Consider the following 107414-nt stretch of genomic DNA (forward strand, 5'->3'; position numbering starts at 1 on the left):
GGAGTCTTCCCCCTGCTGTATAATTGTGTGTCTCTAGTCAGTATTCTTCTTCATCTCCCTCCCTGACACCCGCTCACACAGTAGTAACCTTCACAGTCTCTCTGTGATTTCCTACTTGAGCTCCACATATGAAATGGAGGCAAGAAAAAACCTAAATAAAGTGACTTTGTTCCCTGAAACTGGCATTTAGTATCTGACAGAGCTGACTGCTGGCTTACACTAACCCTGACAGAAACATGAGCTTGGACAGATTGAGTTAGACAGCTAACCCTGCCAACATGCACACACACACACACACACACACACACACAAACAAACCCCTATCTCCCGTGCTCTCGCTCAACAACACACACACACACACACACACACACACACACACACACACACACACACACACACACACACACACACACACACACACACAAACCCCTATCTCCCCTGCTCTCGCTCAACAACACACACACACACACACACACACACACACACACACACACACACACACACACACACACACACACACACACACACACACACACACACACACACACACACCTGCAAAATACCAATACAAAAACAACAAATATGCATACATTGCGGATTGCACGCACGATTTTACCTCATTTGTTCGACTTTCATTTAGATGCAAATTAAAGGGTTTGAACAAGACATTTTTTCCAATGATTTGGTACAAAACAAACTTCCCCAAGTATCGGTGGAGTAGCACAAATCATGCTGACATACTTTTGCACAAAATAGCAGGTGCTGGTAAATGACAATATCCCCACAGTCAAGCATTTGTCTTCCTTGTTTAGTTGCAACAAAAACAAGGTTTTTGCTCACCATTTTGATTCTGCAAAGCAACCTGATTAAAGACTATTGGTATGTTTGGATGAAGCAGTTTTATTTCCACGGGGAGTGTGTTCCTTCCATGTAACAGGCACACTGATGCAAACATCAGCTCGATAAATCATGGCCATAATGTGAAAAGCTCATCTGTAGTACAACTGAATATAAACCCATGATCAGCGTCCCTGGTCCGGCCCTTTATACTCCAACCCAATAAAACAACTTATCTGAGCGCCAATCACTCCGATTTTATTTGGCATGGCACCTCTTTTAAAAGCCAATTGCCTGGGAAAGCAGCAGCGGAAGCAACTTGAAAATGCAAGGTCGATTTCGATCGTTTCTAACAATGCCGAGCAAGGTCACTGTCTGTCAGGACTTGACTGACAGGTGACAGCAGATGTTTGGTCTCCACGGAGGGACGAGGGCATGGCGGGGGCGGAGGGGCGGGGAGGGAGGGAACCACAGATGAGATAACGCAGTTTGTATTGATGAGAAAACAGGAAAGATATTTTTCTCCTTTTCTAATGACCCCCCCTCCGCCCCCCCGCGCATTCTCCAACCATCCTCGGCCGCTCGCTCGTCTTCATACTTTGGGTTAGGAATCAATCTCCTAATGGACATCACATTACACACATTGCCAAAGGTTGTTCTCCGTTTTGCTTTTTCCCAGTCCCAAGCACATGCCAAGTTAAACCAAAAGAAAGCTAAGTAGGGATTCTTGGGATATTAGATAGTCTCAAGGTTAAGAAATACTTCCATCATTATAATGACATTTTATGCCTAAAAATAAGTAGGCTCATTAAGACGGAAACCACTTTTCATTTCATCCTGAGCGCTATCACCTTTATGAACACCCAACTAACAACCAAACACCCATTCTGTCAGGAATCTGTAATGCCCACATTAGTTACTTTGAATTTATTACCATATTAATTTCAGTCTTTTGTCTTACTCAAACATAATTCATGCACCCGTGCCTCACTTTTCAACAAGCTTCTTAAACTCATATCTGATCACATTCAGGCTTTACCGTGCGTGCGCCCTCAACCCTCGTGTCATTATTCTACCTTCTTTGGTGCAGTGGAATAAAAAAAAAAAAGCAGCAGCATAAATCAAAATGAAAGTACGAGAAAATGTAAATAGCAAATACGCATTCTGTCACGTGTCCACATATAAATTCTCATCGTCGGAATAATACACAAAAGGAGATTAAATGCAGATGTTTTGCTAAAAACAATCCATTCCGCAATCCCTGCACGGATAGTCGAAGGCATTAACAGCATATCCTCTTTTATAGGGTTTATACTGAAACGTTTTTTCCCAGGATGATGATTCCCAGGTTTTGGTGCATTCCATGTTAGCTAATGAAGACTTTTTATTTTATTTTCTAGCTAAGCCAGATAGATGAAATGATAAATGGAGAAGAGTGGTTTTCTATCCAACTTAAGTTTAAATTTACTAAATACATTTACTCAAAGTTTTGTACTTTAATTCCTTTTTTACGTGCTTATATTTCCATTTTATAAAACGTTACATTTCCATGACATTTTAGAGGGAGATGTAGTACATTCACTATTTATTTGACAGGATAGTAGTTCAGAAAACTAGAAATAAAGTCCAAACATTGAATAGAAATGTATGCAGAAGGCTCGAAGACAAAAAAGTTCCGCGAGTAGGCTCTCGACACTTTAATTTTGTTTATGTAGCTGTCGGAGGGAAAAACGTCTGAAGAGCCCTGATGTGGCTTGTTGTATGGCAGGCAGAGTGGACATATATTTACTTGACAGGGTGTCTTTGGGGTCATTCATAAACTAATTAAACTCCGGTAGTGTTCTAATAAAGTCTAAGGTCAGTGTCACAGTTGGTTTTCTCCCAAAAGGGGGCGGGGACATGTCCCGGATGTGCTGGTCTGATGAAGCTGTTACCTGTTGGTCCAGTGTATCGTGCTATAACGTAGCTATACTGAAGTTTAGACAAGGAGCCATGTTTAAGTAAACACGCACACACACACACACACACACACACACACACACACACACACACACACACACACACACACACACACACACACACACACACACACACACACACACACACACACACACACACAAAAAGCCAGAAAGAGTTAAGCACATCAAAACAATTGGCCTAGTTCTGTCTCTTTCTGCCTCCTCTCTTCATCACTCTCTCTCTCTCTCTCTCTCTCCTTCAATCCCCTCTCAGCTCATCACACTGTCCGCAGATGACAGGAGGTATTCTTCGTTAATCCCCCTCTATTATGCGACCGTGTGGAGTCTGAGGCCTGCCTCTTGCATACAGAAATATTATTTCCAGTGTCCATGACCCTTGAGTGAGTTGCTCATTAGCTTTGAACAGCACATATCACTGTTTCATTCTTTATTTAACCTGGTCAGACCAGACTCTGGTAATGAGCTTTCAATCCTGAAAATTATTTCGATGTTTGAGACGGATGCCAATTTTCACTTTTTTTTTTGTTTTTTTTTTTCTGTTTACAACAGCTCCTTCGTTTGACTCGCTGTCAATTTTTTTTTTTTTTTTGTTTTTTTGTACTGCAGCCCCTTGCAGATGCTTGTTTTTTAAATAATGCTAGTAATGCTGGATTTTCTCAATAAGTGCCGCAACTATTTTTTTATTACTACTTGTTTTACATTTTATTTTTGTTTGTTTTTAATAGTAATCTATTACCAGTTAGTAACCATTTTATCCCCATTTCCAACAGACACATCAACATCACCATGGTTCTCATCTAGAATTCACAATTTAGTTTCAGGTCCGGATCACGTTTCCTTACCGTTACCATCAGCAATTATAGGGTTGAAACTAACACAGAAGTATTTAACTGATGTGTCTGATGTTTGAGGACAGCGGTGGGGTTATACTAACCCTATCCCCTCTGTCTTGATCACAGTTTAATCTGTATTTAAATTCCTCCGATTTCTTTTCTTTCTAGTATTTTAAACCATGCTGGGGCTATAGCTCTGGGAGTATGTTGATCTGTATGTCAATTTCTTATTATTGTGGTCCAGATAAATATCTTTAACTAACTATTGAATACAATCTCAAAAATGTTGTGTACATGTGTGTGTGTGTGTGTGTGTGTGTGTAGAATGGTCTTCAAAAATACTGACAGCAGGTTAGCATTTTTTTTTTTCTTTTAACATGTTAATGACAGCATTCAAACTCGGGGATGAAAATTAACATGTGGAACGGTGTCGGCCAGTTCAGTGGAGCAACAAGTGCAACAAAAAGCTTGTTGCTGTACGGCGCTGCAGGTATTTAATAAAGTCAGAGGAAAGACACAAACAACAAGCAACAAATAGAACTTCCACTCCTGTAAATGTTTTGTCAAAATCCAGATTATACAGTATTCAGTATTTGAGTCTCATTAATTGAACCTGTTACAGACTCATTGTTGTAAAAATCATCTTTCATAGAACTAAAATTGTGGGGCAACGTGAATGAGGCATAACTCAATATACATGAAAGGTGTTTTGTGATTTTTGTGTGTGCGCGCGCGCACACCCTCCCTGAACTAAAGGCCTGGAGACTGTTTTATATTCTCTGATGTTTATAGACCAGTGCTGGTGCTGAAATGCCTCGTGTTCAGACTTTTTCCCGCATGCAGAGAATACATATTTCACCTTTTAAAAGTGGTTTCTTTTTTCATAAAAGATTGGGTTTTGAGGCGTCCTCTTATTTGGCGTGAGATTTGTTCTGGCAGCGTGAGGCAGAGCCTGAAAGCATGGTGTCTCACACCAAAATTGCAAGTTGGTAAACCTACTTATCTACATGATGGGAGGACTCTTTCACTGCAGTTAACGACAGCCCAGCTGCTGGAAACAGCTGCTCAGCTAGACCAGATGCCCAGAAACACAGTCACACCAACTTCATCAGTTCAGTTCAGTATTTCTGACCACTGCAAGCATGCATTTTGTTTTATTTCATTGGAAGCATGTGTATTTAGACTCCTGCTTGTCCTTAGTGTTAGCATTGTTAGCAGCCACAGCGCTGGTTTGTTCTGTCTGATGCGGTCATAGTGCAAAGCAGTTCTTTTCAGTGTCACAAATCCCTAGAATCAGTTCATTAAAAGCTTCGTTCAAAAGATTCGTTCACCGACTCGTTTAGTGAGCCGTGACTGCGTAATCCCACTCAGTGAAGGGAAACACAGTCAAACAGTGTTTATTCTTCATGATCACCAGAACCACGAGTGTTGTCACTTTGACAAACACACCAAACTCCATTTATAATTCCTGTTATTTTAAGTTTACTTGCTGAATATCATCTATTAGTATTTAAAGGTTCAGTGTGTGGGATTTACAGGGATCTATTAGCAGGAATTAAATATTATATTAATTATTATGTGAATAATTACCTGATACTAAGATTCGTAGTGTTTTCATTACCATAACGAGTCCTTCATATTTACACAGGGAACGGGTCTCCTTCCATGGAGCACTTTTAAGGAATGATTTAATTCAGTGCATTCATCCCAAGTGGGAACCAACAAGGACATCAATCGTTGCTTTTTAAACTCTTTGAAGCCTCACTTTCGGCATTTCGGCCGTCGCCCTCTTGGTTTGGCTCCAGAAGTGACCATTTTTTGACGAGCTGGGGAGGAGCCAGCGGGGAATCTGAGTAAATCTGAATGGGAACCTAAGGACACCATGCCCCGCCCACCAAGAGCGGGAGCCTGACTGCACCACAAGCGTGTCAATCAAACCAGACACGTCCCCAAACATAGCGCTTTTTGAGGCCAAATATCTAATTATGGAATTATTTTCAGATGGACCACAAGGACACTGATCAGGCTAACACGGCAGCTGCTTTTGTTCAACATGCTAGTTAATGCCAGCATTAGTGTGAGTCTCAGATAGCTAGTTAGACTGGACAGCTGCCAGACAACATTTCAGAGGAATTTACGAGGCAATTTTCATCAATACACCTGTCACAGTTAGCACACTCAGGCCGGCAGCATGGTGGTGCCCTCCTTTTATTATTTGTGCGGCCCTCATGAGCGTTCAACAAACGGCAAGAGCCTCCTAGTGGCGTTACTGGGTAGTGCAGCCAATCCGCAATACATTTCCTGACCCGTTACACAGCACGTCTTAGCAAGTGAATCTGTAGGATGGTTAATGTATTTTTTGATTGTTTAAATTTAACAATTAGTTATGGCCATCCCAATTTACAACAATCACTAGCAACAGCATTGTCTTCTCAGAAGAGTCATTTGACCTTAAATTATATAAATGGTGTAACTTTTCCAAAGTTATGTGTCAGTAAACCATAAGAATGGGCAAACAGGAAAATGAACCCGTTCTCTTTGTACTTGGACGTACTCTTTTCTCATCGTCTTTATCCTCACCGTTGCCTGAGGTGAAGTCATGGCAGGTGAATCTGTAGGATTAAACTTGCCTTATTCAGAGTAAGTGAAGACTCCTTGATGAATGCAGATTTTTGGAAGGCCTCATTTAAGCCCGCTGTGACCTCAGCCGGTTCACCCATCACCACACTAACCTCCCCTTCACTCTGTCCTGTGTGATCCCCTTCAAAAACGGGTAGCTACTGCTGTGATTGCTGTTAGACCTGCACATGTGGAGTATTTATTTCTATTTAACCTGTCTGCACAAACGTCCTAAAAATCCTTACGTTTTTCTAACTTCGGCTTGTAAAAGTTATATTTTCAGGACTTATGGTTGACGCGTGGCAATTCTCCGTAGAGTTAAAACTGGTTCAAGAATCAAATTAAGCAGAAATATTCCACTTTTGGTGCGAGGTTCTTTATCAAAGAAAGACCGGCGGGAAGTTCTCTAGTGTCAGTCCTTCAGCTAGTACCTTATACCACCGTCTGGATAAAGTTTTTACATTATTAATTCTCAATCGAATTTTCTGTCACTTAGCATTATGGTTCGTTGAATTACGCTTAACAATAACCCTTCTTAAAGCACTTAAGTATGTCCCGTAAAAACTGCCTCTTAACTTTCAAATGCTTTCATGTGTTTTGTTCAAATTCAATAAACAAGTTCAACTGAACGCTCAGATGCAACATTGATGCTTTGGTCTGATTAATACAAGCCAAGGGTGATCTTTGCTCTTCAATCCTCCATCTCTTTTTTTTTTTTTTTCTCTCTCTCCCTGCTTCACAATCTTTATCCTCCATTTCTATGAAACTGAAGGAAAACAGAAATAGGCCCGTGTCAGATTAGGATGACCTTTCATTTTGTGGATTAGGAACGGAAATGAAATGTTTGGGTTCAAATAATGACTCACAATTTATGAACTGATCTCGCTACAACAAAATTCTCATCATCCCTCAGAGTCCTCTCAGTAAACACAAACAGTTCAGAAATGTAGTAATTAAAGTGTGTTTGTGTGCACAAATGTACAGAAATACTGAAGTTTTTTTTATTATGATTTATTCTCGCATATATGAAGAACATCCAGAGAGAATCAAAGCAAAGCAGGAATAAAAAATAAAAAAGCAGATAGTTTTTTGGCAGCAAAATGAGGTCACATAATTGGGTTTTGAGATTAGCTTTGAATTCAATATACAATAAATATTGATTTTCTGTTTCTGGAGGTCTCTCAAGTGTCCCATCAGTCTTTTTGGCATTTTATTACTTGACACTTACCGCAGCTTTATAGATTAACTGCCTAAACTGAGTTTAGGATTCACCAAAACTACAGTTACTGCATGTACTGTTTGTGCTGCAGGTCTTTACGTACACACACTGCAGTATTACTAACATTATTCCATTTGAAGGTACGAGTGTGATGCAGAAATCCAGCTTTCATGGTGGAGGAGAGACGTGGTAGGTGAAAGCTGGCGTGTCCTTTGGGTTATCAGATGGGCTCCTCCCATCGCAGATGTTCTGCAGAATTAGGATCATAACACCAAAACTAACTTCTGGCACCAAAACCACCCCACCTGCTCTCAGTGCAGTTTCTGTGGATTGTTCCTTTTTATGATTCCAGATTTGTCTACCAGTGCAAAGTCAGACCGCTCCATCATGTTCTTTATTCAGTTTAAAGATTATGTTACGCAATAGGCTTTAGCTCGGTACATGCTCCACCTTCCCCGGTGCTCGGGGTTTGATGTTTTGTACTCATTAGCCCAGCATTACCATTTTTTAAACAAAAGGCTTTCATGCAAACATGCCAAGAAAAGATTCTGTGGCTTAGCGGGGCTGTGAGGCAGCGAGCAGACAGACTGACGGTTTGTCGCACAAAAACACAGACAGCATCCCAGAATGCATTTCTTACGCCTTTTTCAGTCTCTTATATGTATCTAATGGAAAAGATACGCTTTTATTTAAATGAATGTAGGCGTCTACTTGAATCACGCAACTGCTCACGTTTTGCTGTTATATGCTCATAAACATGAAGCGTATATTTACCCTCTAAGTCTATTTTACGGAGATTTCCAGCGGTAACGACGGCGATTGTGAATTGAGCTCTGAAGACTGCAGAAACACGGGTGACCTACGGCTCGGTACTGATCTTGAACATCCCATGTAGTTCACACATGGAGCTGCTGCTCGGCTCGTGTGCTGCTTAAGCTACGTGTAGACGCGATGTAAAGAGCACAAACAAACTCCACCTTCTCACACTGAAGATAAATTATGAAAAGCAATCCAAATTAAATTTGTTTTCTTCATGGTTCTACCCGTCAGAATGTAAATGATGTCACATTTTTATCCATGGTAGGAGCCCGACTACAATATCAGTGCATCACTGGTGCAGAATGAAATATATTGACAATTACTCAATGGATTGCCATTCTGTATCAACATTCATGACTCCCGCAGGCTTTGGTGCTCCCCTGGATGTTCCCACCAAGTAGATGAATGGATCCCAAAGGCCTCAATGAAACCTGCCTCGATAGGTTTGGGCTTCCATTATATTTGGTACAGACATCCACGTCCCCTTTAGGATGAAGTGTAATAACTGCAGAGGTCCCCTGACTGCTCATGTAGCGCCACTGTATATTCACGTTAAAATGGATTGAACCGCCACAAAACGAATCACATTCTCATCAACCTCAGCTGTTCTTCGTATTTAGCGCAAAGTAGGAAATGTCAGCATGCTAGAACACTAAACTAAAATGGTAAATATTACGTTTACTTAGCGTGATCACGCATTGTCACTTTGATTTGACCTTCTGTGAAACTAAAATAACAGTGTAAATGTAAATGCACTGTAAGGTGACCACTGCCTTTGAAAAGCCAAAACCTTTTGCAGGTAAAGCATCTCCAGCATTTCACCTGTCAAGTACTTGAGTTTAGCTTAATTTAGTTTGAACTCAGACACAGTTCAACTAACCTATTCTAAGACCTTATCTGATACACTTCTAGGGCTGGGTGTCATTCAAAAATGTTCAATACTGTTCGAGATACCTTGTCCTTTGATCCTGGATCCCTACTTTTAATACCAATTTTAAGAAACCCATTTAAGAAAATGACATTACACATTACAGTTCAAATCTTTAGTTTTCATGCAGATCAGAGTGGGAGTGTGTCACTCCGGTTATTTTCTGCAGCTACAATTTACAGATGTTCCCTAAACGCCTCACATGCAAGCAATCGCTACACACTGTAATTTATGGATTTTCCCTAAATGCTTACCTGCTAGCGAGCTGACTGCACAGAAAAAAAAACCTCCTTTAGCAGCAACTCACAACTCGGACAGTTACAGTGTGGAGTATCCTATTGCAAGATTTATTCATCACAGTTGAAGCCGGGAGATTTTACGTACGTGAGCGGACCATCCAAGTAGAGGTTAAGTATGGTCAATGCTGTGTCTCCCCAATGCTGATAAGATGTCTGAGATGTCAGATATAGGTTAATGTGGATGTAGCCTAGGTGTCAGACGTTGGTACCAAGTTAAAAGGCATTTTTGGACCATAGAGAATACTGAAGTAATTTAGTCTGTGCCATAAATGTATCGAAGGAGTTATCTTGCAAGTTGTTGCGAGGAACTTTTTCCAGGCTTGATCTCTGCCTCTGTGTCATTGACACAGCTGCCATGGGTTTCTGTTTATGGTCACTATACAGTCTGTCATCTGTCACACCTTTCAGGTGGTCACAGCAGCCATCAAACAAGTCCATCAAAGGCCCTCAGTATTAGTATTAGTATTTTTAGTGCTACATTTGATGTCCGTCGGGTGAAAGTTAGATCAAAGTGAGTTTAGGTGGAAGCACATATATTATTACTTTGGGTTTACATATATATATATATATATATATGTTAAATATTTGTGATTTAATGTACACCCACGGTTGTTACCCTCACACAGTTACACACATTTATACTTGGAGGCGCTCCACTACTACCAGTCTGATCCATTAGTCACTGAAACCTCAGCTCTGTCTGTAAAGGGTGCAGCAGTCTATATTTGGTATTTAACAGACACAGTAATCACAGTCCCAGAGTACCCTTTAATTTTTTTTCTTCTTTTAATTAAATATATATTGAGAGCTTTATATAAAAGCATTAGTGGTTTTCCGGCTTAGTGCAACGGGCATTTTTAGTCAGATTACAGTCTGAGACATAATGTGTTCACAGTGAGATGGCACATGTGGGATTATGGTACGGCAGTGAGCTATAAACAGATTGAAAGCTCAGGAACTTCCATGAAACAAACATGACCTTTGGATGTGGAGGGCTGTAAGGGCGTGGTAGTGATATGAAGAAATCAAACCAAGAGGGAAACAAGTTCGGTTGACCTTTTTGAAGACAAGATAATTGTCTGGAGAATGGATGGCATGAACAACTTATTACACTGGGCTGATAGCAACCCAATTCCCAGGTGTCAGTATAAACATGATAGTATTTTGGTTGATGTAGTTTTCTGTGGCTAATAATTCAAGATAGATTCAAGTATTCATTGATGTTGTGGTATGATGTTTGTTGAGGTTTTTAAGCTTAAGTTATTAATTCATGGCCCTGTGATGGACTGGCGACCGGTCCAGGATGTACTCCGCCTTCGCTCAAAGTGATCTGGGACAGACTCCACCCCCCCGCATCCCCCCACATCCCCCGTGACCCTGTTCAGGATTAAGCGGGTATAGATAATGGATGGATATTTATTCATTTCTGCAGAACACCCAATAGCTCTTAAAGGTGGTTGGAGAGGGCGTCATACCGAGACAGACACATAATACTGTATATAGTAAGTTATGTAAAATCCACACTGTTGCAGATAGATCTCTCCAGAGGTGTATGGATAAGGTTCATTAGGGAGAAAATCTATGTGGAAAGAGTTTCTGTGAATCACAGATGGATAAATCTCATCCTGTTGATTCATTCGAACAAATTATAAAGTTTTCCTGTGTTAAAAAGTCAAAGATATATGACTGTGCAAAACATAAAGAATTATTTTTCAAGCAACATTTCATCACCGAGCTTGAAATCACCATCCCTGTTTGCTACTGGTGGGTGGAAGCTAAAAATTATGCTGTTGAGAAAACTGGCTAATCAGTTAGTGCAGGTCTAAATCAATTTCCTCTTTGGTTGATTTTGTTTTGCTCTCAAGTGCAACTTTAAAACAGTTTTTGTCATGGCTCCGATTCATCCTCTGACTGACCTCTTCTCCACAGCAATGACTGCTGAGGTTCATGGCTATCAAAGTGCGTAGAGCCGAGCGAGATGCCAATCTGACACACAAAACATAATTTTGAAGAAGCCAACCTGAAATATTTAAAACTGTTGGGCATAACAGAAATATGTTGGGTTGTTACATTAGAAGCTCCTAATGTTAAGTAACATCATGGGTAGAGAAATTCGTGCAGTGAGTCGGGGCGTTGTCCTGTTGCACCACAACATAGGTGGTTTGTGTCGAATGTTTCCCCACAGACACCTCAGAACGTCACGGTAGAGCCTGACATTGACGGTCGGACCCTGAGGAACGAAATCACCATCCACAACCCAGCGAATGTCAAAGAAAACCACCAGCACGCTCTTGTTAGCACTCCTGACCTGACATTACTTTGGTCTTGGTGAGTGACCTTCGGCCCCTCTTGAAACACGTCGCCCGGCTCATTGCTTCATTGCTTTCTGAAGCATTTCAAGGGTCTCTGTTGCCGATATCCTGAGTTTGACACAAAATTTGATGTGCGCTCTGTTCAAGCTTCAGGTCTATGGTGAAATCACAGATGTGTTTGTATCGGTAACAAAAACACGTGTAACTCAGTTGCTGTATTGATCAAGCGACCTAACTTGGAATACTCAAGAAATCAGTCACTATCTTTTGTTTGTTTGAAGAAAGTTTTTGCATCCCCCTGCTCCACATGTGCTGTTCTCCATTTCTGCACAACAGGAACAATCTCAACAAAACATTTTTTTTTTTTTTTTTTTATATTCATATACTTCTCTTAATTTAACCTGTTTTCAATCACAGAGCACATAAACTAGCATGCAATGGAAAATAAAGCTGCATATGGAAACCAATATGTCCAAAGAACATGTGCTATGTGGGCTCTTAATTCCTTCTGTCTTTTGTCTTAGATGTTGATGATAGCAAAGTAAGTTGGGGAGCAACACAGAAGACTGCCAACGATACATCATATTTAATGAAAACCCGTTGTGCCCCGAAAGGACTCATGGTATCATTAGAGGGCTCGAAGCTAAAGCAAATAACTATCTTCACCTTTTAGCATGCTGTTAATGCAGGGGTCATTTCAATCAAACCAGCTGTAATTGCATCTCTTGGTGAAATCCAAAGACTCCTCTGCGGCTCGGTAGATAGCCGAGCTGAGAGTTCCACATTTCACTGCTACCCTTCATACGAGAGCACTCTTTGATGTTGCAGAGCTCCGCTGCAAGACAGCCTTTGAACCAGTGGGAAACTGCAGTGGATTAATGGATATTGCAGTCAAGTCTCTTGCTGGGGGCTTGCTTGCGCTATTGTGAGCAGACCATGCAGATCTTTGTTATTATCAACTTACTACAAGTCATGCACCGCATATGGCCCGGCCGGAGGCGAAGCCGTGGGATCTGACGTTTGTTTTTCACACGTTAAATAAAAGTTTTTATGTGACATGGCCACGCCGAGTTATCCGTGTTTCAGACTCCATGACGTGCATTGCGTGTACAATGGAGCTGTGACATGGACCACAGCAACAATAAGTAAACAGTATTGATAGTAGCTGTACTGGACACAATCTGTCTCTTTTTTACTGCCATCTAAGTCCACGGATTCTGCTCCTGTCCTTTGGAAATCTGAAAGTCTAACAGTGACACACAGGAAGCATGAATGTTCAAATTAGCTCGGCATATGATAATTACCTACCCGCTGTGATATGAAGACAAGCACACATGCACTGTCACACACACTCACATCCAGACAGTGGTAAAAATAGTTTTTTGTTTGCTCTGTCAGAGCCACCCAGCAAGCCAGTGAACAAGCACCGTCCCACCTGTGAAATACAATTAAATGACATGCAAGAGGAAGCCTAAAGTGCTACTAGAAATCAGGAAAGCAAACAGGAATGTCCAGAGGCAAACCTGAAGGAAAAAATACAGTATGTCATACAGTGGTGTGAAAAAGTGTTTGCCCCCTTCCTGATTTCTTATTTTTTTTTGCATGTTTGTCACACTTAAATGTTTCAGATCATCAAACAAATTTAAACATTAGTCAAAGATAACACAAGTAAACACAAAATGCAGTTTTTAAATGAAGGTTTTTATTATTAAGGGAGAAAAAAAAAATCCAAACCCACATGGCCCTGTGTGAAAAAGTGTTTGCCCCCTAAACCTAATAACTGGTTGGGCCACCCTTAGCAGCAACAACTGAAATCAAGCGTTTGCGATAACTTGCAATGAGTCTTTTACAGCTGTGGAAGAATTTTGGCCCACTTATCTTTGCAGAGTTGTTATAATTCAGCCACATTGGAGGGTTTTCCAGCACCAACCGCCTTTTTAAGGTCATGCCACAGCATCTCAATAGGATTCAGGTCAGGACTTTGACTAGGCCACTCCAAAGTCTTCATTTTGTTTTTCTTCAGCCATTCAGAGGTGGACTTGCTGGTGTGTTGTGGATCATTGTCCTGCTGCAGAACCCAAGTTGGCTTCAGCTTGAGGTCACGAACAGATGGCCGGACGTTCTCCTTCAGGATGTTTTGGTAGACAGTAGAATTCATGGTTCCATTTATCACAGCAAGTCTTCCAGGTCCTGAAGCAGCAAAACAGCCACAGACCATCACACTACCACCACCATATTTTACTGTTGGTCTGATGTTCTTTTTCTGAAATGTGGTGTTACTTTTACGCCAGATGTAACGGGACACACACCTTCCAAAAAGTTCAACTTTTGTCTCGTCAGTCACAGAGTATTTTCCCAAAGTCTTGGGGATCATCAAGATGTTTCCTGGCCAAAATGAGACGAGCCTTAATGTTCTTTTTGCTCAGCGGTGGTTTTGGTCTTGGAACTCTGCCATGCAGCCATTTTGCCGAGTCTCTTTCTTATGGTGGAGTCATGAACACTGACCTGAACTGAGACAAGTGAGGCCTGCGGTTCTTTGGATGTTGTTGTGGGGTCTTTTGTGACCTCTCGGATGAGTCGTCGCTGCGCTCTTGGGGTAATTTTGGTCGGTCGGCCGCTCCTGGGAAGGTTCACCACTGTTCCATGTTGTCTCCATTTGTGGATAATGGCTCTCACTGTGGTTCGCTGGAGTCCCAAAGCTTTAGAAATGGCTTTAGAACCTTTTCCAGACTAAGAGATCTCAATTACTTTCTTTCTCATTTGTTCCTGAATTTCTTTGGATCTCAGCATGATGTCTAGCTTTTGAGGATCTTTTGGTCTACTTCACTTTGTCAGGCAGGTCCTATTGAAGTGATTTCTGGATTGAGAACAGGTGTGTCAGTAATCAGGCCTGGGTGTGGCTAGAGAAATTGAACTCAGGTGTGATAAACCACAGTTAAGTTATGTTTTAACTGGAGGGGGCAAACACTTTTTCACACAGGACCATGTGGGTTTGGATTTTTTTTTTATCCCTTAATAATAAAAACCATTTAAAAATTGCATTTTGTGTTTACTTGTGTTATCTTTGACTAATATTTAAATTTGTCTGATGATCTGAAACATTTAAGTGTGACAGACATGCAAAAAAATTGGAAATCAGGAAGGGGGCAAACACTTTTTCACACCACTGTATTTACCGTGTTTGGTTGTGTTGCTAAGTTTTTATTTTTTAAATCCGGCATGGTTTGAGATAGTTAACACTATTTTTGAACAAAAAATAATTGCTGTTTTTTTTTTTTCAGTTGAAAAATTTTCTGTCAGCACTCACAATTCATGCATCCTTGCAAGTGCTGGTTTTCAGAGATGTGTGCACTGCACTGGGCTAGGTTTAATTCAGTGGTCAGAGCCGGCTGTTTATCTCACGTAAACCAACTTTAAATCCGGCTTTCTGTACATGCCAAGGCTCAAATTGAACTTGACTGTATGCAGACATGTATGCGTGTTTGGTGGTGGTGGTGGTGTGTGTGTGTGTGGGGGGGGGGAGAGCTGTGTGCCAATCCCTCTTGTGTAATTTAAATCCAATTTAGAAAATAGATGATGCAGCCTTCGGTCTGCAGAGGAGCAGAAAAACACTCAATTTATTTACCAAAGCGATTGATTATTGGTTTTTAACTTCATGTGAAGTGTTGATGAAAAAGGAGACAATGGCATGCGCTACCTTTATCTTACTGAGGGCAAGCACTCATCCCGGCATGCATTTCGCAGCTTGGCAGTCCATCACAAGGCTAAAACAGATTAACACCATCTCAGTCACATTCTCACCTCTGAGGAAAACAGCCTCATCACGCTGTGAGGCAACAGAGCATGTCAGTGACCCTCCTCGCTGTTCCAAATTGTTTCAAATGCAGCTTAATTAACACCTGTGCTGTCGCCCAGTGACGGCAGACACGCTTTTGTAGCCACCACTGAATCTTCCCTCCGATCATCCTTGATTAATCACACACGATGTGTCTATTTGTCGAGCTGAAATGTCACATTTCAGTTGTGATAGAGGACCAGTGTATGGTGTATGATGCTCGTGCCCCCGGTGATCAGCCGTTGGATTTGCATCCATGCCACCACAGGCTAGGTGCCTTTCAGCCAAAACTGCAGTTTTAATCCTGCGACTCTGTCCTCTCAATTCCTGTGGAGGACAGCCAAATCCTTGTTTACCCCTAACCCTCGTCTGTCCCCACATTAAGCCTGTCTATCAACAGAAGCCCCGACACAGCCTGTAATTAAAATATGAATATGATACCTTTTACTCCCACCATTAGATACACAGCAATATCCCCACAGATGTTTCTCCCGCATATTAACACAAGTGTGTGTGTGTGTGTGTGTGTGTGTGTGTGTGTGTGTGTGTGTGTGTGTGTGTGTGTGTGTGTGTGTGTGTGAGAGACGAGTGCATTCAAAGTGCAGATGTTCTCTCGTGCACACACACGCACACACAACAGCAGACTGATGGATATTTATGTCAGCTTAGCAGATGAGGCCAATGTGTGGATGTGAATCCCCTGACGGTCTCTCATTGACACTTCAATCCACTGTGCCGCCGCATGTTTATTTGTCTTCTATTCTATGTAATGTGTAATTTCCGTGTCATACAATCAGCTGAGCAATTCCCACACATATTACATATGGAAGACATTAAAACTAGCAGTCTTTAACTTGCATATGAGGCGGAACCAAAACACAGCAGTGCTTTTAGCTAAACGCTAAATGGCACTATGTTCACATTGCTAAATGACACCGCTAATACTGATGTCCAGCAGGGAGGCTATAATGTTGCTTGTTTTTACCATGCAAGTTTAGCATTAAGCATTTGCTAATGATCACTAAATGCGTAGTGGCTTATGGCAATAGCATTGGTTTATGTCGGTTCATACAAGTTATGGTCATAAATAAAAGTGGGACAAATTGAATTTCTGATCTGATGATGGTGCAAGAAGAAAATTAGCAGATAACAAAACATAAATATTTTTTTAATTTTTTTTAATTTGATGTCCCTGTTGGTGGGACTACTTTCTTTCCCACTGTTTTCCAAGACAAATACATGTGTTTTACCAGTGTTCAGAGTCCACGATCACTATAGCTAAACTTTAAACTTGATGATGAGTCCATAGTGAAAGTAGAACACGAGCTTTCACGCAGCTTGTTGGGGAAGCTACACTGATTAACATGTGTAAAGTGCATCTGTTCTGTCAGACTTGTGTTTAGACTACAAATTGTAGCTGAACCAATTTCTGTGTTGACTTGCTGTGAGGCACAACAACAATTTGGTTAGGTTAAGGGAAAGATCATGATCTGAATTATAATCATTGTTTAGTTCAATTTATCCATAGTGGATACGTTTTTAACTTTGTTGGCATGTCCATGTGGTGCTCCACGTGCTACGAGCGAGCATATCACGAGCAAAATAAGCAGTCAACCATATGACTTCACTTTTCCACTTTGGAACTGTAGTGTACCAATGACAGTCTCAAAAACAGACTCAGACAACCAGGGTTTCAAAGGTCACGTAACTAAGGAAGCGATCCATGCCAGAAGATTGGGACTAACGTTACAAGACTCTAAAAAAACAAAAAACAACAACAACAACAACCTCAAACTCCCAGTTGGAAACTAGAAACAAACAACGCTCTCTCGTGTTCAAGCCCGATGTTTTGTTGAACCATCCATCCACCCCAACCACCTCCCTACGCAGACCATGTTTTTCTGTAACATTACTAACTTCAACTTCCTCCTTAGTTGCAATCACTTGGACACAAACCTGCTTTATGTCTTTGTGGGTGTTTACTAAAATCCATCCATCCATCATCTATACCCGCTTTATCCTCAACAGGGTCACGGGGGAGGGAGGGGGAGGTGAAGGGGGGCTGGAGCCTATCCCAGCTCACATTGGGCGAAGGCAGGGTTCACCCTGGACAGGTCGCCAGTCCATCACAGGACCAACACGTAGGGACAGACGGAAACAAAGACCATTCACGCTCTCATTCACACCTAAGGTCAATTTGTAGAACCACCAATTAACCTGAGACGCATGTCTTTTGGATGGTGGGAGGAATGTTTGCTAAAATGACTAGCTAAAATTGAAGTCATGACTTTTAATCCTCCAAACAACCCCCAACCCGCCACGCGACTTCATTGTGTCTAATGCCGCTAATACTGACTCTTCAAAACCAAAAAGACATATCTGTTCGCATGATAATGGCGAAGGACTTTAATGTTCCCGTGAGACTTCTCCTCGCTGATTAGTCGTCTTCATTCAGCTGCCGCGGCGCATGATGTCACCGTAACTCTCGCAAAGTTTAAACTGATACCGTGACACTTTGCCGCTGCTATCGGTGGAACAGATGGTGTTATTTGAGGAACGGCGCATAATGTAGCTCTTGCTTTAAAATTTAGCAGTAAAAAATTTACATCCTGGTATATGGGGGTTTAACAGCCCACTGAATCTGCCTCGGAAGTAGACAGCATAAGCTTTTGGCATTAAGCATTATGAACTGAGATGAATCTTAAAGTCACAAATTGCTGGAGAGAAGAGCCATAAAATGCATTACACTGAAGACTGTAGAGTGGACTTTAAAGACAGAAAGTCCAGCCTTCATTAAGATTGTTATTAACGTGCAACAAAACCTACCAGTAACGGGGAGCAGTTTACCAAACACCTGTTGAGTTTTCAAATGTGTGCGATTTCCTCCGGCGCTCTGCCCGCAGCCAACTCGCTGTTTCCTCTTCACCACTAAACCAATATGTTTAACACCCCGATACAAAGATCATTATTTAGGGGGCTTGTTGTGAACAAGCTAAAAAAAAAACAACAACACTGATTGTATGTTGAGTGTCATGATATTTTTGAGGCAGAGACCGAGCACCCCCCCCCCCCATGCCCCCTCCACCAGCATCATCAGCGGAGATTTCACTTGCGTATTGTGAAAGATTTGTGTTCTCATCTATCCACTCAGTTTTGTATTGTCAGAACCACTGCTTGCTAAATTCACACTGCTTTTATTGCAGTGTGTGGTAAAGAGCGAGAGGCCTTTGTCGTATAATTACTGCCCTTGTTTTTCGGACTGCAGCCCATCTACTGTGTCATGGCTTAAGGAACAATTTGTCACACCCCACTAGGAGTCCGTCTCCCCCCGTCTCTTTCTCTCTTCCTCTGTGTGTGCGTCATCCACTGCGTGTCTTATTTTCTCACATCCGTGCGTTGTTGTGGTAATCGCTCAGTCGAGGATGCCGCTAATTAGGAGCTAATGAACATTTCAAATTCTCCGTTTATCTTTATTTTGATTCCAAACGTTTGGCAGTCACAGTGCAACGCCTTATATGATCTGAAATCGCAGCAATGCTCACAAAGGGTATCAAAATGTGTCTATTATTAACACAGTAGTGGGGAGAAAATGCTCCACTATTGACAGCTAGTCCTCTGGTGGAACTGCTCAAATAGGAAGGAAACCGAAAATGGAGCAGGGAGGATTGGTAAAGAAGCAGGACAGACTGAACGAGGTGACGGAAGGAGAGTGGATGTCTGAGAGGAGCAAGAGAGCGAAAGTTGATAGAGAATGAAAAACTGATTACTTATTACCCCCTTGACTCTTAATCCAGTTTACAATAGTCGACTTCACCCAGGCAATTTTACTTCAAAGGTTTTGAGCCATGGCCAATTATGTTGCATCCAAGAGTTCCTTTTCGCACTGGAAAAAAAAAAAGCATCGTCAAAGAGAATACTAATTAATCAAGTCAAGTCCGAGCCAGAAAATAAATCTTTTAGCTAGTTAGCAAACCTGAATTCGTGCCATTCACCATCAGCCTGGAAAAGAATGGGCAGATCCAGCCCCTTGAAAAAAAATCCCTGCACAGAAGGGCCATTACCACATGAAAGATTAATGCCGTTGCTTTGACGGGCATTACAGTAGTTTTGATTTACGTTTTTTAATCCCATTCAATAAAAAACACAAAAAAGACTGGTTTTTTTTCTTAAAATAAATAAATCTTTTTGATACTCAAGATGCTTAAATTTGCAAAACAACTCTTATGGTCCTTTGATTTAGTTTTAGTCTTTTGATGTAAATGTAGTTTTGTACACTTTTACTTTAGTCAATAAAACCTAAAAAATAATTTAGTTTTGTTTTTGCTAGTCAAACATTTTTATAATGCAATTTTAATTTTGCTGTTGCCCATTTTTATTTTCATTTTTGTTGCCTTCTTTGTTTCGTACACTTACTGTGCATACAGATGTGGAGTGTTTGCTTATCGGAAGATGCTTTGTTTACTTGTTCTCTCAAGACAGAAGCCGTGTTCCGTTCCATGGGGGACACAAACAGTACATCCATTCAGATACCCCGCAACACAGACATCCCATCTCTGTGTTACCAGGCAACGTAAACACCTCTGATACCTGTTGCTGCTTCTGTGGAAATTGTACAATTTGTATTGAACATATATTGTGACGAAAACTGCTACAGAACCAATACTATTGCAATTAATGTAATTTGTGAATAAACATGACTTGCTCTATTTATAAGATCCCTAAATATTTTTGATTATTTACAATATCGTGTGATATTGATCACTGCTAGTATTTAATAACTTGGACCAAATGTTAATGTTTGTTTTAATATTGAAGTTATATCTGCATTTGTTTAGCTTGCTAGTATTCTAGTTGTAACAAAAGGTCCACAAAAGCTTGTTTCCATAGAGATATTAGTGTATTTGATTTACAGACCATGAGAACATGTTGTTGGGAGAGAACAGTTATTTTTAGGTGACTTGAAGGACGACAATACAGATGTTTTTGCAATCCAGCAGATGCAGTGGTAATTTTTCTTGTAAACTTCAGGCGAACTAATGAACCGTAGTTTAGTAATTTCCTATTGTTGCTTCCTACAGTTTAGAAGATTTATTTGATATGCTGAATAGTTCGCAGGGAACTGCGAGGCAACACGCAGCCCGACTCTCATCAGTAAATCCAGCATCCTGTAAATCAGCATTCCCAAACTTTTGACCAGGATCCCCCTCCCTCTCTTTTTGTAATTTTTGAAATTTCTTTTGCAAATATCTAGGGGATGGTTTAGGATAGTTGACCTTCAGTAATAGTCCTGTAAATATATTGTTTTTTATAGACGACTCAAACCAGATTTAATGTCACGTACACTTACACAGCACCTGATATTGTTACGTTATGTAGAGTGTACAATGAATTAATCCAAGACCCAGGAACGTCAGAAGATTTATCCACCTTAAACATTATAATTTAATTTTCATACATTTATGACTCATTTAATACATTTACTTAGAGTTCTTGTTTTCTAACATATACTTTTCATATACTTAGTCTCATTTTACTCATTAGGATCATGATTTTTTTTTATATAGGTTTGACAAAAATAGTTGTGATTTAACATAAATAAATGGACTCAGCAAATACGTTAGTGGTGCCCACTTTTTTTTTTAAATATATATATATTAATGGCTTTACATGTGAAGCAGGAGCAACCACACACGTCTACTCACATACACAGTGATAATAAGTACAAAGCAGGACTTAGGAGGACAATCACACACGTATATACACACATATATACGAAGGAAGGGGGAGTCAAAAATGTAAATCAGCCATTCATTGACCAGTGTAATTTGCTCCCTCTTTTCTTTCTCTTCTCTTCCTGAAACTATTAATACTCTCTCTGTGTTAATGGAGATTAATGGGAATGGGCAACAAACGGACATGGAAGAGCAAAAGGAAAAAAAACATCATGAGTGGTGGTGGAGGGGGTGCGGCACGCTGCGAGTGAGTAGAAACAAGGACAGACTGAAAGATGGATAGATTTCATTAGGCGGGGAAAAGGAAACAAAGTTCTGAGGGAGAAACACACCTTCGAAGGGAAGTTGCTCTCCACATATAATTACAGTTTCCTCTGACTTCTCGGTGTTGAAGGGCGATCGTCACATGTTGGAGTGTAGCACGGCATACAGAACGAGAAGATAACAAAGAATATCTTTGTTCTACATGAAACTAAAGAAAAGAAACACGAGTGGCCAAAAGGTAAAGTATTTCCTGGCGCTGCATCGTTCACAGCGAACAAAAGCTTGTTCTTTGAGGCCATTAAAGCATCCAAGTCCATTTCTAATGGATAAGATGCTACACGAGGCTAATGGACTGCAAACAGGCTCTCCTGCGGGCTGCGCAACGTCACACCAGTGGAAACAGTGTTTGAGTGACGGGGTCCCGGATCGTGTGCTCAGTGGGCAGCTTTGGGGACACAGGAGAGGACGGGGCCGTGCTTATATAAGCGGAGCTGTGGAAGAAGGGGGCATCTGCGGCCTGAGTCCAGGCCACAGCCCCGGAGAAGAGAGACGGGGACAGACAGACAGTGTGTGTTTGTGTGGCTGGGGGATGGGTGGTGGTCATTGAGGGGGTACAGCAGAGAACATTCCAGGAAACTCAGAGGCATAATCTTCTTATCCATGGCAGATTGGTCCAATGTGTGTGTGTGTGTGTGTGTGTGTGTGTGTGTGTGTGTGTGTGTGTGTGTGTGTGTGTGTGTGTGTGTGTGTGTGTGTGTGTGTGTGTGTGTGTGTGTGTGTGTGTGTGTGTGTGTGTGTGTGCGTGTGGAGATATGTTTGTGCAGCAGAGGTCTGTTTGTCCTCCTTCACGTCATTGCCACACCTCTTCTTCTTCGTCCTTCACTTGCTTCCTCTCCTTCCATGTATTTGACTCTAACCTTCTCCACCTTTCCACGCACACTCCATTTCATCACACGCGGCGGACAGAGATCCGCTCATCTGCTTATCATCCTCATTAGTGCCTCTTTTTACTCTTGTGTCGGTTTGTTCTTTCCCCGCGATCACAAGATGAAAGTGACCCCATGTAGAAGGCAGAACGAAGGGAGGTTTCTCACTGAGACTGCTGGTGTTCCTCTGCCCCTGGCCATGGTGGGGGATCCGTGTGAGAAGGGTGGGGGTGGAGGTGGGGGTTGGATGGCTGGATGGCTGGATGGCTAGATGGCGGAAGGGCAGGAGGAGAGGGAGAGGGGATCGGAGTTGGGTGGAGGGGGTGTGCTGTGGACCAGATTCTGCTGATTGTAGGAAATTATACCCTCTAATTTCACCTGCAACTCCAAGAGACAAAGGCCTCAGGGAGAGAATAGGATAAGGAAGTATTTCACCGAGTGATAAGAAGAAAACAGAGAGCAAGAGGGGGAGAGATGAAAGAGGCAGGGAAGGTGGACAGAGGGGGCATGAGAGAGGATGTAACACTAGAATGAGGTTTGGTCTGAGGCCAGTCAGGGAAGACGGAAGAAAGAGGACAGAAAGAGGAGAGGCAGCCACTGGGAAGAAAAGTGGTTCTGCTAAACCAAACCATGTCCTTAAGGATCACCCATCCAGCTTTAGCGCACACACACACACACACACACACACACACACACACACACACACACACACACACACACACACACACACACACACACACACACACACACACACACACACACACACACACACACACACACACACACACACACACAAAACAACACTCTCTCCCACCTATACCCCCACTTTTCATCTTAACACCTTACTAAAGCACCAATTTTGCCTTGCCGGTCCCCGTGTATCCTCCCATCTTCCCTTTCGATCCTGGTTTCCCTCTCCTCCTTGATAGTCTTACTCACAGACCGTGACTATCTCCCACTGACAGAGCCGCCACAGGATTATAGGAAGATGAAGGGAGCCAAGCGCAGTCAGCCAGCACCTCCTGCTGTACGTGAAACGCAACTGACTCGCAGGTCTGCCGCATCCTTGAAAAACACAGCAAGGGCATTTCTCGATTCAGTCACCAGCTCGCTCGCTCGTTCATCCAGTTTTCACAATAAATTCAGTGCACGTGGCTGCATGTCTGACATCACGTGCAAAAAGATGATCAAACAAGAGGAAATTTTAATGTAATTTGAAAGTCATTACAGTAATTTTACATCGACAGTAGCTACTGTGCATACCAAACTATATCCTCACTTAACATCTGCATCATGATAATCCTCAGTGTTGTTCACAATTATGAAATGCCCACATCTGTTTGGGCAGCCTTGAAGTGACACAAGTTGACTTGTTATCTGCTGATATTATAACCATTTTCAATGCAGGCAAGATTACATCTGAAGAATTGAACACCTCATAGCTGCTGAGCAAAAACAGGAATTAGATGTAAAGAGTCAACAATGAGTCATTTAACTGATTAGGAACTATTTTGCAAATCAGTTTACTGTTTAAATCTCAAACTTTTGCTGCTTTTCTCTGTTTCCTATCATTAGAAATAGATTACCCTTAAATTTTAGATTGTTGATTGGACTAAACACACATTTTTAATGTGTCACTTTGGGTTGTATAAACTTGTGACACACATTTTTCAATGTTTTCTGACATTTTCAACTCAAAATGATTAATCCATCATAAAAATAACCGTTCTCATTTCTGTTCTAAAAAGACAAATGTAGCACAAATGGTGTCTGTAACATAGCACCACTTAATCCCCTCATATTAACTCGAATTAACTGCAGAATGTTTTAATCAAATGTGTTATCTACTTTACTAAATAGATGGATGGCCCACATGGCCTGTTCCCCATCTGTATTATGTTAAAACAGCCATTAAATACAACACATTGCGCCTCTCAGAGCATCATATTGTAATGTCATTTCAGTATTTAATCCAGTCAGAATGGTTTTCTCCTGATTTAAAAAGGGTCTTTGGCAAATTTGGATACAATGATGAAAACTGGGACACAGCAGCACACGCGGTATCCTTTTGTGTTTCACATTTCTGATTCCAACAGCAGCCTCAAGTCGTGCTCCTCGAAACTAGATGGTTAGACAGTTTTGTTTTTTTCTCTCCAAAGATTGATACAGCAGACTCTGCTCTCCAATATTTAATGCTCTCTCAGCTCCCACAAATGCACCGGAGATATTTGCAAATTTAGAAATATTTAACTTTTCATGTGGCATGTGCTTCACATAAAGTGTGAAAACACACAGTCACGCTTGTACTATTATAGTACTATTGTACTTTTTTCTTTTATTATTACAGTGTCCTTGCCGGACCTCTGTTATTACCCATTATAGTCTGTGGGAGTGAACAGTTTGAGCCGGTGCTAAGTAATTCGGAGAGAGGCGAGTGTTTGAGGGGAGACAGAGAATGAGGAGCTGAGCGACAGAGAGTGAGCTTGGCAAAGCTACAGCATTTTACTGCAGAGGTTTTAAATCCTTTAACATGATTTCCCTCATCCTATTAAAGACATAGCTGTGGATAGGGAGACTGTAAAGTGTTACGTACATGAGGGCGGGGGACTGAGCGAGAAGGAGAGAAAGGGAAAGCGAGAGGGAGAGAGATTAAATGGGTGTTAAATATAGGGAACAAATCATCATTCCTGCCCCATCTCTATCTGCAATCAGGCCTCCAAATGTTCACACTATCAACTAGATGGTGCTGGATGACCTTTCATTATTTGACCTACTCAAATATATTTTCTTTCTCTTCAAAACAAAGGCTTTTCCCTGCGGTTGGGATTCAGATATGCCAGAATGTATCTTTACTTGTGTTTTTTCTGTACTACAGACCATAACGTAGTAACCTTTTTAGGTACAAAGACATCTGGAAGCTCACGATGACAACATGCCAATATTCGTGTTGCTTTAGGAAAAGCACAAAGGAGGTTGAATTATTGTCAAGTAAAAGATTGTTGAAGAACTTTCACTTTAAGTAAATTGCTCTGTTTTTCAAGAAATCAAAATATTGAAGGGTTGCATATTGATATAAAGCACTCTTTTTTTTGGGTACGTTTCAAATTCTGACTCGATCTGATTGGAAACCTGTCGATACTACGTCCCGCCCACTGATAGCGGAAACCTGACTGCAACACAGAACTGTCAAGCAAACAGACACGCCCCCTAAAACACGGCTTTTTGAGGCCTATTTCCTAATTAGTGACGGGATTATTTTATAGATGGACCGTCAGAAGACTAATAAAAAGGATTAACTTTAGCTAACAACACCAAAATGACTAGTGGTAAAAATTTATTGACTTCGTATTTCGTGAGACAAATTAAATGGGAGTTTATGTAGCTAGAGGCTTTTTGGAGCCGACCCCTTGTGATATTACAGCTCAAGGTTCTTCCATATTGGCATCATTTTTCAGGCCCATAAACTACGTCCACTTTTATATACAGTCTATGCTCAGGACAACTAATACTTTTCTCAAACTTTGGGGCCTTGATGTAAGACACAGGTCACATGGAAAAAGTAAGAATCATCACCAGACAATGATCCATATACAAGTCATGTAGTAGAATTTTAATTTTTCATATTTCTATAGAAAACACAGTGTTCTTGTACTGCTGTGGAGAGCCTGTTAGTCGTCGTATAACAAGACATATTTTTTCAAACTATGTTTTCACCTTTAACATTAGACGAGAAAAGGTATTGAGGATTCTAATTGAAAGTGTGGATAGCATAACATTCTTTCAGTTTTATATTAACAATTCCAATAATTATAATATATCTGAAAATAGTGGACTCGACTGTGAGAATTCAATGAGGGTTATGTAATTTTTTTATTTATTTTTTAACTCTGTTATCTGTTAAGTCTTCTGCCCAGGAGCAACTTATAAGCTTTTGCCAAACCAACTAATTATCTTTGCATTAGCCACATTACATTCACAGCACCAACCAACTTTCATGGTTGCCGTTGTGCTATGACAGTGTCGAATGTTAACCATGGTTACAGAAAATCAAATACTGACTAATGCTAATACTAATAAAGCAACGTCCCAATCAATGATGTACGGGTACCAAAGCTGACATCCAATGTCCACACGTTGAACTCTCTGCTTACATGCTTGATTACACTTCTACTCAGAACAGGCCACGTGAATGAAATGGAAGTGCAGTCGACAACATCCTTTAACCGTCTTTCTGTCTCCATTCTTATCCCAAAACCAAAATGTAACTTACAGCGCGACGTTGTTCACTGACCGCTCCGACTCTGACCTCTGTGGCAGCTCATGTTTTCCTCTCTGTGTGACTGGAAATGGAGGAGGACCTCAGTTGCATCACTCTATCTTTTCAGAGTCAGTACAGCTGTTGGGTTAATGAGAGTGGCCTCTACAAATTAAAGGAATCATTAAATCGGTATTTCATACATTAAATATGCAGTTTTATGAATCCTTTAACTGTTCTTAGCTTGATGATTTGTAACTTGACGATTTGATTTTTTTTTTTACAACATATCCAGAGTTTTATAAATTATATCTTTCCAGATGGAGGACACTGCCAGCTTTCGTTCACTGTTTACTCATCTGCAGGCATGTCGAGGTTTGCCAATAACTTACAATTTTGATTATTCATAAAGATGTGTCTGTTCATGACGTAGCTTATAAAATTTATTTGTCTGAGGATGTTGTTGTGGCACATAACTGTGTTACTACACAATCACTGTTTTTAACATCCCTTAAATAAAGTATGCAGTTCATTTTCATGACCTTTAAAGGTTTAAGTCCTTGACGTCCACTTTAAATTCTTTGCAGGCACTTATGACACATACAGAGCACAAAAACAATAATGAGACAATATCGATGTTGTTTTAAATGCCTGGAAATGCAACAGTAGCATCTGTCCAGCAGAGGGAGCTGTTCTCCAACAACTAAACTCTAGAAATGCGTCATCCACTTATGGATGCGTCTCTGAACTCGATCCTGTCTTGGCTGATTCTCGTGTGAGTTGCCTTGACGCTCGGATTCGTTACCATCGGTTACAGCAGCAGCCTCGTCTCTGTTAAAGGCTGTTTTAATAGTGTTTACAAGGTGTTGATCTAATCATCAGTCTATAATGTAGCCTCCATGTATTTTGTCAGCACGTTTCTGGACACCCAAGTTATTTTGCTTTATTGTTTTCCCAGGTTGGTGCAATTCAAAATCATTTTAGCTAATGATTAATAGGAATTCCCACATTTCACTACAGTGTTGTATAGTACTGACCCTGCATCCAAAGGGCGAGGATATCTCCAGCTGGATGCAAGCCAAGCCAGCCAACAGATTAATTTAGCAGTGAAAGGTTTCTCTATTCTCTCATGAAAATGTAGATCTTGTGACGCAACCCGGAGAAAAACAAAACAAAAAAACACTCACTCCCACTCACAGACCGTTTCTGACATTAAAACTCCAGCAGCAGTCTGGTCAGATGCTGCTTTGTTGTTGCTGTCAATACTATTCAGTGAGCAAATCCTGCAGCTGTTGACTCTTTTTAATCTCCTCCCTGACCTATGAGAAGTGGTCAGAGCCCCGCAGGGACCTCAGCACCTACAGCATCTCCCCTCTCGTTCTGACATGACACCTGAGATCTGCCGTCTGCAGATGTGTCAAGAAAAGGTTACAATCTGTACTGACCATAGGTTGTGGTCTATAGCTCCTTTTTTTTCCTTTTTTTTTTTTCTGTCAAAGCAACACTTATAGCCTAATGGTGCATTCACAAGCAACTGGGAAGTGGGAAAGTTCCAACCCCAGAGTGGGAGAATCCTCCAGATTGCCTGTTAAACTGGGAATATCCCACCAGAAACTGGGTTGTGACTCTGAGAAGGAGGTGCGAAGTCACTTGATATGGCAACATTTGTGTTGAAAGGAAGTACAGTACAGTACTTGGTCTGAAAAAGAAGCCAGACTTGGTTAGCCTAGCCTACCAAGTTGTTTTTTTTCTAAATTCTTCAGCTATGACATCTAGTCAGAAAGATGACACATCATCACACTCGGACAGCTTGTCTTGTCTTGATGTGCAACAAATTCTCTTCCTCCTCAAACTGCTTTTTTATGTATTTATTTATTTTAAAGAATGTTCTGTAGTATGATTGTTTTTTTCATGCTGAAATCCTAATTTTCATCAATTTAATTTCTCTGGAATGACAGATAATTGGACTCCTTTTTTTAATCCCCTTTAGTGAATATGACATAATCATTCAAAACACATGCAAGTTCCAGAATTGAGTAACAGGGTTGACTTAACAGAAGCAATGTAAAATAGATAATTAGACTGTTTCAGATCTCATACTTTCACAATATGGATCCAATTATGTAATTAAATCCAAAATAAAGGGTGTATTTAAGAAGTACATGGACAGTTTAAGCTCCTCCACAGAGACGGGGCAAATAGTTAGACTTTCTGAACATAGCTTGAAACTAATGCAAAAACTGATTTAAGGCTCTCTTACAAGTTAAAACACTTCATTTTTCAATTCATGTGTCTGCAAGCTGAATCAGTTGTGCATATTTCTCTTCTTTTTTTATTTTTTACAGATAAATTATGGATCAGACCTTCATAGTTAAATTAAATCGTTTCTCAATTATTTTGAATTGTTTAAATTGATTTCAAAAAGTTAAAATTGTTTTTGTGCTCTGGTAGTGTGACACAGTATTTATTCACACTTAATTATTTAAAGTTTCATCAAAAAAAAAAAGTGTGTTATTAAAATCAGGTGAGATTCATTTGAGAGAGGTCACATGTCCTTTTGAAGGAGCTTTACATTTGTAACATTTGTTGGCGACTTTAAAAAAAAAAATAATTACAAGGTAACAGTGTAGCGCAACTTCTGCAGTGCTTAGTACATCCAATCAAACTAATGACTAAAAATCAAAGCAGACTCTAGTGTGAAGCCATCCATCCATCCATCCATCCATCCATCCATCCATCCATCCATCCATTTCCTGAGGCATATCTGTATTTAGTAAGCTGCCCAGATGTCCATTTCCTCTGCATATATTTCTTTTCCTGTGGCATTCTGCAGAATTCCCAGGCCAAATGAAATATTCCATCCCTAAGTCTTCCCCTGATCTCCTTCCGGTTGCCTAAAAAAAACCTTGGGGGAGGTGTCCCGGGGGCCAACTTCATCAGATGGCACAATTACCTCAACTGGCTTCATTCAACATAAAGGCTCATTCATTGGCTCTGAGCTCTATCTGTATGTCTGAGCTCTTACAAATCAGTCATCCTGTGAAAGGACCCCAGGCTGAAACCTCCAGGGCAAAAAAATGAAGCCAAAGCGGAAGTGCTAAAAACTGTAGTTCCTTGAATGGCTACTCGGGGCTGGCTTCATTTGTAAGTCAATCGCATAGACCTCCATGTTAAAATATCCAATTTTATAGCTTTTTTTTTTTTTTTTTTTAAACATGTTTAAAAGCTGGAAGTAAAGCAGTTTTGGTCTCTAGATAATTTCCCTGTTGATGAAAACTGTACGGGAGGTCAATTTTTTTAACGTTTAAATGGTTCCATGTTTCAACAAAAGGCTATCAGACAGAGCCCTATACAGACAGAAACTCTCCACAGCTCACAGTCTGTGGGCACACCACATGCTGTTTGTGTGAAAAGGGTCACTAATAGTAATGAATCTACAAATCATTTCCCCTTAACTCCCTCAGCTCTACAGCGCGTTAACATCTTTCAGCTTGTTGTTTTGGTTTCAAATCTCACAGCTTTAGTGTTTAGTTTCACTCTCGCTGCCCTCATCAGCATTGTTTTCAGATGCAGCTGGCAGCTGCTCTTCCAAAACATCTCTAAACCTCCCCCTACATGCATGCTTACCTGTCCAAAAGAAAATGACAAACAGAGAAATTATTAAGCAGCTACAGGGCCCGAAATTTCCCTCAGGAGTTGGTGGAGAACAAAACAGAGCTTAATATAGAGTGTAATTATTGGACTTAGAGGAATCAAACAATTGCTTGCAACATGGCTGATACTTGTGTCAATTATGTTGTGTTTACAGCTTGTTTTTGCTGCCTCCGAGTGGTCAAATCAATGCAGGTTGAAGTGAACGTACCAATTCAATATACTGCCTCCATGGTCACTTTTGTAAAACCAGCACAGAGACCTTCCCTCCAGGAAGTGTGGGCATATTATTATTATTATTAGGTCTATTAATATTATTATTATCATTATTGTTTTTGTTATAAAGAGATGTTGGAAGCATTATACCATTATATTTCATAATGCCCCGATGCCTGGCGCCAAAAAAAAGTGAATAAATACAAATAAAAACACAGGTGTGACGTCAGCCTGCAGACCCTCACCTAAATCACAACCAAAGCAAACCCTGTGTTTCAAATGCACATTTTGTTTTTCACATGACGATCTGTGCAGAACGAGCGCCTGCTCACTGAATTATGCGTCGCGCCTCCTCGTCATGACAACTAGCTGTGAGATTGAAATATTGCAAGTGGTGCCCTATAAGCGAGAGTCCATGAGACCGCACTGAGAGAGAGAGGGAGAGAGAGAGAGGGAGAGAGAGAGAGAGGGGGCTGTTGAAGCCACAAGCCGTGGGATCCTCGTCAGTGCAGACATCGCGCTACAAAATAATATCACTGCATCATCCTAATATTCAAAAGCATTTCTGGTGCTGTTCTAACACCATGAAGGCTAAACGGAAGATCCCCGCGCTGTTTCTCAGGCTGAGCCTCTATTTTCTGTTCAGAGCATCAGAGACCAAGTGAAACCAAGAGAGAGCACCACGCAAGCGCGTAAAGAAGAGATTGGACACCTGATTTCGTGGGGTGTCTTTAGAGCGCTATTTCACATTTTTTAAGTCCAACACCCCCGTGTTTTATAGCCCCTGGCGGTGCAGCGGGGCAGATACCGTGGATTATCATCGGCATGGACGAACGGGAAAAAGAGGACAGATCCCTGCGTTGACTTTTGAAGCAACGCGCAGAGTCTTGACGCTACAGCGTTACGCATTTATTTTACTGTCTTTTTTTTTTTCTCTCCCCTGTTTGAATTGCACCCGCCGCTGCATCTCAACCTCAGAAAAGTCAAATATCTGTGGATAAGGAACAGAGCAGGGTGTTGTCAGAGAGGGATGAGAGGAGGAGGGGGCAGTATGAGGTGTGCTTTTTTTGGAAAAGCCGGAGAAAGACGGACACCGAGAAGGTGTACTGATGTGCGAGAGCCTGCGACGCGTTGCCCTCCTGAGAAATAATTGCGATCCGGGAAGACATGGCCTAGTTAAAAGATCATCGACACGCCGACAGAGGATAGAAAAGAAGAATCGTGTTTTAGATGGACGGGCCATCATCATCATCATCGTCATCATCTTAATTCCGGTGCTTGCATCGCGTCTTTTAGGTAAGCCATATGTTCCCCACCACCTCCTGAACGTGACTCGAGATTTTCTGTCCATCATGGGCTTGATGTGTGCGCAATATGTACGCTTTGATGACTTCGCACATTGCGCACGTTACCCATCTTGACGCACTGTCACAATTGGGGAATGGGATTGCAATGTAAAATCCTCGTTCCACTTTGTTGCTATAGCACATATTTTCTTCCTTTCAGCGGGAGCCTTCGATTGGCCTTGCCTGTTGATAAGCTATCACATCTTAACATGATCGCTCTACTTTGTGTATCCAACATCAGTATTCAGTCGTGTCAACCGTGCCGCTGCCAACAGGAAGATATTAGTGTGATTTAATTGGAACCAGCTCATCATGTAGACCGTCAATCAGACCGGGCTGCTCTTCTCAACTGGGCTCCCATTTTCCCCTTTTCATGTCAAGGTATAGATTATTTTCATAATGCCTTTTTTTGTTTGTTTTTTGTATTTGTATTGCTACACATATTGATTACATCTTAATTAGACACACAAGCTTCTGTGCTGCCATATACCTAATCTCAAGCAGAGTGTGTGACAGGCCCTGAACTCAGAAGATGTCCTCTCTAATGAACAAACAACAGCTCTGAGACACACACACACAGCATGCACAAACACACACACACACACACACACACACACACACACACACACACACACACACACACACACACACACACACGCACACACAGCCACACAAAGCCTGTGCCCTAGAAGATGCAGATAGGATTGTGAATTAAATGCACACACTCTGATGATCCAAGGAAGGCTCCATTAATATTCAGCGGTGGTTGGGCTGTGCTCAGTTAATGGCAGACAACAGGACCTCTGTTCTGACAGGTCATGGATGAGAAATGGTATATTTTAATTTTTAGGGGAATGAATGTTTTTTTTCTCGCTCTCCCTCGCAGATATGATCCGTGTAGCTACACAGAAGTGACATTTAAAATCCATCAGAAAACCAATAAAGTGGTTTTGTAGACTTTTGCAGGATTTTGTATTACTCTTGTCGGTGTACTGTTGAAATAGCTGTGATTGCTTTCTGAGGTCGGCATCACGTCAGCCATGGCTACTGGCATTTTGGCCACTTACTCAAATGCAAGGCCGAAGACTTGGAGGAGTTGCACGGGCTTCGTATATGCCACACGTTTGCCTGATTCAGTGCATTTTTTTTTTTAATCCAAATTGTTTCATTATACAACAGAGAAAAGGACATGGTGTTTAAAGCATGACTGGACATCACATTTTGCAGAAGTGCTTCTTGAACCCAACATTTAAATGTCTCGTAAACTTTTAAAACCTTTACTCCTTTCAGATAATATTTCAGTATTTATTTCTGGAATTGATCCATTTTGTCTTCAGTAATTTAGCAGCCAGAGGGCCTGGCAGATATGGTGGCAAGCATAGCGCTTTGACATGAGACACCTACTGTCAGCAGGTAATACACGCTCTTTGACTTTTAACACTGGTTTTCCAGCTGTTTTTTTTTAATCACGAAGAAGAACATTCTGTGATTGCAGCCATTCCCGAAGCACTGTGTCCAATAAACGACACTAAAGGGCCAATAAAGCTAATATGGTGTTCAGCGCAGTGTCAGTTAGTTTTCCAGAGAGAAAATAGAAGATAAGTGAGGCGAAATGAAGAGAAAAGGAAAAGAATGGCTGCTTAATGGATTGTATGACAACTGGAGGTGGAGACTTACAATCCAGAACAAAACGTGTTAAGTCTTAATGTTTAACGAAGTATGTTTGGCTGATAAGTGGGTGAGTAAGGTGAAGTGTCCGATGTGCTATTCTGTCCTGCTCTCATAAAGCCAAAGCTTTCCTACAGGGCACGGTTGATGTCCTGTTGTTGGAGTGTAAAGTTGGTTTAAAGAAGGAGCAACCTTTGTCACATATCACTGCTTATTTCTATTGTCAGAGGCCAGCATTTGAAATGAATAGTCAGATTATTTTTTTTTACCATTGTATTGCATTGTGTGTATTGTTTTTGGTTAATTTAATTTTGGATGGATCTTAAGGGTCCAAGCAAGGAAAACAAAGGAAACCATTCTACCCATACAGACTTTGATATTTGACTAGTTACTAATATAACAAAGGCTCGGCGTATGGTCGTGAGTTAAAGTGCACGCTGTGTAGTTTGAAACAAGAGCAGTATGTTGAACCTGGCAGTTGGTGCAGTTGGCCCTTTCATGTCAGCTCCCTGACCATACAGGCTGCTGTTGTTGTATGCTCATATGCTGCTAGGAACAAACTTCTAACACCATATGGTGTCAATTATAACATTGAGGTAATATGTGATGGTAGACTAAGAGTGGCATTTGTTTCTTTACCGTCACAAAAAATGTGCATGATAAAAATTTTTATGAAAGCCAGCTGCAATTCTATTTTATTTTCTTCCAAATGCGCGGACGTGTTTTATTTCAGCTGGATATCTTTATTCCCACCCATTACTAATGCTCCTCTCAAAAATTATTATTTTCGTATGTGTGTTTCCATGTCTTTAATCATCCAGATGTGAAACACATGATAAGTCTTTTAAATTTTTTTGTGAACATTATGTATTCACAGTTAGTTATGAGGTAGAAAAATGTGTAACCATCTGTTTAACCTGAAAAGAGCGACATGACTGGGCGGTGCAGTGTGTGGTCGGGTCACAGTTTGTTGCTGCCTTCCATTTTAAAAGCGTAGATACTGTATGTAGTGTCTCTGTCATTAAGAATTTTGCTGCTGCAAGAGAGTCTTATCTTGTCTTCCAAGCATAAGTTAAAAACTCATAAATTTACAGAAAACTGTATACTAAAAGCATTACATTTTCAACAGTATCATTATGCTTCCATCACAGCAGGCGACTGTGGAAAAAAAAAAGTGCTGATAAATGAGTGGTCTCAGCATTGATGCATTCACACTTTGAAAAGTGCAAAGATATTCTGTATTCTCATGTAATTATATATTCTCATTTAATCTAGTTGCATTCAAAGTGCTTCTGCCGTATGATTTGAATGGCAGAACAGCAGATCCGGGCTGATTCTTAGAGAAGAGGTGGAAGAGACTTTCTCTTTATTACCCAACATTGTCTTTTCAGGTATCGCTGGTGAAGTCTGTATGGTGTTTCAAGCCAGAGATCTTTGATGATTAGAAGGAACACATGTGAGTCCATGATTGTTAGAAACTTTCATAATGAAGGCTATATGTCATATAGTATTATACAGACCCAATCTCAGTGTGCGCTCTTTGACTGGAGCATTGAACCCAACAACATTTAATTGATGTAATTTTAGCAGGAAATGCAGGAATATACAGTGCACAAAATATATAAATTGTGGGATGGCACTGAATTCACATTCAATTCAATTTTATTTATTTATATAGAGCTAAATCGCAGCACGGGTTATTTCTGATCTCAGTATTTCTTAACACATCAAAGTCCTTACAGCAGAACTTTACAACATTATACAGACAAACCCAACAATTCAACAATTCCCACATAAGCGCACATGACAGCGCAATATCACGCCAAATTATGTAATACACCCATCAGTCCACCAGAGGATACAGAGTCAGTGTCATGTTTTAATTCACCTAAGCATGAAAATGACACGCACGTATGATCAGGGTCGAGGAAGAAGACAAAGGTCAGGTGACGGATTACAAAGAGTGATAGAGTCCAAGTGGGGAGGCCGGTTGGGGGTGGTTAGATTGATTAAACCAAAGACTATCACCTAGGAAACCAGGGTTTCAAGTCCATGGATTTCTTGTAAGTTACTTACACAACATATAGTACATGTATAGCACATGTAAAATGACTTATTTTAAACCAAAACATGAACTTTTACTAACACTAATCAAGTAGTCTTTGTGCCTAACCCTGACCAAGTTTTTTTTTTTTTTTCCTAAACCTAACAACATGGTTTTGGTGGTTAAACCTCTTACTTTTCACGCCTAGACAAGGCAAAACGTGACACTTACACTGTATTCTCTAGTAGACTGATGGGTTGAGTGGTACTGGGTAGCAGACGACACAGGACAGAGACAACGGACCATTATTTCATTTATTGTTTTGTTTATTCATCTTTTCTTGGTAACTTATGGGGTTTCCCCTGTCATTCCTGTTTTGTTTGTTTGTTTGTCTTCTTTTTTAAGTCACAACACAGGAGAGTGCAGGATTTTTTTTCACTTACAGAATGTATGTATCGAGAGTCTAGAAAGTCCACAAAAGAGGACTTAACTATTTCATAGTGTGGGACTGTACTGAGCCCTCAGAGAGATTTATCCAGAACATTCTTCAAAAATCTGTGATTTGTGTTGGACTTTGGGATGGGAAGTTAGCTGTATTGTCTCTGCTTTATGATGCTTAATCCCACTGACTAGATGTATAGAAGGCTGCACATGGGACATTTTGGAGCATTACTATGTTGTTATTTAAGTATTTGTGCAATTATCATTATTACAAAAGAGCATGAAAATCTATCCGGCATTGCCTTATATTTGAGCGGCTCGGAGGCGTGGCAGCTGTTACTATGCATTCTCTAACCATATGACCAGCCTAGTTTCTCACCAAGCCCCAGCATCTTTACATAAAACAAACTGTGTGCTGGCCTAATGGTGTAGCCACCATAATTAAGGCTCCAAGATTTAGATTTCTGCGTGAAGATGTCAAGTCAGAGAGAAGGGAGGTTAAAATGACCCAGCTCTCAGTCACGTCACGACCACGGAGGAGAAAAGCAGTGGAATAGCTTGACCTGACCCATTATCCGTGAGCAAAGTAAAGCTGCAAAAACGCCTGTGCAAATGCCATGGTAACCATCTTGTGTAACCTCCTTTGAACAATATCACATAACAGTCATCCCTAAGATAAGCCAGGGTAAGTGCCAGCCTGTCTTGTACAGTCTGGGAAGAATATCACACCAAAAACCCCCGTTAAGATATCTGGTCATTTAATGGGTCTTCTATTAGCGGCAGAGGCACAAGCCCATTAAAACGGGACACGTGACCTTTCCTGAATCACAAAGTTCCCCCCTTCAGTTCATTAGAAATGATCCATTAAGCAGCTGCAACATTTAATTCTCTGATATTTTTCTGGGCAGTGATGCAGAAGCTCGAGCTGGCATTCAAACATTGCATGTATTTGGAAAAAAAAATGGGTTTGATTTCTCTCACATAGTGGTAGTGTATCAATGTACAAAACTTAATAGGCAGCTGGTGCTCTTTATCTGTATGTGTGGGGAGTATTGACATGAATGGGACACATAGGAATCTGACATGTAGCCTACATGATATGTTAGGGTGGCAGCCCATTTAATCTGATATAAATGTGAGTTTATACATTTTTAGATGGGAATATGATAGTTACCCGATGAAGTTAGCTGATCGTTTTATTGGATTGGAATACAGTGAAGAACTGCGATAAAGAAAATTGGTATATATAGTGCTAAAGGAAATGTAAATAACCATACCTCCCACCTTATCTGTGCCACTAGTGCAGAAACTGTCACTCAGTGTTGAAGATATAATTAGGGACATAAAACCAGGTTCGTAAAAGGTTGATTCCATAGGTGTAGTGCTGCCAGAGCGCACCACAACGATTCTCTTTCTCCAGTTGAGGAAATAAAATGTTCACAGTTTGCTTGATCCGATTGAAATTCATCTGTATTTGTTGGGGGGTACTAAAGTGTATGTCATGCAAGAGAACCAATTAAAACAAATGGAATGGTCGAAGTTGTCATTGATTTACAATGTCAACTCAAAGCCTCGTTTTGATCCGCTACCATTTGCCCTGTTAAAGTTACTGCCTTGTGCAATAATCCAAACTCAACACTTCCTTTTATCCGTTTCAAATTAAAAGCCCCCTCTTTCAGCAGACAGACACCCTTTATTTCTGATCAAGGCTTTTATTTTGAAACATTTGCAGGAACTTGTTGTGACAGAAATGAGCAATGATGCTATACTCCACTCATGCTAAAGGTCTAATGACACCAGACAATCCACAGGGAAATCCATCTGCGCTGACTACTCGCACTCACAGGTCTCGCTGATGAATTACTGTAGCTGGGCAAGGTTTCTACTAATTTCTGGGCTCATATTCTACAGTCACAACAGTTTTCTGAGTTTTTATTTTTTATTTTTGTTGGACCAGAATTGTATATGTTATTCAGTAGAGTTCACGTAGGAAGAAAAAAAATCCCTCCAAAGTTGCTATCTGTTATTTTCAGTTCGCGAGCCAATTAGCTTGGTTGTTAATGGTACAATAAGTTCTCATAATTTATTCACAACCCATATTTGTACCATCAGCTTCTGCCTGCAAATCACTTTTCCCTAGTGGAGCAGTTTATACTTTGAATAAGATGGTTACATTAAACTGAATTGTGTAAAACAGATGACCTACGACAGCTCCTTCTATTTTACACTCTCTGGATCGATGGTCAGCACTGAACAGGGCAGTTTGCTGATTGTCACTGGCTCAAATCTGCACGTCAAAGTTAACCAGAGTTGAGCTCGGTGTGAAAAATAATGCAGAATCTATTTTTCCTTGCCAGTGAAACCAACGATTACACCCCTTACATTGCAGTAATATTATTGCATCTGCTGTATACTTGTAATTTAATGCCCAGTGTGTATATCTTGGCAAATCATTTGAAATTGTTGGACATCACGCCCTCTTGTTTGGAAGTCATTTTTAGAAAAAAGACAGCTAAGCCAGTTCATATAAACACAACTGACGGTTACATTGCGGACTGCCACTACTAAGACCTCTACACTGAACAGTGCTCTTGCAAAATGTCTTGCAGTTCAGTCAGACACTTACATCAAAGGAAAGAGGATGATTTATCAAAAATAGATGTCCAGATACACCCCTCTGCCGTAACAGAAGAGAGTAACAGAATGATCACAGGAGTCAATGTGTGAGCTTGTCAGATTACTAAAACCACCTAATTACCTTTTTTAGAATCTGATAGGTGATTGTACGAGTCAGATACTGATCAGCCGATGGCATGCAGGAACCCAGAGTGCTACCTGAGCCAACATGAAGCTTCATATCGCTCCATTAGAACAGGAGTTCATGAAAAAGGGGCAGCAATTAATATTCTGATAATTTTCCAACAATCCTTCCTTGAGAATTGCAGTTTGGACTTATTATATCTTCAGATGTCAGGCTTCATAAGGCTGAACGATGTCAAACTTGGCTTTGAAGTTCCAAACATCAGCTTAGATTGACCATTATAAAATATTTCTGTCTACTTTTTATTGAAGTCTTTCATACAGCATGTTGGATTTGTTGTGAAATCCACAATGTAACAATGATTTACAGTAATTAAGGAGCAAAATATACCGTATAAACATTCATTTGTAATCCAAATTTAGTCAACAACAAAGTCTTTGTCTCGCTAATGACATGTATTTTAAAACGATTTATCCTTTTTAAAAGCCAGTTTAGCACTGAAACCCCACTGTCCCAATCTTTTATTCAGCCGGCCACAGAGCAGTACCTTTGGAGTACAGCAGGAAACCTCTAAACAGTTTCCGGCATACAAATCATTCCAGCAGAATACATCACGAACAGCAAGTCTCAGCGCTCTACTTAGAGCTAACTTACACATCATCAGTGCAGCCAGCCCATCTGTCAAGGTACACTTTGCACTCAAAGTCCTCTTAAGGCCACGTTAAAATTCCAGCTGCAGCTTTGTGTTGCGGCAGCTTCAATAACATGAGCATGGCAAAATAAACTGTATGCATTCACTTAAATGAAAGATGCTTTGAATGGAAGACACTGAAACAGGTTTATTTTCTATGTTGCTGAACCGTCCTGGCCAGACATAGAAGGCACACTGCTATAGCCGCTATAAAACCAGCTGCATGACTTGTAGATGATGGTATTACCCATTATTATGATTGTCTATCGTCAAACATTGTGCACCTGCTCTCCTGCACATACAGCATATGATCTTCTTAGGTTTCCATTTGGGATTGAACCTCTGTTTGCAAATATGCCAATATGGTGTGCATCTACATTACCAAATAACAATAACAGCTCCCTCCTTATCTCATCTGTGCAATGTCACCAACTATAATAAATGAAATTAAAATGGCCTTTATTATGGCTTTTGACAAATTATAATATTGATTTGCCCCGTGTAGCCATTGATTTATGCCAGAGTGTAATAACACTTGATCTACAGTGCGTGTTGCATCTCAAACAGTACTTAAGATTCCCCCGGCTGCAGGTCTTCTTGAAATATAGATGTAAAACATATGATAATGCTGTCCTGAACATCAAAAGGAAAGGACATTTTGTATGAGGATGCACCACATGCTCTCTTTCGTTACTGATACTGACTTCTCAACCCTGCTACCAGACAGGAAGATCAAGATTGGACAGTGCTGCAAAACCCTGAATTACCTTCACTGACAAAGTGTTATATAACAGTCTCACTTTTAATATCTGTCTATATGCTATGTAAGGAGATAGAGAAAGATTTACACCAAATCAGAGCTGGATTAAGTTAAAAGCATTGAAATCAGTAGACTTATTATAACAAAGCCACATGAAACGCATCCTATTTTTCACAGAATTTAGCACTGATAGCTATTTTTCATCAAAAAGGCATCAACAAAACAACATGAAGGTCATTTTTGGCATATTTTTTCACAGATTATTTAAAATTTGTGCAAAGGAGTAAAAGGACAAGCAGAAGTAGCTACAGTAAGCTGTTAGATAAAGAGCTGGTGACCACAGGCTGCACATTTCTAACACCTGAGCAAGGTAACCTCCTGCTGTTGTGTGAAAACCTCCTCGTGCCTCGTGCAGCATGAAACCAGATCGTGATCGTGCTTGATGTTAAGAGGCATCTTATTGTCTTTTTTTTTTTTTATTAAAACAACGTGAGTCTGTTTAGCTGTTCTGTTAACACGTACAACCATTTAGTCTCCTGTTGGATTTCTGACAACATAGCTGCTCGGGGAGTCATTAGCTGCCGTCAGAAATTCTGGGACCTGTCGAATTAAATCACACTTGTGAACTTGTTAGCTACATTTACCACGATTTACATTTTTTTTGGACTTCACTTCCCAGAGATCCAAACAGTGTCGCCTGTGTGACGTCAGTCAGCTGGCAGTTGAAGAGCGAGCCTCTAAGCCCCGGCTTCAATCGGTTTGCTGTTGAACTCACTTAATTGAATATGTGAAGAACAAAAACACTACAAAGACTTTTAACATTTCAAAGGAACTACATTTTATTTGAACTTGCACCAAATGGATTGTAGACTCCTCTGGCTTACATGAAGGTTTTTTTTTTTTAAGTGTTTGTATGGCAGAATTATTTGTTGTAAATAAAGATCTTGGGGGGGCAAAAATGTTAAAGGGCGATCATGTTGTTACATCCCATTTCTACCGTCACAACCACTGCTGGGTGATAGAAAACGTGTCACTGATGGTGCACAGCTTGTGATTTGTTTTGGGGAATGTCACCGCAGACATCCAGCTTAGTTCAGTTGGTAATACTGCAAAAATACAAGAGTGATCAGGGCCACTGGCTCAATCACAGTTGTGTTGCCTTGTTCGGTGGTAGATAGTGACTTAACATACATTTATGAAAATTTAAATCTTCAAGAAAATACTATAAGGATTACAAGAACTTTAAGGTTTGGAAATTATAGTGATTCTTTAACATTTTCTCTTTCATCGGGTTACATTTTGGGTTATGTGCCTAAATAACTTCGCTAAGGTTTGGAAAGGATTGCAGTTGAAATTAATGAAAAAGACAAATGCGATTTCCCTTTTTATTTAGGTGTGTGACTGGAAGAAAGCTTTGGACTCCTGCATAAATGTCAATCATCCAATACAATCAATGTCAATGTGATAGCCCAGTATGCAAACTAGGTGATTATAATGGCGATACCTGCTCAGAGTATCCAAAACCACAATTGTCAGATTACAACAAGATACTTAACAAGGTCAGTATCAGTTCCCATATCAGTTCATTGGATCAGATCAGTGCACATCTCGTTCCTGATCTTTGAAGCAGTTGCATTGTGTTGTAAATATCTCAACTTTTCTAGGTTTTTCTGAAGAGGATGAAAATGTCAGGGACTGCTGTTGTCTGAGCTGCTGTTTGTGGTATTCAGTGGAACAAGGCCGTTTTTGCTTTTATAGATAAACAATGGAAAGAAAAAAAAACAACACAAAAAAGTGAATTTGTTATTCTTGGGATCCCCTGTCGATGCTGCAGGAGTAACTGCATTTACACATATAGAGCTCCTCTGGTTTATTTTCAGAGAAAAAGGGTGGTGTGTTGCCAAAGAGGAAATAAAAGAACACTATGCATGTTATCCCAGCCTTTTTGAAAATATTTAAATTATTAATTTGTTTGGATACTTAGAACACAGCTGGACTACACTGCATTACCACAGCAGTTAGGGAACTGAGTTTCAGCAGCGGTGAGGGACACAAACTAAACAAACAGAAACATGCAACCCAAATGGATACCATGTACTTAAAGAAAGGCGATCACCAAGTCACAAAACATGACTGTAACGTGTTGGTGTGATTATATAAAATATTATTTGAAGCATCAGCAGCCCAAAGGCTAGAATTAATCACATTTAATGTCCCGCTTCCCCCTAGCAATTCTAACAGATATTTGAACTAAAAAGAATTCAAATTTCTCTAAAATAGGACAAAACTCTGACTATTCCTGACCAAATACCTCAATAATTCCAGTCGTATTTTTAGAAATTAAAGGCTCGACCTTACACAGTGCAAAGCGGCACAATACAAATGTCTAGCGTCATCTTCATTTAAATAGCAAATGTACTTGCGCCAATCTGAGCAATCATAGGCATGTTGGTCTTAAAACGAGGGTTGGTCATGCATGTCGTTGGTGCATTGCTCTCTTGAGGAAGCAAAAAAGCGATTGACAACCAGAAATGTGGTCTTAAGTCAATGTTTTTCCTCAAACGCCTCAGAAGTTCACAGTAGAACTTGGTGTTGACAGTCTGACCATGAGGGGGGAAAGTTACGTTGCACAACACTGTGAATGTCAAAGAAAACCCCCCTGGTTGCCCGACACGTCTCCTTCCGTCTTGGACAGTGACTCGTCTGGCACATTGCTTCATTGACATCGGCTTTCTTAAACACTTCAAGGGTTTCTGTTGCAGACTTCCCAAATTTGACTCAAACTTTGATGTGCACTCTCCGCTCAAGTTTCCAGTCCATGGAGAAATCACAAATCCGTGTACTGTTGCTAACAAAAGCACAGGAAAAGTCTCAGAACTTTTTGATTGCACCTCGTAAAAGATATTTGAGATGAAACCTTGATTGGTTTATTTAATATTTGCCAGAAAACACACCTCTGATTAATTAGGAGACTAAGTCCTCAGATTATCTGCCATTAAACTAGCCAAAGGGGATTGTGACACACACTATATATATATATATATATATATATATTTGTTTTTTATGGCTTGTTTTTATGTTAGGCACTTTGTGAAATAAGTTAAGAAAATTGCTTCATAAATAAAGATTATTATTAATATTATTATATACACTTGCGCCAGACTCTCGGTTCTCTGCAAGAAGACACAGTGGACATATTTTCATCTTTAAACTATCTGTCTACGTATGAAAAAAATGTATATGGGAGTTATTCCTATAAAACATAACATGCAAAGTCCCTGTGGCTCTATGATGGGACCAACCCTGAAATGGATAATGTGGATGTGCTCCTTCTGTTTAATTCATCGTCCTACAAAGTGTCTTCTCGTGATAACATTCGATTGATACAAAGGGTTAGGGTTAGGGTTACATAAACCAGACGCGCATTCAATATTCATATGAAGTATTATAAAAAAACATGCAATCTTCCCCTGAAGATGTTAATCTTTCTTGTCTATTTCTCTACACAATGCAACGAGCAACATCTCTGATGTAAATGACACATCATTATTCAGCGTAGACTGAAAGGCTTTATTGATAAATGCTCATGTTTGAATAGGCTGACGATCGTAGGTACCAAGGTGATAGCTGCCGTAGTCCTAACAGAAGCCCATGTGTTGGTTCTTATCTGGCCTCACTGGTGTAGTATCCATACTGCAGCTGCCCCCCCCCCCCATCCCTCCTTCCTCCCACACACACGCATACACACACGCTCACTCCTCTACTGACTGCACACTTCTGTTTCAATGAAAATGAATGTGTAAATGTGCTGTACATCGTCAACCATGTGTGCTTTCGCCTGCCTAGTTTTTCTTAGAACTCACATGATCTTGTGTAAGAAAGAAGCAGGTGGACCTGACGTGTCTTTGAAAAGGCATTGCACTTTCCACTCGGGAGCAGGTTTGAAACAGGTTAACTGGATGCAAAATTGTAACCCATTTCAAAAACACACTGTAAGTAGACACGAAAGGAAAAGGAAATCCTAAACAATCCCATTTGAAATGTTATGTTCAGAACATAACCCGCTCGACTTTGTTTTGATTATATGTTGGGAACAAAGCAAGGGCATGCTTGTTACTGTGACAACACGAGATTGCAGTAATAGTTCAATTACGCCGAGTTCAAATTAAAGTGATTTCGCCCAGCAGGGGTATGTTTGATTAGACCGGGGGCAGTTTACATAGACGAGAATTGGGCTCAAGGCATTACTGTGAAATGTCAGGTCATTTAGTTTGACTTTTTGTTGTTGTTTCTTTGAGTTCTGCTTACAGAGCAGATGGAGCTCAGTTGACTGAGGCCTCAAATGTTATCTAAAAGCAGTCAATCCAAAAATGAGAGCTTTTACTACTACTATTACTCCCTTTTTTTTGGTCATCCTTGTGAATAAATGCTGCATCAGAGATTCGTGTCAAACCCATCTTCATCCTTTTTGACACAAAGAACACATGTAAGAAAAACATAAGAGCTGAGCGTCTAAACCAGGTTGGTGTGTTTTGGTATGACATCTTGATTAATATTTTAATAAATATACAGCGATATTAATGTCAGTTTAATTTTTTTATTGCTAAACGGATTCCCCATGAGCTGTCTCTTTAATAAATTCTAAATTGTATAATTCAGACATGCATGTACTGCTGTGTAAGTCTGTCAATACTGATGATTGGTTGACTGAAAATATTCTAATAATGAAACACATCACTGACTGGAAAGATTTTGCTTTTGTATTTTGCATCCAAAAAGCATTATAACTTTATTGTTGTTTGATATTATTTTTTAGAACCTGGTTAGTTTCAGAGTTTTTACAAATGATTTCATCTAGCAGTCTTTCAAAGTTAGGGCAAATCTTAATAATAAAGCCGACTTGACAAAGGAGGGCATTATTAAGTTTACTCGCATGTTAATAAAGCTCTGCAGTAAATTTTGAAAATATTTGAAAAAAACCTGTGATTACATACTGTACTTGTTGCCTCCTAGAAGCAGATCTTTTCCTTTTCGACTTATAAAACCGCAGTAAACAGCCGTGCTACTTCTCCTTTGACACCACTGAAATTGGATCGGTTTGTAACGAGCTGCTAGGCAAACTTTATGGCAGAATGGCTGTTTGAAAATATGAACAGCGCCGTCAGAAAGTATTGAGGACGGTGACGTGCTTTGAATGTAGCCCAGCACATGGAATGTGAAACGAAGCAGCCACTGTGAGTTTAAAGTGCTGACTTTCAGCGTTACAGGGACATTTGAGGGTGTTCACATCCACAGAGTGCGTATCACTGTTTCAGATGTAAAACCACATTTGTGGAACAATGCAGCAGGACATAGATCCTCAGATAGAGACATTTAGAGAAGAGGCAACCGAGACGATTTTTAAGGGCTTCACCTTCCATCTTCAGTCCGAAGACCCGACTGACATTAAAATTCCCCTGAAACCAGCAGATATGAAGAGAGCTGTGAAAGTGCCATCCTTATATTTCTGTTTTCTTCAGTCATGGCCTGCAGTAGGAGTAGAGCTGGGATGGTTACTTTTGAAATGTAATCGCTTACAGATTACTAGTTAACTGTTTAAAAATGTAATAATTAACGTTCTATTGTAATTACTTCATCAAAGTAATGGCATGTATTACACTGGGATTTCTTTTTGATAACTTTTCTAACATACAGTAAACAACATCAGGAGGCACTTTATTTTATGTGACTGACTGTACAGATGTTTCCTCAGGTTTGACAACATTGTCCCCGCAGACAAAGCAACATTTAAAACACATTAACACGACAGTAATGTGGGAACGCTTTTCTGATTCCAGAATGAAAATATTCTTGAATTTCCAGCAGTGAAAGGTGTCCTTGTCTGAAAACATGGCCATCTGCCTTGGCATGGTTGCTTTGAGTGAAGCATTGTGATTTAATTGGCAGACGAGAGGTGGCGCAAATTCAAACCAATCAAAATCAAGGCTCCAAATTTGAGCGTATATGAGCAAATGAGTAGAATTGATCGAGATGTAGACAGAAAAGATGCAACGTAACCAAATGAAAGTTATATTTCATACATAAGCTTATTACCAAAATTAATATATTCAGATGTAACCCCTTTAGAAACGACGATATTTAATAACACCACTGATGGATATTTTTGCGTGGAGGCCCTTTTTTGTTTTTATTGCACCATCTGTTAAAGTAACTTGCTGTACTCATATCTCAAATTATCAGTATTAATACTAGTGTTTTATTTCTTGTTTCTTTTCTTTCTTGTTATTGTCTCTTCACAAACTATCATTATAGTAGAGCTTTAAGGAAGCAGATTACTGGATGAGCAGTATTTTTCCCTTTCTGTTGCTCCCTTCTCCCTGTCTTTTTTTTTTTTTTTTAAGTTGTCCTCTTCTTCGCCGTCGTTTTGACCTCAGACTTTGCTCTTTCCGTCCGCCCTGACAACGGCTGGGAAGACCTCACGAGACTCACGTGTTTTGTTTTCTTCCTTCCTGTGATCGGAAACCTATTTCAGTTTGTGGAATGAAGGTTGAACTTACAATATGTAACAAAGGGTGCATGTGCCAAGGTAGCTTTAGAAATATCCTGTAATAATTGTGGCAACAAGATGAAGGTGTTGGATGAAGCTTAGACATATTAAAAAAAATTTAAGAAATTATATAAAAAAAATCTGTTACCCTCGTGGCTGTAAATCAAAACACAGATTTCAGTGGAAGTAACCAATGCAGAGACTAAGGCTTTTAAAAATGAATACAGATGTTGAACATATTTGTATATGTATTCATAAAAGTTGATGACGATAAAGTAACACCCTTAAACACAGAAAACATCACAACATCTTAATATTAATATTTCCCAGGACTTACAGCAACACCATGTAATTTGTGATGAACAACAGCATCTATGGCCATAATGATTATGATAGTTTATTTTATCATTATGAGATAATGATGAATGCTAAAACATAAATCTACTTTGATAGTCTGTAGTTTGACGGTAAGAGACTCTTATAGTTTGTAAGTTTGAAGTAGCAGCGGACAAACTAAATCTAAAACTAACAGCTAATATATTTCAAATTGTCTACGATATTCCTTTATTGTTCATACAGATCCTTATGGTACCTACTAACATATAGTCATGCTCAACAGTATCTTTGGGGTACTTTTCTGATGGCATCAGTACTATCAGTCATTTGTTTTGTAGTCAATCCTTCTGGCTTTGATGGTGATTTATTCACCAACTTACTGCCCATCCTGTCCAGACGTTCTCCACATGCGGGAAGAAGGCTTTTCTCGTCAGTTGGATGTTGCTGTCACAGACGGTCATGCATTAATCACACTTGCATGTTGCCAACAAAATGTTCATAACACACCCACATCAAGAACATGAGACACGCATCGACAGCATGTTGCTTGGGAGTCGTTGGGCAAACAGGATACTTTGGGAAAAACTAAAATGGGTATTTGTCAGCCAACACACTGGTGTATCTCCTACATACGAGTCTCTCATAGCCAGCCAAGCTCCACTGGACTGTGCCATCGTTGGAGAACAGTCTGGCTGCACCAGTGTATCATTCTGGTATCGGGGGGGCGGGATGGATTCAGGTTTATTTTGTATTTCTTTAAATCAGTCACAATCTTGGGTGGTGCTAAACCCAACTTGCGACGATCTTGCAAAATGGTGTCATGGGGAGATCTTATTTTGGTGGAACATTTGCACACAGGGAGGCGAGCCCTGGCATAAAAATGGCTAAATCCCCTCAAAAGGCCTCATTGCATGATCCAAATCTTCGTTAAAACTAGAAATTTTCAGCGTGTCGGTTGCCAGGGCCGAGGTTATTGTTGTTGTTTCCTGTTGCAATGGGAATTTAAAAATTGATAACATACACAGATAGCAGAAAAGGACGAGAATGTCGCTTGGAAGCCGATGGCAGGTTTATACCAACAATCCAAATCCGATGAGTCAGACTGGCTACACGAAGTACTGTAAACTTGCATGCTATTGGTCAGGGGCTCAGCATTGGTGTCATCTCTTTTCAGTTTGAGTTTCCTGTCAGTCGTAGATTCTCAGACTCTTTTGACTCTCCTTTAGTCTAGAATGAAGAATAAAGCTGATTGCAGATTTGCTAGGCGTGTTGAATGTTCCTGCCCAAAGAACATAAGCTAGTTAATTCAGTGTTATCCTGTTAATCTCCGTTTAAACTGCCGACCTCCAGACACCTTTTTATCTATTGTTTCCAACTTTGCAGCCATGTTTCCTCTTATGTTTTCTAGCTTGAAAAAAAAAAATCACTGTTGTTATTATTATTATTATTATTTTATTTAATTATTATTGGTTTTTTTTATGTGGGCAGTCATGGCTGAGCCACCTTCTCTCTTTAATTTACAGTAGTGGGTCATTCTCTTCTTAAATTAGCTTTAAGCTTGAGGCGAAGCAGCTGTCAAACTGCTCCCTCAAACTGTGTGTATCGCCCACTGACACCTATACACACGCTAACACAGCTAGCATTTCACCTAGATCATCGCTAATTAGTGTGTCACCAGATTGTGCTCACTACTCGGCTTCATTATGACACGCTTACCCGCTTACGATTCCCAAACACACTAAGAAAGCAGATAAATAAAACATAACAGCCCCTCGGAGGCAGCCATGCTCAACTAGACCATGTTCTTGAGGGTTTTTTTCGGCCACGTGCTGTCGAGATATCGCACCCTGTTAGTGTGTTGGTTTGCAGAGGTGTAAGATAAAGGGGTTTCCGCGGGATCCACAGGTGTTAAGCGGGAAAAAAACCAATGGTTACCAACAGCAACATATTGATTTTCTGGTCCAGCGGTGACAGAGGGCCTTTTGTCTAACACCTCCTATCTGCCCCTACTGCCTGCTGCTTTATGATCCCGAGGGCAGCTTTAATAACCCCCGCTTGTGCTTCATTAAGGCCCCTTTAATTGTTTTCTACTTGATTTGTGAACTTTTTTTTTTTAACTTGAGTTTTCATGGTGTTAATTATTGCGCAGAGTCAATGCAGCAGTTTAGCGGAGAAAAGCAGTGACATTTTAATTTGTTTTGACCTTTGGCCTCAGATGCTCGGCCAGGATTTGTCCAGAAGGCCTTCATCCCTTCAGAATGAGGTGTGTGCAGTCATTTCTTGGGTTAATTGCAGTTATAATAAGTGTAACGTGACATTTCCTTGCGGATATTCCCACATTTTTCTGGCTGCAGTGTGATGAGGATGGGAACGTGGCGGCAGATGGAGGGGCCACGGTATCTGATTGAGCTGCTCTTGGAGTCTGGAGAGCTTATGGTAAATAGAATAAATTGGAGGATGAAGCTCAAAGGCTTCATCAGCGCTAACAATGCAGCAGTCCTCTGAAATTATGGGGTCGCTTTAAAAATTAACACTGTGACAAAAATTCTTAACCTAAACTATTTCTCACTCGGATTAACCTTTATTGGGGTATTGCTCTCCAGAACTGATTTGTCACAGAGAACTTTAGCGAGAAATCGGGACAGACTGTCAAGGAGAGTGTGTATATTTTAAGAAAGGATATAAAACTTTTAAGCAAAGGAATTCACATGACATTTATTGAGTATGTTTTTATGCAACCTGGTATCACACCTGTCAGTCCACTAGAGGATGCCGTGTCAGCGTCACGTATTGCCTCGCATAGGTGTGAAAAGTAATGTCCCTTAAGTTTAGCCACCAAGAACCATGTGGTTAGGTTTAGGAAGAGATTGCGGTTTGGGTTAAAACAAGTCATGTTATTTATGTCATTACGTACGTAAATGAAATATGTTACGTTATGTACGTAATCTCCTCAGCTCGAAGAACTATATGACGACATGAATATATCATAAAAGGTTCAACAGTGATCCTGTTGCAATAATCCTAATATGGTTTAAAGCTCGATTGACACAAAGTCTGCAGAATCGCTGCCTATTATACCCTCTGCAGCCCTCCCCTGTCTGCAGGGGCTTCAGTCTTCATTATGAGATACGTCACATATTTGGAGGCAAAATGTTTTATCTAATTAAAGGAGCCTTTTGTAAATTAGTTGGGCAGTTATTGATGTTATTTTTACTGAATAAATCCAGAACTTGTGATCTAAAATTGAATGAGGACTGCACAGAATTGTTTTAATTTGACTTGGGTTTTCAAAGTAGACGAATCACACGTGATCAGTGCTGACAAGAACTGGCTTAAACTGGTCTGTCAGGACTATATTTTAAAATGGACTAACATGTTCGGCGCTGGATTCAAATCTTTCGCCTACGCCCTGTTGCCTCAGTCTCATCCGTGCATCACACGGGCTTTTACAGATTACAAAGCGGACCAACTGACTTCTCAAGTGGTGGCTTTTGAGGAGATGAATTCTGATATGCTACACTTTCCAAGAGTGGCAGCCTTTTCTTTCTTCACCTCCTATTCCTGAATCACGCGGTGCATCCTGACAGGCTGCACACAGAGGCACTGAGGTGGATTCTGGATAGTGTATATGTCGAGTGTGAAAAGAGGACGGGGCCCTTTGGCTGAGCCTACATATGCAGCCTGACAAGTCTAATCTGCTTCCCTCTCACTTTATCAACAAGACGACTTATTCATCTTTCCTGCTCCATTAAAGGTGTAAGAGAACGTTAAGGCCTCTAATCATCTCTTTTAATCAAAACAGCCCAAATCGTCCTCTTTATACCTGCTAAAAGGAGAAGTCCGCTGTCATAGAAAAAACAGGGCCAGTCTTACAGCAGCTGTTCTCTTGCCACGCTGTCCATGGAACAGTGGCTTAAATCTCCGTTATGCTGAATGGACATGGCCAAAAATCGATTAAACTCTTTTACATTACACATAAAATGCACATTAGCAATCTGTGCTGTGCTACTTCACAACAATTCATTTTGTAAATACTTACTCCCCTTTTTCCCAGCATCCTCCTTGCACCCTCCTTAAACTAAGAGTACGACTTGTGGCTACTCCTTTAAAAGAGCTTTGCTTTTATGATGATCAGCGTTAGATGAGAAGTTCGAGCCCACTTCCATGTTGTACAGTTAATATTGAGCCACCATCAGCAGAAAGGCTAATTTAGCTTAGCAAAAGGACTGGAAATGGGGAAACAGCTAGCCTGGATTTAGAAAGTACCAAATGTCTCTGGCTGTCTAATTTATGTTTTATATCTTATTTGTTTTACAATCACAAGAGTTTAAAAACAACATGTTCCCTTCAACCAGAACCAGACTAGCTGTTTCCAATATTTATGCTAAGCTAACCAGCTGCTGATGGTGCTTTTATATTTACAATAAAGACATGCGAGTGTTGTCTGTTTTCTCATCTAACACTCTGCAAGAAAGTTACTGAGCACATTTCCAGATTGAAGCAACAAATTAGGTTAGCTTAGCATTAGCTAAGTGATGTTTGACCAGGGACTTCTGACGCTCTGACTGCTCAATGTCTGCTGAGATAGACACAGTTCTGTTTTGTCTCATCCAATAAGAAAACTTTCCTACTTGGTAACGATAAGCATCGAAGTACTATGAGCTACAGACCTTTAGGCACTTCACTGTTGGTACCCATAAAATCATAAGTAACTGCTATTCATTACCCAAAACCAAAATATCATGGTAAAGGTGTGACTGGCTGTGTTTCCTTCATCAGTTTTACAACATTTATTTGAAAAAAGAAAAAAAAAATCACTACAACCCAACCGATTTATTGGCTGTCCAATTTTGTGGGCCTATCACATCTGTGTCGACTTTATGACATTTGGTATAAGCCGATATACAAACTTTGGAAATATAATTTAGAAATGTATCTTATTGTGTTTTTTTTTAATTCATAGTTATTTATAGCCTAATTATACATGCCCAGTAAAGTTCAGTGTTAAAACACTGATATAATTTTGGTTAACAATGTCCAGTGAAAAACTCAAAATGATCCTTCCTCCAATACATATTTGTCACAAGTGTTTGATAACCACATTTTGTCAGTGTATATCGATAGTGGATTTTTTTTTTGACTTCTTAATATTGGTATCGGCCTCAAAAATCAAGCGTGTTTCAGGATCTGCTTTTAGCTTTTTGGAAACTTAAACTAAAGACAGTTAGCGAAAGGGAACGCAAGACATCATACTTTGCAATGTTTTAAAGAGGAGTTCTTATTCTTCTCTGACACCAGTGGACAAAGACAACGGATCACTGTATCTACATATTGCTGGTTGCGTGTGAATACGACATAGAGCCTCCAGAGGTTCATTTTCTCCGCACAGTGACGGTAGACGGCAGATGAGCAAGTTTAGTCAAAAACTCAGCACTCTGTTTCTGGCTTGCTAAGCTGCTTGTCATCCACAGATGTTGACGAGCGGAGGAGAGCCGCTTGACAGCTCAAGTAGTGCATGTAGCTTTAACAGTCAAAGTGGAAACAAGGTGATTTAAAATCCCAAGACAAGCATTTTCCTCAAACACCTTCATTCTGCGAAAGTTTTCACAAACCGCTTTGACCGTTTCATTTAAACATACCCATAAAAGCGTCCCACTGGCAGGGGGGCATTACCTTCTCAAACAGCTCCGGCTGACAGGACTACCTATTATATAAAACAGATCAGAAAACAGCTTACATCAGCCTGGTGCTTTGTGTGTCAATTTATCCCATTTTATGCACGTTCAATGCTGTTTCAGCTCACGGATGGTTGACATGAACAGATGTTAGGGATGTTAGGGTACTTCCATTTGCAAGCCACATGTGAGAGGTTGAGGGGAGGCCAATTTGCGCTTACCGTGGAGTCTCCACTCATGCATCATCCGATGCCTCATTTGATTTTACGCATGTGTGTGCATCATTGCTAGTACACGCAGGGCAGCGCGGCATACAGAGGACAACCTGACAGGCTACAACCGTTTGACCCACACCTACTGTATGCTTCAGAAAGGACGTACCTCCATGTGCATCCTTGGTACGACTGTGCATACTAAAGGTGATCTGACCTTGGACTTATGTTCACTCAGATTTACCAGCAGTATACAGACACAGAGGGCTGTTCTAAAATCTGAAGGTGCCACTAATGTGGCAAATGCAAGCAGTGAGCAGCTCTTGTGTAATACAACACCATTTGAAATCTCAGCCTTTAGGCTACACATGGTATTCTGTATAATGTGTATCATAAAGGTGTATTGTAAAGTTATTTGTGTGTGTGTGGTTGTACCTATAGTATTTCAGCCTGTCTGCATTTTTCTTTCACTCTCGATTTTACCAACTTTCAGTACTATTGATTATTTGTAGCTGGCGGTCGGATTGTGTTTGGGAAGATTGTATTGCGTCCAAAACCACTCGCCTGGTTGTTAACTTTTCTTTGCTATCTTCTGTATTCCAATTTAGGAAGCCCTTTGTGGTGTTTCAAAGACTTTTTGTTTCAGTCATTCCGAAAATACTGAAGGCAACAAAATCCACCCGCAGCGTTAGTTAACAAATTAAAGGGGAAAGCCACTGATTTTACACCTGCAAATCTGTATTAGGAATGAGACTTTGCAAAAAATATATATATATTTCACTCTGAACTGTTCGACTATTATTTGAAAGTGCATAGAGTGAGACTGACTCATGTCGTAAACTCGGGCTCAACAAATGCCATCAAACTTGCCTTGAACAAAGCTAATGGAAAGTATGTGTTGAACTACAGTCTTTGAGATCAGCGCTGTTGTTTGCTCTGCACGTCTAACCAAACTTATTTCATCTGGTGACAAAGGTAGCCATTGATTGTTGATGTGTGGATTTGCTCTCAATTCTTTGTTCATAGTATTTTTTAAGACAAGACAATAAACTATTTGATTTAATGATAATTTGAAAATCCTGAGCCATCCCTAATTTGTTTAAAGGTGTTGCGGACTGAAACTACACATTAGAAAACATTTGTATAAACCTTTTGTGACTGCACGGGGAGCTGCACGAAGACTGTTAAATTGCCCTCAGATGACTCAGTGTTATTTGAGGCTGAATATTATTAGTCAACAAAATCTGGGGGTGTAAAGTCAGAAAAAAGTGAGTTTGCCAGACCTCTGTAGCATGCTCCTTTTCTCTAATTCAGGCTTGTGGTTTGAGTTTACATGAACTACTATTAGCATAGGTCACCCAAATTGTGGTCGAGTGTCAGGTTTTAACAAAAAAGAAGAAGGCATGGAATACAAAAGAAGGTTTGTCTGGTTCTGCTGCATCAAATTTGGATTCTTTATTGATCTAAACTGCCCATTGTTGTAGGATTGCAACGCTAAACCGTTACAGTGATGAGTGCTCTTTTAACGTGTTGTATTTAATTTCTTTAATCTGCTAAAAAAAAAAAAAAAAAAACTCCTGAAGGTTAACTCTTGAGCTTTAGAGGAGTGCTAGCTGCATGCTGTTTCCCCCCCAATAAAGCGTATCAGCTAATTTCCTACAACAACAAACTAATTATTTAAATATACTTGGCTGGGTGAAACACAAATGATATGAACAAGTTGGGGACGTGAACCCATCACCCCATTTCTTTAACTCCTATTCCAAACAAGTCTAGTGGCTTCTCTAAATCACGCAAACCTCCCCCTTCACAATGAGTGTTTTACAGCGCAGTGTAGAGTCATGCACTGTGTATAATTCACATTAAGCTTTGTCTAAGTTGGATTTTCAGCTTGACTATTTATGCACAGTAACCTTCTTGATGAGGATTCAGGGTGTCCTTACCTCCCCTTTCGAATGTGTAGTGTTGTCATTAAATGGAGTCACTCAGAGCGCTTTAATGAACTGAATATTTGTCCAGACAGCTTGTCCCTGTTTATTCCTCACAAAGCAGAACACCACTCACTTGACTAACTTTAAGCATCCTGTGATGTCGCACGCCATCTTCCTGCTGTATTTGACTGTTGTACCTCGTGCCTGCTGACTGCCAGTGGAGTGTGGACATTGCTGGGGTTGAGGGTGGAGCAATGAGGTGGCATTCAACTAACAGTTAACACCACATAAAGCCTTTATCACACCTAAACGGCTCCGTCTCCCAAAGCCAGAGTGAGATAAGCGCTGCCCATTCATCTGTAATGATGTGGAAGCAAGAAGCAACTGAACTGAGTTGAAGGGAAAAGGCTAACTCTGACACAGTGTGGATGGCTGCAAAGGGTGTGGGGCCAATAGGGGTTTTTGTCTGTTCGCTTCACAGAATAATGTGTGAAGGTGTTTTTATTTCATTTGCGTTCTGTGTTACTGAAGTTAATTACAAGACAAGTTTATTTTTTTCTTCTTTTTTTACACTTCAAAGTCCTGTAATTATCTGGAAGATAAAAACGTGAAGCAGGGGCCACATTAGTCATTGAAAAAGTTTGCCTTTGGACTGCAAATTACATCTTTGCAACCAGAGTGAATATTCTTCGACATTTAACCCTGCCTTCACATGCTCTTTGCAAGCTTCTGTTCTCAAGAAATAATTGCAACACCCAGGAGTACCTGAGTACTTCCGAGTTGCATATATTTTGAAGCTTATGTTCAACAGCATTTCCACTATTTCCTATCACATGTGAGGGCAGGTTCAAATTTAGCCAAAGTATTAATCATAGCAATGGGCCATAACAAACTGTTCTTCACACAGTTTGCACCCCATTGTAACTGGGCTGATGTGATCACAATTTTATAACCCTAAAAGCATTAGTGAGTCATCACACCAGCCACTTTTGCTGATGTAATGCACAGTTCATGGTTATTTGGGGCATATTCAGATGTCGCTTTAGAAATGGACTCACACAATTTGGACAAGACGTTGATTCCAGGCAGGGTTTTTAGGAAACACAACAGATTTCCCAAGAGCTTGGAAAAAAGCGATAAAATGTCGCAACAATTATAAGCCAAGATTGATAATGCAGTCAGATGCCACTACTGTGGCACTAAAGAAAAGATAAATAAATAGATAAAGATGCTTTCATATTCATTGAAAATGTCTATCTTAAATGGAACTATTAAATTTGGAGGCCAGCGTGACAACATGTTAATTGAAATTCAGTGTGCTTTGCTTTCAAAAGAGAACAAGACAAAGAGTCTGCGGCCATGCTAGCAGTTTTATGAGGCTGTAATTAAACACAGTCGTGCACCGAAAGGCTAACGTTCCGCTTTTGATTAGCAGCTATGATGTTTACCATTTACCATTAGGTTGAACAGATGACGCAAAATCCTTGTTTCTGTTGTGGCAGACAAAATAGCAAAGCTTAGCCTCAACTTCATATACCTGCTATGAAGAAGTATAGTACGACCATCATAGGTGTTGCTGGAGCGCACCAGAATGATGCTCTGCCACTTTTCTCCTCCAAGCGAGGAAATAAAATGTTCTCTCTTCTCTCAATCTGTTTGAAATTCATTTACATTTGTTAAGTCCTTGAAAATCCAACGGTCTCGAAAGCATATGTAATGGAAGGATCAAAGTTGTCAAAATGACATTTAAAGCGTATCGATTGATTCACAAAGACAACTCGAGGCCTCGTTTTGATCCGCTACCGTTTGCCCAGTGAAAGTTACTGCATTACGCTTTAATACAAACTCAACACTTCCTGTATCTGTTTCAAATTAAAAGCCCTCTCAGTAGACAGAAACCTGATTTTTTTTTTTAACGAGGCTTTTACAGTGCAAAATGTGCAGGAATGTCCAGTGACTGAAATCGGACAATAACACCTCAGGAGAGTAATCCAGAACAACTAGCTTGATTCTCCTGTTGACTTTATTAAATTGAAATGATCACAACATTTTAGACTACTGTGTGTACACTTCCCTCCACAGTCGTTACACCACCTTAGAAACAAACCACAACTTAACGGTGCATACGCCGGTGTGTGCGTCACAGTTGCACTCCAGTACTTAAACACATAACACGACACCGCTGATAGCGATCTTACCCACATTAAGGCATCATTACCGCTCCTTTGTTGAGGTAACTGACACTTTCACTTCGGTAAAATCAGCCGACCTGTTGTGCCCCTTTCTGTCCTTTTAAACACACTAACAGGGTGTAGAGCACATCCTCTTCTCAAACCTGCATCCTCTCTGTGTCTTCCAGGTTTCTTTGGTGTCTTGACTGCAGCTCTGGACCCACCAGGAGTTCCAAAGAGGAAGGCGGATGAGACCACAGAGTCTACCTGAGAATGCTACCTGTCCCACCGCCTCACCATGTCACCCTAAGAACACTGTTAACCGCTCCCCTTCCACCAATCCTCTTTTTGCCTTTGTCATCTCCCATAGCCCACTGAGTTCGTGATCCTTCTCTGCACCCAGCTGAAGTCCCTGAGATATGAGTACTTTTATTTTGGACATGTTGTTTTTTCCATTCAGTGCTGCCAGCCACCAAGGCTGTGGTGGAAAGCGTCATTTTACCTCCCAGCAGGTTGCTAATCACTGTCTGGTGTGGCTCTTGGGACTCGTGCTGCACCTGACTCTTTCTTCATGTCAACGAGTTGACCTGAAACACCCCATAGTGTCCACGGGCTACGGGAAGGTCCGTGGTATCAGGAAGGATCTCAACAATGAGATCTTGGGCCCAGTGGAACAGTATTTAGGTGTGCCATACGCCACCGCACCGGTCGGCGAGCGCCGCTTCCAGCCTCCCGAAGCTCCGGGCTCCTGGCAGGAGATCCGCAATGCCACCCATTTTGCGCCCGTGTGTCCCCAGAACGTGCACGGGGTTTTACCTGAGATCATGCTACCGGTGTGGTTCACAGACAACCTGGATGCTGCAGCGACCTATGTTCAGAACCAGAGTGAGGACTGCCTTTACCTCAACATTTATGTACCCACTGAAGACGGTGAGTTTATAGTGAGAGACAAAACTCTCAAATCACACACGGGGGGAAATTAAATGAGTCTGGGCCTGTTAGGCAGCTCCTTGCATTTAGAACGGGTCACTGGAAGAGTGACATCCTGTCTAAGAACATCTGTGAATGTTAGGAGATGATTTTGCATTAGCAAGCAGAGAAAAAAAGGAGTTGGTGTCGTCACAACTGTTTGACAGTATAAGAACAGCTTGTACTTTGGTAATTATTTTTTTAATAAGTAAGTCAGGATTATATTTTGTGGAAGAGGAGCTCTTAATGTAAGCTCAAAGACACCCGGGAGATTACCAAAGAAAATATTCTGACCATTTCCTGGGTTTGTTTTAATGCCTGTTTCAATTATTGATTAAATTGATTATGAAGTGTCATCCTTTATGAATGTGGAAAATGCAACAAAGTCACAAACATATTTGTGCTATTACTCTGCTAAGCAATTAGACACACTTTACTTTTATTAGTTGCATTTGATTAATTTGAGCATGTTGTGAGATATTTAGAAAATAATACAGAGCAGGCTGTAGCTGATACATTTTAGTTTGACTAACATTAATTTGTTCTAGTCATCCATGAACATTACATGTAACATGTATAGCTTGCTGTCATTAAACCTTTTGCATGAGCGGTGCAGAAGAAGTCTCCCTGACACCTTCAACATTTTGTTACTTCAGTCAGTTGAAGAAAAACTCTCATGAATTCAGCACAGACACAAGTCCCAAAATTCATAGTTTTCCTAAAACTACATTTATTTTGACTTTCTCATCATTTCGTTAAACTGTACCCACATTATTTATTTATTTTAACAGTCAGAGTTGTCTCGTTTTTGGGGTCAATTCATTTATTAAATTGGTCAATGACTAAGAAAAACAAACCAGCATTATTTTTATGTTATGTATTTTCCGCCCTACTAACTTGTTGTCTTCTACTGTAGGTAGGTTAAAAGTACAGCTGCCACTGACTGAAAGTTATCTCGGTTATCTAATAGTTCAAGCCAATAGCTAAGTAGTTGTCGTACATTATGATATTCATTTAATTATTTCAAGATAGATGTTTTGGGGCATCAGAAAAATATTTAGGTTCCGGGGCAAACAAAGAATGATGACGATAATATTGTTAACACTGTGTTATATTACAGAAAAATTAAAAAAAAAAACGCAATAATAAGCCTTCAAAACATAACTTTTACAACCACTCACAAAGCTGACAGCAAAAGCGGTGATAATTCTGAATGTGTCGGAACAACCAGCAAAAAGACTGAACATTTAATTTGTTTATTTCAACACAGTATATTGCATGCTATCTTTGCTTGCTTAATAGCATCTGTGTCTAGGCCACGAACAAAATATTGACAGCAGAGCGTAAGAGGGCCTGCACTCTCCGGCGTGTTTGCATGTGTAACCACAACAAGTGCCTGCATCACCCCCAGGTTACCCACAAGGCCGCCGTCCTGAAGAGGAAGGCTCAGCCGGTAACAAATGTTTCTGTAATTTATTCATTACGTCTCTGTCAAGTTGCAGTTGGAGTTTATTTTTTCTTCCTGCGACTGAACGAATGATAAAAACCTGGTCGACTTAGACTTTTCTCATTCATTCACTTTTAGTCGACTAATTTGGGGCCAGCTCTCATTAAAAACCTCAGAGAAAATCAAGAGATTCTCTCGTGTGCCATCGAAAACTGCAGTGGCCCTGAATAGCAAAGAAAACGACAGAAACGTGACGATTATCAATATGCCACAGTTCCTCCTTCTCTCTAGTTTTGCCAAACAATTACACTGAAACTGCAACTCACATGTAATCAATGCAACATGTTCAAATGTAAAAAACATTGTTAACGAGAGAAACAAACCAAAGAAACAGCAACACAACTTCCCTCCTGTATGTGACATGCATGATTATGACACACCTTCATGAATTATATTAAACATAACTTATAAATCACACATAGTGAAAATTACATTTATGGATTCCTTCAGTATAAATGAATTCCAAATTCCTATAATTCTGTTATTTCTAAATGTCCACTCAAAATTCTTTAATGAGTGGGTCTGCTGTCCGGCATTCATCAACTTCACAGGTCACACTCAAGGACACACATTGTCATGCATTATGTCATTGTTAAATACTGACTGTGAAAAGCATCTTATGCCGTGACTCATAGACAGGAACTCAAAGTTGCATTTGCAATAGGCCAATCTTTTTGATCAGTTTCTTAAAATATACCACATAACAAATACAATACATAGCCAAACACAACCTTGTTTACGCCTCTTGGGGTGAAATTAATTGAAAGCTGAAGATCAATATGATGCAAAAACCTCCACCTCTTTGTGGACTGTCTGGGTGTAGTTCTCACGTTAATGATCCTGCGGAGAGCGTTTGAGAAAGCAGATAGGCACGTAAGAGAACACAGGATCAAAGTGTACGTTTGGAGGCAAAGCATATGCTACTGATGATTGTAAGCAAGGCTAATGATAAAATGTTAAAAAGCCTATGATTAATGGGCTCACCTGAGAGTTGCCCGAGAGTATTCAAGAAAACACATGCTAATGTTGAAATTATGGCTCATTTTATTGATGAGTGCTCCACGGCCCAACAAAAGATGGAGGCAGATTAATTGCCAGTGGAGAATATGAGTATTACTGGAGCACAAAGAGAGACCAGAGCACAAGAGATGAGAAACAGGGCCTGTCAAGTGACATGAATTCATCTCAACACAGAGGAAAGTGTACATGGACAGATAGAGTGAGAGCTAGTAGTTGTACAGTATGTATGCTGTACACTACACGTCACATACTCACAGAGAGGATGATGTCGAGTCTCCTGTGCTATTCCCAGGGGGAAAGGTGTGCAAATGAGTGAGACAGATTTTACATGTAGCCCTGTCTGCTTGTCAGAATCTGTCACTTATTGTCAGGGGTCACTGCTTACACAAGGCCGATGCTGTCCCCAAGGATATGTTTTGCCTCGTGTGTGAGAGAGAGAGAAATAGAAACTGGAGGAGAGTAAAGTGCACTCTGAAAATCGAATACATTTTTCACATATTATCGTTGTCACAAGCCCTCCAATTGTTTACATGGTGTCAGATTGGTGGTGGTTATATCAGACAGAGCGGATTTAAAGATCCTGGAAACTAGTATTTCTTCGTGACGTTATAGTTTCCTGACTAAATGAAGAACAATGTGTGGGCGTTTTCACACCTGAAAGTTGAAACCAAGGTTCAGGATTTTGTTCCATTGTATACATTTTGATTCAATTAGTTTCGGTTTCACGTTGCAAATTTTGCAAGTGCATTTAAGAACTTAAAGACATACCTACAGTACATCCTGTTTTTATCACCTCCGCTGACTTCCTCTCCTTCTACTTAACATTGATTTGTTTGCAGACGGTATGCATCTGACGTCGGTGGGCTGTCTCTCTAGCCAAATTAAAGTTAAACACTTTGTTTCTATCTCTCCCCGTGTGCTGCCACGGCCAATTTTTACTTCTCTTGAGGTTTTGGTGGTGCCAAATTTTTGTCCTTCGGTACTGACCGTGGTCTGAGGCAACTTTAACACCTGCTGTTTCTGTCTGGATCAAACAAGGTACAGTGAGTGTCAAAGCAAGTTTGAGGTGAAAAAACTCCTTTAGTTTAACACTCAAAAAGTAGTCTGGTCTGTGTCATCGGGACTGTGATGGGTTGGCTCGATCTAACCACTTTATATGACTCATTTAAAAGCATATTTAAACATGCAGCTGAACTGGGTTGAAATCCCAGCACAGTACCATTGATAGTGATGTACAGTAACTCATTACTGTAATATCTTACAAGCCTGCTTGCACAACATTCATCCTGATGGCATTAAACACGCCAAGGAACAAGACCGTTTCCCACCTGCATTCAACTTGTCTGTTTAGCTCACGTTTCCGTTTTTTAACCAGGATCTAGCGTATCTCCGGGATGGCAACAGACAGATATCCTGACTTTGGTGATCCCCTGACTTTTCCTCTACTGCCACCAGCAAGTTGACATTTTTGTTTTTACCTCAAATCTTCTGACAACTATCAAATGTGGTCAAAAATGGTGCAGACGCTTATGGTTAATTTCATCGGTGATCCCGGGACTTTATTTTGAGCGAATATTATTTGTGGTTTGGAGTGAGATTTCTACGATATTTTCTAGACATCCATGGCCCCCTTGAAGATTTATGCATCATTATCTGCTCCAAATTTAGATTTTTTTTTTTTCCAACGGTTTGGTTTATAGCTAAAAGTTAGCATGCTGTAATGCTAAACTCAAATGATAAAAATGGTCAAAACTATACCTGCTAAACATTTGTATGATGAGAGCATGTTAGCATGCTAATATTAGCATTTAGTTGAAAGCACTACTGTGCTAAAGTTTTCAGCCTCGCAGAGCCGCGAGAGGAGCTGCGGAGTCTTTGTGGCGTTTCAGCCAGACGAAGCTTTTTTAGCCACAGTAGTAGGTTTGTTTTCTAAAGTGATGGTCAAGCATGTACAGGACGTGGATGTTGGTGCTGTATTGTGCTGTGTTTGGCAACGAGTAGTTGCATTCCCACTCACGGCGGATGTAGGTGGGCCAAAATGAATTGGCAGCACAGATTCATACACAGCCTGGATCAAAACGTTTTGGTGCCAGTTCTGTCCAACACGACTCGATTTGAACACATTTCATCTCCAGAGTACAACATTACGTATCATCTTCCCATTCTAACTAAAGTCATGCGCTCTCGGTGAGCTATATCTATTTCGTACCCAGAAATACCCTCACCGAAGATGTTCTCCATGTTATTCTTTGGTCAAGAAGAAATTCACAGCACCCTTTTCTTTCTGCATCTGTTCACCCCTCCTGCTCTCTCCTCCCTGAAAATTGTCCCTGCCTCTTCTCCTCTCTACTTGCTCCTCCATCTTTATGCAGATGGCGGTAGAAGGGGTCACTGTTCTGAATGCAAATTAGCACAGTGCCCTTCCCCACCAGGCCACTATGTAGCCCACTCATTCAACCCAAATTCAAATAACTTCTCAGAATAATGTAAATAACACAAATGTTCTCTCAGACTGAAACAGTGAGTTTTACACTCTCCATTTTATTTCTCCCTAGCTCCCTTACCTCCTCCCTTCACCCTAACTCTGTGTGGTCAGGCTGTTAGGCAAGAGCACTGTCTCACCGCTTCCCTATTTCCTCAAGACGCTTCCCAGCCAAGGGCCTGAGATCCTTCATTTTTATTACCGCTCGAGCAGCCATTTACCGTGCTCTTTATTAAAAACCATATTTCAGGAGGCAGGACAGTGGCGGCGAGGATGGAGCTGCAGGCTGGGGGTGCAGCGGAAGAGATGGAGAGCAAAAAAGGATAGGACTGCATGTACTGGAAGCTGCTGCGTTGGATGCATGAGGAGGAGGGAGGAGGCGGGGGGGGGGGAGGTGTTGAACTGAAGCTGTGTCTGACACCTTGTCAAGCAGACAGGCCACCACAGACATGACATACTGCAGCTTCATCCCATTTACTGCACTGAGGAAATGAAGAGGGACGGGAGACAGCTTGCGTTCTGGCCACTAGCTCACTGAACCGGACAGAAACGCTGTTGACTGAGAGATGGAGACGCATTAGGTCAAACAGTACTGGGACAGCCTGAGCTAAATGCTCCTGCATAGGCCATTGCATTTCACTGACCATTGGCCCATTATATCATGTGGCAGTCAGCCTACCGGCAGGCTTCTGTGCTGTGGCAGATGGGAGAGATGATCTCTAACCCTCAAAATGGTGTTTTTCCACCTTTGGGTACATTCCACTATTTTGTCTTGTCTAATCCATTATAGTATTTCCTCAAACCTCCGAGGTACAACAAGACTTAGGTATGGCCATGAGCATTTATTTCCAACCTAATATCACATCAAAGCCTGTAATACTCCTTGCAGCCCACTACTGGATCCACTACTGGGTACCGTGTCAGGGTCACGTTTTGCCTCACCTTGGCCTGAAAGGCCTTTGGTTTAGGCACCAAATTCACGAGGATAAACACATTTTTAGTTCATTATTTGAAGAGATCATATTTTGGGTAAAATGTGACACGGCTGCAATTTGGTTTGGGCGCCAAAACTACTTGGTGAATGTTTGGGTTAATATAAGCACGTTTTTGTAACATCACGTACGTCAAGTAAGTTACTCGTCATACATTACGTAAGTTACATTAAACTCACAACTAGTACTGGAATGATAAACCCATCAGTAAACCATTTTAAATGTAGTTGATCATTTAATATTGACAAATTGTTTACATCATTTATCGTTGTAAATTGAATGCCTGTGTTGTTTTAGCTACGCTAGCACTGCTGAATCAGTCGACTATCTCAAGAACTATGGGGTGGATTGTGATGAAGTTTTGTGCAGACACTCGGTGTAGTCTAATGCTCCATTATGGAGTGCGACTGTGTTTGAGCGGCGCTTATCCTCACCTATAGTTTAGCTCTTTGCGAGGCATTAGGAACTGAACTGAAATCAGAGTAGTCTCTATTAAGCGGCAAGGTGTGGTTTTAGAGTGGCGCTAAGTAGTGAGGAAGTGCTGACAAGACAGCGGACTAATGTGCCTTTCTATCCATTACCGGTCTGTCTACCTGTCTGCTCTGTACGTCCAGGACCAGCGACTGGACCGTCTACAGCCATGGCAGTAAGTGCTCTCTGGAATCAGGCGCCTGCATGGTGGTACTCGGATGATGCAGCAAATCCATTCAGCATTGATCCTTTCCCATTTAGACGGAAGATAAACATTTTATATCAGGAAAGCATATTCATACAGATGGATGGGTGAAAATGCAGCATTATAGTGGTGGAGTGCAGTGATGCGGCGCGTCTCCTTTGTCAATAGACGCGAAGCACTGTGAAAAGGGTATGTGCCATCTCTTCACAGTGAGGTTTCCAGCAATAGGGTAGAAACAGACATGTCAGCAGCACACTGGCAGAGCGATAAACCCCTTAGCAAACTCACATGGAGTATTTCTTTTTAAATGAGAGACTGCAACGCCTCTCCAACGGGGAGCAGGGAATTTGCTGCTGGGTGGGTACGAGGGGCACAGCAACAGTTGATAAGGGCACTGTTAAACATGCTTTGTGTGGCGCGTGGACTTTCAATGTGCGTGCAGGCTGCGGGTGTGCAAACGTGAATGTATTTAACGGCCGTGTTGGCGGCGTGTAGACGGCGGCCGAACGACACGAAACGCAGCGGTAGTTGTTTGCTGATGGAAAGCCCCACTGACAGAAACCAAGAAAAAAGCAAATTAATGGGATCCTTATCAGTTAAGACTTAGAGAGGTTGACATGGCAGGGTGTTGGTTGGTCACTGTGATAAATGCTTGTTATTGGCTCTGCCCTATGGAGCATTTAACTGGCGTCACCATTAAAGCTTAATGTGGGGCTCCTCTTTGACCTTGATGAGGGGAATCCTGTCACAAGCCTCCGCTATCAAAAACAGCTCCCTCTTGCCTAATTTGGGAGAAAATACTCAGGTGTTCGGCTTGCATATCCCACAATGTGCATATATGATCACATAAATTCAAGAGTTTCTGTGCCTGTGCCTCTGTGCTTCCCCACTCTGACTTTTGCCAGAGGACAGCAACACTGACCCGAGCCGCAGCAGGACACACAGCATCTCGGCATTCCTTCGTTTTTTTTTTTTCTGACCGAAAAAAGAGTGATGGCTTGATTCTGCTTATTGATTTTTTTTTTTTTCCGTTACAAAGCAGCAGTGTGTCAAGACTGATTGCGAGAAGGGTTGAGGAGAAGTGGCCTCTGGGGTCATTTACAAGGCAGTCCGTGACAAGACCCTAAGCAGGTTAAAACAGATGAGTTTGGTGTTATCTTTTTTTTGGGAAACACTGTGTAAACTTTGCACTTGAAGTCAAAATGAGCTTACAGTTTGGCTACTTTCCCTCTTTTAATACATTTTTGCTTTTCCTGTTTTGTGTTTGTGTAAATGCAATCTTTCAGAATTTCATCTTTTGTCTCTTTTTTTCTCGACCACAGGTCCGCTCACGAAAAAACAAGACGAGTCTACAATGAACAGACCCAGGGATGAAGGTATTTTAATTGCATGGTTGTTGTTTTTTCTCATGCTCTATTTTTCCAACTCTGTGGGGACTGTAGTGTTTGCATCTGTATTAATAACCGTATTGGAGTCATCGCTCTATGTGCACATTATGTCCATTGTTAACTGCTTTTATTAGCACACAAACCTGACATTTCTTCTCACAGGGACACATTTAGCTTAATAAAAAAACTACCTACACAAAATAGCTGCTCTTCATTCTGTCCTTGTCACATATGCTGCTTTTTTTTTTTTTTAATTTTGCACAGGGAGCTCATTTACTTTCCCTTCTCGGTTGCTATGTGGTTGATCAACCACACGCTGATGTTCTGGCCATCCTGTGTGATGCATCACTGAAAATCAATATTCAGTCCTTTTTCACTCAGGCTTTTTATTCTGGCACCAAAGTTCTTATGAAATGCTCGGCTAAATTATCATCCTTCATAATGTTAGTGGGCGTTACCCAATCCTTCATTTTTAAAGTAGGAACAAGTGGAGGGTGTCTGCTTATTTCTGCTATTTCTGTATATTTTAGAGTTGACTGCAGCCAAAGAGAGACTCTCTCGCTGCTCTTTACTGATGCAGCCAAAATCCGTGCAGACAGCATGTGCATCTGTTTCTGCACACGTGCCCAGACGTACTGTATGTTACATAGCGTCAGGCACACATACATCATATTTCCATTTGTAAATTTGTGTCTGCTCGAGCACGGCGCATGTGCAAATCTACGCGTGAATGCATGTGCTCCAATTTGTGCCAATGTGTGTCTTTTATTTTGTCTTTCCGGGCTGCGTGTGTGTGCTATTTGGGTATTGAATTCTCTCTCCCTTGCATCTCTAATTGCCCTGGTTTAAAAAGAGACAGATGTAGCTAATCCAATTGTGTGGTTTCTTAACGGTGAAAACAGAAGGAAGGATTCATGCAGGATTGTAGAGGAGAGGAGCAGAATGATAGAATAGAGATGAAAGAAAAAGGAAAAAGCTGAGCGCCACGAGAGCACCAGGGAGGGCAGAGAAAGAGGGGAGGAGGAGGGGGGGGATAGTCATAATGAAGACAAGTGCATGATGAAATGACATTTATAGAGCTTTGAAAGTGAGAGAGATGTGGAGACAGAGAGTGAGCGAGAGGGTGGATGAGTGGGAGACTGGTAGAGCTTGACATTTATGCTGACACCTGATGGATCTTGACAGGATCAGGAGGGCCGGGGTCCGGCCGAATTCTTTGCTTAATTGCTCGGGTATGGATCGGACACGGGATCCTAAACAGTGTTAGAAAACAATAGTATTAGCATCTTCTTTTCTTTCTTTTTTTTTTTTTTTTTTTTTTTAAACTGCATTGCTTTCGTGTGTGTTTGGGTGTGAAAAATATTCCAAGTGTTGAGTCAGGCCAAAAACTTGAACGCCCAAATCAATGGAGATTACCATAAGAGAATGAATGAGAGAAGACCAGAGGGATGGAAAAATAGAAAGCGGACAGTATGTGTCGGAAGGTAAGACATCACTTTGAGAAAGGGTGAGCAGGAAGGAGGTGGATATTGAGGAGGATAGTATCAGGTTAGGTGGAAAGGAGAGGAGTGAATAATGTGCCAGTGTTTTGGAGGCAGGCAGGAAAGACAGTGAGCTCCTTGTTGGCCATATAGGCCTTTGGATTTGGGCTGAGTGGAACGCCCTGCACCCTCTAATCACCTCTCTGTTTGGGCTTTAATCATTGTATCATTTCGCTCACTTCAACACACGTCCAATTCTTCCACCTTTTTTGTTTTACATTAAACATTGATGCATAAAAGTGAGTCTATCTGCCTGTATTCACCCTACATGTGTCCAGTTATTTTATACCATAGACTAGATTAATGTTCTTATTAAACCGACCTGGTGATAGTGTGAAGTTCCAAAATCTTGTCAGAATAATGTTTTTTTTTTCCTTTGCCACCACTTCATTAACGCATTATAGGTATGCATGAGCTTTTTATCTTGCCTTCAGAAATGAATAGATTTTTTTCCTCTTACACTTTAATCATATGGTGCTTTGCAAATGTTTGAGTTTTAACCTTTCATTTTTTCAAGTTTTTTGGGGTGGTTCAGAGTTATTGAGGAAAATTCTTTTCACTCTGTCTCATTCTGAAAATTTACAAAAACGGAAACAGAAAAACGGAACGAGTTTGGTGTCATTGTTCTCACAGTCATAACCTTGATGCACTGTAGCAGTGAACAGCTTCAGGCCATGAATGACTTGTGGCCATTCATGCTAAAACCTCAAAAGCTAACATGATTTATTGATCTGTCACAGTTAAAATTACAGCCTGCTCACATTTAACTGTCCATCATCACAACCATGTTTCCACCTAAAAAAAAAAAGCCTTGAAAGAGGACTGAAATGTGAATGTACTTTTTGAGGTTAAGGTCATTGAAACAGAGGCTATCTTCAAATTTGGCTTCCCTATTAAACGTACAAGTCGTGATCCACATCTTAGGAATACTCCTGTCACGACTCAACTCAGCTTTGTTTACATCGCGCTTCACATTGAACACAGCTGATTTAATGCGCTTTACACACAGACAGGAAAACTTAAAAATCAAAGGACAGCTCCACCAATTTTATACTTCAGTCAGAGCCTGTTTGCAAAGTTTTTAAAGCCTTTTGAAATCTGATAAATGGCCTCAGTTGATATGACACGAGTCAGCGACTGTTGGGGCTGAATACGACATGTTTAAAAAAAAAACAAATCGCGAGTATGGAGTTAGGAAGAAGTGATCTTACCAGATCTCACCTCTGCTTTCGGCTACCAGCTCAAAGCTACATCAGCTGCTACTCGCATAACACAGTCGAATCTCTGACTTAACTGTCAGCAGTCGACGATATTTGTGTTTCCATTGAGGGTCCGACGCCGTTATTGAGTGCAGTGCTTAATCGATGGAGAGCAAATACAGTGTGTTCACACTGGTAGTCTTTGTAAGCACAGCAGAAAAACAAGAATATAACAGGAAAAAGAAAATGCTGCTTGGGCTTTTCAAATGTTATGCCAAGGCTCCTTCTCTCCGAGGATTTATGGTTTGACTGTTGCTGTGATGACGCCCGCTGGTACCAACTTGTTTACATATCCTCCGGGAAATCAGCCGAGCTTCAGAATCCACCGGAGAAGGGGCGAAAAAGAGCAACGCTTCGGCGTGCGCGACTGAAACTTTTTATTTTAAGCCAGTCTGCATGTGTCACACATATGATCCATAAAGGCTCTCTGCATGTGTGAAGCCATATGTGCCATTTTGACACACTCACTTGTGGATGCGTGCGTGCGTGCGTACGTACGTGCGTGCCATGCGCGCGCCACTGTGAGTGACGCACCCAAGTGCATGTGTAACCTGAGATTCAGGTGGTGATGCAGGAGGGTGTGCAAATACGTGAGTGGAATTTGTTACCACGGCAACAGGCATTCAGTGAGTCGGTGCAATGGAATGGCTGGTGCAGTTCTATTAGCAAGAAGCAGTTTCCATAGCGACTCAACATCGCAGCTGCCTATGCAAGAGTTTGTGTGTGTGTGTGTGTGTGTGTGTGTGTGTGTGTGTGTGTGTGTGTGTGTGTGTGTGTGTGTGTGTGTGTGTGTGTGTGTGTGTGTGTGTGTGTCTCTGTCTCTGTCTCTGTATGAATACGGTGTGAATCCTGTGTGAATTTGAGTGTTCATTAGCGTACCTCGCTATGTACGACTTGCTTTGTAACGTTTGATATTTTTTTTCATCCTTGCCATCATGTTTTTTTAGCGTGAACCTCCCATCCGTTTCTCTGCCTCCGTCGGTTCTCTCATGCTGCCCTATTTTCATCTCCTTCCTCTCTCTGTCTTGCGCACCACCACCACCCTCCCCTCCCCTCCCCTCCCCGCTCCTCGCTCCTCCTCCCTCCCCCACCTCTCTCTTTCTCTCCTCTTATCTCCCTGTCTCCCCCATCTCTGAGTGCTGAAGCTCATCAGGGTAAACAGATGCTGTGGCTGTTATTTATGTTTCCACTTGGTCTGGCTTTCATACAAATTATCCACAGGCCCTGCACAGTGCAGACGCTCAGCCTAACTGGGCTGCACTGGCAGCTCTCTCAGCCTTATCCACACACAGACACTCAGACCATACCACAGACGCTGCGAGATGGGGGGGGGGGGGGGGGGGGTGCTCTTCAGGAGTGGAAGGTGGTGGGCACACACACACACACACACACACACACACACACACACACACACACACACACACACAGGCTGACAGAGTGAACCATAGCAACACAACCGATGGGCACAAAGACACCAATAACAGAGAGAGCACCAGAACTGCCGGCACCATTTGCTCGCCACACGGGTGGGGGGAGGTACCATCGCTGCTCAGGACAGGGGAAACAGACATCATAGAATAAAATGTAGAGGACAAACCCAGAGGGACAAACATGAAATACTTGCCAACTACTTGTTAAAAAAAAAAAATCTGTATACACCTATGACAGCCATATCTAGAGCTGCCGCTTTTAGCCAGGTAGCTACCTGTGGCCTGTAGCTGCATAAAATGAAGAAAAAACATGATTACCATAAAAATAACAAACACCTTTGTCCATGTGTGTTGTGCAGATATTCGGGATCGCCGTAAGAAGCCGGTGATGCTGTTCATCCACGGAGGCTCCTACATGGAGGGCTCAGGGAACATGTTCGATGGCAGCGTCCTCGCTGCCTACGGAAATGTAATCGTGGTCACCATGAACTATCGGCTCGGCGTGCTCGGTAAGTTTGCTCCGTCACATATTTGACCACGTTTGAGTCAGCAGGCAGGGGACTCGTCTGATGTAAATGTTTGCAGACTTTTGTTTTGACGTGCATCATCTCACCTCAACCTGTCCCTGTGAGTCGGAGCTCAGGACAAATTGTGTGTTTCAGAAATAGCGGTACGCTCATGCAAAGCTTGCTGTAGGAAAAAGAGCACTTTGAAATACGTTGTTTTATGTCCACTTCAAATCATAAGTCACTTTTGAACACAAAATGGACAAAAATGGAAGTTTAAACTCCTTCTGCAGCCTGCTGTGGTCCTAAGTAGCTCTTATCCTGTCTTACTCCAAGCTAACATCTATGAATGTCAATTTATGCCAGTAATGGCATGTAATGTAAAGATGCTATTTGAGCTTCGACATAAAGTGGCCACTCTTCTCAAATGATTTCAGCAGTTTTGACATCCTACAGCAGAAAGCCACCGCTGTCAGCTTGTGCGAAAGATACGGCGGTATATATGGTGAGTATCTAAAGGGATGTACTGTATGACACAAAAAAAGAAAACTGAACTCGAGCAGATCACATTTTGTTTTTTCTGTTTTTTTAATTAGATATTTTTCATATTTTCTTTATATTCTTTTGTTTGTATTTTCTTTTGATGACACATTAATTATTATTTGCACAACCCCCCCCCCCAAAAAAAAAAAACAACAACCAAAAACCACTTTTGAAAAATTATGTTATACTCGGCAACATTAGATCAAATACATAAAACACATGTGAAAACCCAAACCTGAGAGCATTAACACCCTAAACGTCCACACACATTTCCCAAAGCAGTCGGAGGTTACTGCTTATAAAAAGTAAACTTCAGCTGATTTAGCTGCAGCTTAAGGCGGGCATTACAAATGAAATGCAAAAAAAGCAGTGACAGTTCCAATTTTCTTGAATATGCCATATTATCATCTTTGCAAATAGTATTGTGTGATTATTTCTGTGTCATCACATCTTTACAGTATATGAGCATGGGATGAATAACATGCACCGTTATTTAAAGAAAAGAAGAGTTATGGAACCTAAAAATTACACGACATCAGGAAAGTGGCCCATCAGCCTGAAGGGATTAATATATTCTGCTAAAAAGAAGAAGAGGAGGGCGATGAGGACACAAGTGAAATGTTCCACAGTGTTTTTATGAGTAGTTTTATGTTCAGATTTTTGTAATTTAACTATCATCTTCCATTTTACATCAAACATCATTTATAAGACAGCATTAGTTGCCATGATTAAAGTAGAGACTTGAAATGAACACAAACAATAAAAACTAAAGTGAAACATGTCATGTTTGGTTACTGCTGCAGCTTCTGGAGCTTCCTAAGATGCTGTTAGCCGTCTGTGAGTGTGTAGGAGGTTCTCATTAATCCACAGTCATTTTTAACAGCATTATGGAGCTTTGGGGACATACTTGTACATTGGGTGGCTGTGGCTTAGATGGTAGAGTGGGTTGCCTGTTAATCGTTGGTTGGCAGTTCAATCCTCAGTTCCTCCTGTCCACATGCCGAAGTGTTCTCTGTCAAAACGCTGAACCCCAAGTTGACACCATTGAAGTGTGTGTAAATGGGTGAATGGCAAAAATTGTAAAGCACTTCTTAAACCGTTAAGGTAAAAAGGTGTTTTATAAGTGCAAACCATGTGACCATTTACCCTTTAAGATTACAGAATGACTGCATAATTCCCATTAATGTGGCTAACATAGCTCTATGAGCACAATAATGTTTAGCCTTCAAAAGCAACATGGTGCTCTGCTTTCTCTTGAACATTGATCCTATATTCTCAAATTCAAACTAACTCAACGAATCCAGACCCCACAACCAAGTCATAGGACTGTACTTACATATAGAGCTCTTTTCAATGTGACATTTCCATGTTTTTCAGAACAGTGTCTCAGGGAACCTCATTGTTTTTCACAGTTGTTTGTGGGTCTGCATTAGGGATGTGACCTGATTTTCAAAGAATCAAATAGTCGTGAATATCTAAAAAAAGTTGTTTTTCCTTATTTCCCCTGTTTTTACCAGCACACTGTTGTAACGCATTACTCCCATCACAAGGTGGCAGTGATTCACCTTAAAGCTGTCTGCCAGCCACCATTAAATAGCATAAGGAGAAGAGGAACACATTGCTACCAGGCTGCAGAGTTTTGCTCTGTAAAACTGTGGGAGATTATAGTCGATTAATAGTTAAATAGTCACTCTTTGAGATTCTAATGATAAATGGGGCAGTGGTCTAAGATGGAGTCTTTAATGTCACTTTTCCACCACATGTTACAGCTGCACTATTCTCAACTCTAATCCCTTTTACTACCAGGCACTTTTCTGGATTTCATTTTCTACTGTAAACGGTTTGGCTGGTTGTCATAACGATGCTGCGTGAAACTACCGCAACGCCATCTTCAACGCGACATTCACACAGGAACAATGGAGGATATTGTTAACTTCCAAACAGAGGAACATCTGCTCCTCCTCAACTGACCACAGTGTGGTTATGCCGGATGCCGTTAGTCGAGTAGTCCGGTGAATAGAACGATTTCAGTTGCTGTAGTAGTTTAGATAGTTAACAGTGGCAGGTGTGTGCAGGGTGTTTTCTGTCGAGCATGCAGAGATGATTTAGTGACAATTCTCACTGACCAATCAGTGGTTTTGCGTCACCTTTTGCTATCAGCTCCACTTGCTTCGCACTTGGATGGTGATGATACCAAAAATAGTATCAGGTCCTATCCACAACTTTTCCTTGGTAGAGGTAAGTCCAGCCGGTAGCATGCAGCGGAAAAGCCGCATAACATGCAACCAGTCCAGTCCAAATTCCCGACAAAAGTAACAGGTCCGGTAGCAGAACTGTGAAGGCACACCTGATATTACAGACTACACTTGGCTACAGTGTATCACTGAATTGGGGCTTTGTGTCCCCGAGCAGTCATATGGGGTTTTCTCACAGTCTTGAAATCACACAGTGAGGTCTAGTTCATCTCGATGTATCAAATCCTGCTACTAAAGTTGCTCACATTTCACCAGCTACTCCTTTACCTGGCCACTGAATGTTATTTGTGCAGCTGGGACTTCATAATAAAGCACATCAGGTGTATTTACTGTGTTCACTTAACCTGAAAATTAATTTTCTTCAGATGAATTAATTGTTGTATTAATGCGCACTTCTGTGGAGACAACAGCCAGGACCTGACTCACGATACTTCAGAGACACCAGCGACAATTTAGTAGCTTTGGTGTACATTCAGCCACTGAAAAGAGAATTGAAATATGTGTCTTTTGCTGTCAGTGTATTTTTGGACTAAGGGGTATACTGTTTGTTCATTCTGTTGGAGCTTTGTAGTGCTTCCATGGCCTGTAAGTGTGGGCTGTAAGTGTGGGTTGAGCTGTGTGTGTGTGTGTGTGTGTGTGTGTGTGTGTGTGTGTGTGTGTGTGTGTGTGTGTGTGTGTGTGTGTGTGTGTGTGTGTGTGTGTGTGTGTGTGTGTGTGTGTGTGTGTGTGCGCGTGCGTGTGTACGCCAAGCCCTTGTGCTGCTGGGTATCAGCGGAGTCAAGTATTTACATTCGCCATCATCTTTTTGGAGGTGTTTGCACACAGACTATATGTGTCAATCACTGCAGTTGCCAGGTTGGGTAATCAGATCTTGTTTATTGCATCACGCCTGTTTCAACATATCAGAATAATGATAAACAGAGAAATGGGAGTAGTTTAGGACAGAGTCCAAGAGTTGCAGGGAGTATTAACGGAGGGTAACGTGATCCAGACTGTTATTGACCGTGCCAGTGGAGAGGTACGGGGACAAGGACGAACTGTGAGTTGGTGAAAAGGAGGACCTGGACCTGCCACTTTATCCGCTTTCAGCTTTTTATGTTTTTGTTTTTTGTTCACAGCTGGCAGACAAATCGTGACAATTAAGTAGCTGAGGGTAAGATTCGGTTCACAATTTTGACATCTTTTAAGGAAATGCTAATCCAAACGCTCTTCAGTAGGATCTCTGTTTGCTCCCTTAAGACACACCTTGACCTTGTTTCCAGACCGTAAAGGTGGGTCGCTTTACATTTACGTAATGATTCATGTGTGAAGTGCACTCATGTGTCTTACCGTATTTTTCCAACCATGGACTTCCACGCACACAACCGCAGAAATACATACAAGACGCTCATAGATAGAGGTGGAGAAAGATCCTGACAAGTGATTATGAGGGATGACGCAGTGTCCTCGATTCCTTTAACATTATTGAAAATGTTGGTATGTGGGCGAACGTGTGCTCGCTCTCCCTCACTCTCACTCTCACATATCCTTTAAATGGGTTACTGTACTAAGGCGATTATCCTTGTGTGTGTGCGTGTGCGTGCGCGTTTGTATGTTTTGTGTGGCATAAGCATGCATGTTTTCCTGTGAGCACGACTCCTTCTTATGCATGTGATAGTGTGTGTGTGTGTGTGTGTGTGTGTGTGTGTGTGTGTGTGTGTGTGTGTGTGTGTGTGTGTGTGTGTGTGTGTGTGTGTGTGTGTGTGTGTGTGTGTGTGTGTGTGTGTGTGTGTGTGTGTGTGTGTGTGTGTGTGTGTGTGTGTGTGTGTGTGTGTGTGTGTGTGTGTGTGTGTGTGTGTGTGTGTGTGTGTGTGTGTGTGTGTGTGTGTGTGTGTGTGTGTGTGTGTGTGTGTGTGTGTGTGTGTGTGCAGTAATTGGTTGCGTGCTGTGCGTAAAATATATATATGAATAATGCACCATCCATCTGAATTTTTAACAGCATTCCTCTCTGACACTGTGCATTTGAGTCAAAGTGGGAAACAGACGCATGCCGTATTTTTAATAGTTTTATGTTCTAATCTTTAGTATTATCCTGTACTTACACACACGGGAGCTTACACATGCCAACCTCATTCCATACAATGCCTGCGCCTTTAAGAGACTGATAGGGAGTCAGGAATAAGGGAAGAGGAGAGAGCAGGGAATAGAGACAGATGAGCGAGGGAGAATTGTAGAGAGACAGTGAGGGAAAAGGAAACAGAAGGGGGGAGATGGGAGCAGTCTAAAAATAAACCTTCAGAAATGCTTTTTTAAATCTGCAGTGATGCAAAGTATTCATTCGAATAAATGCTCCCACAATGTGACCACAGCAGCCTGGCATATTGTTTGACACGTTCTGCTTTCATTCCAGCGCGACACATACACGTGTAATTTTCCCAGCAAATTATTTACTTTCTGGATATTTTCCTTATTAATTTATGATACGCCCTGTCGTTGTGGAATAAAATGGGTGAATGAGGAGAAAATGTCTGCTTGCACACAGCCCGGTTCAGAGGTTTGGTGACAGTTGTGATTTCAGATTCGCTGCTCGGCTCACCTTCTCCTACCTTCCTCCTGCTCCGGGCCCAGAAAGCCTTCTGATTTGTGTTGCACGGCCATCTGTTCAGACTAATTAACTAATTAACTAATTAATGAACTCTGGGGAAAGGCCCACTGTCGTGGGCTCCGAGAGTGAGAACATTTTTCACCTCAGGAAGAGAGATGAAACGCTTCTACTGGAAACGTTTCTCGGCACTTTCTTCCCAATTTCAGCTTTTTACTTGCGAGTAAGCAAGTAACCTATTTAGGAGTAAATACCATCACGTTTATTAACCACAGCTTGCACACTGAATTAAAGGAGCTATGAATTTAACATTTGTTTGGTTATTATCCTGCCATCATCTACTTTTAATATTTAGAGTTTTCCTGCATACTTTAACAAGAAGTTTAACTTAATACCATTAGATAACTTTTATTTCAGAAATATATTAGCTGCTTATGGACAAGTTCACAACAAACAAACTTTAAAATGAACCATCTCTTAAGTATTCACTTTATGTGGTGTACTGATTAGGTTTTTTTGACCACTAACATTAATCCCAACACAACGCTACTATATTATGCCAAAGTGTTTAATACACCCGTCAGTCCACAATACGATATTGTGTCAGTGTCACGTTTTGTCTCATCCAGGCGTGAATAGTACACTTTTTTGGGGGGGACAAAAACCGTGTGATCAGGCTTAGGAGAAGATTAGGGTTTGGGTTTAATGTGACACGTTCACAATTTGGGTACGTTAAGGCACCAAAATTACTTAATTAGGGTTAGAAAATGATCATGATTTTGTTTCAAGTAAATGATTTTATGTAACGTTAACTGTGGCTTTCTCAGATAAGAAAGTCCTGTGTTTGTTAGATCCAATCACAGCTGACCCTTTCTAGTTGGACTTTGTCCTTCTTTGTAGTTCATCGCGTAATTCTGGGCCATCGTCTTATAAAGTTTCTAAAAGTAATACAACTTTCTGTTTGCACAGTAACACTCATATTCATTTTGATTAGCAGTCTTTCACCAAGAAACACTTAAGAGCCTTTTATAATTGTTATGGCTAATCTGTTACCAGGCAGTTGTTTATATATAATGTTTAGCAGATATACAGCAGCATTACTTTTCTTTTGGTGTTGTGTTTATGGTCAACTGATGAATTTAAAGCCAATAGTTAGTCGTTATCATTGGTTTTAGCATATTGCTGATTGCTCCGCTATGTTTACCAGCTCGTTGCTAACACGTTTTTACTAAAAACAGCTGCTTAAAGGAAACAAAGTTGGTGAGAGCAGTAAAACTGAATGAAAACATTTAAGTTGCAAACTATAAAAACCAAAACAGTAAGCTGAAAGATGCTAAAAGGAACTACAGAACTAAAGGTAACTGCTGCAGCTGGTGAGAACTCATCACTACATCAAGTCATGTTTTTAACATTTCATATTTCATACCGTCATAATCGTAATATTGATTATTGCAGCTTTAATAACGTTCATTAAAAAATACATGGGAAGCAAATAGCATTGTTTTAAAAGAGTAGAAACATTAACATATGAAAAAATGATGCACTCTCAAGCTGTCATACATGACTCTTACATTCCAAATAGCATATAAATATGACCTCTGTTATATTCAAGAGTTTAAGAGTCTTTGTTTTAAACCTGACAAAATGTAACTAATCAAATCTCAATACTGTATAACTTTTATCGCTAATACTACCAATAATAACTTCTTTCTTTTGTATTTAGTAAGGCTCTACTTACAAAATGCAGAGAAAACTGTATTCATTAGAGCTTGTTGTATCAAGTCCAGTTGGTTTAACCAAAAATTACAGATTGTTCAATTAAAAATGATGTGCTCATGTACTCTGTGACACACTCTGGTAAACACAATTTTATCTGCTACTTAATACATATAATTTTACAAGCCCATGCACATGAAAACATTTTTTTTTTGTTGCATAAATTAAGTCAAACAATGTCAGTGCAGCCACAAATACTGCTTAGCTCAGTGAGCCTTGGGAATCGGTTCACATTGTGTTGGCCGTTGTTCTCGAAAACATCCTTTTAAATATGACATAAACAGTATTTTTAGCCGGCGCTGTCAATTAACTTCAGCCTGCTGCCTTCTCACAACTCAGCTCTCTCTTTCTAAATACAAATAAAACACACCTCCCACTCTTTGCATACAGACACAATCCTCCCACTCGCCATACAACCCCATACAATTCTTACCCCACATTTTGCCTGGTGGTGGTGCGCTGACTGTCAGGACAGAATGGAAAATCATTTTGCTTCACTGTCACTCAGATTGTGGATACAGTCTGGTGCGAACAAAGATGCTGGTCCTCCAAATTAAATGTTAGAATATTAGACATGATTTGTTCCCCTTTGCAGAAATAGCTACAGTATGTTTAAGTCTTCACCTGCTGTCTGGGCCTTATTTAAGACTGAGTGTACGGTTTTACATTCTCGACAGAAAAAAAACAAGCCAAGGACAGTTTCTTCCTTCTTACAGACAAAGATCACATTGAACACTAATGACTTATAGGCATATTGACCGAAACTGACACCAATCTGCCTCCAAGGCTGATTGCCAAATACACAGCTGGGCCAATCAAATAGAAGGGAAGATCATTTATGCAGGTACGCATACTGATGCTCGACATCTTACACAAAACATAAAGAGTCAAGATTGATCTCAAATTGCCCAGGTCACTAATGTCCCTAAAATATCACAATATTTGCTGCAGAAGGACCAAAGATTATTTCAAAGTAACTGTTTATTACTCTTTGGGTCTTAGTAATACTTATGTCTTCCGTTTAACTTTTATTCATTTAAATCAGAGGTTTTGAAACCGAGGCGTGTTTCCCACCGGGCGTCAAAGAGTAGGAGTGGAGAGAGAAATGCGAGGCAAGTTTGAGTCATGCACAAGAGGGATACCCGGGTGTTTAGGGCGAATACCTCATGGGTGCAAATGCCGTCATCAGCGGCTCTCCGGTTCGATTCCCGGCCAGATTGGAGCTTTACTGAATGTCATTCCTCTGTTCCAAGTCCCCCACATTTCCTGTCTGTCTCCGCTGCTGCTGTCTAATAAAGGCAACATGCCAAAACCAATAAAAAAAAAAAAACGTGCTCCAACTGGGACTCATAACTCAAGCAAATCTAAACACACCGACATGATGCATATATTGTTACGTTCCAAGTGACTTGCATATTCCGGAGATTAATTATATCCAATATCCGTCGTGACTAAACGTCAGTAAATCTGCTCAGAAACTGTAGAAAAACTTCTCATTAAAAGTTATTGTTGCTCTGCTTGAGAAACATCATGTTTTACAATTTTTCATGGCTGCACTTAGTAACTCTTACATAACATACCTTTAATGTTGCCAAATTGTAAACAAATACCGGGTCATTTTTCTAAGAGAGGAGCCAGTGTCGGACTTTGAATACTTTGATTTAAAAATATAGATCTTGTGGTTGACATTGATTTACAAAGATTTAGAATCCATCCAATACAATTTCTGATAACATGTTACAAACTAAAAGAGAAGGAGGATACCTGTGACCAGATCCTGTTTTTAAATATTATGCTAGTGAGTCCTACAGCATCCACATGAACATAAATGGAATATTATGTTTAAATGTACAATTGCATACAGTGATTGTTTTGTGAAACATCTTGACATGAGTAGTTGAAAGGATACACAACAAGTATATGTCCTAATTAAAACAGCTTTTTCTCTGTATTATTAGCTCTGTGTAAAACTGTTCTTTCTGCTGACAAGTTTCAGTTTCAAGAGTTTGAAACCCTTTTAGTTTAAGTTCATTTTTCAACTCTCACAGATGGCAGTCTTCATGACTGATCAGTTGTTTCTGAAATGGAACTTTCTCTGAAACGTCTTTGTGATGTTTGAAGCATTGCTTTCCAAATTTGCATGACAGCCTGGTGTTTACACAGCTTGGTGCCATTTGAATGGACATTTGTTAGTGACAAAACTCAATGAGATAAGTAATGTAATAAATACAATGAGATTGAGGGTCTATGGGTGGTGTACTGAAATCACATTAGTTCAGCGAGGGGAAGCCCAGTTACATATACATGAATGCCTCGGTGTAGTCGACATATAGACTACCAGCTGGTCTTCTGACTGAACCTTTAGTGCCAACAAGGAGATTTAACAGATTAAAAAAAAATTAATAATCCAGCAAGAATGTGCAAGAGATGAAGTACCACAGCAGATCTTAGAGTCAAAGAATTTTCTATTGTGATTTTCTCCCGTCATATTCATCCACTGTTACATTCACACACAGCAGATAATCCGCACAGCACTGAGTGATCAAATCCACTTTATTCCAATCATCAAAACACAGTCTCCAGTGTGCCGGAGACATTCACTATCCACTGAGGGGTTTTTTCTTTCCTGTTTTTGTGATTGTGCCTCCACCTGTGCTTGATTAATTTAGTGACTCATATATTTATATACAGAAACAGGAGCGCTTTGTTTCCTCTCTTCAATCATCTCTTCTGTGTATATTAAAAAAAAAATGATAAAAGTCAGTATCTTCCTTCTGAATCTTGACATCTCTCATCATCTCCTGTGTGACGTCACGGAGAAATTATATAATATGTCCTTCACTATATTCCTTTCACCTCTTTGTCAGTTAGGATCTGACAGTAGCTTTGGGCAATATTCGATTTAATACCTGTTTTATGTCTCTATGATTTTTTTTTTTTTTTTTTTTTTTAATCCCCCTGCGCCCACCCCACCCCCCATCCCCGCCCTCCACCCCTCACTCTCTGCTCTCCTCTCCGTCTTTCTTCTCTCTTCACAGAAACATGTTCAGTGACCCACTGCAGTCGTTCTGCTCAGTCCTAAAAATTACTCTGCGGATGCGTGTTCCCGTCTCAGTTGTCAAACAGTCAGATTACTGACCGCAATTCAGCCGTGGATTACCAATTTGTGAATGGCTCTCGCAGAGATGATCGCTACAGAGGACGTACGGAACAAAGCCGCTCCTTATAATGCAGGAAATATACTGTAAACAATACTGGACACAATCTCTTTATGTTGAGCTCAGAATGAGGAAAAAATTGCATCGGATATATCTCTATGTGAATATATCTTCCTGTTATAGATCTAATACAATATCAATAGGGGATAATAGCTTTTACCGTGACTCATCTCATCAGTGTACATCAGACAAAGACTAAGTGCTTCCACTGTTTTTTTTGTATTCTGTGGTAGCAGGCATTGGACTTTCATTATTTTATATAGAAAACTTTCAGAGAAGACTTTTGTAACAATGATGGGGGGGCAATATAGAAGCCGCAGTTCCTCTTAAAGAAGCAGTGTGTAAGATTTAGTGACATCTTGTGGTGAGGTTGCAGATTGCACCCAACTGACCACACCTCACCTTACCCTCCCCCTCCAACCGCGTAGGAAAATCTCTGGTGGCAGTCAAACTCTGGAAAAACAGGAAAAGCTCTCTCCATAGGCAGTTTGTTTTTGTTCCTTCTGGGCTACTGTAGAAACATGGTGGGCTCTGTGGAAGAGGACCCGCCCTATGTCGATATTAAGTGGTCATTCTACGGTAATAAAAACACTATGATTCATACTTTCAGGTGATTAAACACCAATTGTGAATATTAGATTCCATTTCTTCCAGTAGATCCTCCTAAATCCTTCACGCTGCTCCTTTTGGATACGATTTCCTGTAAAAAAAAAAAATGTCTGCTTTAAATTTCCCTCCGTCAGTTGCTCACTACCCCTCTGTTTTCTTCCATCCATTCGTTTCACTGTCTTCAGCTTGTATCTTTACTTAGAGGTTGATGACTCTCCTCACAGTTCCTTGGCCGTTACCTAAAGCGAGTGTTGAATATGCATGAGTTCAGCCTCATAAACTGCTGCTCTCAGCGCTAAAGTCAGAAGGAAGCCCAACTCAGCAGATGCGGGAGGAGTGGTGGTGGTGGTGGTGGTGGGAGGGGGATCAGAAAGAAAACTTACTGAAAGAGAGGAGAAGAGAGAACTTGTTTGACTTATCTTCAATGGTGGACCAGATTCCCTCTCTTCATGTTGCCCTTGCAAAGAGAGCGGCAGGAGGCGCTAGCTCGGGCTGGCACGCTTTCTTCCCGCGCTCGGTTCTGCTGCACGTGCGCGCCGCCTCCGTCCTCCGAGTTCATGCGCGCGTGCAACGCTCGCTGTTTTGTGCACTTGAATATGGAAGTGCTCGAATGTGTGTATGCAAGTGCCTTTGTGAGTGTCTGTCCATATCATTTCGCCTGAAGCGCTGGACAGTTGCCAGGCAACTGTGGCAGACAGCTCAGCACTCGGCCGGGCAGCAGACGCTTCCACATGCCCGTGGTTTTGATAAGCGGCACAGGTCAGCGCTGATACGTTACCGGGTCAGAGTCACATCAGGCGAAGAGCCAGTCAATCGCCGGGATGATCTAAGGATAATGCAATTACATGCTAACACGCAAACTATATCTTGATTGCTGGGAGTAATCCTTTCAAGGTAATATTTCTGCTGCAACATTGATGTGATTTAAAGTAACGAGATTTCTGCTTTTAATAATCCATCCGGCACTCTACACTACACTACAGAAGCTGGGAGCAGCTGTTCTTTCGTATAAATTTGGTGATCCTATTATCTGTAAATCACTATTTAATCATGCTCATGATCATTATCTCATTATCATTATTTAAGAAGAAAGATTATTGTCTATTCAACGCAAGGTCACTGTTTGTGGTGCATATTTTGCATACTTATCAGACTATACATGTATGTATATTTACTATGAATCTGAAATTGTGTCAAAGAACATAAACTACTGTAACATGGCTTCTCTTGGCTTTTATGCATTTGCTTTGTAGGTACGGTATCCCTGCCACTGCTGATGTTTTTTTGTTTTTTTTAAAGTGGCCATGTTTGGCAACTGACATGTGTCATTTTCATCTTTATGTGTTTTGCATGTAATATTCTTTCTCATTAAATGTGACTCATGATTATAGGCTGAAATATTTTACAAAATGTAGCTCCACCTCCATAAAAGAAAACAAAAACACTTTCATATCAAATGTGAACCAAAGCAAACACCTACATTGGATTTTTATATATATAATTCAGGAACATGTTTGGACTCTTTTTAATATGAATCATAATTAAGCCAGGTTAACCCACCAAAACACTCCAGGCTTCAAGTGCTGTTAACTGTAGTGTACAGTAAGTACGGTGAAGAGCGCCGAATGAGACACGTGTTGTGTCACACTGACTGTTGTAGAAAGGTCAATTTGCCAGGTTATCATCACCGCCATCATCACTGCTGCATCATCATCATCATCATCATCATCATCATCACCACTTACATTATAGTCATCAACAATAAAACTTCATTTGCTGCTTCACACACTTGAAAACATGCTGACTGTCTCAATTCCTACCATCTGTCCCTGTGTACTTCACGGCTGTCCCACCTCTTTGTAGTCGCCCTTTAGAGCACACAGCTTAAAATCAGTCACTTATAATGTTTGTGTCCCGCACAGGGAAACATACTGGAATCACTTTATTCACCAAATATATGCTTAGAAAGAAACATCATCACTAACTCGGCTTATGACGTCACAACTGGGACCGTGACCTTGTGTATTGTCATATACGCTGCCTGTATAAGGTCATACTGCTTATAGTCCTATGAACGTAAACATTTACTATTTAAGCTCTTTGCTCATTCAGGTGACGTACAGTACAAACAATCAGGGATAAATGCGCAGCTGAGAGACAGAAAACATTTTTGCCATAATGTCAATGATAGCTTAATAATGGACATGTTCCGTATTTAAAATAAAGCAACTTTATGTAAACTACCAAAATCCCTGTTTAGAGGTGATTTTGTATGTGAAAATCATCCTTGCAATTTACAAAACTTTTTATGGTTTACATCAAGTCAACTTTGACATGTGTTCGCTTCCACTGAGCAACACAGCACAGATCACGCGATGTTATTGCTGCAAGTCGTGAGATGTGACCTGCGTCCTAAAACATCACAGCAAAAGCACAAAGGCCCCCTGAACACAAAAAAAAAACAACAACAACAAGTAATTACTGCTGTGTAATTTCCACACGTTAAAACGCACGGACACATTTGGTTTTGGTTGTTATAATCATAAAATTAGTGTCTGTGAAAATCCTGCTGTTTTCTAAAAATATGCCATAATTGTTATGTTGTTTCCTCTTAAAGATGACTGTGCTGACTGCACATCAAACTGCTCACTGAAGCGTTGATCACAGAGTCCTGGAAACATTTGTACTCCCCAATAACCGGCCTTCCAAACACAGTAACAGTGAGCTGTCTCAACCTTAAAGCCAGACTTTTTTTTTTTCACTCCTCCGGTACCAGACCAAAACCATTCACCACTTTCATAAAGTCAAAATTACGGACCACATCTCCTGAGCCAATAGCGACGTCTGCACTGAGCTGACCAGGAAGGTTCCTTCTTGAGGTTCTGAACATTTCCAGCTATATCATTTGAAATTCATGCAGTTTTTGATACAGTTGACAATATGGTTAAAAATAAGCAGAAGGGTCCATCATCCTTAAAGCTGACAATACTTAGTGACAAAAATAGGTCCATAAACTTTTCATACGGTACCACTAGGTACCAAATTAAATGTATGTCTATATAAGTCCCACTTCCCACCGCAGACACCGACAATTTCCAACTGTGTCAAGTTAATGTTAGCATTACGCTATGTTAGGTTAGGTTAGGTTAGGTTAGGTTAGGTTAGGTTAGGTTAGGTTAGGTTAGGTTAGGTTAGGTTAGGTTAGGTTAGGTTAGGTTAGGTTAGGTTAGGTTAGGTTAGGTCAGGTTAGGTCAGGTTAGGTAGTTACTTTATTAATCCCCGAGGGGAAATTTTTTAATACGGGATACAACGTCACCTGTGTAGCTAAGCTCGGGTAAACTTTATTTCTAAAATATTCAAATGATTAACAACTGATATTTACTACTTTCTAATGTGATGTGTATGTAATAAAGTGAAATTAGATTGTTTTGGGTTTTTTTGGTCTTGGGCTTGTTGGAAAGCAGTTGTTAACCCTTTCAGCAAGGAGTACCACCAGGTGGAGCCAAACCACCGTTTGGGATTCACTTTTGTGGACGACATGATAATGTCAGGCCAATTTTGCTCTTACATTAGTTCAATGTAAGTTGGACAGTTTCACAAAAATAAAGACTTATTTTAAAGCTAATAAGTTAGCCACATGACCCGAGGCTAACTCTGAACTACGTAGAAAAAAAATAATTTCCACGGTAACACCCACTGACCAGTGGCACCATTTAACAAAAAAGAGGAAATCTATCTCCAGCTGATAGTTTATGGTGTGCTGACAATGTTGTGGAGCCAACAATGAGAACAGACACTGGAACCTGTTGTACAACAGTGGGACATCGTCAGGCATTTTTGTTTCCACAGGACACTGACATTTTTTTAGGTTTATTTTTCCCAGAGTTTTTGACAAATTAGTTTAACTGGACATAACTGAGAACGAAACAGCTTTGTGGCTTTTCTTCTTCTTTTTTTTTAAGCTATTGATTATATCTAAGCTAAAGGCAAAATGTGTTTTTATAAATCCGGGAAATTCTGCTCCCTCATAAGGAGTGACTCAATAAATGCTGCTAAGCAGAAGGATGACCATGATGGAACACGATTTTGTTTTTCATCACATCCTACACCCCTACAGCCGATGCCCTGAGGAGTGTGCAGTTTACTGACATCATTTTCCGGGTTTCGAAGTCACCCAAACAGTGGAGAAATTGAAAAAGCTGCATTTGTTGCAGGGCGAAATAACTTTGTTGCTGCTTAAAACACATTTAAAGTCCTGTAATTCCCTCTCATACGGACAAACTATTCTGTGTATGTGTATGTGTGTGTGTGTGTGTGTGTGTTTGTGTGGCATTTTGTTCAGTTTATTTTATCTTGTTGTGGGTGTGCACCTACTGTGTAAATGTGCGTCCTGGAAGTAGGTGAAACATGCCTTCTGTTGCTCTCCTCCTCTCTCCGCTGACAAGTTCTCTTAACTGTTGTATTTTCAGCGTGGGTATTAAAAATGAGTAATTTGGCAAGCGTTCTCTGTGAAATCTCCTCAGACTTGCAGTGAGTTGGAGGCTGAGAAGTTCCTGACAATGACACGATGCCATCTTCTGTTTGTGTGGGATACTTTCAAAAAGATTGTGTTTCCCTGAATTCCTGCCCCGCTCGTCCACTCGCACATAATCTGTATTTTCTCAGTCTTTTCCTTTCTGTGTTTGTTCTAATTTACCCTGCAGGGTTTCTGAGCACAGGGGACCAGTCTGCTAAGGGGAACTATGGCTTGTTGGACCAGATCCAGGCCCTGCGCTGGCTCAATGAAAACATTGGCCACTTTGGAGGAGACCCAGAGAGAATCACCATCTTTGGCTCAGGAGCTGGTGCCGCCTGTGTGAACCTTCTCATCCTCTCCCACCACTCCGAGGGTACGGTTCTTTCGCTGTCACTGCCACATAAGTAGTCATATATGCTCAAAGGGGATTTTCAGGACAGCATGGTTTGTGGTATTTCTTCACAAAGCGTGTTGTTAATTTCAATGAACAGCCAAAACCAGATTAAGATATAAAGAAATATTATTCCGCCCAAATAAAGGAATGCAGTACTCAGAAATGAGTCGCCCAGTACTTAGAGTATTTTTTTTTGTCCAATAAACTGCAAAGATTGAGAACTTGAAAGGAAAGCACATTGTCAGGGTGGACGGTGCCAGAGTCGACAGATGGGTGAAAACAGTAGGTTTTTTGCTGTACAACCATTATTCACCTTGGGACACAAACCCTGTAATAATCCCAAATAACCTCATTCCACGTGGGACTAAGATTTGGACTGGACTGCATTGGCAAAATTGTCCTTCTCCAAAGAAACTAATCCTGTCAGGACAAGGCAGCGGAAAGAGCTCCACCATATGCATATATCTAGTGTATATATATTGCTTTCTTTATATAGACTTAGACTTTTATACTTAAACTTTTATAGATACTTTATACTTATATACTTAGACTTCTCACAAAGAACATCATAAGCACCTTCCATATTTATTATTGCACAGTGTCATATTATTGAGTGAGACATTGGATGAATGCAAACTGAGCATGCTCGATGGGCAAAGCATGCACACCAGAATCTCAGAGTTTAGCCTCATGCTAACATAAATGGAGATAAAATGAGACGGAATGAGTGAAATTCTGATTTGAGTCATTTTTATCCACCGTTTTACAGCCACAACAGGAGCAACACAGTATGTGTCCACAAGGTTTTTTATAATTGCTCTCACTGACAGAAGGGAGAGACAAAAGTTCCACACTGCAAGTTTAAGTAGGAGAGTTACATGTCTGATGTTTCACTATTGTCACAAGCTTGTGTCACTGCTGCTGAATTATATTTGAGGGGTTTGTTGAATACACTTCCTCCAATTGTTCTTTTAAATACAGAAGGAAAGAGTACACCAGTGGTTCCAAAACATATTTTTATACCACAGCACCCTTTAATTGTCATTTCTTTCCATGGAACACCTCGTCCCCATCATTCCCAGATGAATAAAGGTAAAGAAAAGTTAATAAATCAGTCGTACATACTAGAATGGTGTATACCTAAGCTTTAGTTTGTGATGCTGATCAGAGTTGCAGATTAATAATGGACTTAAACTAAAAAATGAATAGTTTGTTGAATTAATTTCTTGAGTTCAAAAATAAATAAAGCTTACATTTTAGGTTTTCAATGGAAAAAAAAAACAACCACATATGACATCATTTTCTGATCCAGTTGGTAATTTTTTTATTAGCTATAACGCCAGTAGTTTTAACCATGCAGCCTGATTTTACTTCTCTTGGTCACTACTCTAACACTCATTATTTATGCTTTCTGAGCACCTGGAAAACTTGAGGCCGTGTCACTTTTCTACGACAACTTTGCGATGTCCTTACAGAGGAGTCATTACTGCATACTTAACCTGGTTTTTAACACTTTGATTTAAATGTTCAATCCTCAATTTTGATGCGTATAAAGCATAATATCAAAATGTAAAGGTTTCCTTGTTATTTTATGAGATTAAATGTTTTAAAGAAATTGTTAAAATAGAGCTGAATCTTGTTTCACCTTTGGCCCGTCCTCAAGACGCCACTTTGGGAACCACTGCAGTATTTCTTTTTTTTTTTTTTTTTTTTGAACAGCTGATTTCTAAAAATACCCACCAGATGTTTGAGCACTAATCCTATGATGTGATCTTGGTTGGTGTGGCTGCAAAGGTGAATGGCATTTTATACTGTACCAAGAATTCAGATACTGTTATTACTAAACTGTTAACCTTCATACTGACAGGCTGACCTTGGACAGATAAAAAAACAAAAACATTTAACTGTACTGTAGGAAGCAGATTCTCAGTGTGTGCGAAGGGAACATGCAAAATCTTTTTTGTCTGTCATGAGTCAGTAAACATTCAGGAGGATATGGAATGATTAGGTAGTTTTTGCCAAGCTGGTGCCACGTTGCCAGCTAATGTTGGCTGTATTGCATGCTGTCCATAGACAAAAACAAATACCCACACCTGAGAGCAGACTTTAAATAACTCTCTGGGTCTCCTGGTTTAACATCGAGTGTCACCGACTTTGTGAGGTTGAAATATCTAAAAAATGTATCACCTTATACATTACTATAAAACTCCCCCCATAGCTTGACTCTTATTGGTTAATGGTGGATTATCTTGGTCAAGAGAACACCAAGTTTTTACAGTTGGTGCAATGTGAAAAAATGAAATGGGCTGCTATGCATAGATCTCCATTTTGAAGGCTGGCTGTAACACCACAAAGTGGAGGGAAAGTTGGAGGGTGAACAGTTTTTAAAGGTAGTGTGTGTGTGTGTGTGTGTGTGTGTGTGTGTGTGTGTGTGTGTGTGTGTGTGTGTGTGTGTGTGTGTGTGTGTGTGTGTGTGTGTGTGTGTGTGTGTGTGTGTGTGTGTGTGTGTGCAGAGGAGAGATGAGATGAGATGAGGAGTAGAGCTGGAGCTGCAGCTGAGAGGCTTCTTAATTGATTTCACAGGGAGAGGAGCGGGGGTGGGGCACATGCAGAATATGGGGGGGCTTAATTATTAATGACAGAATCTGCAGATAAAGCAGAGGGACAGCAAGACACTTTACATAACAGTGCAGCGGTGCAACAGTGCGAGCAGTTTTCTTTCTCTTTCTGTTTTTCTCGCTTTACCCAACAATTCCACTGCTGCGTGCAGGATTGTCACCATGTTTCCCGCCGTTGTCTCTCGTTGTATGTAATGGAAACGCTCCATTTTCTTACCCTAATGTTCGTAAATATTTTCCCCAGCCATGAAAAGCAGCAGGATATCTACTTCATCTTGCTTCGTATGTAATACTCTACAATCGCTCCTCCTCCAACATATGCATTATTTAAAGCAGTCACACTCGAAGGCCTTGAAGGCCCCATCAGCTGCGAGCAAAAGTGTGTCAGAGGGGAGAAAAAAAAAAAGAAAGAAACAGAGCTAAACTGATAGAGAATAAGTTGTTTATTTTCATACATGTATGGTCATGCTTTGTTTAGGCCTGTTCCAGAGGGCCATCGCTCAGAGCGGCTCAGCCATCTCCAGCTGGTCGGTCAACTACCGGCCGCTGATGTACACCAAGATCCTGGCGAAGAAGGTCGGCTGCACTCTGGGGGACATGGCTGAGTTGGTGGACTGCCTGCGGAGGAAGAGTTTCCGGGAGCTGGTGGACCAAGACATCCAGCCTGCGCGCTACCACATCGCCTTCGGGCCTGTGGTCGACGGGGACGTGGTGCCCGACGACCCCGAGATCCTCATGCAGCAGGTTAGCGTCGATTTCTCTGACTACCCTGCGGTAAATAATTTAGGTTCCTCTGTGAACCTGTGCCAGACCTATATGAGGCGGCACTGCCACATGCTGTACTGTCATGTCACGCCATGTTTGTTTTACACCAGGGCGAGTTCCTCAACTACGACATATTGCTGGGGGTCAACCAGGGAGAGGGCCTGAAGTTTGTGGACGACAGCGAAGGAGAAGATGGAATATCAGCCGCCTCATTTGACTACACTATCTCCAACTTTGTGGACAATCTCTATGGATACCCTGATGGTCAGATCCTGCCCATTATTCTTCAAAAAGTATTAATAAATTAAAGCTGAAATCTGTAGCGCTCCACACGTTGTTGGCCTGTACAGCACTAACAAGTTATTTGAATGATGTTCAAACTACAATAAAGATGGCAGAGGATCCAGAATCGTGCTTGTGACAGGAGACTGTCATCTGGCCACTGTGACCTGTGAGGCAGCAAAGCTAGAAATATAGCTGGCCAGCTAATCTGTTAGCATGTTTACCCTTTATTAACAGCATCATCTTGAATAGTTACTGTAGTCATCACATGCAGAGGGTGTGACACTACTGTTTTTTAAGTATTTATATTGGAAAATATATTTTTCAGTAAGAATTGACTTGAATTGTACTTCTGCTACAGCAGCATTGATCCTTCTTTCTTAATTGTGTTTTTCCAGAGTTAGTGGAAGTCTTGGGATGATAGAACTGTAATACGCAAAACGTTATCAAATCGGATTCAACCGGATACATATTTCTGCATTGATTATATCTATAGGAATACTCACCCAACTTTTTTTTTAATGTATTTTACTGAATTGTTCACAGTTTTCTTGTACTGCTGGTTCAAAAATACATAAGGGTGAATGAATAAAGAAATGCAAAGACTTAGCTGTAAGCAAGGCTATCGAAAACCAGCCTGCTGATGCCTTTTCCTGTCCTCTTCGGTCACTCGGCCACATTTGTAATTTACTCCCACACGTGTCCTGCTTGTGACATTGTGTCACCTCAGTGAGCAGCACTCCAACTGAAACTGAACCGTTCATATATTTTACACACTAACGTAGCATTGGACAGCATAGATTTTGAAAAATAAAACAATGTTCACAGTAAATTATCTTTACGATTCACCGCTGTAGGGATGTTGCACATTTACAATATTTGAACCAAAAAAAGCGACAGATTTCAGCTTTCAATGTTTCCTCTTCACGTTGCAGATTAAATGCACTCTGTCACTGCATGCATACTCACATTCCTTTTCCTTTCTTCCAAGGTAAAGATATCCTGAGGGAGACCATAAAGTTCATGTACACAGACTGGGCTGACAGGGACAACAGTGACATGCGGAGGAAGACCCTGCTGGCTCTGTTCACCGACCATCAGTGGGTGGCCCCCGCTGTCGCCACGGCCAAACTGCACGCTGAGTTCCAGTCGCCTGTCTACTTCTATACGTTCCACCACCACTGTCAGACCGAGGCCAGGCCGGACTGGGCAGACGCTGCCCACGGAGACGAGATCCCCTACGTGTTTGGGATTCCCATGGTGGGAGCCACTGACCTGTTTCCCTGTAACTTCTCCAAGAACGATGTCATGCTCAGTGCTGTAGTCATGACATACTGGACCAACTTTGCCAAGACGGGGTAAGTATAATGCCAACTTTTCTGATATCGAATGAGTTAGAAGATAAATTAATATGAATGTACTGTAAGTAGAGTACACATATATATCGAGTATACAGGGTATACTTGCTCAAAGGTTTACTTTTTGAAAAACCAACTTTGTTGACCCTTTAGCACTTAAGGCCAGTTGTTAGGTCAGAAATTGGTTGAGATTTTGGCAAATTCAGTCCAAGAAAAAGAGCATGGTGAAATGACATCCTGTCTACATAGGATCTATAGCATGAGCAACACCTTAGAGCAGCTCCGGTGCTCCGTCTGTGTCTACATGGGAAGCATTCAGGCACAATATCGAGCTGTAGGTCACCCACGTCTTAGAAGCACCCAGAGCCCAATACACAGTCACTGTAGTTATGCATGTTGTGTGGGAAGAAAGACTTGATGCCTAAAAATCTGCTTTGGCTCACGTCTCCGGCCCTATAGTGCGAGTAAGACGTGGGATTTTAAGATGTGTCGCACCAGACGCATGTGAGACAGATGACTGAAATATGCAGCTGGACGTATAGGAGCTGTATGGATCATTTCTCAGAGGACAGAAACTGTTCAGATTCTGGGCTCTTTATTAGGAACGCATGTGCGCCTGCCTATTCATGCAGATATCCAGTCAGCTAATCATGTGGCAGCAGTGCTCAATGCACCAAACCACGCAATCTACGCGTTGGGAGAGATTGGGTACCAGAGGCAACCTGGGCGCACACCCCGGATCAAGACTGGGGCTTGTTTGTGACCGTGGCCCATCCACCCACAACCTCTACCAGGACAGATCTGCGTACGTGGACGGGCAGAGTGAGAGGCCGAGGTGGCGGCACACTCGCGCAATTTGGGAGACTCGCACGTAAACCACAGAGAGAACGGTGGAGGGTGACACTCCTGCCTGCTGCTTCCCTAACCAGACGACCGGACAATCCAGAGAGAGCGCGCTGCGGTTTTTCGGATTGCCAGAGAGTCTAAATGAAAAAAAGGAACAAACTGTCGAATCTTTGTATTGACCAGCCAAGTCTGCTTTGATGGACAAAAATTCTGTGTCAGGTACAGCCCCAGGATGTTTTCTACATCTCGTGTAATCCATGACACCAAGAGCTCAGGATGTTTTAGAGCAAATTAAGGTCCTACTCAATAACAGTGTGGTGTTCCAAATACAATGCTTAGTAATTCAAGAGCTTATGCTCTTTTTGAACTGTTCTTTCCTCGAAAATTAAAACCAGATTTCTTCCCTCGAATAGCAGTTCAGCTCCTGTGTTTTGGTTTGCTGAATTCCTGTATTAACACACTGATGGGGCTCAGTCCATAACTTAGAACTGATTATTCATTTTTAACATCAAAAATCCTTTGATTCTGTTCTTCCTCTCTTCCAGGGATCCCAACCTACCAGTTCCTCAGGACACCACTTTCATCCACACTAAGCCGAACCGTTTTGAAGAGGTCATCTGGACCAAGTTCAGCTCCAAAGACAAGCAGTACTTGCATATTGGCCTGAAGCCTCGTGTCAGAGATAACTACCGTGCCAACAAGGTGGCCTTTTGGCTGGAGCTGGTGCCACATCTCCACAGCCTACACGAGGAAATCATTAGCTCCATCACCACGCGACTGCCGCCCGGAGGCACGAGCCGCTGGAAGGTCCCTCATCCTGGCGCCCGCTCCACACGACACCCTGTAATCTCCACCTATCCACCGGACCCCGAGCCCGACGGTTCAGAGAGACCCCGCTATTCTCCCTTCCCCGATGAGACAAGGGACTACTCCACCGAGCTGAGCGTGACGGTCGCTGTTGGCGCCTCGCTTCTTTTCTTGAACGTGCTGGCTTTTGCCGCGCTTTACTACAAACGGGATAAGCGCCACGAACTCATGCAAAGGCGCCACCGCCGACTCTCCCCGCAACGCGTCACGACAATGGGCATGGGTGTCGGCATGGGAGTCGTAGGGGCACCACCGCACAATGACCTGGCGCTGAGTCAGGAGGAGGAGCTCATGTCGCTGCAGATGAAGCAACAGAGGGTGGAGCTGGAGCACGGGACGCCCCTCCCTTCCCGCGCCCTCCACGGTGACCTGGAACCCCTGCGGCCTCCCGTGTGCCCACCTGACTACACGCTGGCCCTGCGGCGGGCGCCGGAGGATGTTCCCCTGATGACAGCCAATACCATCACCATGATCCCCAGCACCATCAGCAGCATGCAGCCCCTCCACCCCTTCAACACTTATCCCCCGGTCCCGGCCCCCTCTACTACCCCCGTCCCCAGCCACAGCAACAATGCCCTGCCACACCAACACTCCACCACCCGTGTATAGGACCAGGCACAAGCTCTGCTATCCCACTCTGGGCTCACAGAGATGCACCACACAAACTGCTCCATACAAACTTCACTCTCACCAACCTCTATTCTTATTTCCTATATGTTTTGTCTTTTCTCATTAAGCCCTCAAATAAAGCTGCAGTTTGTAAGATTTGAAGCAGTGAAATACCTCGAAACTGTAATCACAACTCAAGGGGGACTTGATTGAAAAGCTCCTCTGCCAAAATCCTGTCATCCTAGGCACATACCGCTTTTCCCCTGTTAAAGCTCTTTGAATAACTGGTGCTTAGGACAGTCACCAAATACGCAGCTTTAAGCTCGGAGCTCCCTCAAAGAGAAGTCGAGCTAACCGCCATCGTTCAGACATCTAATGTGTAGCTTGGTTGTTTTCGCGCATGTGTTGTTGTGTCAGTGTAAAACTATGTTTAACATAGAGTACAAATATTCATTTTCATTCATTTAGTGAGAAGATGTTACAGTAGCGAGCAGTTTCGTATGAGGCAGCATATGTCCCAACAAGCTGTCTGTCATAAAGCGCTGATTTCTTGAAACTTACAAATTGCAGCTTTAAAGGCCCAATCTGGAAGTGAAATTTGGCACCCTGTGTTGAGCACTATGTCCCAACTGCTGTCTCTGCATTGTGATTTTTTTGGAGATTATTCTTTCGTGTGAAATGTATTGACAGGGCTGGGAGGATGAACACTATGCGACAGCGAAGCATGAGTTTTTCATTTTAAAACTTAATTTCTTCTATTTACAAATGTATGTACCTGTTTTCGGCTACGATGCTACCTAAAGACCATGAAACCTTCTGCTTTTTAAGAATCCGTATACTCACTGCTGCTGCTTTCAAAAACATTTCCAGATTGGGGCTTCAACTGTTGGGCGGTACAGGAAATAAACTGAATCCTACTCAGTCTGTGGGATGCAACCTGGAATCCAGGCTGCCCATTAGAACTCGCTGCATCTCCGCCTCACAGGCTCTAATCATGTCCATTACTTTATTTGTTTCTCGCTCATTATCTCTCTGTCTGTATCCCCACCTCAGCTCATTTAGCCGCTTCTCTCTTTTTCGCTGCCACACATTCGTTTCTCGTTCCACATCTGCCCTTGTAGCTCTTTTTATTAAACCATTGACACAATCCATTTCCATCTCCAACTTCTTTCCTCTTTCCTCGCAATCACTTCTAGACTCTTTTTTCCTTTTGGAGTCTTTTATACAGAAACACAAATGTAAATGATGTATTATTAATAAATTGTAAGGATATGAATGAAAAAAAAAATGATATTCTGATATCTCGTTTTTACCAGCATTCTTGGTGCCAAGTACTGTGATAAAGTTCCTCTTTCACTGGCGTCCAGTGGACCGCCTGGAGAGGTCCATCCTGACTGTATCTTACAAAAGGAATTACCATCATAAAAAGTGCCAACCCCTTTATCTTTCTTTTTCAACCACACACTTCTTTCTTTCCTTTTTTTTTTTTTTTTTTTGGAATTACACTCAATGTTGCACTGTGGCTGGTCTCTTCTTTAAAGGGAAATCAGATTCAATATATCCTCATTTGAAAAAAAAAAAAAAGAATATAGAATTTTATTAACTACTTTGCTGTGTGGGATATTTGCATGATGTTTTTTTTTTCTTTTTCTAAAGCGTGTGCACAGAGAAGTTTGTTTGTCATTTTGATAATTTGCCTTGTTCTTCATTGATTTTTTTTAAATTTCATTTAAACAAATCATTTTCATTTTCTATTTTAATATCAGCTGCACTTTGTGGTACTACAGAAAGTATTAAAGTATTAAGAGATGAATATTGTGTAAAACTATGATTATAACAAAGAGAGTAAATATTTCCTCTTTATTTTTTTCATTTCCTAACACTGAGGCTGTGCCGCAAAACTACCAGAGACTGATGAAAGCCTTTTTAATCCCCCCTTCCTCCTCTTTTTGCTTTTTGCTGTTTCTCTTTATCTTTTGCAAATATCAAGTTTGCACAGTCACTGTCTCTCAATTACACCTGAAGATAGCACTTTTTTAAGTGACAAAAAAAAGAGAGAAATGACTACTTTACATGAATAGTCTAAATAAGGTTTTTGTCTGTGACTGACATTAACCACATGCTTCAAGTGTTTGAAGACTGCCTGACAGTTATCTTTTCGTCTGCTCTTTTGTTGTTTCATGATTCTCGCTTCTGCAAGGTGGGGAAAAAAAAGGATGAGATGTATTTATGGTCAAAAGGTGAGAGAGCCTTGTATGCGCGTTTCACATCTTTCGCACAATTGAACACAGAGACGGGTCACACTCTGGACAATTCTGAGAAAAAAAAAACCAACAGTGACATTCGGACAACACTGGACAAATGCAGACAGCGATTGGGTGGTGATGACGACGTAGCTCGCCGACGGTTCGATCTGTCAATGCACAGAGGATGCATTCTAAAAAAAAAACCTGATTTAACAGACATTACTCACACACCATATAACATGAAAGCGAGGCGAGCGGGATTAATTCCCCCTCCTTGCGATGTCCTGTATCCTGTCTGCTTAGGATAACGACACTCTGGAGCCAGACTGCCATCCCTCACGCTGGACTGGAGCGAGCTGCGAGGACAAAAGAACAAAAAACCAACACATGAAACAAACTGTACATTTTTTAAGTGTAAGAGAACAAACTGGAATTTGTAAATATTATGTTTGTCGTTTGGTTTGAGTGGTTGACCGGATCTTTTCTTTGTGACAACAGGTGCAAGTTTAGATGACTTACATGATTTTAGCACTCATGCGTACAGTATGTTTGATTCTCCTTTATTTCCTTGATGTCAAGGTCAAATCCCAATAGGTTTATGGGCACATGAGTACATCTGTTAACATACAGGAATGAGTAAAAAAAAAAAAAAAAAAAAAAAAAAAAAAAATTCACAGCATGGTTGAGGTCAACATAAACACGAAAAAGGAATGCTTACGGCTCAGGTTAGCCTAGATTCTGTGATTAAAATAATGCTCTTACTACATATATGGCTGTCTAAAACAGCGTACACAACTGGCACTCTCCTATCAACCGTGAAGGCAGCTTTTGAGTGAAATGAGTCCTTTCATTGGTTAAAAAGCCAAAGAACAGCTGCAGAGAACAGACGAAGGCATGGAAATGGGAAGGATTCGGGAAGAGGCAGAAAAACAACAGTTTGGGTGGATGTTTCCAATGTGCTCAAAACAAACCACAAATCAAGGAATTTTACTTGTGATGCTGTTGGATTTAATTGTTAGTGTCTCACATTGTCTTGAGCATTCTCATACAGTATAACCCGTAATTGGGAGGTTGTGGAATCCTTTGTACTCTTTTGGTCTTATTTCAGACTCTAATCATGGTGGTTGTTTTGCTACCTTTTGTAATTTTGTCTGCACATTCTGTTTATGGGATTATTGACCCAGCTATTTGATGTGAGTTTGAGTTGCCCACACTTCCCAAAAAACAGCATTTCAAAGTACATGGACTATATATACACATATATATATATATATATATGTGTATATATACTTATTCTTCTTATTCTTTTTTTTCTGGAAGCAAGGGTTTGAACCAGCCAACAGATAATGGAAGCACACTCACCAAGTTTACATGTTTACACTACAGTTTTGATGTTGGCTTAAAGTAAAGGGGTGAAAAAAAAGCATTACACAAATCCAAATATCTTCTTCTTATAACATGTAATGGTAAACTGAAGGCTTGCACCTGTTTGTCTGTTTCATTTAGTCTGATTCAGTAATCTGCTTGAGGCTCAAGATACTGTGAGAGAGCATAATGACCAGAAGGGGTTGAAAGAATTAAAGTTAATATTTCTATTTCAAATAGAGGCTATTACACACTGTATGTTGTGTATCTGAACTGGAAAACATTAAAAGAAATTCTTAAACAATGCTTTGCTATCATTTTCATTTCACGGCCAGAGATTAGTATTAAAGCTGAATGACATTATTTGGTCACATGGGGGCAGAAGAGCTCCATAACGGGTGGACACAACCTGACAAATCAGCCATAACGTGCCTGATGTTTATGGCTCACCTGTTAGCAGGCTAATCTACACAACCGGCAGACATGGATGCATTCTAGCTTAACTTTTGAGTTGTGTCTCTGGCCACCTGCTGCATGTAATTCACTTACTTTTTGGTGCTCTGATTTGGTCTCAACCAACTTCTGAAAAGAAACGCTTGTCTTGTCTTTAGCTGATAATTGCTGTGTTCAAATGGTGTCATATTTACCGCGTACACCAGAAGAGTCCTCAGGACCTGCGAAGTGGCGCCGGCCAAATTCCAAACTCGAGGCTTCATAATGACCAACGGGTGACGTCCCTGCTGATTGCTGCTTGGTTGTGACGTGTAAAGAAATGGCGGAGGCCGTGGAAGTTCATTTTTTTTGTTGGATGTTAAGCTAATATATTGTGATTTTAGTGAAGTAGCGTTTGTCTTTAGAACTTAGATAACAGCCAACGTCTGAGGAAAACGTTGATCTTCTCAACGGCCTCGTCTTTTTCCTCTGTGCCGTTGCATTTCCTGCATTACGTTATCAACCTGTTAGTTTGCTAAATTGTCAGCTTCTGTGGCATCTACACAACGTCCATGTTGCTTAACCACTTGAACGCCAAGCATATGTTGCACACGACTTTCCATGCTGCAACCACAAGATCACAAGTTCCATTTGAACACAGCATGTTAGATGCAAGTTCTTCCAGCCCACTAGCTCAAGTATCTCTGTCATGTGCAATTAGGGGTGGGGCTCCAGATTGACTCCGCCCACATGAAGACCCCCACCCTCCCCTCCTGATCAGTTTGAGTTGCTAACTTTGAGTGTTTGACGTTGCATTACTTTACAGTCAGTTATCTAACTAGAATATTGCAACTGGGAAAAGGGTTGACAGTGGTGACAAAAATATGGATATGAAATGCAGAAAATAAGCTTTAAGAGGCCAATAAGCCTTTCAGAGTTATCCACTAATGTGTATTTAATTGATATTCAGGACTCAATAAACGGCATTATTTCAAATTGTCACATATGCCGTCCTGAGTGTCTCTATGTCGCTGCTGTTGTTCAGTACTTTAAATGGAAAAAAGATAAAGCCTGCTTGAAAAGATGCTAAATGTCTCCAGACACTGGCATAGGTGTGTGCTAATTAGTATAAACAATTACAGCGTATTTTCATAGTGTTTCCCCATTACTTTACTTTGCTTCTTTCCTCTCTGTGCCCATTATTTTGGATATTGTCATCGTGATGGCATATTTGTTGTCTTTTCCTGGTTTAAAAGGTTGCATTTCAATAACGTGTCATTTTCTTAACTTACCAGACTCATCCGCTCTATTATTTTCCTTTACCCACTTAATTGTTATATCCACATTACTGATGATTACAAAAATCTCATCTTCATCCCTACAATATCGTTGCAATATTAAAATTGAAAAATTTGGTCCAACATATTGTGATATTAAATTTTGTCAATATCCCCCACCCCTAATTCAAACAGAAGAAAAGACCCAGTCATTTTTTTCTTCTAATATCTCCATACTCGTATTGAAGCCTCAAGAATAAATGAAGCTAGGAGCATCAGGCTACTGATTATATTAAATAAAGTAGAAAACAACACAAACTGAGCTCTGATCATCATTCCATTCATTCATATCCAAATGATTCTCATTTCAAAGCCTAAAATAACTTGGCAGCAGCAGTTTTATGAGGGGAACTGTCTTCTGATCTGTGTTTATTCAGCTGCTGTACACAGTAAGTCAATATCACAGCAAATATACTGAACCACACTGATGCACTGCTTTTGTTGGATGAAGCACTTCTGCTAATGACAGGCTTTCCATTTATCCCGGGCCTGAAGTGGAAGTAACCTGTTTTTACCTCTCAGTCACATTTTACACTCCAATCAATTGATTCATTTATTTCCAATCACACCTTTGGGATTGTTATTAACACAAGTGCATTGCAAATAAATGTGTTGGCCAAACAATAAAGATAAATCATTTCAGGATTAGTAGACTAGAAAGAAGTGTGTGGTAATATTTAACAGGTTTCTGTATTCTTTAAAAAAAAAATTTAGCTTTAATTGTTTTTTTGTTTTTTTGATTAAATGATACACTTATTTTTGGTTTACAATAACAACATGAATCATTGCTGCAATAAGAAGCAGGTCATAAAACCCTGCCATATCTAACAGGACTCATCACAGTGTACATACCAGTTGTGCAAATGACTGATGCACGTTCCAACCTCATAGCACTTTTCTTTTGCACTTAACCCAATTACCTCTGCAGAGATGGATTCTTTCATCTGTGATCACAGACAAGTACTTCCCCTCCTGCACTAGATGGCAGTGTGAAACTAAACTGCACAGAAACAGCAGACCTGCCTGCTGCATCAGAAAATGACAGCTTCTAACAGCTCACAAAGCTTGAACAGAGTATATCTTCACACAAAAAAATACTTACTTCACTTGATACTAAAATATCTGTGCAACCTTCTTTTAAGTGATCAAACTTAGATCTTAAGTTTGTAGTAGTTCTGACTTTCTTTTAAAAACTTTGACAACTTCTCAACAAATGTATGTGACTGTGGATTTTTTTTTATTATGTTCAAAAGTCATTTATTACTTGCAGATAAACTAAATGATTAAATACAGTAAAAGCCGTCAGGCAGCCATAAAAGTAAAATTAATTTTTTTAACTTGCCCATACATTCAAACTCACATATGCTGAAGAAATATGATAAAGGGAAGCTATTTCTAATCTCACCACAGCTTAATTTTTTTTTTACAATGACTACAGGGGACCTAGCTTCAGTCCAAGAGAGGGATTGGGTGTTTCTTTCATGTCCCTCAGTCTCTCAGCACGTTTCTTAATTTTAGTCATACAGTTCTGTTCAGCCTAAATTCATTATTGCACATATGGATGTATTTTGTGTAGAACACAAACAAAATGCAGGCAAGTAAATTATGATAATTTACTAAATGAGCCAATTCTCACCCACACAAAAGTATAATCCTTACAGCTGTAAAGTTTGTCCGTTTTTTTTTTTTTTTTAAAGGAGAGATGAATAAAGAAAATCTGCATCAAGAAAATGTATTGAATAAAGAGCAACGTAGTTCCGTTTAAAGCCCGACTGATCTATTGGTTGTCCGAATTTAGATATCTGAGATATCATCAGAGATATCTGAGTCGGCGTATATGTGCTTCTTGTAATTATGAAATTGTTACATTTGTGCAACGATGCCATTATATACAATAGACCTAAAGTTTGTTGTTAAACTGTAAAATATTCCTAATATCAGTATCTAGCCTGACTCTGCCAGACTGTCGCTCACAGGTCAGTTTCCTGCTGTGGCTGAAGTCTGGACACCCTGTTGGTATTAATATTTCCTCGGCTCCTCTGAAGGGCGGACCAATCAGCGACTAGTGTCAGTGGTGCGATGACGTAGAAGTCGAGCATTTTCCTCAAAATGTAGTTGCAGCAGTGGGAGAGTTTCGGCCAGTAGGCTTCTGATTGGTTAAAGCTCATCTAATAGTTTCGAAACACCCGAATTCTATACCCAGTAGGATGTAAAAGAGTCCTTCGCGCACCCAAACCTGTAATCACATGGTAAGTGTAGGTCTGCTAAAACCAGGCTCATCAGTATCAGCACTGGACCCAAAGTCCAGGTTCGATCAGGCTCTAGTGCTTTCAAATTTATCAAGAACTTTTTGTTTTTTAAGAATTATTTATAGAATAATCATCTGCTGAGAATTACGACAGAAACCCACATGCACACAGAGGGTATAATTGGGAGAGCTTTCAGATGGTATGAAGCAGGTAAAGATGAAGAGGTGACAGAGACACAGTTGTCATGGAAGATCTGAAGGTCCTTGTCAACTTTTATTTTATCTTTCAGAATGACTTCAAGGTAACAAAGCAACATCTCAGGCAAAGCTGTCAGCTTCTGTCAACTTCTTTGAAAAGACTCTTAACCTCAGTTTGAACTATGGTTCAAATTAGAGAAGTCATGAATGAAAAGCATTTATTAGGGTCAGGGTTTGTTTTTCTTTAAAAAAAAAAAAACTCTGACCTGTGGCTCATACAGTGCATCCGGAAAGCATTCACAGCGCTTCATTTTTTCCACATTTTGTTATGTTACAGCTTTATTCCAAAATGGATTAAATTCATTTTGTTCCTCAAAATTCTACACGCAATATCCCATAATGACAAAGTGAAAAAAGTTTGTTTAAAATTTTTGCAAATCTATTAAAAATAAAGAATGAAAATATAACATGTACATAAGTATTCACAGCCTTTGCTCAATACTTTGTTGAAGCACCTTTGGCAGAAATTACAGCCTCAAGTCTTTTTGAGTATGATGCTACAAGCTTGGCATCATTTTTTTGGGGCAGTTTCTCCCATTCTTCTTTGCAGGACCTCTCCAGCTCCATCAGGTTGGATGGGGAGCGTCGGTGCACAGCCATTTTCAGATCTCTCCAGAGATGTTCAATCAGGTTCAAGTCTGGGCTCTGCCTGGGCCTCTCAAAGACATTCACAGAGTTGTCCTGAAGCCACCCCTTTGTTATTTTGGCTGTGTGCTTCGGGTCGTTGTCCTGTTGGAAGATGAACCTTCGTCCCAGTCTGAGGTCCAGAGCACTCTGGAGAAGGTTTTCATCAAGGATGTCTCTGTACATTGCTGCATTCATCTTTCCCTCCATCCTGACTAGTCTCCCAGTTCCTGCTGCTGAAAAACATCCCCACAGCATGATGCTGCCACCACCATGCTTCACTGTTGGGATGGTATTGGCCAGGTGATGAGTGGTGCCTGGTTTCCTCCAAACATGACGCTTGGCATTCAGGCCAAAGAGTTCAATCTTTGTTTCATCAGAAGAGAATTTAGTTTCTCATGGTCTGACAGTCCTTCAGGTGCCTTTTGGTAAACTCCATGCGGGCTGTCATGAGCCTTTTACTGAGGAGTGTCTTCCGTCTGGCCACTCTACCATACAGGCCTGCTTGGTGGAGTGCTGCAGAGATGGTTGTCCTTCTGGAAGGTTCTCCTCTCTTCACAGAGCAACGTTGGAGCTCTGTCAGAGTGACCATCGGGTTCTTGGTCACCTCCCTGACTAAGGCCCTTCTCCCCCGATCGCTCAGTTTGGCCGGGCGGCTGACTCTAGGAAGAGTCCTGGTGGTTCCAAACTTCTTCCATTTACGGATGATGGAGGCCACTGTGCTCATTGGGACCTTCAATGCTGCAGAAATTTTTCTGTACCCTTCCTCAGATTTGTGCCTCGATACGATCCTGTCTCGGAGGTCTACAGACAATTCCTTGGCTTGGTTTGTGCCCTGACATGCACTGTTTTTAATAGATTTGTAAAAATTTCCAAAAACCTTTTTTCACATTGTCATTATGGGGTATTGTGTGTAGAATTTTGACGAAAAAAATTAATTTAATCCATTTTTTAATAAGTCTGTAACATAAAATGTGGAAAAAGCGAAGCGCTGTGAATACTTTCTGGATGCACTGTATAGCCAAGGGTAGTCCATAATTCTGTGTCCCTCTGTTTTCTTAAAGGTTTAAGCTGAGTAAACTAGGATTCAATTTTGGCGGCAGTTCAGACTCACATGTCAAGGTTTGTTAGCCTATCGTTGGTTGATATTCTTTAATTTGGAGTCCATGATCCCCCGTAGTGGTACAAAGAATCCTTGGACCTTTCAACATGATTTAAATCTTGAACAACTGTTGCCAATGTAGGAAAGATTGATTATAAGAGCAAAGACTAGAAGTGTTGACATCTTCATGGTCAAAACGTCTCCGCTAAGCCTGTACCGCTGCACCTCCTGCTGAACAACAACAGAAAGTGTTTGCAGTTATGATTTATCTATGTAAGGTTTGTGCATAGATATCCACTTATGTCTTTCTGTTATATTAACAAAACAATAGTTTAACTTGGATTATAGTGAAATAAATAAACAATTGCCAATGATCATATATGACAAATCTGTAGGTGGAGAAAAGATCCAGTTGAAATGATGGTGCTTTTTTGTTTCTGCTTTGTATGACAAGCAACAAGCCAAGAACTGTATATAGAAGAGTTTCATAGATTTGTGAAGATACTGGTGTACATGAAGAAGCCAAATCAGCCAGAACAAGTGCTTCCGAACAAATCAAGAAACTTCATTTGCAATGAAGTGCAAGTCTTTCATAGCAAATGGCTCAGTGTTCTGCCAAAATGGGTTCTTGACCTAACTTGGCAGCTCGCTATGTACAGAGAAACTAATCCATCTGAAACCGTCTTCCTGTTTCCAAAGTTGTTGTTTTTTGTCCTCAGTCTATATTAACCACTTTTGGACTCATATTGCAAATTCGTTGCTTTCATATTTATTTTCGTACAACTCATTCTCGAGCAATATCTGATGACTCAGGCTGAGTATTCGTCTCTCTGCAGCACCGCACGCCACACTTCAGTATGTTCACTTGACTTTATAACGTACACATTTTCCCCAGGTGTTTACATTGAGCACCTCGTAAGCGGAATGGTCACCGGTTCATGTAGCAATCAACCACACGTCCTGTTAAAGGGTTCTTCATCTCTTTTACACATGCTCTGAAAAATATTGTCATGTAAATCAGTGATTCCTAACCAGGGTTACTTCTACATCAGGGAGTACTTTTGCACTTGCCTTGAGGCTGTACATGAAAATCAGATGTGCACCTTTAAAAGTGCATGAAAACAAGTCAGCGAGGGAGCAGCGAAGTTGAAATATTTAGCTAAAAATGATTTCCCAGCACTTGAAATAGGAATTTTTCCCATTTAAAATATGTTTAAATGAACACATTTGGTCTGTCGGGGCATGTTTGATAAGTTTGGGAACTGCTGATCTAAATGGTCTGAAATGCAAACGACATGATATGAAGCTCAAATATAACTGTGGAGTTCCTGGTGCTGCCCTGTACTGCCCTCTGCTAAAGTTGGCCTTATGCAAATGGAGACTGTCAGATTAGCCCGAGCAACAATCCCTCACTGCCCTAATAAGTCAGTTTGAGTGACTGACTGTTGTTATTCATCGAGGGACCAGCTTGCCTCTCTGATCTAATCTTGAGTTATGACAATCATAACTTATGTAGCCGGGGCTGATGACGCAGTTATGTGAACAGACATTTTTCAGCTGTCAGCATTTTTACCAATTAAAATTATAAATTCAGACCAAGTGCCCACCGATCACAGCTGCCCTCTGCTGCTCCTCGGGAGAAGAGAGAGAGCGTTTTACTGCTGAATGTTTCCAATCAGTGCTTTAGTACAAAATGTAACTGCTGGTCCTGGCTGTCCATGCAGCACATTTCATGCATGTCTTAACTCTTTATATATTCACTACCAGAGGGAGTAATAGGAGGGTGGGGGTTATATAGGGGCAGCCTCTGTGATTTTCAAGTGTGAAACAAATTATCTGTATGGTCATAAATCAGGTAAAATTAGTTATAAATAACTTCTAACTTCTTTGACCAAGTAAACAGAAACTTATACAAAAAAAAAAACATGTTTAAAACAATGTTATTTATTTGCGTCTTTCTGTCTGCTCCACTGAGATTCTGCCTTTTCTGGTGGATTAAAGATAGTAAATAAATCTGTGATTGTCAGAGTGCTTCTCATGCACAGTAACATAAATAATATCCCTGTACAGTCCCATGATTCTCAAGACTGACATTGAAATAGTGATCATAATAAATTGTAAAGACATGTCTCACTTGGGATGAGACCATCAGACAAGTTTGAATGCGCCAATCTGTTGAGAACTGTAGTGACAAATTAAAGGATTTAATGATTGATTTTGGTATCACTTGATTAATGATACTGTATCATAACAGTTTGATGTAATACAAAAGTTCCCTTACTTACTCGATTGTATCTGAGCGCCACTTTACTGTACCTACAAAAAAAATGCATTACTACATATTCTCCACAGAGAGGCAGTGTAGACTTGTTTGTTACTTGTTTTCCTGCTTCATAATGATAACTGCATTAAGGTAGGTAGGTAGGTAGGTATTTACTTTATTAATCCCCGAGGGGAAATTTTTTTAAATTTAAATTAAGCCACCTTTAAAACGCTTTTTCTTTATCTTGGCTGCATTTATATGACTGAAGTGACACAAGCACTGACATTGCGTTTTCAACTTTAAGATAACATGGAAGCAGGATTTATTTGAATTTTGATTTAAGACAGTTGTTGGGCTGTACAGTATTTTATGTAGGCTACATTAACATATTTTAGTTTAGCTAAGAATAAGAATAATTAACCTGTGCAGCACAAAGTTGTATAGTATTTCCAGGATTAAAACATGAATGAGGGAAATAAAATCATAATACAGAAGATAAAATGGGATAAAATCCCCAACAATAAATGGACAACACCAATAATAAAACAGGTACAATGCACAAAGATCATCATCATGATGATTTAAGTTTCTCAATATTTATCCTAAATAGTTCTATGAATTTAAATTATATTTTACAATTTGGCCTGATAATCTGTTTTCTTTCTTAAATTTTCTTTTGTTTCCCTCCCTCTTGTTTACCATGAAAATCTGTCAGTATTTGTTGATGAAAAAAGTCTTCTCACATTTACTTATTTATTATGAAAGTTTTTAGCATTTTTTTTTTTTTTACATTAAACTTTATTTTTTGCACGTCCAATAATTTTACTTTTACTTTGACCCATATCAGTATGATATGTATAGGCTTCTTGCTCTTGATGTTCATGGTCGACTGTGCGACACTTTTCGCCCTATCTTCACTGTTTCATGAGATCCCAAGCATGACAACTTTTACACTTTCGCTCTCCCTTCACCTGTAAACTCCAGAGGACAGGTTGTCGGCCTTATTTCGGCCACCAGGGGGCGAAATTTAGCAGCTATTCCGGCCTTCGAAACTGCCCCCGCTTAGTTCTGCACCAAAGCCTCCTGATTGGTCCAAATACCCACATGGGCTAGAGCGCTGACCAATAGAGTTTAAGCTGATCAGGTGCTGTTGCTAAGGCACTTCGGAGTAAAAAAAAAAAAAAAAAAAAAAAAAAAAAAAATCTGTCAGCGGCCTCCTTCCACC

The 107414-nt window shown here is 40.8% G+C and overlaps 1 protein-coding gene across 2 annotated transcripts; it reads left to right on the top strand.

Moving 5' to 3' along the window:
- Nucleotides 1-31196: 31196 nt before the first annotated feature.
- Nucleotides 31197-98231, top strand: nlgn2b (neuroligin 2b). Of its 2 annotated transcripts, none has more exons than XM_069700600.1 (9): nucleotides 31197-32020; nucleotides 57496-58237; nucleotides 66276-66329; nucleotides 70931-71080; nucleotides 86763-86948; nucleotides 90066-90331; nucleotides 90463-90616; nucleotides 91632-91992; nucleotides 93384-98231. In XM_069700600.1, the coding sequence occupies exons 2-9, from the start codon at nucleotides 57727-57729 to the stop codon at nucleotides 94312-94314; spliced, it is 2613 nt and encodes an 870-aa protein (XP_069556701.1). In that variant the 5' UTR covers nucleotides 31197-32020; nucleotides 57496-57726; the 3' UTR covers nucleotides 94315-98231. The 2 variants fall into 2 exon arrangements, with proteins under 2 accessions (XP_069556701.1, XP_069556700.1); XM_069700599.1 differs by having other exon boundaries at nucleotides 31198-32020; nucleotides 91626-91992.
- The last annotated feature ends 9183 nt before the right edge of the window (nucleotides 98232-107414 follow it).

The sequence above is a fragment of the Brachyistius frenatus genome, unplaced genomic scaffold, assembly GCF_029030835.1.
Source record: "Brachyistius frenatus isolate BFR_SWC_R1_liver_20210118 unplaced genomic scaffold, ASM2903083v1 Contig_34, whole genome shotgun sequence".
NCBI classification, from domain to species: domain Eukaryota; kingdom Metazoa; phylum Chordata; class Actinopteri; family Embiotocidae; genus Brachyistius; species Brachyistius frenatus.

Coding starts and splice junctions, on each gene's coding strand:
- nlgn2b (XM_069700599.1), top strand. CDS start 57,727: ATGAGTACTTTTATTTTGGACATGTTGTTTTTTCCATTCAGTGCTGCC. Junction 86,949..90,065: donor CCTCTCCCACCACTCCGAGG/GTACGGTTCTTT, acceptor TGCTTTGTTTAG/GCCTGTTCCAGAGGGCCATC. Junction 90,617..91,625: donor TCTCTATGGATACCCTGATG/GTCAGATCCTGC, acceptor CTTTCTTCCAAG/GTAAAGATATCCTGAGGGAG.